Source organism: Pongo abelii, chromosome 19 (genome assembly GCF_028885655.2).
Source record: "Pongo abelii isolate AG06213 chromosome 19, NHGRI_mPonAbe1-v2.0_pri, whole genome shotgun sequence".
NCBI classification, from domain to species: Eukaryota; Metazoa; Chordata; class Mammalia; order Primates; family Hominidae; genus Pongo; species Pongo abelii.
Window position 1 is genome coordinate 23104300 of NC_072004.2, and position 125075 is coordinate 23229374.

At 53.9% G+C, this 125075-nt stretch overlaps 1 protein-coding gene and 1 pseudogene across 2 annotated transcripts; one reads left to right on the plus strand and one right to left on the minus strand.

Annotated features, from left to right (window-relative positions):
• The first annotated feature begins 41567 nt into the window (after positions 1-41567).
• Positions 41568-81929, plus strand: KCNJ12 (potassium inwardly rectifying channel subfamily J member 12). 2 transcript variants are annotated; one of them, XM_024241508.3, is made up of 3 exons: positions 41568-42183; positions 73187-73308; positions 80088-81929. In XM_024241508.3, exon 3 carries the CDS (start codon positions 80144-80146, stop codon positions 81443-81445), a length of 1302 nt encoding a protein of 433 aa, XP_024097276.3. In that variant the 5' UTR covers positions 41568-42183; positions 73187-73308; positions 80088-80143; the 3' UTR covers positions 81446-81929. The 2 variants fall into 2 exon arrangements, with proteins under 2 accessions (XP_024097276.3, XP_054392306.2); XM_054536331.2 differs by lacking the exon at positions 41568-42183 and adding an exon at positions 42980-43361.
• Positions 81930-109893: 27964 nt separating this feature from the next.
• Positions 109894-110405, minus strand: LOC134760608 (PDZ and LIM domain protein 1-like; annotated as a pseudogene).
• Between the last annotated feature and the right edge of the window lie 14670 nt (positions 110406-125075).

Sequence of the window (125075 nt, forward strand, 5' to 3'; positions counted from 1 at the left end):
TGAATCTACCTATGACCCAGAAGTGCACCCACTTCAAGACATCCCATGTTTTTAGGCCAAACCAATGTGTAGCCCCTGTATATTGATTTATGATTGTACTTGTAACTTCTGCTTTCCTGAAATGCACCCCTGTCTTTAAGAGGCCTTGTTTGTAAGCCACTGGGGAGGTTGGGTCTCAAGTATGAGCTGTCCCCATTCTCCTTGCTTGGTGCCCTGCAAATAAATGCCCTCTCTTCTCCTGCTGCAAAACCTCAGTGTGGATGTTTGGCTTTACTGTACTTGGCAAGCAGACCCCAGTCCAGTGTGGTAGCAAGGGCTCAGTCCCCAAGACTGCTCCCCAACTTCCAATGTCAATCAAAAGCCCCAGGTTGTTTCACCTGTGCTTCTGGCCAACCAGCTAGAAATTGGGGTTCCCATGGCCACAGCCTTGGGTTCAACTTGCTAGAGTGGCTCACGGAACTTAGGGAGACACTTACATATATTTACTGGTTTATCACAAGAGATATGACAAAGGAGACAGCTGAAGGGATGCACAGGGTAAGTTATGGGGAAGGGGTGTGGAACGTCCATGCCCTCCCTGGGGAGCACCACCCTCTAGGAACCTTCACGTGTTCAGCTCCCTGAATCTGTCCCTTTATGTTTTTACGGAGGCTTCATTATGGAGATACGATTGATTGTAATATGATATGATTGCAATGTCACTGGTGATCAACTTAACCGTCAGTCTCTCTCCTCTTCCCAGGACTGATCCTGCCTTGGTCTTTCCTCTGACCAGCCCTATCCTGAAGCTACTTAGGGGCTGCCAGCCCTCAGTGAATCATTCACATGCAAGAAGACATCACTTTGGACATCCCAAGGATTTCAGGAGTTGTATGCCCGGAAAAGGGAAGAAGACCAAATGTATATTTAACAATATCACAGTTCCACATAGCATTTAAGCAAATTTTTAATTGTGGTAAGACACACATAATATAAAATCTACCATCTTAACCATTTTTAAGTGCACAGTTCAATGGCATTAAGTGCGTTCCCATTGTTGTGCATGCAGTCATCACCACCATCCATCTCCAGAATTCTTTTCATCTTGCAAAACTGAAACTCCGTCCTCATTAAACAACTTCTCATCTCTCCCCCATCCCCAGGCAACCACCATTCTACTCTCTGTCTCTCTGAATTTGACAAGTTGAGGACCTCACGTAAGTGGAGTCATGTTTGTCCTTTCATGCCTTAACGTAATGTCCTCAAGGTTCACCGTGTGGCAGCACGTATCAGAGTGTTCTTCCTTTTTAAGGCTGAATCTTATTCCACCGTGGGTATCAACCACATCTTATTCATTCATCTGTCAATGGGCTTTGCATAGAACTAAAATTTTCCTCCTTGCATCTCCATTTGACTCCTCAATTGTCCAGGAAGGTACATGGGTGTGTGGTGTGAGGTCTGGGCAGGTGGTCTACTTTGATTTCCCCACTTCTGAGAGCCATGAGAAACTTTCTCCATTTCACAAGCTTTTGTATAAACCCTATTATATAGGTCATGGTGAGGAGGCTGAAATAAAGCATCTATTCTTTTATTCACCAAATATCAGTTGAGCCCCTGTTACTTGGTGTGCATGTTTCTAAGGGCCTGGGGCACTCTACGTGAAGACAGGTGTAGACCCTGCCCTCACTGGTGCTGCGGGTTGGAAGACAGAGACCAATTCTAAGGCAGAGGAGGGAGTGATCGCTTCCAGATTTGTGGGAGATGTTCAAGGAATGCTTCCTGGGGGAGGCAGCCTTTGATCTGGGCCCTAATACACGGATAGACTGAACAGAAATGAGAAGGGGAGCATTTCACTAAGAGGGAAAAGTTCACCTAAAGGCCTAAGAGCCAAATGTGGGTATTGGTTTGTAGTTTTATCAGAGAGTATTCAGCTGCAGGTGACAGAATTCCTCAACTACAGTGGCTTAGTAATAAAGACATTGGATTCATAGAAAGAAAACTGCAGAGGCAGTTAGTTCCATAGCTTGGTGGAGCTCCAGGTTCCTTCCATCCTGTGTGTGTTGGTTTTTGTTCTTAGGCTTTTTGCCTCATAGTTGCAAGATGGCTGCCTCAGCTCCAGTCATTGCATCATCTCACAGCCTTCAAAGGCTGGAGGCAAGGGGGCCAGCCAATGTGTTGAGTCTGCTCCTCTCACATCTGTCTCTTTATACCAGGAGGTCCATCTCTCCCAGCCTTCCCTTATGTTTCATCATTGTTCAGAAGTACATCCGGAGGCAGCCACAGACCCCCCCACTTGCCATGGGGAGTGGGATTCCCTGACTGGTTTGGCCCAGTCAGGATTCATCCTCCAGAGCTGAGCTGTGCAACAGAACTCTCTGTGTTGATGGGAATGTTCCAGATCTGTGCTGTCCAAATGACAGCCACCAGCCACAGGTGGCCATTGAGCACCCAGAATGTGGCTCATTTGATGGAGGAGTGGAATTCTTACTAAAGGTCATTTTCATTTGAATGTGTGAATGTGTGGTGAGAGGCTGCTGCAGAGGACAGCCCAGTTCTGGAGGTTGCGCCATTGGCCCCTGGCTGGATGAGGTCTGGCTTCTGTTAATGGGGAGAAGGGAGATGTCAGTTGAGAAGGTGACAAAGGCATCTGCGCAGGGCAGCACCTGCAAGTAGATAAGGAACCAGTGTGTGTGTGTGTGTGTGGAGGGGGAGAGGCATTAGAGGAGGCCTGGGTGACCGCAGCGCCTCTGCTTTCTTCACCAGGAGGGGGAATGGGAGAGAACTCACCCCATGCACCCACCAGCACGCGGGCTCTTCAGTCCCACCCTGAGGGCTGCAGAAAGCTCGGCGCCCTCTCCAGGGTCTCCTGGGCTCTGATTTTGGCTCCGCATCCGGGCCCCTCTTTAGGTCTTCCCAGCTGGGAGGAGGAACTGACACGACAGCAAATTCCAAAGTCGTTCTTCCTCTCCTGAATCACACTCGGCCTGGCCAGCTCCCCGCTGGCCACAGGGTCAGGGCTGGAGGAGCCTCTTGCAGGCCTGGTGTCTGGGAAATGCCCCCATGAGCCTGCAGGGAGGGGCGGGTCAGCCCCTTTCATAGGCAAGGAAGGTGAGCTGGTCCCTCTGGCTGGGAGGTGGCCCCGGCCAGCCTGGCACGCCCAGCCTCCGGAGTCTGAGCTGGAGGCAGCCACAGGCCCTAGGCCGTAACTCAGGGCCAAGTCAATGGAAACATGGTTTGGGTGTATTTTTAACCTTGCTGGCTGTGAGCTAAGAGGCTGGCTCTGGCATCTGTGCGGTCAGTGAAGATGAATGGCTGGGCTGCTGGGCAGCAGTGTTCAGCATCCTGGTTGAGCAGGCCTCCTGCCCACCATCCCCCTTGTCACTGATGGTTCGTATGGGAGGGGGAGAGGAGCAATGGACAGGAAGCCAGTACCCCTCCTGCCAATGCCCCTCCTGTCTCTCCCTCCAGCACCTGGGCTGTGGAGAGAGGGTTCAGTTTCAACCCTGGCTCTGCCTCTTACCAGCTGTGTGACCTTGGGCCAGTTACTTTACTTCTATGTGCCTCAGTTTCCTCACCTACAAAATGGGCATCCTAGCACTGTCTCCTGGGGCCGGTGTGAGCCCAGCATCTGCTCATGGCAAATACTCAAAAACAATGACCAACATTGGCACAGCCAGCTCCGGTCCACCAACTTTCTATACCAACCCACAATGAGCTCCACAATTACTGCCTAAGCAGCTACCATCACCTTCACCTTGTGGTTGGGAAACCAAGGCACAGAGAGGAAAGTAACCAGTTCGAGGCTCACACGTGGGGCTGGCAGGGAGCACAGATCTGAGCCCAGGAGCCCTCTTCCACAAGGCTGGCCTCTGGCGCCACGGCTGGGTCATTGGCTTCCGTGTTCCTGGGTTGCTGGGTCCCACTGCCTGTGGGGGCCCCAGGCCTCTCATTGCTTATCTACTGATGTCTGCCTCCACTCCTGCTTGTGAGCCTCAGGAGGGTGAGTGAGTGAGTTCGCTTGTTCGGCTGTTTATTCATTTACTCACGCACTCATCCCACCCGTGTCCACAGAGCCCCTTGATGGGCAGACTCTGCTCTGTGGATGCCACCGTGCCCATAGCCCGCCCTCACCGAACTCAGTCTGGTGGAGCCAACAGACATCAAAGAAACAAGCAGCCACAATGACAGTCAAGGGGCACTCGTGGAGAGAAATGCGGGGCTTTCAGTCTTGGGCTAAGTGGTTTGGGAAGCCTTGCAGAGGAGGTGGGTTTTTTTCTGGAACTAGGGAACAGACAGTGGGGACAACAAAGAAATTAACCTGGATGGGCCTTGAGGCTGCATATGAGTTGGACCTGGTCTAGCAAGGAAAGAGGGAATGGTGCACCAGGCAGAAAGAATAGCAGTTGCAGAGGCATGAGTGGAAAATGCCGAGCCTGGTGTGGCTGGGGCTGCAGGGTGCACAGGGGAAGCCAAGCCGGCTCCGACCTCCCCTCTGCTCCCTCCCCTCTGCCACCATCCAGGGCACAGCTGGCTTCCTGGGCAAAGGAGAAGCCTCCCTCCCTGTGGCTCCATCTCGGGGAAGAGGCTGATGCTGGCTGGCCCTTTTACACTTTCTGGTGGGGGCCAGGCTGCCAGCTGGATCAATGAACAGCCAGTGCAAAAATGTCAGGAGCAATTAGAAGGTACCCGTGGCCTGAGCTTTATCTGCAACAATACGTCTTTATTAATGATGCTTTTAATGATGCAACCAAGAGTGCTGGCAAAAACGGTCACAGCTACCCATCCTCTGGGCTTGCGCTTTTTTTTTTTTTTTTGAGACGGAGTCTCCCTCTGTTGCCCAGGCTGGAGTGCAGTGGCACAATCTCGGCTCACTGCAACCCCCGCCGCCCATGTTCAAGTGATTCTCCTGCCTCAGCCTCCTGAGTAGCTGGGATTACAGGCATGCGCCACCATGCCCAGCTAATATTTTTGTATTTTTAGTAGAGACGAGTTTTCACCATGTTGGCCAGGCTGGTCTCAAACTCCTGACTTCAGGTGATCCACCCACCTCGGCCTCCCAAAGTGTTGGGGTTACAGGTGTGAGCCGCTGTGCCCGGCCTGGGCATGTACTTTTTTTTTTTTTTTTTTGGCGGTGGGGGGGCGGGCAATGTCTTGCTCTGTCACCAGGCTGGAGTACAGTGGCATTATCTTGGCTCACTGCAACCTCCACCTCCCGGATTCAAGCCATTCTCCTCCCTCAGCCTCCCGAGTAGCTGGGATTATAGGCACCCACCACCACGCCCAGCTAATTTTTGTCTTTTCAGTAGAGACGAGGTTTCACCGTATTGGCCACGATGGTCTTGATCTCCTGACCTCGTGATCCGCCTGCCTTGGCCTCCCAAAGTGCTGGGATTACAGGCGTGAGCCACCGCACCCGGCTGGGCGTGTAGTTTTAATTCCCTGCTGCAGCCCCTGAGGGAGATGAGGCCTTGAGTTCTGCCTCCTTGAAAGCTCAATCTCCTTGCTGTGAAATGGGGTTATGGTGTGTATCAGTTAGGTATTGTGCCATAACAAACATCTCCTAAACTCAGGGGTGGAAAACAACAACAATTTTAGTTAGCTCATGGTTCTTTGTTGGGCTCAGCTGCTCTCAGCCACTTGGTCACTGTCTGTGGCCTCAGCTGGGACATGTGGGCCTGGTGCTTTAGGGGGCCTGTCACTCCCCAGTGGGCTAGCCCTGGCTGGGTCACTGGTGGCAGAGGAGTCCCCAGCACAAGAGTGGAAGGGGCAAGGCCCCTTGACACCTAGTCTCAGAACTGGCACACCATTGCTCTGCCTTCTACTGGCATGGCAATCACATGACTTGAGGGAGGGGAGACAGAGTCCTTTCTTCGTGGAAGTTGCTGCAAATAACTTGCAGCCGTATTTGCAATTTAGATGTAGTGAAAGAAATCTTGAGTTATATCAATAAACGTTTTCTGAGCACCGCCCCCTCCCCTGGCCCGGATATGCAGGCCTTATGCTGGGTAGTGCTGGGACCACAGGGAGAAATCTGACTTGGTGTCTCCTTCCCAGGAGCTCTGATGGAGGAGGCAGACACAGTCAGACAGGAGCACATACAAGGTGCTGGAAGCCAATGGAAGGTTTGTCTTAACAGACAAAAGAGGTTGGCCAGGCGCAGTGGCTCATGCCTGTAATCCCAGCACTTTGGGAGGCCAAAATGGGCAGATCACCTGAGGTCAGGAGTTCGAGACCAGCCTGGCCAACATGGTGAAACACTGTCTCTACTAAAAATACAAAAATTAGCTGGGTGTGGTGGCAGCTGCCTGTAATCCCAGCTACTTAAGAGGCTGAGGCAGGAGAATCGCTGAACCCGGAAGGCAGAGATTGCAGTGAGCCAAGATCGCGCCACTGCACTTCAGCCTGGGTGACAAGAGTGAGACTCCATCTCCAAAAAAAAAAAAGAGGTCATGGGGGTCACAGTGTGGTATGTATGTGGGGAATAAACTCTAAAGGGGTTGTGAAGTGTCCTGTGGCTGCAGGGGACAGGAGCTACCCTTGATTCTGCACTGATTCTTTCCCAGTGGTGTTCATGACGGTCTTGTCAGCTTTGTGTTGTTTGCTAAGGCTCAGAGTGGGTGAGGTTATGCGGCCTAACAAGGTCTCAGATTGGGATCCAAGTATGCCTGGCCTTTGGCATCTGTCTTGAGCCAACTGGCTTTGACCCTGATGGATTCAGTAAGTGAGACACTCCCAGGTGAGCCGATGAGGCTCAGGCCCCAACACGGAGGTGTGTGTGTGCAGGTGAGCTTGGGGAGGCAGGTGGCTGAGGCTTGGGCACGGAGGCTAGACCAAACACAAGTGCCTAAAGGGTTTCCAGGGGATACATTCTGGGACCCAGAGTCAGGACCTACTTTGTGGGAACCACTTGTTCCCCAGCCCCTGCTCTGCCCTGGCTTTGCCGCCCAGGGCTCACGACCTTTCTTTCCCTTCTGATGTGTTTGTTGCATGTCAGTCTTGCTAGGAAGAAAACAAAGGAGATGCATCCTTCAGCTTTTCCTTGTCACCTGGAGAGGAAGCCTCCAATGTCTTCCAGGGTGGAGTCTGCCCCAGAGGAAGCCACAGACACTGTGGGTGTCTTCTGGATGGCAGGAGTGACAATGGCAGCAGCAGCAGTCACAGGGACAGCAACGTTCGCCTGGCACTGTCCTGACCTTACCTCTTTGAATCCTCATCATGTCCCCAAATAGGTGTTATTAAGCCTGTTTTGCAGATGAGGAAATCAAGGCACAGAAAGGTGAAATGGATTGCCCAAATTCACACAATGAGTAAAGATGTGGCCCTGGGAATGTCCGATGCCAGCAGCCCTGCTGTCTTCAGCAAGTTGGCAGCCTCAGGAGCCAGGACATCAAGCCCAGTGGGTACCAGGCTAACTGCTTTGTCTATGTCATGGCCCTGAATTTCCACAACCACCCCACCTAGGGATGCTATCATCTACTGTCTTGGAGATGGGGAAACTGGAGAACAGAGATTCAAAGCAACCTGTCCAAGGTCACACAGCAGGTAGGCAGCAGAGCCAGGAATGGGTCACAGCAGTTGGGACTCTGAAGAGTTCTGGTTCTTAGCTGCTGGGCTGGGAACCCTCTGGACTCCAGGCCCTGCCGGGAGAGCGGGGCTGCAGGAGGCCAGTGTGGGCATCTTTGGGATGGTCCCTGTGGGAAAATTCACTCTCTGAATCTTTGCTTCCTTGTGGTCCCTTCTGATGTGGCCAGAGGGAAGAGCAGAGATGCTATGGAGGTAGGCCTGGCAGGTGGAAGGCTGTGGGGAAGAACAGAGGGAGGCTGACCGGGATGCAGCTCTCTCCACTCTGGGAGGCCATGAGCTCCTGCAGCTGCCTTGGGCTCTGGGCACAGGCCACCTCCTGGGCCTCTCTGGGAACCTGGATGTTTGGACACCCCCATCCTCTGGTCAGGGGTCTTAGGGAGTACTCATTTTACAGCAGCAACAGCAATAGCAATAATAATAGCATGGCTGCCACTTCCTGAGCACTTGCTAAGTGCCAGGCACTGCCCTAGGAGCTTACTCCGTTCCCATTTCCATTTTACAGGGGAGAAAACAGAAGCACAGAGAGGGTGAAAGACTCACTTTCTAGGCCAGCAAGTAGAAGGGCCAGGGATTAGACTCTATGTACCTGGACCCCTCACTGCTAGGGAAACCAAGGCCAGAGAGAGGAAACGGCCCACCCTGATGCCCCAGCACTGGAATAAAAGAGCCAGGATCAGAAATGCCAGGTGCCACCAAGGACAGAGGAATGAAGGTGGGGTCCCACATCCTGTGCATGTTCCCTTAGCTCCCTAGGCCTCTGTTTCTCTGTCTGTAAAGTAAAGATGCTAACGGCACCTGCCCCAGATAATGGGTTTGAAGATTAATTGAGTTAATGCACACAAAGCACTTAGGAGAGAGCCTGCATGCAGTAGGTGCCTGGTGCAGCCGCTGTCACCACTATGTTGGGGCCCTGGGGCTGTGGTGCCAGCACTGGGTCATTGGCAAGGCAGTAGGCAGCTGGGACATCCCCACAGTTTACACGAGATAGCCTTGAGGCAGGACCCGCTCACCCAAGTCCGGCAGAGAGGACAGCCAGGCTTACATGACTGACTGCCTGGCGTCTACCTACACACCCACCTGGTGTCCCCTCATGGAGCTCCCTGGCCTGGTTGCCCATCGCGTGGGCCTCAGCCAGGGCTGGCCGACCTGGCAGGACGAGGCATATGGCTCGAACCCTTGGGGATGCCCTCTTGGTGGCAGGTAGGGGCTGCCCAGAAGGGACTCTCTGTTTATGGGTGTCACTGGCCAAGAAGCTGGCAGTGCTGACAAATTTCATGTGGCCCTGATGCTGTGCAGGGCTCGTTCTCAATGCTTTATGCCTAACCGACAGGGCAGGGAACAGCAGCAGCCCATTCTGCAGTTGGGAAAACTGAGCTGGGAGGCGAAGTTCCACAGCTGATGAGCAGCAGGGACCCAGAGGCTGCACCTTGACCACCACCTGGTGAGTTGGGTACTTTCATTATTATGAGTTAATTACTGGGGAAACAGGCACAGAGAGGTGAAGTGTCTTGCCCAGGGCTGCTCAGATGGGAAAGGGTGGAGCTGGGGTTGGAAGCCAGGTTCCCCAGCCAGAAGCTGCAGAGGTCCCCTTGCCACCCTCAGCCTAGCCATGCCCCCGGACCCCCCTGCAGCCCTGCCTGTCAGCTCACCTGGCCCTTCAGCATTCACCCCAGGCCCAGGCTGCTGTGTGCAGTCTCTGATGGCACAATGATCTTCCCAGGCCTCAGGGTGCCCATCTAAGAAATGGCCTTGAAGCCCCAGTCTTGGGGAATGGGGATCTGTAGGTGGCCCACATGCTGCCCGGGCTCCCTGATGCCCTCCTGTCCCAGCTGCATCCTTCTGGGCCTGATCTTGGAAGCATAACTGGGCTGCCAGGGCCCTGCGGGAGGCCCCTTATAACCTCACCTGCCGCCTCTGGAAATGCACGCAGCCCTGTGGGAGTGAGAGGCCCTGCCCACCCTCTGCGTCCTCACCTTGCCCTGCTGTCCTCCCGAGCTGAGTTAGGGATTCGGGGTGCATTCTGCCCTCCCTCTCCCTCCTCGGGCCCTTTTCCTCCCTTTGAACTGTCTGTCTCGCTGCCGAGGAAGCTATTCATAGCCAAGGTGATGCAAAATTCATCAAGTGTGGCTGCTGGGGCCGAGGTTGCCCCTGCGCATGGCCAGCGCACCCCGACCACTCAGCACTCTTCCTCTGCAGGTGCGAGTGAGTGTGTGACTCTTTGTGAGAGTGTGAGCGTGTGTGAGTAAGTGTGTAACTGTGATTGTGTAACTATGAGTATGTGTGACTCTGTGTGTGATTCTGTGTTTCTGTGTGTGTGACTCTCAGTGTGTGTGAGTGAGTTTGTGAGTGTGTGAGTGAGCATGGGGGCACCTCCTCAGTCCTCTCCCGAGCTGCCTCTCTCCCGGCCTCTCCTCTGGGTCTCCACTCTGTGGACCGAGCTCAGCACAGCTTCTTAGGAGGGAGCAGAGCTGGTGGCATTAGCCCATGTACTCTTCACATTCTGGCCAGTTCTGGGCAGGGCTTCTTTCTCCCCTTACCTGGATAACAGTTTATTGTTCTAATTCTCAACAGTGAGAATTAGACACAACAATGGTCCACACCTCCGGAGCCCACACCATGAGCCAGGTGTTGTTCTCACAGACTCATTCCATCTTCACAATACCCTACGGGGTAGTGGCGATTACTACCTGAATTTTACAGGTGGGTAAACTGAGGCACGGAAAGACTGGCTAGGGCAGCTGGGGCCTGAGGGTAGAGGGCTGGGAGGTGGAGGAGCTGGGATTTGAACCCCTGTCTGTCAGCTTAATCACCACTGCTTACCCAATGCACCATTCTGCCTCCCTCTCCATTGGTCCTGTGGGTAGATCCATAGATTGATTGATTGATCGTCTTCCCCAGAGACTCCACGTGCAGAAAGGTTCTGGTGCTGGAAGCTTCCTAGAGGACTGGTCTCTATCCCCTTCCCAGAGGTAGGTGAGGACCAGGTAGGAGACATGAGCTAGCCAGGGAGGGAGGGCCGACCCCACCTGACTCCCCACTCTGGCTCTGCTCTTGGCCACTGCTGGGGCTGTGGCCACAGGCGTGGCCTGGGTCGGCCCGGCGCCTCCCCTGACGGGACAGCCAGCCTGAGCCGCATGGGCCGCCCTGCAGAAGCATGGTCTGGCGATGGTAATGTACACAGCAAATGTTTCACTTGTCCTGCTTCTGGGACCCGTGCTCAGCGCTCCTCCCTCACAGCAGCCCCGGGGGCGTGGGTGTCCTCCTCCTCCCAGCAGGTCCGGATCCAGAGCCCTGCCTCTCAGCCATGTCTCTGCGTGGGCTGCTGTTTCTCCTGTGTCCCTGGTTGGGGATTCCCCCCTTTTTATTGAGGTAAAATTCATGTAAGATCAAATTGCCCTCCTTTTTTTTTTTTTTTTTTTTTTTGAGACAGAGTCTTGCTCTGTTGCGCAAGCTGGAGTGCAGTGGCGCAGTCTCAGCTCTCTGCAACCTCTGCCTCCTGGGCTCAAGCGATTCTCCTGCCTGAGCCTCCCGAGTAGCTGGGATCACAGGCATGTGCCACCACGCCCGGTTAATTTTTGTATTTTTAGTAGAGACGGGGTTTCACCATGTTGCCCAGGCTAGTCTTGAACTCCTGACCTCAGGTGATCCACCTGCTTCGGCCTCCCAAAGTACTGGGATTACAGGCTTGAGCCACCATGCCCAGCCAGAAATTGCCCTTCTTAAAGTGTGCAAATTAAGTGGCATTCTGCTCACGATGTTTTGCCATCATCACAACTCTCTGGTTCCAAAACGTTTTTGTCGCTCCAAAAGAAGACCCCGTGAAAATGCGGCACACTCACTCCCCGTGTGCCCTCCCCTGAGCCCCTGGAAACCTCTGAGCTGCTTTCTGTCTGTATGGGTTTGCCAGTTCTGGGCATTTCATATGAATGGAACCCTAAGCATTTGTCCTCCTGTGCCCTCAAAGTCTGTGCATGTTGTACCAGTGCCGGAATGCCACCCTCTTCATGTCACGGATGAACGACATTCCATTGTGTGGACACACTTGGTGTGTTCATTCATCTGTGGGCGGATTCAGGGCTGTTTCCACCTCTTGGCTACTGTGAACAGCGTTGTTATCAGCATTCATGTATAAGCTTTGTCTGAACACCTGTTTTGATGCTTTTGGGTAGAGGCCCAGGAGCGGAATAGCTGAGTTGCTGTCCCTGGTGTTTAATGGTTTGTTTTCTTGCTGTCCAAGGCCTTAACAACAGTCCTCATGGTCTCATCCTGTCTGTGTCTTCCCTCTGGGCTCCCGACCTGCCCATTGGTCCAATCCAAGGCTGCTTTTTGCTCCTCCCTCCCTAAAAACCAGGAGCTCCAGCCAGGGGCCCAGGACCCCAAGGGACAGGCTCCAGGTGAGGAAATCAAGGTTCTTAGGGGAAAAGGGTTTCACCTCACAAGTTGGAGTGGAGCTGGGATTTAACCTCAGGCCCCCTCCCCCCACCCCGGACCCCTAAGTCCTGGTTCTTTGTGCTGTAGCTGCATGTCCCACACGGGGATATCACTCCCAGAGAGAGCTGGCCACATTCCCAGCATCTCATCTGTTGGGCGTTGGCTTTCCTGGAAGATCCAGGGCAGGACGTGAGGCTCTTGTATGAAAACAAGCCTCAAGTGGACTCTGCAGCAGAATGCCAGCCTTGCATACACTTCCAGCTTCAGTGAACGGCATCCAAGAAATGTCATGGCTTGAATGGGCAGGGACCCCCTGGGACTCCCCTGGCCCAGCCCCCGGCCTCAGCTGCTCCATGACTTAGAAGCAGGGAAGCTTTGAGATGGCTTCCTCAGGGTGCGCTGGGGAGGTCTCTTTGCCGTGTTCAGAACTCGCCCTGGCCTGGGCTCCCCTGGAGCTCCCCTGAGCTTCTCTGAACCCCTAGGAGACAGGGAAAGAAACCCTTAGATGGGTGATCACTGCCCTTCCCGCCCCCTGGCCCCAGGCATTGATGGGGCTGTGGCATTTGCTTTTCCTTCCTCCAGGGGCCCTGGCTCCACTCAGCTTCCCACTCCTCCCGCCCCCTCCAGAGCAGCTGCGGCCCTGAGATCAATATGGAGCTGATCAATCTATCTGTCCCACTGCTTGGCTGAGGAAGCCGGCAATGATGGCCACCTTGGGACCCCACAAGTGCCCCTGAGACTGTGGCATGTATCACCCCCTCACTGCAGAGGTGGGGAAATTGAGGCCTCCAGAGGGTCGGGTCTTCCCAAAGTTCCCAGCAAGTCTGTGGGGTGGGAAGGGCTGGAACCCACTCAGCTGGCTCCTCTTTCAGACATCACGTCTGTGACGCATATGGTCCTGGGTGTCTTGTGTCCCCGTGGCCATGCCTCAGGGGTCCTGAAGTGCTAAACCATGAATTCATCATATGTTGACTGAGTGTCTGCTCTGGGTTGGGCAGGCCCTGTGCATCCAGGGATGCCTAAGACAAGGACCCTGCCCTCATGACGGAGCTGATGTTCTCATCGGGAGCGGGACAACACTGAGATGTCAGCTGGAAGTGAGCACTGTAAAGAAAAATAAACCAGCGAAATGGGAAGGAAAAAGTCAGGGAAGACCTCCTGGAGGAGACGACATTTGAGCAGATGCCTGAAGACAGTGCGGGATGAGCCACGAGATGCCAGCAGGAAGAGCTTTCCAGGCAGGGAGCAGCAGTGCAGATGCCCTGTGGTCAGCGTGTCCTTGGCACTTGAGAAAGTTGCTTCAGAGCTGGCAGAGCTCACAGGCCTGGCCCCTACTGTAGACACTCAGCCTGGCCTCCATGGATTCATTCCACATACTTTAAACATTCCAACTAGGGGCCAGCATTTTCAAATCTAAGATTTGTTTCCATGAAAAGTCCTGATTTCCAGCCTTTCTTAAGAAATTGAAACCGAGAGTCAGGAGTGTCCACCCCTTTGACCTGCCGTACCCCACTGCTTGCCTCTCCTTATCCACCCTCTTGCTTGAGTCCTGCAAGGGCTTGTGGCCCTGGCAAGAGGATGTGGATGGGGCATAGATGGCACATGCGTTATCACAGGTTTCTGCTTCTTTATATTCTGTCTGGAGAAAAACACTGGTGATTGAAGCATGGTTGCCACCCAACGAGGCAGAACTGAAAGGTTACTGAACGGTCTTGATCACATTCTCCTGGTTGTCACCAGTTGCTGGCAGTTTGCAGCAATCTCTCCACCTTTGGAAAGTTGGGGGTGGGTGGGCGTCCACCACCCCTTGCTGTAGCTGTGCCACCCCTAACTGAAATCTCGGGCAGGTCACTTTGTCACTTGGTCAAGGTCCTGCATGTCTTTGTGCCTCAGTTTCCTTGTCTGGAGAATGGGGGAAATGAACACTGAGCTGTCTAGCACAGGACAGAAACAGGAGCAGTCAGGAGCTTTGATGCTTTAGGGCTAAACATCTTACTTATTTTCAAGTTATGGTAAGAGAGAGAATGTTTGGGGACATGCCAGCCCTCAGATTTCAGCCAAACCCAAACTGGCATTCAGAGCCTCTGAGGTCTCGGCATGGACACACCCAGTGTCCGTCCCTTCCTTCTCCTTCCCATCTGGGGCCCCAGCCACCTGTCTTTATCTCCCACTCTGCACCCACTCACTGTGAGACTCATGCTTTTGAGTACCTGTTGTAGACCAGGCCCCTGCTAGGATGAGTGGCAGGCCGTGGTTTGAGCAGGCCCCTGGGGACGGGCCCGCTGCAGGCCTAGCTGTGCTCCCATCCTAGCCTGCCAGGTGGGCCCCATCCTACCCCCACGGGCCCCCTGCTCTGACCCTCAGGTCATTTCCCAGCATCCTTTGCCCTCAGGCTTCTGCGCTTGGTGGTGGTGGGGGAAGGGGGCACGTCTGTCCTTATGTCTCTCCTTGGATGGCCTCCTAGCAGCAGCCACCTGCCCCCACCAGCCCCATGGCTCCAGACACCCCTGCCGAGGCTCCAGCTCCCTTCACATGAACGCAGCCCCTGGGACTGGTGACCCTGCTGCTTTCTTCCCTGCCTCCAGCCTGGGATGGCGGCTTCCTGCTGATTTCAATCCCGGATTCCTTCCCATCTTGTTTAGGTCTCAGAGCCTTTATCACAGTGCGACCAGCTCCCTAGACGCAGTTCTCTCTGTTGGAGAGAACTGGAGGGCTTCTTCTTCCTGGCTGGATCCTGCCTGATTCCGTGGCCACGTCCTGACTGCACAGATCAGAGTGGTCTGGCTGTGGGCCTCTTTCCTTGCCTGAATCATGAGCTTCCTGAGGATGAGGACTGATGGGCTTCGAGGAGGCCTCAATGACGTCACACCTCATGATGTCAGCTGATATCACTTCTGCAGCAGGCACAGCCAGGGCCAGTCAGGCAGCTCCAGGGCATGAAGGGTCAGTCCCTACTCCCAGCCCTGAGCATCAACTAGTGGCAGGTGAGGCCAAGAGGAAGACCCCTGGTCTGAAGTCTCCAGGGCAGAGGATCAGCCCAGTCAGCAGGGTCTGCTGTGCTCTCTCTCTCTCTTGCCCTCTCAGTACTGGCTGGGGAGGGGCCTGGACCCCAGACCCAGGACTCCTCTTCATTCTTGTTCCCTCAGGCTTGGGGCCCTCACAGTCGCTCTGGGCTGACTTACTCCCAAGTCCAGCCCATTCCTAGGACCAGGTGTTTGGGGCTCAGAGGGTTTGTTTTATGGCCTTGAGTCTCATCAGGACCTGTGGCAGAGCCCAGCTTCCGCTGCTGAAGCCTCTTACACAGCTGGACACAGACCCAGCTACACAAGGGTGCACAGGGACACAGACACAACTACACACAGATACACAGATATGTACATGTGCGCACAGACACACATGGGTATACACAACACAGACACACAGGGACACATACAGTCGCACATGAGTACACACAGATGCGGACACATGTGCACACATGGACACACATGATCACATACAGACACACGGGGACATACAATCACACATCAGTACACACAGACACACATGGATACACAGGCACACACATACAGACACATCTGCATAGGCACACACACATATACATGGACACACAAATATAGATAATAGAGACATACATATCTATACCTGCATAGATACAGAGACACAGACATGCAAATATAGATACGCCCAGACACACACACGCAGCCTGGGGCTGTGATGGGGTAATGCTGGGTGCCTGGTGTCCTGGCCCAGCCTGGTGGGGTGGCAGGCCTGAGGGTGAGTCCCTTCACCCCATTAGCGATGCATTTTCAGAAATACAGAGGCAGCAAGAAGAGGCCAAAGCCTTGGCCAGCATCCGGGTGGTTTCAGGTGACATCTGTCATGCGGAGAAACACGCCACAGGGTTCTCCTCCACCTCCCCGACGGCTGCCCTCCAGCTCACAGGCCCTCCCAGACGCCTTTTCCTTTTCGCATCATCAGTGTCTCCGCCTTTCCGCACCATCAATCTCTCCGGGTTGAGGCTATTGAGGCTGCAGGTCCCCAGGCACGTGCCAGGTGCGGACGCTGTGGGCATTTCCACTCAGCTACGAGAACAGCGCCACTGAGGCATCCAGAGGCTGCGACCTCCACCAGCAACAGTCACGTCCGTGGTGTTTGTGTTTCACTACAAGTCCCTGGCCAGCAGGCTGGCAGGTTTCATTTTCATTTTCGTGGGCACTGTGCATGGCTCCATGTTCGCAGGAATCCAGGCACGGAGTGGACGTCCCCTCCCTGCCGCGTCCCCAGCCTCTCAGTTCTCTCCAGAGGTCAGTGCTGGATTGTTTGTGTGTCCTGCTGGAGACTCCCGTACACACAGCATTGCTATCACATCTTTTTTGTGGTTCTTTTTTGTTTCGTTGGTTTTTTGGTTTTGGTTTTTTTGAGACAGAATCTCACTTTGATACCCAGGCTGGAGTGCAGTGGTGCCATCACAGCTCACTGCAGCCTCGAACTCCAGGGCTCAAGGGATCCTCCCGACTCAGCCTCCTAAGTTGCTAGGACTACAAGCATGAGCCACCACGCCTAGCTAATTAAATTTCTTTTTTTTTTTTTGTATAGATGGGGTCTTCCTATGTTACCCATGTTGGTCTCGAACTCCTGGGCTCAATGAATCCTCCTGCCTTGGCTTCCTGTACTGCTGGGATTACAGGTGTGAGCCTCTATGACTGGGCCCTTTTTTGTGGTTCTTATTTTGAACAGAAAAGGTAGCCTGTGTGGACATTGCTGTGCACCCAGGGTTTTGCAAATCTGATGCATTGGGGAAGTGTCTCATGTGGTGACAATGGAGCTGCCGCTTCTTTTTTCCTGGCTGTCTCCCCTTCAACAGTGTAGATGTCCCCACACATTATGCACCCTGCCCCATGGTGGCGTCCTGGTTGTGCAGAGAGGCTGCAGTCAGCACCCTTGCTCAGGGACCTGGTTATCTGTGAGCCAAAGTCATCAGTAGGTCTGGGGACACTCCCCATGCCACTCTGGGGTCTTTGACAACCTGATGGGTGAAAAATGGCACCTCCAGGTAGATTGAATTTGGTTTACACTTTTAAGAGTGAGCAGTGTGGTTTTGGGGGGTGGAGAGCAAGGCCCCCAGGCCAGCGGTCAGTTGTTGCAGGGGGTGGGACAGCACTAACCACGCCCAGGGTGGGTGGGGCCCCTTGCCCCCCAGGTTGGTGTTGAGGCCAGGCAAAGCTTCCTGAAAGAGCTTCTTCACTGGGCCATGGGGTGAGTGAAGGATTTCTTTGGGGGAGGAAGAGAGAGAGGGTTCCAGGCAACGGAACAGCACAGGCAAAGGCAGGGAGGTATGAAAGTCAGGGTGGGTTTAGGGAGCAGAGGGTTGCCAACTTGGTGGGAGGGGACATGGACAGGCCATCTTGCCCAGAGCCTCAGTTTGTCCTCTGGGCACTGGGGAGGCAAGACAGGAGAGGGAGGAGGGAGGGCCAAGGGCAGGGTCTTCTTCATCCGGGGGAGGAGGAGACAAGCAGAGGCAACCCTAATAAACGAGGCCTGTCCCCCAAGCAAATAATGAACCCGGATGGAGCAGAGGCCGATGTTTTATTCATGGCCGGCACAGGGCAATCAATTACCCACCCAGCCGGTGCCCGGCACTGCCTCCATCATCCTGCCATCCCGCGCTATTTTGGGCTTGGGCTGGGCCTCGCCTCCCCTGTCATCCAGGCTTCTCCCTGCCTGGGCAGGGGGCACTCATCCTGGCTCAGGATGACAGGCCAGAGGGGCAGAGAAGCCACGGGTCCAATCTTGCTGAGTATTTGGGTAAACTGAGGCTCAGCCAGGTGCAATGATGTGACATGCTCCCACAGTTTCGGGGAACTGGGCTTTCATTTCCCCCAGTGCAGCCCCTAGGCAGGTGGACGGGGGAGGATTCTTGTTCCCATTTCACAGAAGGGGATGTGGAGGACTTCAGGTGTCAGAGGACGGGCCCCAGATCTTTGTGCCCACAGAGCAGCCTCTGGGAAATGGTGGCAGCCCTCCTGGATTTCCGGCAGGGTGAGCTACCTCGAACCCCAGAACCTCAGGGGTCCTCACAGAGGGGGAGGAAATTCGCCTGAGGCTCACAGCATGGCCCTGGCGGGGAGGGGAGAGGCGGTGGGATGAGCAAGAGTTGATTTATTGTGACTGTGCTTGTGACATCCGGGCTGCTGAGTTGCTGGGCCTGGCTCATTCTCGCCAAGGACAAGTCCACCAGCTCTGCCGCCCAGCGTCCCTCTCCCTGTTTGGCCTCTGCAGGGGGTGAGACAAAACTGAGGGCAACAGGAGCCCACACAGCCGTCTGTTTCTGGGGCCTGCAGGCTTCTCAAAGCGGGGTTTCTCTGGCTCCTGGGGTGGCTGAGTGCCCACCATGCTCCAAACTCTGGGGCTCTCCAGCAAGCCGTTCCTGGCATCAGACTCCAGCCCCGTGTCTCCCCTCTGTGAGAGGAGCACGTCCTAGAGCTGGTGTGGGAAGAGCATGCCCGGCCTGTGTGGTCACCTCAGCCCTGCATCCAATTTGATTTCCCTCCATCCCATTTTCCACGTACGCGCTGGCACATTTGTGTCACCACGTGGTCCAGCGATCGCATTCTCAGGTGTGTACACCCAAGAGAAATGAAGACAGGCGTCTAAACAAGCACCACCACAGCAATGTTCACACAGGGCTGCTCACTGTCGCCAAAGGTGGAGATATCCTAACGTCCGTCACCTGATGGACGCAAAGTGAAACACGGTCTGTCCACACAGCAGAGCATCATGCAGTCATCACAAGGAAGGACATGCTGGTCTATGCTGCAACACGGATGAGCCTCACGGCATCATGTTGAGTGAAAGCAGCCAGGCGCAAGAGCGTGCATGCAGGATTTCATTCACAGGAAACTCCAGTGGACAACTATTCTCAAATTCATTCATTCCACCAGGTCAATGAGTGCCTACCGTGTGCCAGGTACTGTGCTGGGCACTGGGGATGAGCAGGTCCCGGAACATCCCTGTCCCAGGGGAGCAACATTCTAGTGGAGAAGACAAAGGGCAAAAGTGCTAGCGTGTTCGTAGAGAAATCCAGAGAGACAGAAATCAGATTGGTGGTTGCCAGGGGCTGAAGGGAGGGGAAATGGGGACGGGGTTTTCTCTTGGGATGATGAAAATGTGTTGGAACTAGATAGAGGTGGTGGTTGCACAACATTGTGAGTATAATAAATTCCACTAAATGATTCATTTTAAAAAATACATTTTAAAAATAGAGACAGAATATTGTAATGTTGCTTAGGCTGGTCCCAAACTCCTGGCTTCAAGCAATCCTCCTGCCTCGGCCTCCTAAAGTACTGAGATTATAGGCATGAGCCACTGCACCTGGCCTGTTCACTTTGAAATGGTTAATTTTACATTATATAAATAGTATCTTAATTAAAAAAAAATAAACCTGCCTGGCACAGTGGCTCATGCCTGTAATCCCAGCACTTTGGGGGGCCGAGGTGGGCAGATCACAAGGTCTGGAGTTCGAGATCAGCCTAGCCAATATGGTGAAACCCTGTCTCTACTGAAAATACAAAAATTAGCTGGTTGTGGTGGCGCACGCCTGTAGTCCCAGCTACTTGGGAGGCTGAGGCAGAAGAATCACTTGAACTTGGTAGGCAGAGGCTGCAGTGAGCCAAGATTGCACCGCTGCACTCCAGCCTGGCAACAGAGCGAGACTCCATCTCAAAAACAAACAAACAAAACAACAACAAAAATAAACCCACTAGACAGACCATCTTGCCCCTGCTTAAAACCTTCCAGCTGTTCCCCATAGAACAAAAATATAAAGTTCAAGTCTCACGCTGTGGCTCTCAGGGCCCCGTAATCCGGCTTAGCCTCTCCCAGACGCGGGGCCAGAGCTCTGTTTCTCTGGGATCTCTGTGTGAGCGGCCATGCTCTGTCCTGCCTCCAAGCCTTGCACCTGCTGACCACCCCCACTCAGAATGGAACACTCTTTTTCCATCTCTGCACCAGTTTTCACGTCTCCTGTCAAACATCCCTCTTTGGAGAGGCCCTCACTGACCTCCCTGGCTAAGTAGCCACTCGCGCGTCATTCACCACCCTGCTACCCCGACCTTCATACCTTGACCTCTGCCTGAAACTGCCTCCTCTGAAGTTTACGCATCTCCATTTTTGTTGTCTGTCTCCTGCACAAGAAGATCAGCTGCACAAGAACAGGGGCTTTTGTCTCTTTTGTCCCCTGTTATGTCTCCAACGCCCAGGTCAGGGACTGGCCCAGAGCAGGTGTTCAGCAAAGGAATGAATGAATGAATGAATGAATGAATGAATGGAAGTTGGCTCCCATCTTTCCTGCCTGCCTCCAACACCTCCAGCGAGACTGTGGTTCCTCTTCTCACAGTGGATCCCCACCCGCAAGCCAAGCCCAGGGCCCCTCGCAGGCATTTGGTGAAGTTATGGCCATGTCCTGTTGCCCTTGCGTTAATGCCGCAGTGTCTGGCCTGGTTTCCCAGTTCTTTCCCTTCCCCAGCCGGCCCAGCTGTCAATTCCCACCACCCTCAACCCCCACCACCAACGCTGGTGCTCGTGCCCACCACAGACAGGTCCCACCTCCAGGCCTTGTGCCTACCTGAGGCCACTGTGAGGCATGTAGTGAGACTGACCTTGCCAGCAGGATTTGAGGGGAGCCAAGAAGCCAGCTTGGGAGGCATGACAACCGCAGTCATGGATGTTCCCACGAGCACCTGCATGTCCTTCACCATTATCCCTCTTGACCCCTGGTTGGGTGATAACTGACCTTATTTTTCAGATGAAAAAATTGAGGCTCAGGAAAGTTAAGGATGTGCTCCAAGGTCACAGAGCAGGGAAGGGACGAGCTGCAATGGCTGCTGAACTTCCCTTATGGTAATAGACTTTTTATTCCTGTTGCTGCTGCTGGGTCCTGGGCTCCATCTCCAGGAGCCTTTCCCCTCGGCCCCTCCCACCCCTCCAGAGCCTCAGGCCACTCTTGCTGAATAAGGGTCTAGCCATTTACTGACCTGGGGCTGGTCCTCATCTGGAAAATGGGATGGTGAGAGGCAATAATGAGGGACCTGACACATGGACGGGATCTGGGAAACGGCGGTAACAGGCCGTCCTTTCCTTTTCTCAGGGCGCCTGCCTGTGTGGAGAGATGATGGCTCCCCACCACCGCCACCTCCCCAACACCCCTGTCCACCCACGTCTCCCGACCCCCGGGCTCACAGTCTGGGTAGAGGCTGTTTCAAACAGAAGACCAAGCATCTGGGGGAATCCAGACCAGACCCTAAGCCAGCTCCAGAGGGCCTCCTGGGGGAGAAGAGTTTTGACAAGAGTATCCAAGGCAGAAGAAACAGCCTGGGCAAAAGCCTGGAGGTGGGGAAATTGAGACCTCCTGGAGGCTGAAGAAGGCTGGAGGGAGGGAAGAGAACAAAGGGCCTTAGCTGGCCATCAGGTGAGGGCAGCTAGGCCTTCCTCAGGGCCACATTATGACTTTCAAGCACCCAGGGCACTTTGGCCTAAATGAGTCCATTTATCCATAAAAAATAAAAACACTAAATACAAAAAATTAGCCGGATGTGGTGGCGGGCAACTGTAGTCCCAACTACTCGGGAGGCTGAGGCAGGAGAATGGCGTGAACCCGGGAGGCGGAGCTTGCAGTGAACTGAGATCGTGCCACTGCACTCCAGCCTGGGCGACAGAGCGAGACTCCATCTCAAACAAAACAAAACAAAACAAAACAAAGCAAAAACATTAAAAAATATATTCTATGACTTCACTGGAATAGAGAGAAATATAATTCGTTAGTCATCCACTCACTCATTCATCCCCTGTCCATCTTTTCATTAGTCATCCACTCACCCATTCATGCCCTGCTCATCTATCTATCCCTTTGACTCCATTCACTCACCTCGCCAACCACCCACCCATCCATCCATCCATCTATTCAGCCACGTTCCATTTATTCATTTACCCACTCACCCACTTATCCATCCATCCATCCCTCCATTCATCCATCCATCCATCCATTCATCCATTCATCCATTCATCCATTCATCCATCCATTCATCCATTCATCCATCCACTTACCCACCCATGCATCCACCCATTCATTCATCCACCCACCCTTTCACCAATTCACCAGTCCACCCATTCACCCACTCATTTATTCATCCATAAATTTATCCATCCACCTACCCACCCATCCATTCACCCATTCATCTATCTGTCCACTCACTCATACATCCATCCATCTTACCCACCCACCCATCCACTTATCCATTCATCTATCTATCCATTCATTCATCCACCCACCATTCATCTACCCATCCACTCATCCATGTACCTTCTCACCAATCCCCCACCCATCCATTCATCCATCAATTCATCCATCTATCTATACACCCACCCATCCACTCATCCATCCATCCATCTGTACATCCCTCTTAGCACTCCCGCTCACCCCATTCAATTGTCTGTTTCCCTGTAAATATACTCACCCATCTGCCCACTCATCCATCTACTCATATTCCCTCTGTTTCCATTCTCCATTATTTACTATGTCAGCCTCTGCAGTCATCTCTTTTCTCTGGAGATTTTTCTAGCATCTGATCCTGACCTTCCCATCATAAGCCCTCTCTTCACTTCCCATTGCTCACAGATACAAATCCAAACTCCAGACTTAGCTGGCTTTCAAGGCCCTGAAACTATCTTGTCTCTCCTCTCACTGCTCCCACCACGGATCCTGGAAGTTGTGTGGGCCCTGGGCACTGTGCCTACTGTGCCCTCCCTGGCTTTCCCCGCCAGCTGGGGCCTGTGCCTACGGGCTTGAGTCCAGAGAGGAGAAGTGAACCATGAACATGGGAACAAGAGGGGAAAAGGTGAACAGGACCAGATTAATGCACCAGCCTCAGCTCCCCGCCTGTAATGAGGGGATGGAGTGCCGATGTCCTCCCCCACATTCTAGGCTGGTTTCTGGGCTCACTGAGCTGCCTTGAGGGCCAAGGTGGTGGGGATAATGGAGGGAGCTGATCACTCTTCCCTCTCTCCTGCCACTTACCCCTTAACAGCCTAGCCGACTTGGAACAGAAGGGAAGGGCCTGCTGTGGGAGGGGCAGCCCCATTAGCACTGTTTCTGGTCCCTGGGGAGCCAGGGGTCACCAGAGCCCAGCTGCAGGGCCATTAGCAGCCCATTAGCCCTGCACCTCCTTCCCAGTCCCCACTCTGGCTCCATTCAGGACCTGCCCTTCACGGCAGAGCTTCTGCCCCTTCACCAACCCCTGCAGGCCTCAGAGGCCCCCTCCGAGGTCAACGTGTCAAGTTCTGGTCAGCCCGGGCATGGCTGCAGCTGACACTTGCAGAGCTGGGGAGGACAAAGGAAAGGGAGCCCCTGCAGGTGTAAGTGGCTGGACCCTCTGAAAGGGCTTCACCCATCTCTGAGGCAGGTGGTGATGGCTAGTGGAGAGGTGTGTGAGCCGTGGGGCCAGCGAGTCAGGTGCCTCTGTCGTCTTTGCCAAGAAGGGGTTGCATTGCTGATTTCTGACTACCCTAGTGTATATGAATTGCTTTTTACGGAGGAGCTGTGCCCCCTCAGTCAGTCAATCAACACACTTTTGCTTGCTGAGCTAACAAAGTATTGGACCTCGAGAGGGAGGGCCAAGACCTTGGGCTCTCCTGGTTACATAATTCATTCATTCACTAGCAGATATTCAGTGAGTGCTCACTGTATGCCAGGCCCTGGAGCACAGCAGCGAGAGACACTCCAGTAGAGGAGAGGACAGGGAACACAGAAAACAATCAGTGGGATGATTTCTGGAAGGAAAGGGCTGTGCAGGAGATGAAGCAGGAATCACGAGACAGGCATGGGGTGGCTGTTGTAGTCTGAGGGTTTGGGGAGGCCTCTTACAGGAGACCTTTGAGCTGAGCCTGGGTGCTGAGAAGGAGCCTGCCAAGTGGAGGGCAAGGACTGAAGGTCACAGGCAGTGGGACAGCAAGTGCAAGGGTCCCCGAGATGGGGACGGAAGCTAGCAAGTCCTGGAGGCTGGGGGAGGGGGAGGGAGGTGCGAGGTGGCAGAGGGGGGTCATAGATTCTCACTGCTATGCCAAGCCTTGAGGGCTCAGGTCTGACTCCAGTCTCCCAGAACTTCCTTGGCTGTGCATGGGGCTCACAGGGGCAGCAGGGAGGCCTGCAGGGGGCGGCCACTGCCTAAGTCCTGGTAAGCAACCATGGGGGCTCCGACCTGGTGGAGGTAGCAAAGGGGGGACTTGCATCTGCTGAGATCTGAGCAGCCAGGAGTCAGAATCTTGTGAACCTCAGAATCAGACTCTCAGCATTAGAATTAGAGTTAGGAGCTCTTAGCCCTGGCATTTGAGGCTGGCGAGAAGCTCAGTGGGGACCGCACAATCTGGGCTGAGCCACACCCTAAAGCGAGCTACCTCATCCGGAAAACATTCCAGGCTGTGAAGAGCCGGATCCAGCCTGACTCGTGCTAAGTGCTTCACACATGTATTATTCGTTGCTCATGAGGACCTGATGAGACAGATGCCATTCTTCTCCCCATTTCCTAGATGAAGTCACTTGTTCCAGGTCACTAAGGGAGGGATAGGGTCCTCCTCCCCCGGGGGCGCCTGACCTCTGGGTGGGGTCAACGTGGGGAGGGGGAAGGCGTGGCAGAAAGAGAGTGTGCCTGGAACAGTATTTTTAGCGCTGCCTGCCCTGCGTGCGAGGGGAGGGGAATTAGAGACTGCTTTCAGGGGAGGAAGAGCATGAAGTGATGTCTTAATCGGGATCCTCAAGGAGAAACAGTGTTACAAGCGCTCAATTATTTTATAATGAGCCTGCGGTGTGCAGGGAGAGCCACAGACATTTTCGAAGCTGAAGTGTGCGCCTGCATGTGTGTGTGTCTGTGTGTGCATATGCGTATGTGTGCATGCATGTGTGTGCGTGTGTGCGCACGTGCATGTGCCCACAGGTGTATGGTGCTGACGCGGGACTGTGGCAGGGTGGGACAGGCTCTCTCCTGGTTTTGAGGAGTGGGCCCCTCACTTGTGCTGCCTTCTGCCCCTCAAGCCTCTTGTAGTGCTCCCGCCCACCAAGTCGCTCCCATAATGAGCCACCAGTGAGAGAATTTCAGGCTTTGCTGGGCAGGAGGATGCTGGAGCCTCAACAGGCCCTCCAGGAAGGGGACACCTTGGGGAATTTCCCCTAAGCTTCAGGACCCTTTCTCCTTGCTGGGTAGAAAGGGGACTGGTTGTGAGCATCATGCTGAGCACAGGGAGAGGGCTGAGCTGGGCAGGAAGGACCCACACTCAGCTCCATCGGGGCCAGGACCCAGCTGACCACCCTGCCACAGTTCCCCACAGCCCTCCTGATGAGGCCCCAGCTCACCGGGGGAACTTCTGTGACCTGCCTGCTGCCCCATGATGACCCTGCCTCACACTCATCCAGCCAGGTTCCTGCCTCCAGGCCTTTGCCTATGCTTTGCCACCACCTTGTCTCTGTTCAGGGCTGAAAAGCCTTCTGTCTCTTCCTTCGTGGCCTGGTTCAACTGCTTCTTCCTCTTTAGCAAAGCCCTTGTGTTTAACCTCACCCCAGCAGGGAGTCCCCAGCACGTCCCGTCCCTGCGTAAATCGGCTCCTGCCAGGCCACTGGGTCAGCGCATCTCGTTAATGGAGGCTGGGCTAAACTTGAGGAATTCTGAAATGAAGGTTTCCACAGCAGTGGGGTAGAGATCAGACCCTTTCACCTAGGCGCTTTGGGGAGAGCTCAGCCCCCCAACCAACATAGTGACCCTGGGCTGAGGCAAAGCAGAACAGGACATTAGTGTTTCTAGTTTACATTGAAAATGTTAAATTTCAAGCTAACTTTTGAAAACATGATTTTTGTCTTCACTGCTACAGATAGGAATGAAACAGTGGCTGGGAAATGGGAAGCGGACAGAGAAGCATTGCTGAAAGGGGCTTGGGAGCTGGCCCCAGGGTCCTCCACTTCCCCGTCTGTGAGATGGAGACTCTAATGATAATTGTCTTCCTGGTCCCCAGGCCAAGATGAGGCCTCCAGGGAGGGAGAAGCTCTCATTACTGAGGCTCGGCAGTTCCTGAGAGTGGCTGTAATGGCATTGCAGGGGTGGCAGGGGCAGCAGCCCAGCGTCTCTAGGCAGGGGTGAGGGCCCCTTGGACTCGTTCCCACTGCCTTCCCCAGCCTTAGGGACCAGGTATCTAGATGCAGCTGCTGGAGTGGATGGAAGGACTTCCTTATCTCAAGCAGGAGCAGAGGTCTCCGGCGCTGTCACCCGAGGCCCATAGAGGCTGGGGGCTGCAGCTTGAGGCTGTCGGGGCCTCAGAGCTCTGGGTGGGGAGCATTATGCAATTTAACAAGCTGGAGAGTGGGGCTCCCAGAGGCCTGGGAAGAGGATAAGGAGGGAGCCCCCGGCCTGTGGCCTAAGTCACTCACTCGCCATTCATTCCTTTGCTCACTGATTCTCTTGTTCTTATCATCTGTTCCTCCCCCACCTTCATCTCAGCAAATGTTTCCCATTGCTTTTCATAGCCAAGCCCCTGCTGAGTGCTGGGGATGCAGACACAGTCTCCGGCCTTAGGCACCTCCAGTCGTTGGGAGAGGCAGACATGTTCCAGGAACCATCCAAAAGTGCAAGTGCAGCACCAGCTACCCTGAGGGCTTGCAGGAGAGCCAAAGGGGCTCCAGAGGCCTCTCCTCTGCCTTTTGACACCCAAATCGGTTCAGGTCACCCTTCTGTCAAACTTTCCCATGGATCCACTCTCTCCAGAAACAAAAGCAATGGCTCCCCAAGGCCTCGAGGCCCCCGGAACCCCGCTCTAGCTCCCACCCCCCTGGCCCCCGATCCCTCTGTTCAGCCACATAGGTTTCCCCTGGAGCTCCCCACACCAGTCCCATCTCAGGGCCTTTGCACATGCTGTTCCCTCTACCTGGTGCTGTTCCCCCATGCTCCTCCCTACCTCCTTCAGGTCTTTCTCAGTGAAACAACTGGTTCAACCTAACAGTGCAACCCCTCCCCCTGTTTTTCTCCATAACACATTATGCTCTAATTCCTCACTCAGCTTGTTTGTTCTCTCTCTCCTGAACTAGAGCTCCACCTGCACAAGGGTGGGGAATCTGTTTTGTTCACTGTCTTGTCCCCAGTAGTGGGCACAATGCCTGGCATCCAGTGAGTGCCTAACAAATATCACTTCAATGATTGTCTTATTGATTAATTACCTGCAGGGCAGGCTGCCTGCTCCAAGGTTGCTAGCCTGGAGTGGAGAGTAAGGGCTGAGGGGTGGGCGGCTGCCCTACTCCCTCCTCTTTCTTATTCTATCATGTGAACCTTGAGGCCTCTTCTGGGTCCAGTGTAGAAAGTGAACACCCAGTTAAGTTTGACGTTTGGTTTGACTGTGTCAGCAATGGGGGGCAGAGAGGGGAGCTGTACTAGAAAGGTTGGGATTAGATGCTAGAAAAATCTCTGGAAGTGAGAGATGAGTGAGAAAGCCCATGCTGTAAATGATGAAGAAAGGAAACTTATAGGCAGACGGATGAGCAGACAGATGGATGAGTGGAGAGGTACATGAGTAGATAGATGAATAAAGAGATGGATGGATGGATGAGTGGATAAATGGATAAGTGGGTGATGGAGAAATGGGTGGATGGATCAATAGGTGGATGAATGGATGAATGGATGGATGGATGATAGATGAATGAATAAATGAGTGGATGGATGAATGGGTGAACAGATGAATGAGTGGATGGATAGATTAGTGGACAGATAAAGGAGAAGATGGATGGATGAGTGGACAAATGCATGAAAAGATGCATGGATGGATGGATGAGTGGATGGATAAATGGATGGATGTATGTATGAGTGGATGTATGTATGAGTGAATGGATGGATGAAAGGTGAGAGGACAGATGAATCAGTGGATGGACGAATGGATGGATAGATGGATGAGTGAACAGATGGTTAGATGAATGGATGAATAGATAGATGGGTAGATGGATGAGTGGATGGATGGATGGACTGATGGATGATGAATAGATAGATGGGTGGATGGATGAATAGATGAACGGATAGATGGAAGAATCGTTAGATGGCTGGATGAATGAATGAATGAGTGGATGGATGGATGTGCAGATGGATGGATGAGTGGATGAACAGTGGATGAATGGATGGATGAGTGGATGAATGGATAGATGGGTGGATGGATGAATAGATCAGTGGGTGGATGGATGAGTGAATGAATGGTTAGTTAGATGGATGGATGGGTGATAGATGAATGGCTAAAAGAGTAGGTGGATAAATGGGTGAACAGATGAATGAGTGGATGGATAGATAGATAAATGGATGGGTGGGTGGATGGATGAGTGAATGAATGGATGAGTGGACAGGTGGATGTATAAATGAATGAATGGATAAAAGTGGATGGATGAATGGATGAGTGGATGGATGGATGAGTGGACAGATGGATGGATGAGTGAATGGGTGGATAGATGAGTGAACAGATGGAGGAGTGGTTCAATGGATGGATAGATGAAAGGATGAGTGGACAGATGAATGAGTGGATGGATAGATGGATGGGTGGACAGATGGTTGGATGAATGGATGAATAAATAGATGGGTGGATGGATGGATGATTGGATGAATGAATGGATAAGTAGATAGATGGATGTGTGGATGGCTGAATGAGTGGATGAATGAATGGATGAGTGAATGGATGGATGAGTGGATGGGTGGACAAATGTGTTGCTAGATGAGCGGATGTGTGTATGGGTGAAAGAATGGGTGGAAGGATCAATCAGTAATTGGATGGGTGTACAGATGGTTAGGATTATTATGATAATAATACTAATAAATCATTTATTGAGTACTTTTTGTTGTCCTTGTCTGTGCTTTATGTAATCTATCTCATTTAAAATTCTCATTACAACATTTTGAGGGAGACATTTCTTTTCTCATTTTACAGATGGAAAAACTGAGTCTTAATGTGATGAAATGGCTTAACAAGGTTTCATAGCTTATGAGAGGTTGAGGCTAGATTTGTACTCAGGTGAGCTTAGCCCTTAGCTGTCTTGCTGTTCAGTATGGGGTCTCCCCCCCCACAGATAGGCATATCCTGAGGACAGGCACCCTGTGTGGACATCTCTGAAGCAACCGCTGGCTTGCCTTTTGGGGAGGAGGCCTCTGGGAAGATCTCTTGGCTTCAATATAATGTTTACAGCTACATTTGGCCCCAGAGGAATGAGATAGGGGAGCCATGCACCCACAGTCCTTCATACTACACTGGCAGCTGGTGGCACCATCCACAGGGAAGACAATGTGGGCAGGAGGGCAGCTGGCATGATTCACCGGAGACGAGGGGAGCCCTTTCCAGCTGGCCCCATGGTTCCCAAGGCCTGTGCTCCAGACAAGGGCAGTGGCGCAGAGGCCAGCCCTGCAGACGCAGGCCTTGCTGCCTCAGCCTGGGGCCTGCAGGTAAAACTGGTGACCTAATCTGAACTGGCTCATAGGAAGCTGGGGCCGCATGGTGAGATGGTGGATGGAAAGTGCTAGCCACAGGGTAGGTGCTGGGGAAGGGATGAGAGGGTGGGGAGGGCAAGTTTTAAATAAGATTTCCAGAAAAGGCATCTCCCTGAGAAGAGATATTTGAAAAGAAACCTGAGGGTGGTGGAAGAGTGAGCCATGCAGAGATCTGGGGGCAGAGTATTTGGCAGAGGGAGCAGCAAGTGCAAAGGCCCTGGGGTAGGCAGGACTTGATGTGTTCAGGAATAACCAGGAGGTATGAGAGGAAGACGGTATGAGAGATAAGATCTCAAGGTAATGGGGGCCTGGAGACTGCGGCTGAGCTGGGGTCATGGGAGGGTTAGTGCAGAGGGTTTTAACTGGCTCCCCAAGGGTGTCATGTGCAAGGAAGCAGCAGCCCCTCTCCTGGGTGCTTTGGGGACTCAGCCCTGCCTCCCCACTTCCATCCATCCCTGGTTTCCCCCTGTGGAGGCTTCAGGGAGCTGGTGGCTGCCTCAATCAGATCTAGACAAAGGCTGGCGTTAGGTGCCCAGGAGCACATACGGCCCAGGCAGACAAGATAGGGCCCGTCTGGGCCCTGAGTGCCCAGACTTGACCTTCAGGCTCCAAAATGCAAGGAGACTAGGATGGACACAGAGGCATGAGCCAGGAAGGGGCTGCACTCAGAGGCTCTGCCCAGCTTGTGCCACTGTCCAGGCTGCCTTTTGAAACTTTGTCTTTCCATTTGGAAACAGTTTGTTGATCCAAGTTTTTCTCTAGGCAGGAACCCCTAGGGTTTGCATGGCACAGCCAGGTGGAAACTGAAATTGTTTGAAGAGCAAAACGATAAAAATCCTTTCTCAAGCTCCCAATGCCCTCCCCAGACAATGCTGGGGGTGGGGGCTATGACTGGGGAGGCTGCAAGGGCCCTGCCTAGGAATGGGGGCCTGGGGGAGGGGGAGCCTGCCTCTCCCAGTGGGAGCTATGTGCTGACACAAAGCCCCAAATTCCCCATCTTGCTTCCCTCACTGCACCCATTTTCTGTCTAAGCCCTGGCGCGGCCGAAGGCCCAGGAGAGATCCCAGGACAATGGTGCCCAACTCTGGGACTGACCTCGTGGCCGCGCCTAGACGGGCCTGATCTCTGCTGTCCAACCCCCTACCCGAGCCCACACAGGGCAAGCTGACCAGAGCACCCCACCCAGACACCCAAGGCTGCTGCTCAGGGACAGAGGGTCCTGGCTACTTGTACACCTCTTGTGATGGAGTGCTCACTACCTTCCTTGTTTTGTGGGAGCCAGTTTTAACTGGCTCCCCAAGGCTGCCATGTGCAAGGAAATAGCAGCCCCTCTCCTGGGTGCTTTGGGGGCTCAGCCCTGCCTCCCCACTTCCATCCACCCCTGGTTCCCCCCTGTGGAGGCTTCAGGGAGCTGATGGCTGCCTCCACCAGATCTAGACAAGAGTTGGCATTAGAAGCCCAGGAGCACATGTGGGCCAGGCCTCTTCTGCAGTGTGTCTCACTCTGACCTGCTGGGATTGTAGGACGGTTGTTCTTTCTTCTGCACCAGTGCTGAAAAGAGGCTGAGCTTTGGCCTCCAAGAGGCCTTGGTTCCACTGAGCACACCTCCCTGGCTCCTGCCACTATCTCTCTGTTCTGGCTGTTCTCTCCTCCCCAGGACTCTGTGCTCCCATTCTGGCTGTGCTGCTGGGCCCTTTAGACACGAGAGAACTGGGGAACTTGGACCCTGAAGTGCTTTCCTCCAGCAGGGAATGCAGTGAGGCACTCTGGGCATCTTCTCTGTAGCTGACCACTTCACAGTTATGGACTTAATGGCTCCGTGCCTTGGTTTCCCTCATTTGTAAATTGACAAAAAGTGCTCTAATTGGGGGAATGGGGATCTGGGTGGAAAGGCTGCCTGGAGAATGGAGCATGCTGGTCCCAGGGATGAGCTGAAACACCTAAGATTTGGGGGCCTCCCTAAGAGGCAGGGGGTGTTGGAACCTGCATTCAGCTGAGCTGCCAAATTTGGGGATGGGAGGAGGGGTTGCTTTCTCCATGCCCCCCACCTCCGGCATTCAAGACCCCCTTGCCTGTGGACAACCCCTACCCTCTTTACCCTCTTGCCTCCCCCTCTACTCAGGCCTGGGGAGCCTGGCTGGGAGGGGCTGGCCCCACCCCAGCTCTTGTTTCACTTCTTGCCTTCCTCAACTTCTGAACACCAGCTCCAGGGAGCTGGAGATGGTGGGCTTGAAGGAGATTTTGGGTTGGCCAAGGGCTTCCAAGAACCGGCCAGGAGGCTGGGCAGGGAGTGACCCCTGCAACCGGGGGTGGGAGGGCTCTTAAGGCAGACTTAGAAATCAAGGTTCTGGTGGTGAAAACATGAGGCCTCCGAAGGACATGAGGTGGACAGAGGTATCCCCAACCATGACTTGGCTCCCGGCTTAGGGCTCAGACATCCTCTTCTCGGTCTGACTTCCTAGAAGGGTGGTAGAGATGCTGGAGTTTGTGCAGAAGGATGTGCAAGGCCGTGAGAGAGGAAGCCCCACTGCCCATGGTGACAGGGTCAGGACTGGCTGGAGCGAGCAGATGGTCAGTGGCCAGCGCCGCCTGCTGCCATTCTTCTGAGGGGTCTGGCCCTTTCCTGACCCCTTTGCAGAATCTGAGTCTTAATGCATCCAACAACACCCAAGATTCCAAAGGAAGCCAGTTATTAAAATGGTTAAATAGCACGATTGTGATAGGGTGAACTGTGTGCTCCCTTCCCTTACGGATGCGGGGATGATAGGATTGCATGGCAGGTTTAAGCCCACCTGTAACTTTGACCCAGAGACAAATGTGAAAGACCTCTGGAGGCGTCTGCCAGTCCAGAGTGGGATGTGGACATATCTGTGGCCTCTGCTGGTGACAGCCTCAGGTGCGCTGATGCTGCTGGGGTTTGCCGTCTCAGTCCACAGTGGAAGAAAAGGCCACATTTCAGCTGGAGGCTGACCCACACTTCTTCCCCATTCCCATGCACAGACCCCTGATTCCGTCCTGGCGTTCCGTCCTGGCGTTCCCCAGCTCTAGAGCTTTCTGCCGGGAACAGCGGCAGCAGCAGCCTCAGCAGCGCCACACACAGTAAACGACAGCGATGAGCAACAGCCACTGGACACTGGGCTGAGGGCATCCCTCATGCAACCTTCACCCAGCCCTGCAAGGCAGCCACTGTTGTGGTCCTCATTTTGCAGAGGAAGAAGGTGAGGCACAGAGAGGCTAAGTGACTTGCCCAAAGTGACACAGCTCGTGAGCGATGGTGTCAGGGTTTGAACACAAGCTGGTCTGACCCCAGAGGCTGTGCTGTTCCCCCTTAGAATGCCTGGCATACAAGTGGGGTTTAATGGATGTTTGACCCATTTAAAGGGTCATTGCTCAATTTCTGTGTTCACAGAGGGACATTCCCTGGGGCTGAGCTGGGCTCTGCAGATTTACAATGGGTTCTATATTTATCATCCCCATTTCTAGGTAGGTTAATGGATTTTAAATGGAGTAGATACTAATTGCCCCCGTACTGTGGATGGGCCAGCCTGGGAGAGGGCTTCCTCCAGCCTTGGGACTGAATTCCTTAGCATGGACCTACACCAAACCTAGGGTGAGGATTTAAATGGGCCAAGACGGGAGTAGCGTGGGCACTCGGGATCCAGGGGACAGCATGGGCAAGAGTGTGGAGGTGGGTCCTAGGGACCTGCTGAGAAGCCTTGCACGTGTCCCTCATACCAGCAGCAAGTCCTCCTGGTCTAGGGACACGGGGCTAGGCTGTCCCAGGAGAGGCACCCGGCTCCCTGGAGCTTCTGCAAGATTCAGGCCATCATGGCGTGTTTATTAATCACCACAGACAGGATGGGGTCAGGCCTGCTCAGCAGCTCCAAGGGGAGTTGGGAGTGGGAAGGAACCCTGTGAGAAAGGAGTTCAGGACAGGTGTGAAGGGTGGGATGTCTGGTCCAGCCTCCCACAGGAGGGGGAGCCTCCCTCTTCTCTCAGCTTTTTAATTAATTTGAGGGGACATGAAATACTTGAACATGGTCTAAGGATACAGTGGCCCAACAAAGAACAGCTCGGCCCCTCCTCCTCCCTCTAACCTCCCAGTTGCCCTCCTGGTGGCCAGTTTCTGGCATCTCTTTCCAGAATATTCTACCAACACACGTGTGTATGTGTGTGTGTGCGCGTGCACGTGTGTATACATATGCCACCTTTTAAGCATTCAGTGAACTATACTCTCTCTTCTGCACTGCACCTTTTACTTTGTCTTAGAGCACTTTTCCTATTAGAATCACTCAACAAATATTTCTTGAGCACCTACCAAGGGCTGAGTGCTGCTTTCTCGAGGCCAGAGGCAGCTGCCCTGGCCCATGGAGCCTAGGCACAGCTCCTTCACAGCTGGGGGCTACTCCCATGCACCCATGTGCCCTGTCATGGTTGCCTCCTTGGGGATGCTGGGCAGGTGGCTGCTGTTTCAAAGGTGAGTCCCCAGGTGTTGTGGGATAAATTCTTAGATGTGGAACTCCTAGGATAAAAAAAAAAAAGGCGATGAGTCTTCTTAGCTTGACCAGCTTCTTAGCTTTCCCAGATTGCGGTTGAAAGGTCAGGGTTTAGGTTGCGGGCAGGGAGGTTCTCCCAGGCTGGTACGGAGGCTGAAGATGGTGCTGGCATGGGTGGAAAAGAAGGTGCAGGGGCCAGAGGTGGGATGTGGCTGGAAAGAGCCTCCCTCTGCCCTTGAGGAGCCCCCATTGTGAGGAAGGAGCAGAAGTGGAGAGGAAGAGTGTCCCCAGGGAGCTGTGGTGGGGAAGCCCAGGAGGCTGTGGGTGCCCAGAGGAGGCGAGTGGCTGGCTTGGGAGGGTGGGACATCCAGGGAGGCTGGGAGGAGGCCTCTCCACGGAGCACCCAGTGTGCACCAGCCCTGCGCTGGGTCGCCTCCCATGTGTCATTTCCTGGGAGGGTTGCATCACTGATTCACTCCTCCAGTGGATAATCTGAGTGCCTACCTGGCGCTGGGCACTGTAAATAGCACTGGGTGTGAAGCAGTAGCCTCTCAGCGGGACATCACACCCATCCTACAGCTGAGGAAACTGAGGCTTTGAGGGAGAAGGCAAAGGCTTGAGTCCTATGGATCATCTCCTTCCTTCCTGGTCCCTGTCCCTGAGAGCTGCTTAGGCTGTGGGTACTCCTATAAAGACGAGTTCTGGCCCCAGCTGGTTCCTGAGAATGAACCCCAGGTGGCCAGGCCAAGCCAGCCCTCTAGCCCTGCCCCAGAGGGCCAGAGCCCAGCTGCCAGACACCCACGGAAGCTGCCCTGGCCTGACAAGTCTTCCAACCCTGCTCCTGTGGCTCCGGCCTCCTAGGACCAAGTTGACTTGGGTGGTTGCTCCAGTTTGGCCCTGGCTCATCCCCAGCCCACACTGGGCCTCCAGCGCCACCCGCTTGGAAAACCAGACCCTGGCACACTGAGGTCCAGGGCACAGGGCTGGTTTGAACCCTCAGAAGTGCAAGCCTGTTTCACAGACAGAGGCCTCGAGAGGGTCACTCCCAGGGTCTGCTCAGCTCCAGGCACAGAACTGCAAACTTCTTGGGAAGCCTAGACCAGACACACCGGGGGTCCAGCTAGAAGGGGCTCAGGCTCTCTGAGTTCAGCCTGACCACAAGGGTAGGGGACAGTGGGGAAACGGAGGCCTCGAGAGACCCCAGAGCCAGGGGCTATGCTGTGGGGCAGGTCCTCCAGGCTGGCTTCTAGCCTTCCCAGCTCTCGGAAGCCTTGCCCAGCCCCAACGCCCGGTCATCAGGCTTTATTCCATTTACAAATAACTTGACTTAAAAAAAATTGCTGAAACAATAAATGCTTTTTTGCTGTACAAAGTGCAAACAAACAGCCCTGAAAGCGTACAATGTGCCCATGCACCCAGAGTGCGACTCTCCTTCCTCAGGGCCCAGCGGGGCTGGGCTGAGTGCTTGCCCACGTCTCCCACCTGCAATGGGAGGCATGGGATCCCACCAGGTGGGTCTGAGCCCAGAGCCCTGGGGAAACAGGTTTAGACACTTTCCTCCATGCCACAGTGAATGAGGAAAAGGTCCCAAGAGGACACAACCACCAACAATGTGCCTCCAAACTTCCAGATTTTTCTCTTTGCTAATGCAAATATATCTGTTGTTTTTCTTAACGTAAACGGAATCGTGCAACAGGCCCCACGCTGCCTCTTGATTCTTTTTTTCCTCTGTGTGTGTTGGGGGGACAGTGTGTTTTGGACAGTTCACGCTGCTGTCAGAACTGGCAGATCGACCTTTCTATTTCAGTCAGGCCCAACTCAGAGGGGCCCCGGGCCAAGGACTGGAGCCCTGCTCCCACGAGGAAGGAGGGTCATGGGGCTGGTGCTGGGGCAGAGGCCCTATCTGTGGAGTGATGGCCCCACGTGGGGACAGGGAGGAGGCAGGCAGTGCCCACCAGGGTGGAGAGGGGCTGATAATTGGCCAGATTATCCCGGCGGGGAGGCCTCCTTGGGGAAGCTATTTTTAACTCTGAGAGATGCTGCAGCCACTTCCCTCCCTCTCTTTATTGCCCTTTATTCCTGGGGCCTGCAGGCTTTGCCCGCCTTCCTGGAAGCTCTGTCCCTTTAGAGGCAGGGAGGGATGAAACGCTCCCCTCACATACCATAGAGTGTGGTCCCCACATGGTTCTTGGCAGGGTTCTCATGCGCCCCGTTTTAGAGAAGAAGAGAGAGCTTCAGAAAGCTTGAGGGGCATTTTGGAGGACTTGCTGGTCTTTTTACGTCTATTGCCTCCCCCAGCAGCCCCTTGAGGCTGTTAGAAATTTCCTAAATTAAAAAAGGGGTGGTTTTGGCTTATAATCAAAAGCCCACGGGTGGATCTAAGGGGCTCAAAAGACCAGCCCAGAACCTTGTTTCTCTCAATATCTCAGCTTTGCTTTCTCTGGGTGGGTCTCATTTCATGCAGGCTCACCCTACCTGGGGGCAAAGGTGTCCCCGGGGCCCCTGGCCAGCCCCAAAGCCCTGGGAAATACAGCTCCTGCTTTCCTGCAGACCCAGCAAAAGTCCTAGGGCTGATTCTCATCGGCTGGCTTCAATCACGTGTCCATCTCTGTACCATTGCTGTGATGCTCACAGCCAGACCTGGGTCACTCACCCACCCCTGGGCCCTGGGGGTGCCCCAGGCCCACAGGAAACATATGGTGGAGGGTATGGTATAGGAGTAGGGAGACCCCAAGAACAAGGCTCTTAGAAGAGCAGCCTGGACATGGGAGGACTTGGACCAGCGTCCAGCATGCCTCTAAGTCTCTCAGCCAGGACAGAAACCCTGACACCTAGGCCTGCCCGGGAGATGCCAGATGGAGCATGGCTAAACGTCCTGGCCTCAACCCTGGCCCTGGTGGCTGCCCTCCTGGCCACAGTTAGCGCATCCTCCTCCCAGCTGCTCCTCCAGCAGAGGGCGGGGCCACGGGAGTGCCGGAGCCTGCACACGGGAAATAAGTCAACCGGTCAGCTCCAGGCCCAGCTGATCAATACCTGCCTCCTGACGGGGCAGGAGGGACTCAGTGTCCTGTTTCCAGGGCCGCCAACCGTTCCTGAAGTTCTGTGTGCCTCAGATCAATGCCGCAGGGTCAGCCAGGGGCCCAAGGGCACCTGGCAGGGGGAGGGGCGTGTGTGCATGCGCGTGTGCATGTGGGTGTGACTGTGTCCTGGGTCTGCACCATGTCCCCACAATGCTCCTGGGGGCAGCCACGTCCTCTTGGGCAAGTGCTTCTACCCAGCCGGGCATCATTTCTCCGTCCATCTGCCTGCGGCCTGTAGTGCAGGTCGGCATTTAGCCTGGAGCCTAGTGCATGGCAAGTGCATGGTGGCCATTGGCCCTTGTCACTTTTGCTGTTGTTAGTATCATCAAAGTGTCTAGTGACAAAAGGTGTTTAGGGAAGAGACTGGGCTGAGGGCAGTGCTGCTGGAACTGGTCTCTGCTCTGTGGCTCACTGCCTGAGGGACAGAGCCTCTTTCCACCTTGTCTAGCCAGGGTGTGGACCCGGCTCAGGTGGAAAGCAACCCCACCAGAAGAGCATATCCTGGAACCGACCAGCACAGGTCCTCCTGCTGGCCTTATGGTGGGTGGGGATGGGAGGCCAGGTGAGACCCAGACCCTGGCCGCCTGCCTGGAGGAGGGGGCAAGGCTTGTGCTGACAGCCTGTGATTGCAGGGGCCAGCGCGGCTCGGTGATGGTGCAGGTGGAGTTGGGAGTGGCCGTGAGAGCCAAGCTGTGCAGAGCAGGGCGGGAGAATCCCTCACGGATGAGACGTTCCTGAGTCGGGTCTGTTAGCACTTGTTTTGCACTCACTGCATGCCCTCAGCATGTGAGGTCCTGGGCTGCAGACACGCCTGAAGGACACGCTTCTGCCCTCATGGAGGTGCCATGCTGGTGGGGGGACCACAGTGAGCCAGACACCTCAGAGAGTGGCCAGCTCGGGAAGAAAGCAAGCTGGGCACAGCAGGTGAGTCCTGGTGGTCGGCAGGCCTGTCGCAGATGTGCCGTCACAGCTGCCCTTGCATGTAGGGCAGTTCAGAGAGACAGCGCTCCTGACTGAGGGGGAGGCAGGCACCAAGGCCCAGCGACAGAATCAGGCTACTGGTGCCCAAGGGCCTGGATGGCCAGTGTGTTCAGAAAAGAGTGGCTGAGAGGGGGAGGGTGTCTGGGGCCTCAGGGACTTTGGCTATCACTCCTAGAAAGGTTAAACTGGGCATGCTGAGAGCTCATTTTACATTTTGATGGTGGGAGGACGTGAGGGCCAAAGCCGGGCCAAGGTCTAGGGTGGGCAGGGGAAGTCTCAGTGGGCTCTTGGGAGGAGGCATTTTGGAGGGGAGGAGATGCTGGGACTCTGGGGAGCACTGGGTGCAGCTGCCTGCAGGGCGAGCAAAGCCGCTGGGGAAGGGCCGTCTGGTTTCACATCTCATTCGGTGACGGACTTATGCCTCCCACAAGCGCATCGGCATTGTGGCATCAAGATGTGATTACCACAAGAGCTGGCAGCTGCTGTCGAGAGGCTGCAGCTCTGGGGCTCCTACACACAGGGCAGCAAAACCAGCCTTTGGGACACCTGCCCTGGACAGCTTAGTGGTCATAGTAGCAACCTTCCCTCTCTGGGCCTTGCTTTCCTCAAAACAAAGGCATGATTCCAAATGAGCCAAGGAGCTCTGCTGTCTCCTGGGCCTGTGGTTCCAGGGACACTCAGATATGCAAAGGCGTCTTGAACAGCCAACACGCCCACCCGAAGCTGGGAGAGACTGGGCTGCAAAAAGCCTCAGTCTCACCCCTGTCTTGGAGAAGCTCCCATCCCGGAGGGGAAGAAAGAATCTGGGATCAAGGGAAGGCCAGGTGCAGGGCACAAAATTCAGGGTGTTGGGAAGGTGTGTGCGTGGTGGGACAGCTGACTGCTGTTCATCTCCCTGGCTTCTCCCGTGGCTGTGCCAGGAAAGTTACTACTCTCACGGCCTTGGCTGTCACTATCACCCCCATTTTACAGAGAGGGAAGTGGGGCCTTAGCAGGGGACGTGTCCCAGATCCCCTGCTGGGCAGTGTTGGTACTGGGCTCAGTCCATTTGGCCTCACCCAGCCACTCTCGACACTGCCCCCTCCACACTATAGGGGGCAGGATGTCCTCTGCTCTGGCTTCACGCAGCACCCCGGGAGGGCCGTGAGCCCCTCTGCCCACGTGGGGATCCCTGGGGCAGATGTGTGAGCTGCTAAGGGAGAGATCTGCCCACATCCCTGCCTCTTTGTGTCCCAGCCCCTCCTGGAGGGAGGCTGGTGCCCAGCGGCCTGGCAGAGGGGCTTTGCTTTGAGGGGTCCTTAATGGCTGCTCATGGGTTGCAATTACAATTAAGAATTGAACTCTGACCCTGCAAGTGGGTTGGGAGGTTGGGACGTGGAGCCCAAGGGAGTGGCCCAGGGAGTCAGGCTTGCGTCTCTGCTGGGTGACCTTGGGCAAGACACTTGCCCTCTTTGTGAAATGGGTCTGATAATGGCTCTGGGAGTGGGGATAGGGAGGGGCTGAGACCTGGCCTGACTCACAGTGGCCATCTTGGGTGGCGAGGCCCTGGGCAGGGGCCCTGTGTGTGTGGGTGTGCGGGGTGGGGTGGGGTGGGGTGGGGAGGTGTCCCAGGCTTGAGGATGCCCTGGGCACAGCCCCTTGTCCCAGGAGCTGTCAGAGTCTTAGACCCAGAGAAGCCCTGAGGTGTTCCCGTCCATTCCCTTGCCCCTTTCTGGGCCACCAGAGTAAGGCCTCGAGGGAGGGATGTCTCAGGCCCCATTCCTCTTGGGACAGCTGAGTGGTCTCTGAGGGTGGGAGCTGGTTTGAGGCTGCTTCCGCAGCTGGGAAATGGAGCAGGGGCAGGTGGGGAGCTGAGTCATTTCCCTCCTTGGTCACTTGGAGGAAGAAGGAAGTTTCCTGAGAGCTTTTGGTCCCCTGGGAGGCTGTTTCTCCCAGGAGGAGGAGGAAACCAGGACACAGTGTGCCAGGCAGGGCAGGGTGGGGGCTGCAGACTCCTGTGATGCCCCTTCTTTCTCCACTGCAGCCCTAAGTTGAGGACACACCTGATTCTGCGTACTGGCTCCACCATCTGGTAGCTCTGTAATTAAGCAAGTGACCACCCCTCTGTGCCTCAGTGCCTTCATCTGTAAAATGGAGCCAATGAGCTTATCCACCCCAGATGGCTGCAGTGGTAATGAAATAATTCTAGCTGGGTCCATAGCACAGAGCTCAGAACATATTGAGTGCTCCGCCTGGCTGTTTTACCAGCCAGGTCAAGTGCTAAGCACTTTAGGTAGACTCATCTCTTTTAATCCTTGCTACAGCCCCATGAGTGTAGTCTGTTCTACTCACAACAGGGAAACGGAGGCACTGAGTGGTGAAGTGACCTGTCCCACAGCTAGTCAGTTGAGGTGGGATTCAAACCCAGGGCAGACTGATGTTGGTGAGTGCTGGGCTGGATTTCACCCACCAGCTGCCTGGGGCCAGGATCCTAGGGCTAGTGGGGCCTGCAGATCACTCTGCTCTGAGCCGCCAGCAATCTGGGCGCGGGCCAGAGAGCCGTCCGCCTTGGTTAGAATCCTGCAGCCAGTCTCCCTGCTGTGCAGACACATAATTATATTTCACATTAAAGGGGAAGCTGGAGGCCAAGGGGGCCAAGGAGCCCTTTGAGGCTCATGCTGTGGGCACAGACTGGCCTCCTCGGCCCAATTCTGAGGCCCTAGGGCCGAGCTGGAGGTCAGACTGGTGACAAAATGGGGTTTCCCTGGGTCAGTGTCCAGGCGAGCAGGTCTGTCTGCCAGGATGAAAGGCTTGGCCCCTGCGGGAAGCTCAGAGATATGAGGCCCAGACAATAGGCCTCAGAAGGCTGGGAGGGCAGGGCATCTGGGGACAGGTTGGGAAGAAAGCCCGAGCCTCCAGAGACAGGGGGTCGAAAGAGAAGGAGGTCACATGGGGATCTGGTCGGCAGAGAGAGGTCCAGGGAGGAGCACAGAGAAGGCAGAGATGGGAGAAGCCAAACAGCTCAAGATGGAGAGGAGAAAAATGCTATTAGGGTGGGATGGTGTGTGTAGAGGGTGCGTGCCTGGTGTGCAGGGGAAAAGGGCTCTGTGGGAATGCACAAGCTTAGACCTGTGTGTGCGTATGCACACGTGCAGATGCCATCCTGCATGTGCACATATGAGCGAGTGTGCACATGTGCACCTGCGAACATCATGCATGTGGGGGCATGTATCCTGTATGTTTATGCCTGTGTGTGTGCTTGCCATGCACCTGTGCGTGCGCGCGTGTCCCCCGGAGGACGTGCCTGCATGTGTGTGTATGTGTGTGTGCGCGCATGTCCCCGGGAAGACGTGCCTCTGTGTGTGTGTGTGTGTGTGTGTGTGTGTATGTGTGTGCGCGCGCGCGTCCCAGTGCGCAAGTGGCTGGCGGTGTGTGTGTAGGGGGCGGCCCGGGACTAGGAGGGGCTCGGGGCCAGGCCGGAGCCGTGGTAGGCGGGTGCAGCGGCGGCGCGGCGCGGCGCGGCGCGGGGCGGGCGTGCTCTCCGCGGAGAGTTAGAGGAGTTACCGAGCTGAGCTCCGGTGGAGCGAGGCGCGGAGCTGGGTGCGCGCCGAGCCTCTGCCTCCCGCCGCCTCCTCGCCCTCCATTCCTCGCTCCCCGTCTTCTCCCGGCCACACCGCCACTGCTGCCGCCTCTGTGGGAACAGTAGCCGGGGGAGGGGGACTGGCGCGGTCAGAGCCTGCGAGGAGGTGCGGGGCGCCGGGGCGTAGGGGAGCGCGCCGGGCCCTGCCCGAGATCAGATAACAGCCGGCGGGGGAGGGGGTGGGCCGGCCGTGCTCACAGCCGGACCGAGGGACCGACGCCAGCCGCCCCGGCCCAAGCGAGCGCCCAGCGGCCGGGGGCGCCGTCCAGGCGCGCGCCCCCGACCCGTGGCTGGACCAGGGCGATCCGCTTTGCGGAGAGACGCGCCCCTCGGCATGGAGCGCCCCCGGGAGCTGCCCTGAGGCGGTGGCGGCAGCGGCGGCGATGCAGCCAGCGCGGCAGCTGCCGGGGCCAGGAACGGCCGCCCGGAGCTGGGAGGACGCCGAGCGCGCCGCGCCCGGGCCACTGACCGAGGTAAGTGCGCGGCCGCGGGCGCATGGTCCCTCCCGGGCCCGGCCCCAGTTCCCCGCAGGCCGCCCCTCGCCACTAGCCCGGCCCGGAGCGAGCACGAGGTTGTGCAGCAACAGGGAAGGTGGAGCGGGAGGGTGTTTTCTTCCTCTCGTTTTATTTTTTTTCCTCCCTTGGTGAGACATCGGAGGAAATGCTGACTGCGAGCTTTTCTTTTCCTGCCATGTCTCCGGCTACCACCACAAGGAACTTTGCTCCTGGCTAACCTTCGTGCTGGGGGGCGCTCCGGGAAACTTTGAGGAGCCCTCGGCCCCCCTCTGGCTGGTTTGCACTAGGGGGCTCGGGAGGGAGCGTGCGGAAGCACTCTGGCGCGCGGCACGGGTCCTACGCGTGACCTTCCCGGAGACCCCGCGATCGAGGTGGGGTTCGGAGGTGGGCGCCCGGGCTATATGAGCCGCCCCGAGAATGCCTCCCGTCAGAGACCTGCGGGTTCTTGGAGTCGTGGCTCTTTCTCACCTCCCGTGCTGTAATGGAGTAAAAATATTCTGGAAATGATTCCATGCCAGCAAGTCAGCCAAGTCCAGAGGCTCCCTTTTGCTTTTAGAAGTCGGCCTTGATCTCCGAGGGGATGGCCGCTGGCTGAGAAGCTCCCAGGGTTTCAGGGCCAGGGTCCACCCTGCGCGCGCACGGCCTCTCCGGGTGCCCTGGGGGAGCGGGGCGGGAATCAGGGGCTCTTGGGCAGAGACAGCTGGGGTGGGGCGCTCCTTGGGGGGTTCAGATGGGAGTTGAGGCCCAAGGGAGTGTCTGTGCCTCGGTTTTGATCCAGCGTGCCCATGTCATGTGAATATTTTAAAACCTGTGATCGGAATGGGGGTCAAAGTGTTTCTTTGGGGACGGTCTTGTTCTGGGAGGTTTTCCTGCCTCCTCACAGCCTGGACTCGCCCGCACCTGGGACCTCCCCCTCCCCATTTCCCAGGGGGCGTTCCCATCTTAGAGTGCCGCGCTGCCTGTGGCCATTTCTGGTTTCTTTTTTGCTTCCCTATACCCAGGTTCGAGCCCTGCAATAAAGCGCTGGGGACCTCCTGGCCCCTACATCTGCGCCCCCAAACCCAGGTTCACAGGCTCCGTCTCCGAGAACGCCGAGGCGCCCACACGCCACTGAAATCGGCAGCCGCCTTTGGAAGGTGCGAACCCGGAAGGCGTTAGCCTTGGGCCTAGCCTTCGCCCCCTCTGAGATGCCAGAGGAGGGCCGGTCCCTGGCCGCGCGGCTGGACCCCAGCCTCCCTCGCGCTGCGCTGCACCTCCGCGGCCCCCCCTAGCGCAGCTCCGCCCTGGACCGCCGCCCTGTGGCGGGCGAGGGTCAGGGAGGGGAGGTCCATCTCAGCCCTGGGCGCCACCAGAGGCGTGCGCTCTTTTTGAGGGGTACTCCCTTCTGTATTCTGAGAAGAGCCCCTCAGTGTCTGCTGGGACCCCCCCCCCCCAACAAAAGACTTCGCAGCGAAGTCTGCCCCTCAGTTCTCTGGTGGCACCTCCAACCAGACAGGGGACCCGAGGTTGGTAGGTCTAGGAGGGGGACCCTGGGGGCCTGCCATTTGGTGGGGCCAAGCCCCCTGAGAGAGAGCAGGGAGTGAGGGCGGAGGGCACTCACTCGAGCACCCTGGAGACGAGGAGGGTGGCTCCAGCGTGCTGGGCCACAGGAACACCCCTCTTCTCCACTGGAGGGCCGCTGTAGGCATACAGTAGGCAGTCTGTAAATGCTGGCTGTTGACCCAGAGCTGGCAGGTAGGGGCTCCAAGTCCTCTATCACCTTTGTCCCCTCCCAGGGGAGGGCATGGCTGACACCCCTCATCCCCAGCACTGAAGGGCTGGAGCCTTCTCTGGGAGGGGCAGGACCTGAGCTGTCAGTCCATCTCTGGACACTCCCCCTGCAGCTACCCCGTCAAACCCCCATAAGGTTTCCAGGCTGCCCCGGAGGGGACCCCTCCAGGAATGTGCCTCAACTGTGCTGGAAGGAAGAGGTGCCTGGGAAGTGGTGGAGGGGTATTGCCTAAAGCCACGCAGTGGGTTGGGTTTGGACAGATGCCTTCACCTAGCTCTTTCCAGGCCAGGCGCTTACCCCTCAAGCCTTCCTACCCCAGGGCCATGGTGTCCCCATCCCTGGGTCTCCTTGAAGCAGGACAAGGTAACACTGAGTGGCCCTGCAACAGCAAAATAATAATGACAGCAGTGATAACAGGAGTAACAGCAGCAGCAGCACCTGCAGCTCTGCAGCACTGGGGCTGGTTCTGCCTATGGGCAGTTTTCTCTGCCTAGCCAGGCCTCCGGTACCCTGGGCCTCAGTTGGCAGTACCAAGCGTGGCACCCGGAAGCCTTGGCATACGACTGGGGCGGAAGTGACTGCATCATTACTGTCATCAACCTCTGTGGCCCTCGCCAGGTCCCCAGGCAGAAGGCTACTGGTAAACACGGTGCCCACCCAGTGGTCACCCTCACCCCCCCTGCTCCCAGGCCCAGCTCTGGGCTGGGCCCTTCCTCCAACAGGTGCAGCTGGTGCCTGTGGCTGGGCCCTGGCCAGGGCTTTACTGTGAGCGACACATGGGTACACCTGCCCCTCCCCTGGGCCTGCCCTTGGAGCCCTGCCACAGGCTAGCATGGAGGAGAGTCAGGGAGGGGGCAGCTCGCGGGCGGCAGGAGGGGTGGAGGCTTGGCTGGCCACATGGAAGGTGTGGTGGGTGGGGGCTCAGCCCCACGGGATGGCTGTGCCGGGAACTGGCAGCGTGATGGGGACACGGCAGCAGGGAAAGGCTGAAGATGAAAGAGAGCTGGCCTGAAACTGGGCCGTGTGCAGGTTGGCCAGAGCTTCAGAGGCACCATGGGGTTGGGGGTGGGGGGGGGCTGGCAGAGGCAGGTGGGTTTTCTGAGGTGCTGGGCTCGGGGCAGGACCAGAGCCCCTGCTGGGCACTGGCCAAGGACCCAGCCCTGGGTCAGCTGACTTAATTTCCTAATGGGCTGCCAGTGCAGAGGGAGGCATTAGCTCTATTGTGCAGACAGGGATTGGAGGCCCAGGGAGGCACTGGAGGCACCAGCCTGTGGGGCTCGGACCCAGAGCCCTGGTGCTTTCCCAGGGACAGAACTGCACCTTCCCCCATTCCACAGACACACCCCTCGGGGGCATTTGACTGCCAGGCTAGCTTTCTCCCTGCCTTACCACCAGGCAGGTCCCACACAGGGCCTGGGGCCTGCATGCCATCCCAGCTCCCGGGAGCTGTATTCCTAGGACCTAGTGAAGCCCTGGCACAGAGTAGGTGCTCAGTAAATGCTCGATGATTCCATGTCTGGACTGCTTCTTCCAGCCACAGAGGCCTTGCTGTGCTGGTGAGAGCTGTGGGGGCTGAGTTCTGACGCTGGAGACCCCAGGCCCTGTTGCCTAGCTGTGGCCCCTGTGCTGGGTAGGCATACAGAAGTGCTTAATCAATGGGCATTGCATATGGGGAGACCCAGCCCCTGCCCTCAGGGATCTCACTATCTCAGAGGAGACTCTTGGACAGACTCGGGGGGGCAAGAGAGGCAGGTGTTGCAACCAAGATGGGGTCACTCTGCCTGGCCTCAGTTCATCATCTGTGAAGTGGGACTGGCTCCGGAGAGTGCTCAGGATGGGGCAGTAGAAATGTGAGACTTGGAGGGTGCCTCTGGGAGTTGGGGGTGGGGAGGGGCTGGTCTCAGTAGAAATGGACGTGTGGAGAGGGGGATCTGGGAAGGAGGGGGGTGTGAGCATTTGTGGAGCCAGAGCCTGGGGAGCTCGTCATTTCCCCATCCAACCTTCCCTTGGACATGTAGGGAAGCAGGCCCAGGGCAGGGCAGCGATTTGCTGCAGCAGTGGGCCCCAGATGGCAGTGGGCCTCAATGCAGGCCTCCTGTTTCCTGGTGCGTCCTCAGTATCCCCTAACCCCAGTCACCACCACTGGTGCTCCACAGCTCACCCCTTCCTGCCTGGCTGCTGAAGTGGCAGCATGAGGCTGTGGAGACCTTGGGGACCCCCGCCCAGCCCTCTAATTAGCCTTCAGCCATGCATCATTGGACATGGTTCCATTTGCTTGGCCAGATAGGAGTGGGAACCCCTTTCTCAGCTGCCCCAGGGAGCAGTTCCGCCTTGGCTGTGCATTACTGCTGTCCTAGGGTCAGTGGGCACAGCCTCCTGGATCCTGCCTGACTCCCCCCACCCACCTGGACTGAGCCCTCCCTCCTGCTTGGGCAGCCAAAGCCTCCCTCTCCTGCCCTCACCTGCAGCCCAGGCCTCTTTGAAGGACTCAGGCTTGGAGAGGGGCCAGGGAACAAACAATAAAGCTTATGGAGTAGAGGTTTCTACCAGAGCCACTCTGGGCCATTGTTCCTTGAGCACTTACTATGTGCCTGGTGCACTCTGGGTGTCAGGGCCCTCTGTCGATTCCCACCACACTCCTCCCTGGGACCCTCAGGGCCCTGCACAGTCTGGCCTCACTTCCAGGACTCTTGCTGTCTCCCCGGGGCCACCCTCCTGCCTGCCTTGCTGTGCTTCTAACAGATCAGGCCCACTCCTACCTCAGGGCCTTTGCACGTGCTGCTGTCTCTGCCTGGAATGTTCTTCCCCAGATCTCTGCACAGCCCCTCCGTCACTGCCTTCGTGTCTTGCCCAGATGCCACCCTCTCTCCAAGACCTGCCCTGATTCCCCTGTGGGACACTGCAGCCTCCCTTTCCCCCATGTTCCTTTTCCTGCTTTATTTTTCTCTGTAGAACTTAATGCTATCTGCCACAATATATTTTATTTGCTGATCTTGTTTACTGTCCGTCTTTCCCTTGGAATAGGATGTCCTCTTTTTGGACCTGTTCTGCCACAGCTGTGTCCCCAGCGCCTAAGCGGTAGGCAGGAGATGGCAGGCGCCCAGTAAACACAGAGAGAATGGGCTGCTTCAGCCATGCCTGGTGCCTGACATGCAGTGAGTGCTTGGTAGCAATGGTAGCCAGCATTGTCAGCCCGTTCTGCAGATGAAAAAACTGAGCCTCAGAGAGGTCACTGTCCAAGAACTGTGGCGCTTGTCGGTGGACAGAGCTGGATTCTGACCTTTTCTCTGAGCCTTTGGCCTGCCATCTGTCTGTCTGGCTGAGTGGGAGGGAGTTGGGGCTTCCTTCAGGCCCCCGCTCTGGGTGGAGTGCTTTATATCTGTACCCTCACTGCTTCAAGCTCCAAGCCCTGCTGTGTCCCCTAGCGCTTGGCCTGCTTCAGCTCAGGATGTCCCCACCCGATTCCTTCCGAGGATCACAAGCCGTTCCCATTGCAGATCCCAGCAAACTGAGGCCTGGGGCGTGGGGCCTGTCATATCTCAGCTGATGGCTGAATCCTTTCTCCTGCCTTCAGCATACATGTTTGGAGGGCGGCTGAGGGGATGGGGCTGGCAGGGAGGGGACAGTGTCTCTGTTTCTTGCCCAGTTAAGCATTCCAGACTCCCAACGGTCATTGAGTTTCATGTCAATGCATTTCACCTCTCCTTTCCAGTCTTTTTTTTGGAACATGACACCCACGTTTTAAAATGTTTAAAAATGTTTATGATTTGCAATGATCAACTCTAGCGGCTTTAGTGGCCAGCAATGATCACCTCTGCAACTATAGAGACTGTAATGCTTTCTGCTTGCCTGAGCACAGCCTGTCCCGCCTCCCCTGGGTGTCCATGTTGCCCCAGAAAAGACAGGGCTGGTGGCCCCTTTTGTGGGGAGCAGATAGGTTCTGGTCCTGGGCCTCAGCCAGGTGTGCCCGGTTGGCCAGGTGTGCGGCCAGGTGTGCCAGGATGGGAGATTGTCTCCTGAGGCTCACCTGGGGAGTGGGGGCAGAAAAGGAAACCAGGTAACATGAGGACTCGCAGCAGGGATACTTCGCAGCCCTCCCTGTCTCCACCCCAAGGGTGTACAGGAGGGTGCGACATGACACCTCCACCGTGGGAGCGGGCAGCCTGAGGCCAGAGAGGGTCCCCACAGCCTGAGGTCACACAGTTCCCAGAGGAAGGCTGGGGTGCAGCCTTGAGGCCACAGACCTTCTGTCCCTGATGCCTCCAGGCAGCTGTTTGGGGACTTGGGAGGGGAGGGGCCGGGGAGAAGGGAGCATGTGGAGACCGAGATGTGTATGATAGAGAGGCTGAAAGGCCGGGGGCAGGAGAGGTCAAAGGGGAAGGAGTGGCCTGGTGGCCGGAGGTGTGCCCTTGCCCCTGCCCGCCCCGCTTGCTCCAGCTGCAGCCGGGCCCGAGCTGGCGGCTCCAGGCCTGCAATTCTCCAGCACTTAAAGCAAAAATAAATCGCTGCCAGCAGCTGGCGTTCTGTGTGGCAGCAGCCGAGCCACCCCCGCCCCGACCCTCTGCCTCGGGGCTCCTGGTTCCAGGCCAAGCCAGGCTTCCATTCAGGCCTGGGGGGCACCGAGGCCAGGGAGGGCCCAGGGGAGCTTGGCGTGGCCAGAGGGGGCGGGTCCTGGCATGATCACAGGGAGGGCAGAGGCAGATGGAGACCTGGGGCTTCCAGGGGTGCTGGGATCTGGGGCAGGTTGGGGATGCTCAAAAGTGGGGCTTCCGACAGGCTTGGGTCTTGTGGAAATAGGGCCTGGGAGGGGCAAACTCAGGGGTCACAGCCACCTGTTTGGCCCTGGGGATCCCCAATCACAAGCCACCCCCAGCCTGTCCCCTGGGTGTCCCTTTCTGTCCATCCCCTCCCTTCCCTTCTCAGAGAATCCTAGAGGTCCTAGAGGTCAGGTATTTGCGTGGTGAGCTTTGAGGATGCAGGATTTTGGCCTCATTCCTGAGCTCAGCAGGTGGCTGGGGATATGGCCTGCACAAGACCCCTGCCCTTGGGGGGCTGACATCTCAGTGGGTGGGGCAGGATGAAATAGACAAGAAACACATGAGCTGTCACAGACATTGTCATATTTTGTTGAATATAACAGTTTTTAATTATAAGAGTGTTATGTGCTCACAGTAAAGTGATAAACAGTTGTAAGGGGAAAAGTGAATTTCTCCTCCTCACCCCCTGCCTCCCCTACCCCCAAAGTTTCATGTCCTTGCGGTGACCATCATTACAGAGGCTTCTGGGTTTCTCAGTGCTTATGCAGACGTGAATATGTAAATGGAGGCATAGAAACGTGCTAATATCTAAGTTGCCTTTTTTTTAATTCATGTGGGACCATTGCATACATGTCATGGCGTCGCCCGCACCATGCGCACTGCTGTGAGGTGCCTGTGCCCACTGGACCCAGGGGTCTCATCCTGTCGTCCTGGGCATGGATTGAGGGCTGAGTCTTGGGACTGTAGGATCTTTGTGGCGTCTGAATGCACAGAGCCACCGAAGTCCATGAGTCATGGGTTCTTTTCGTTGTCATTTTAGCTGTGTTGAGACAGAGATCCTGGATTGCAGGATTTGGTTTAAGTACCAGGAGAGGTACTGAGTCCTCACCTGGGTGCCTCCTTCCTCAGATCCCTCTGGGAGTTGGGATAATCCAGATCCCCTGCCTCCATCCCCAGAGTTCAGAGGGTCTGGGGGGCTTCGAAGTCGCAGCCTGGGGCTTTGGGACCTCTGGGTGACCTGGCTCCCACTCAGGGCAGAGTAGACGTGCTGGAGCTCGGAGGGGAGGCGCTCATTGCTGCTCCCACTGGGGTCCTTCTTCCCTTAGCCTCTCTTCTTCCCTTAGCCCTGACCTTCTAGAAACAGGATCACTTGTTCCTTCACTGTCTTCAGGCTGGGGCAGGCCTCTGTGTGGGGAATGTCACTTTGTTTTTGTTGTTGTTGTTTGTTTTTTTTTTGTTTTTTTGTTTTGAGATGGAGTCTCACTCTGTCGCCCAGGCTGGAGTGCAGTGGCGCAATCTTGGCTCACTGCAAGCCCTGCCTTCCGGGTTCACACCATTCTCCTGCCTCAGTCTCCCGGGTAGCTGGGACTACAGGTTCCCACCACCATGCCCGGCTAATTTTTTTTGTATTTTTAGTAGAGACGGGGGTTTCACCGTGTTAGCCAGGATGGTCTTGATCTCCTGACCTCGTGATCCGCCCGCCTCGGCCTCCCAAAGTGCTGGGATTACAGGTGTGAGCCACCGCGCCCGACCCAGGAATGTCACTTTGACCTGTCTCCAAGCTTCCGCATCTCAGTGCCTGTCCCCTCCTTGTCATTCCTTGGAACCTGGCCTGAGATGCATCAGGGTGGTCCCACCTTACTCCACCAGGGCCCCTTATTAGAAAGGATCTGCTACACTGATTGGGAGAGTGACCAGTCTGTGGTCACTCTCAGTATCTGTCTCAGTGTCTGTGGGGATCAGATATACCTGGTGCCCTTCTTTTATGAGCCTCAGTTTCCGTGTTCGTGAAATGGGGAGGCAGTCCACTCTCGTGTCTGGGCATCTGTTCTCTCCTCCCCTCTGGGCTTGGGCACTGCAGGCAAGACAGGGCAGCTTCCTGGCCTCCTTGATCCCTACTCTGCTGTGTGGCCGGAGGCTCAGCCCTGCCATCACCTCGGCCTGCTGGGCTGCAAGCTGTCAGCAGCACCTGCCCAGCCGGAGCAGCCAGGTCCCTCCCCAGGCCCTGGGAGCCTTGAAGACCACTGGAGGCAGTGCCCCAGGAGGTAGCCGTGGAGTGGCCCGGGCCCTCCCCGGGGGTTGTGTAACAGAGGAGACCCCGCTGCCCTCCTCTTCTCCTGTGCGGGGTAGAGGCTGGCCTGGGCGCTGCCAGCACAGCCTCCAGGTCACCCATGGGTCCTGGCCTCCATCCCACGGCAGAGCCCTGACTCTGCAGCACCAGGGCTCATGGCCAGGCTCTTGGTGGCCTTAGGACCAGCTGCCGCTGGGTGGGGATGCCCCAGATCAAAGGCAGGTAATAGAGAGGAGACTGGGAGGACAGTGGGTGGGGAGCAGGAGCCCTGGGAGCCTCAGTGTCCTCCCCTGTGAAATGGGAACACCAGAGAAAGTGGGTTGGGCACACCCACACGCCTACCATTGCGTCTGGGGTGTGGAAGGAGCACTGGGGCAGGAGTCTGGCAGCACCACCAACCAGGTCCAGTAAAGAAAGCAGAGGCAGGGTTCAGAGGGCGACAAGCCAGTGAGACCCTGTGTCGGTTTCCTGCTGCTGCCACCATAACAGACTGGGTGGCCTAAAACAGTACAAATGCAGCATCCGTTCTGGAGGCCAGACGTCTGAAACCGGTGTCTGCAGGGCTGGTTGCTCGCGGAGGCTCTGAGGGAGAAGCCGTTCTGGGGCTCTCCCACAGCTTCTGGGGGCTCCTGGCAGTCCTGGCATTCCTTGGCTTGTGGGCATCACTCCAGTCTCTTCCTCTTGTCTTCACATGGTCTCCTCTCTCTCACTCTTTCTGTTTTGGGACAGTCTCACTCTGTCAACCATGGCTCACTGCAACCTGGAGCTCGCAGGCTCAGGTGATCTTCCTGCCTTAGTCTCCCAAGTAGCTGGGACTACAGATATGCATCACTATGCCTGGCACATTTTTAATTTTATTTATTTTTTTTAAACTATATATTTTTTTGATATGGAGTCTCGCTCTGTCGCCAGGCTGGAGTGCAGTGGCGTGATCTCGGCTCACTGCAACCTCCGCCTGCCAGGTTCAAGAGATTCTCCTGCCTCGGTCTCCTGAGTAACTAGGACTACAGGCGTGCACCACCACGCCCAGCTAATTTTTATATTTTTAGTAGAGATGGGGTTTCACCATGTTGGCCAGGATAGTCTCGATCTCTTGACCTTGTGATCCGTCTGCCTTGGCCTCCCAAAGTGCTAGGATTACAGGTGTGAGCCACTGCGCCAGGACCTCTACTTCTAAGGATGCTTGTCATTGGATTTAGGGTCCACCCTAATGTAGGATGATCTCATATCCAGACTCTATACTTGCAAAGGCTCTTTTCATCCGAATAAAGTCATATTCACAGGTTCTGTGTGGATATCTCTTTGGGGAGGGCATCATTCAGCCACTACTCATGGCCAACCCAGATATGCCACCCTGCATCCTTTTTCTCTTTTAAGAAATGTGCTCTCCACTTTGGGAGGCCGAGGTGGGCAGATCACGAGGTCAGGAGATCGAGACCATCCTGGCTAACACGGTGAAACCCCGTCTCTACTGAAAATACAAAAAATTAGCCGGGCGTGGTGGCGGGTGCCTGTAGTCCCAGCTACTTGGGAGGCTGAGGCAGGAGAATGGCGTGAACCTGGGAGGCGGAGCTTGCAGTGAGCCGAGATCGCGCCACAGCACTCCAGCCTGGTGACAGAGTGAAACTCTGTCTTAAAAAAAAAAAAAAAGAAATGTGCTCTTTTTTAGAACCGTACTTTGGAGACATCGAGCGCTGGGGTGAGGTGTTTTGGCATCAGCTACCAGCAGTGCATCCTCGGGCGGGTTTCCCAGCTGCCCTGTGTCTCAGTTTCCTCACCTGGGAAGTGGAGCTATGAATGGTCCTTCCCCTGTCGGAGGGTATGGGAGATGACACCTTTTATTATTATATCTGTCAGCAACTGGTGTGAACATCTAACTGGTATTTCCCGCAGGAGGCTGGATTTCTGTTTAGTTAACCGGCCTCACTGATGCGTTCACTTTTAGGTTTCCCTCCAACCCTCAGCTGTCAGTGATGTAATGCTGCTGTAATACCTGGACACGGAGGTCCTCCTGCCCGAGCTGTCCAAGAGAAAGTTCTGGAAATGGCCTGTTCGCTTGAGGGGCTGTGCCTTTGTGGTTTTGAGGTGTCACCGCTGTGCCCCCCGAGGGTCGTGCTGGTTGGTAGCCCCCTTGGCAGAGTCTGTGTGCGCTGAGTCCCTTCCTTCCACTCCTCCCCCACTGCTGAGGCCACCAGTTCTGGCCGTGAAGATGGCACCCCCGCTGCCATCGTTCTGCTTGGCGTCTCCTTTGTTTTAGAGGTGTAGTGGCTTTTCAAGTTAAAACCTCTTGTTGTAGTTCCATTTCTGGCAGCTGCCGGCTCCTGCAGGGAGGGTGTTTTCCTGACCTTATCCTTCCCGGCGGAGAAGCCCTCAGGGAGTGGTGGGATGCCCTGGCCACATGCCAGCCCTCTCTCGTCCTCCTGGGTCTCTATGGCTTACCCAGGGATGGGGAGCAGTGGCCTCGCTTCAGATGCCTGAGCGGGGTGTCGGGAGGACCTGCCATACCCCATCCTGTGCCAGCGTTCTTGCCTGCACATGGAGCCCGAGAGTGGGGCTCCTCACTGCCTGGAGGGAGGGGCTGGGCTCACACCTGTGACCCCCTTGCCACACCCTAGTCCCTCTGGAGGTGGGTGTAGGTGGAATTGCTATAATGCCCCTTGGCCAAGGGAGCCTGGGTGTCCTTGGCCCCCTCCTGTGGCTCCCAACTGCCGCCAGGAAATTTGGGATCCCCAGCAATACGAATGGCCCGGTGGTGAATCCAGCAGCCTGTGGTGTCACCGGGTGCCTTTATTTCTCAGGAAGCAGTGTGACGTCGTGCTGAGGCTTGGCACCCAAAAACAATAATGAAAATGACTGCTTACCCGGCGGCGGCTGGTGCCAGGCGCTGTGCTCAGTGCTTTCCCGAACATTATCTCACTTAATTCTCAAAATGTCCCAGCCAGGCAAGGAGTGGGGCTTAAGAGTTGGGGCCACTGGGGGAGGCGGTGGCCAAGCCAGATTTGAACCCCATTCGGGAAGCCTCAGTTCTCTGAAGAAGGCCCCGCTGGGCTCCCCCATGAGGGAAGGTAGAGACATCCTGGGCCCGGGATCCAGGAGGCGTCTTGCCACTGAGATGTCTCTGGCTTGGAATGGCAGCGCTGGGCATGAACTTGGGGCCTGGATTGACACGGGCTACTCTCCCACCCCCATCTGCTGTGTGACTTGAGGTAAGCTGCATCACCTCTCTGAACCTCATTTCCCTACTGTGAGAAATGGAGCCAAATTTACCCCATTTAAGCTGCAGTTGTGCGGGGAGCTTGCCTGGCCAGGTGTTAGGCTGTTTCAGTATTCCAGATGACGGGGTCTGAGTCCTGCCATTCACAGGTGGAGAAACAGAGGCCGGGAGAAGGGGAGGGACTGCCCAAAGCCTTGCCTCCCACCTGTGACCTCAGCCACAGAGCATGGCTGGTCACGGCACCTCTTTCTTGCCCCTAGACCAAGCTAAGAGGACAAGCCATTGCCTGAGCACTGCCATGTGCTGGGGGCATGGGCAGGGAGAGACCCTGCTCTCAGGGTGAGGCCTGCCCCTTCACCCGTTCCCTAGAGGTGAAATGGCCTCTCTCCATGTGCACCACGTCCCGGAGCCCCGGCCCCCTGGCTGAGCTCAGGCTTCCCACGAATCTGTGGGCCCTGTGTGATGCCACAGGTTGTGGTGGCTGCAGCTTCGCTGCTTGGGGAGTAAGTCGATGACTTACTTACCCACTCACTCATTCACTTAACTTTGGGGATCCCCAGTCCTGAGGAGGAAGCAGCTGTGCCCCCAGAGCCCCATGGCTGAGTGGAGGTCTCTGCAGAGGGTGGGGGTGCGGTGGGGCAGGGACGGTTTCCTGGGGAAGAGGCCCTGGATCCTGGCCCCACGTGGTGGTTGGGGGCTGCCGTGGCACCTGTGTCCCACAGCACCAGTGTTCAGCTCAGGGGAGCCCTTACAGAGCCTTTCAAAACCATCCCTGGGCCCTAGGCAGGGAGGTCCCCAGCCACCTGCTTCCTAGCCCTCCCTGTGACATGCAGGGAGCAAGACTTAAAGGGCATGAACCCCGAGTCCAGCTGTGGCCTTGCTGCTCAGGGCTGCCCATCAGCCTTGCCCTGCCTTTCACTGAACGTCCTGCTTCTCAGCTGGGGTGCTGGTCCCGGACCCTCCTCCTCCTGCCTCATTCCAGAACCCATTCTCTCTTTCTCGGGCCCAGCCCCCAGGCCCCCACTCCTGCCCCATGCCTGGCTTTCTCCCTCAAGGGTCCCTGACTCCCCACCAGCAGGATAACCACCTCTTTCACTGAGAAAATCGAAGAGAATTTCAACTCTTGCCCCTCACAGCTCCCCTCCCCATGATGGACTGTCACCCCTCACCCACAGGGCCCACCCCTCTTGCCCACCCAAGGCTATCGCTGTCTCGAGGCTCCCTCCCTCCGCTGGACCCTGCACTACACCCTGGTTGGGAGTGAATCCTTCCAAAGGTGGCGATGGAGGGCCCACCGGGACGGCCACTGCTCCCCAGGCCCCAGGACGCTCCAAGGCACAAAACAAAGTCCTGTCCCACGGAGCTTCTGTGCCAGTGGACCACTGACCATAGACTCCATGGGAGAGGGACTCGCTTCCGGAGAAGGGGCCCAGACCTGCGTGGAGTCAGGGCGGGAGCTGGGAGGGCGTCCAAGGGAAGCGGGGCCGGTGGCCAGAGGTGGACGGAGCCTGACCAAGGGGCAGGGGCACAGGGACGGGGAGGGGGAGCAATTACAGGGTCTGGAGGCTGCAGCAGCATTTCTGGTTTTCTTTCTTTGCTTCCCTCCTTTCTTGTAACAATAAGCATTTCTTCCTGCTCCCTGGTCCAGAGTTTGGTTGTGGCTCTGAGCTGCTGGGAGGAGTTGGGCTTGGATCTGTCAGGCCGAGATTGGTTTCAAATCTCCTTTGTGTGTCTCCTCCCAATGTTTTTTTCTTGGAGGTGAAATTCAGTTTTTTTTTCTTGAAGGTGAAATTCACATAAGATGAAATTAACCATTTAAAAATGAACAATTCAGTGGTATTTAGTGCATTCACAATGTCGTGCAGCCGTCACCTCTGTCTAGTTCCAAAGCCTTCCACCATGCAGAAAGGAAGCCCTGTCCCATTGGTAGTCACTGCCACTCCCCGCCCCATCCCCTGGCAGCCACTAAACCACTTGCTGTAGCTGTGGATCTTCCTAATCTGGATGTTGTGTGTGCATGGGGCCCTGCACGGGTAGCCTTTTGTGGCTGGCTTCCCCATCTCCATCATGTCCTCCAGGCTCGGCCCTGGTGTGCTGTGCATCAGCACCGCCTTCCTTGCCATGGCTGAGGGATGCCTGGGTATGGATGGACACACTGCTTGCCCATTTGTCAGTGGTGGTTGCTGGGCTGCTCGGCCTTTGGCACCTGTGAACGGTGCTGCCATGGACATGGAACACAGGTTCCCCTGGATGCCGGTTTCCAGGTCTCTCCATGTACCTAGAGGTGAAATGGCTGGGCCTGCGGCAGCCCCGCCAAACTCTGGAGGGGCTGTTACCTTTGGAAGAGGCTCTGACTCCAGGGCACCCTCCCTGTACCCCTCCAGCCTGCATTATTGCTGTACCCCTGGACCACAGACCTCCTCACAAGACTGTCCTGCTGCTCCCCAGCTTCTCATGGCCATCCCCTGCGATGCTTTGGAAACGTTTAAGACAGGGTTACCAGTCACCTGGTTTGTCTGAACCTGTGGTCTCTGGGAACACCTGCCTTGCGGTGCTCCACCCAGCCCTCTTCCTCCTCCTCCTCCTCCGCTTCTTCTTCGGAGGCCAGGCATCTTCCCATGCACACTCGCTCCCCTGCACATCTGGCCTTCTCCAGCCCCAGGTTCATGTCTAGCCCAGGCCTTTCTTCCCCCGTCTGCCCAGGTGACATCTCCCCTGGGGTCCGTGGGCACCTGGATCCTACATGGCCAGAACTGGGCTCCCATCTTCCTCGAGCCTGTGGTCCCCCCACCCCAGTCTCCTCATCACTGGAAGGGGGACAGGCTGAGGACCTCCCCTGCCACCAGGCCTACCTTGGCCAGTGGGTGGGAGGGCCAAGTGTGGGGTCATGTCTGGCAAGGTGGTCTCCCAGCTATGGGGCGTTGCATGGCTCCAGGCTACAGGCCGGGGCTCCTCATCTGAAAGTGGCTACAGGAGTCGGTCTTGCCTCCTAGGGCTGTGACTGAGGTAGAACCGGCTGACTTATGCTGAGTGTGGTGGTGGGAACTGTGGGCTCCTGGACAACTTCCTTCCCTCTCTCCTGAGCTGCAGTGACTTTGAGGGAGGTGGTCACGTAGGCAGAGCCTTCCTGAGCCTTCGTGTCCCCAGGTGTGAGTGGGAATAAGAAGCTGCCCTACCCTCTGCACACAGCACCACTGGACCACTGGACCACTGGACCTACCGGAGGTGCCGTGTGAAGGGCTTCCCAGAGGTCCGGGCACATAGTAGGCGCTCAGTGTGTGCTCACTTGTGGGTCATGGAAGCTGGCTGTGTTTGCTCAGGGAACCCAGTTCAGTGGGCTGGGCCCCCGGAGAAGGATGAGTCTGGACACTGCAGCAAGGAGCAAAGGCAGATGGGGGCACACACCCCCCAACAGGGGCCCTCTGCCTCTGGCCCCATCAGGCTGCAGCTGCTCAAGGCAGGGGGCAGGGGCCCAGCTAGTCCCCACTCCTTAATCATCATGTTGGCACTTAGGACCAGCAGGAGCCCCACCAGGGCTGCACCCGGCACTGGCCTTGGAGGGGCTCCAAGCCACCTGGCTCCCTTGGCCTGGGAGTGTTGGTTCTATAGTGGGGGGATTTCATGGACCCCCATCCTCCTCAAGTGGGTTCAGAGAATGAGGCCTGAGACTGGCTGTGTAGATGGGTTGTCTAAATGGCAGACATTTGTGGTCTATGATGGTGGCCACAGCATTTGGGTAGTACAGACAGGGAGGTGGATGGTGGAGACAGGTGGAAGGCCTGAAGGTGGGTGTGGGCAGCACGGTCGGGGCAACCTTGATGGTGTGCCTGCAGGCATAGGCCATATAGCTGTGTCTGCATTTCATAGGCAGGGCAGGTGGGCTGTGTGTGGAGATGCACAGATGCTGGGGGTCAGGGAGGCTAGGGCAGGAAGATGTGGATAGTGTCTCTGGGTCTGGGAACAGGATGGGCCCCTAAGTTCTGCCCCTTCTTTCCCAGTCCCCCAATCTCTGGGGAGGGGCCAAGGCTGTTCCCAGGCCTGTGCTGGAATATTCAGTCCTTGTGCCTCCCTGCACGGCCGTACCAACTCTCCCTTGCCCTTCCCTGCCCTCCCCTGCTGGAAAGGACGTTTGTCAGAAGCTTGTGCTGCTTAGGAGTTTTGGGTGCTGACTCATCGCTTTCTGTGCTTGTCCCCATTTTACAGATGGGGACGCTGAGGCTCAGAGAGGTGGAGGGAATTTTCTGGGACCCATGGTGCTTTTTTGAGCCACAGTAGAGGGGTCTGGCTCTGGCTGATGGGGCAGCCCTCAGAGGCCCTGCTTCAGGCCCTCAAACAGTCTGAGTTTGCCCCTGAGGCTGGCTGCACCCTGGGGCTGACCTGTACACCCTGCCCCACTGCTAGAGCCTCTACAGCCCCTGGCTTCTGCGTGCGCCCTCCCCTCTGCCTCTGGTATGTTTCCACTCTTGCTTACGAAGCCAGCACTGCCTGGTGGCCATTTATCCAGCTAACCCTGTAATGCCCCTCTGGGAACCTCAGACCCCCCCCGTGCGGGTTGAGCTGCCAGCAGATGGTGGAGGCCTGAGGGCAGCACACCTGGCAGGCCCTGGGTCCTGGGGCTCCACCTCATGGTTCCACAGTTGCTGAGCACCTGTTCCGTGCCAGGCGCTGGAATTGTCTCACTTAGTCCCCTCATGGCCCGCTTTACAGATGGAGCCACAGGGGCCTGGAAGGCACCATTCAATCCCATGTGTTTGACACCAGCCCCATGCCCCTAGGCCTTCACCACCCGCCTTCACCCTGAGCAGTAGGGCAAACACCTGGCCAGTGGCCTGAGGCTGAGTGCATCCTCCCAGGGCCACTCATTTGAGCCCATGGAGCGTGTGGCCTGTCTAAGTTGGGGCCAAGGATGCCACTCAGGGCACTGCTGGTCTCTAGTGCTGGCCTCTTACGCCCCACCCACAGGACCCCGGCAAAGGAGGACAGGTTGGAGTAACAAGGGGTTTGGTCTAGGCTGTGGTCTACCTGAAGTCTCCAGCGAAGGCTACCTCCCTGGGCCTCAGTGTACTCGTCTGTAAAATTATAATATCTATCTCGTGGGGATCTCGTCACGTGTCAACTAATGACATTTCAGTCAGTGACGGAGGGTGCATATGACAGTGGTCCCATAAGATCATCAAGGGGCTGCCCTATACAGGTGTACCACTTTTTATCTTTTATACTGTATTTTTGCTGTACTTTTTCAATGTTTAACTAGGTATAGATACACAAATGCTTACCATTGTGTTTCAACTGCCTACAGTGTTCAGTACGGTACTTGCTATACAGGTTTGCTGCCTAGGAGCAACAGGCTCCATCACACAGCCTGGGCATGCAGTAGGCTGTACCATCTAGCTTTGTGTAAGTCTCTCTATGATGTTTGCTCAGTGATGAAACTGCCTGATGACACATTCCTCAGCAGGTATTCCATCGTTAATCGAGGCATGACTGTATGGTACTCAGGGGCTAAGTCTGACACATAGTAAGTGCTCAATAAACCTAAGCTCTCATTATAGATTACTGTTGCTGTTCTGGAAACAGACACAGGGCCCCTGCTCTGTGCCTGCCCTGTGCTGGGTGATGCACTGATTCTGGAGAGGAATCAGGACTGGAGGCTCAACTCGAGGCTGAGGGTGGGGAAGGTGAAGACAGAGACTGCCTGGTGTGATCAGGGCTGTGCCAGACAGAGACCCTGGCATAGGCACCCTGGGAGGGGACCGGCCTGGCCTAAGGCGTTGGAGGTGGGAACTGCTGGGAGTTCAGTGTTGCCAGGGGTAAACCATTAGAAATTGTTCATCTTGGTTCCAGAAATTCTTTCCAGGCCCTGCTGGGGCCACAGCAAATGGGTCCCTGGAAGTGCCGAGGGACCCCTGAGGGTGGCAGGCCTGGACACAGATCATGAGCACATGGGATCCATGGGCTGCTTCCTTTTTTAACCCAGTGCCTGGCACAGAAGTGTTGATGATGCCTGGGCAAGGTGGCTCACACCTGTAATCCCAGCACTTTGGGAGGCTGAGGCAGGAGGATTACTTGAGGCCAGAAGTTCAAGACCAGCCGGGGCAATATAGTGAGACCCATCTCTACAAAAATGAAACATTAGCTGGGTTTGCTGGAGCACGCCTGTAGTCCTAGCTACCCGGGAGGCTGAGGAGGGAGGATCACCTGAGCCCAGGAGTTCAAGGCTACAGTGACCTCTGATCAAGCCACTGTAGTCCAGCCTAGGCGACAGAGCAAGATCCTAAAAAAAAAAAAAAAAAGACGGCGCACAGTGACTCATGCCTGTAATCCCAGCATTTTGGGAGGCCGAAGCAGGTGGATCACTTGAGGCCAGGAGTTCGAGAGCAACCTGGCCGACATGGCAAAACCTCGTCTCTACTAAAAATACAAAAATTAGCCGGGCATGGTGGCACCCGCCTCTGGGAGGCTGAGGCATGGGAGTTGCTTGAACCCAGGATGCGGAGGTTGCAGTGAGCCAAGATTGCGCCACTACACTCCAGCCTGGGCGACAGAGCAAGACTTCGTCTCAAAAAAAAAAAAAAAAAAAAGAAAAAAGAAAAAAGAAAAAAAGGAAATAATGGATGTGATGATAACAGGGATAGTGATATAATATTTCTCTATGCCAAGCATGGCTCTAAGCTCTTTATGAAGTCATTAATCCTCATGACAATCACATCATATTGCCCCCATGTTACAGATAGGGAAACTGATGCCAGAGAGGTGAAATGACCTGCCCAAGGTCTTACCACGACTGAGTGGCAGAGGTCAGGTAGAGGTTGTGCACTGGCCTGGGGAGAGGGGAAGAGTATTTGGGGTTCAGCTGAGGCAGAGGAGTGGCTGGAGCCCCTCTACTTGGTGGGCAGGGCCATTTCCAGAGCATATCCTGCTCTGCCCTGCCTGCCCTGCTGTGTGGCTCAGGCATTGCCTGCCCTCTCTGGGCTCTGAGCCTCTGCAGCCAGCCCAGGATGTCCTCGGGTTTCTCGGCTGGGCCACAGCCCTGCTGTACCTGGGTCCCTGCCAGGCTTGTTATGGTGGCTGCCCTGGGCCCCCGGGAGCAGGCAGGGGTCAGGGGTCATTCCAAGGTGCCAGCTGCCCTGACCTTGGGGTTGGCATAGGGGTGAGGGGCTGGCTGGGCTCTCGAGAACTTGCTGAGGCTAGAGCTGAGTGCTACACGCACCTGGACTCCTTGCTCTTCCTACAACCTTGAGAAATCCTCAGCTAACAGTCAGGGAAACTGAGGCTCAGAGAAGGGCAGCCAGGAATCTGAGATGACACAGCCAGGGAGTCACAGAGCCAGCTCGCTGCAAAGCCCTGCTTCCCACTTTGCAGATGATGTTGATGATGACCACAGCTTCTACTTGCCTGGTGCTTTGCTGTGCACAGGTCCTGCCGGGCAGCAAGCCCTGGCATGCCCATCCCAGTCCTCCAAGGGGCTGTCAGTGCCCATCTGACAAATGAGGACACCGGGGCTCAGAGAGATATCCCTGTGCCTGGCTGGGGTTCTAGCTAGCTTGGTTCACACCAGTCTCAGGAGCCAGCGGTTATGGGATGCCCGGGGTGGGTATCAGCCCCGTGTTGATGGGGAAGGCCGTCTTGGTTGGGGTGAGGGGCCCCTCCTCTGTGAGGATGACGACAAGAGGATGTGATTCAAGGGCTCTTCACAGTGGTCACTGTCCTAACCACTGGACCCCTGGAGTCACCAGAGCCGGCCAAGCTGGGCCTCCACCCAGCATCCAGGGGTGGGGCTAAGGCATCAGGTTTGGGGCCCACCGTGGCTATGCCCTCAGGCAGCCGTGGGGACGGACTGTGCAGAGCCTCCCAGGGAGGCATCCTGGATGCACGCGGGTGTTTGGGAGGCTCTGGTCAGGGGTCATAGTTCAAGGGGGTCTCCCAGGGCACAGATTGGAGCACACTGTCCATCAAGGTCATCTGCCTGGCCTCCACTCCTAGCTGTGTGAGCCTGGGCAAGTGTGTTTAGCTCTCTGGGCCTCAGTTTCCTCATATGTGAAACAGAGATCCTCATAGGGATGCTCGGGGACTGAATTTGGGAGGCCAGATGCTTGGCAGTAAAGGCATGGGCTTGTTCCCCAGCTCTGCCTCTTACAGGCTGTTTGGCCTTGGGTAAGAAACTTCGCTTCTCTGAAGCTTAGTTTCCTCATCTGCCCAATGGGGATAATAGCAGACTCTTCCCTGCAGAGCTTTCTCAGGATGCAGTGAGGCAGTCAAGGTAACATCCCTGTAGCTGCGATCACAGCTCCTGCTGCAGGCTCTTGAGCAAGGGCCACCCCAAAGAATGCAGGAGGCCTCAGCTTCTCCTGCCTGAGATCGCTGCCGTGTGGGGCTTCAGCGCCCGGCTGCCTGCGGGGAGCGGATCACCGGCAGTTTCATCCCCGTGCACTCTTGTCTGATGAAATATAAATAGCACGCGATGTTTTCGAGCAAGGCTAGGGAAGCGTCTGTGGGTCGTCCTCCCCGCCCGGCAGAGGCTGATGAGCTGGCCTGGGGACGGGAAGGAGATGGGAGCTCCTGAATAAATCATCGTGGGAGCTGGGCTAATGCACTGGCCACGGGCAGTGTGTGCAATTAGTGTTAATTGTCCAGAGAGGATGACTTTGTGAGGGTGTGGCCCAGAGTCCACTGGTTTGCAGAGTGCCTGATGTCTGGGATGCCTGCCCCCACGACTCTGGGAAAGGACCCCAAGCCCGAGAATCAGCCAGTGCGGCCTGACTCAGGGCCTCATACTCTGCCCCGCCCCCTCCAGCTCCCCTGGCAGCCCTCAGCTGGGGCTGACAGGGCACAGCAGGGATTAGCAGGTGGACCAGGAGCAGAGCCTGGGGGCCGAGACTTGCCCTCTCTCACCCCTCCCTTCTCCTTTTCTTCTTTCAGCCTCTTTGTGCTCAGTGGTTTGGTTTTGTTTTTTGCCTTTGAACCAAGGCTGTCCCAGACTTAGCTGCTCCTGCCCCGTTGCCAAGGTGACCAGACCATCCCTGCCACCCTGCAGCCACTGCCAGGGCTGGGCGAGGGACATAGCCCAGGACGTGTGTGTGTGTGTGTGTGTGTGTGTCCATACCTGTGTACATATGTGTACAAGAGCAGACACGCAGAGACCCCCGGGTCTATAGCCCCACACAAATGTGGGCATGGATTCATCGTTTGAGAAAGGACGCAGGCCAGAGTCTGTGTGCACGCTGGAGGCACACGCAGGTGGACTGCACACACCCATGTGTGCCCATGCAGGAGCTCCCTGGTCATACCCCACACTTCTGTGGTACCCGAGGCCCTGCCCAGTGCCTCCTCTGGCCACTGGAGCCTTCCGCATGTGCAGCCGAGGGAATGAACGCGTCCTCCCCTGCCTGGCAGCCCCTGTGGCCAGCAGCATCCCGAGGCCAGGCCAGACCTCTGCAGTCCCCACTGCCCACAGCATGCTGGGCCATCCCTCCAAGGGGCTTCCTTGCTGGGGATAACTCTGAGGCGTGTTCTGTGCCCAGGAGGCTGGAGCCCAGGTATCCTCAGCGGTGACCTGCTCATCTATGCAATCATTTTTGGCTGCTGTCCTGTCCCCATCTCATGTCCCCACTCCCTTCCTGGTGCTTCCTGGTATCACCTCCGAAGTAAACTCCCTACTCTCAAATCCTTGACTCAAGATCTGTTTCTGGGGAAAGGACTAGAATAGAACACACCCTTATCCCAGGTCGTGAATCCGTGTACACATGTGACATGTTGCCAGCAAAGATGCGTTTACAGAGCCGTGGTGGCAAGAGCAGGCATGTGCTAGCATGTATCATGTGTGTAGTGTGCATAGCACATAGCACTGTGTGCTGGACCTGTTCTGGGTACTGTGCATAGACTAACATCTGCTGGACCAGGGAGGCAGAATGATTAGGCCCATTCCACAGATGTGGAAACTGAGGCAAGGATGAATCCATAAAGGTGTGCCTTAGCGGTGGAGCCCTGGCAGGAGCTGGGACCCACCCTAGGAAGTGAGAATTGTGCACCCCCTCAGCATTGCTGCACTACCCACCCCAAGCCCTGCAGATGCTGGCAGGAGGCTGGAAGTGGCAGTGGCCGCATTCATCTTCAGACCCCATGGAGCGAAGCTGCCGTCCCCCATGCCTGCGTCTGGCCCTGCACCCCAGCGGCTGGGTGCATGTGCCCTTGCCAGGACGCCTGGCCCCCAGATGCTGGCCGATCATGTGGCCTTTGGGCTCTGGATTCCCTCTCTGAGCTTATGTCTTCGTCTTGGGGCAAGGATGGTCCCCGGTGTGTCTCTTGGGGTTGTCAGAGATGCACAAAATAGGTCCTTTCTTCCTGCTCCAGGCATGAGAAAGCGTTTCCTGGCCGTCTTAGTGGCCACCCACCTGCTTTCTGAGCGGACATTGCTGGTCACACCTCTGCTCCGGGACAAATGTCCTGCTAGATCCCAGCTCAGAGAAAGACCATAGCTCCAGGTCAACGCAGCACAGCAGGGGCCAAACGGGCCAGACACCAGGGCCCTACCCCACCACTCCTGGGTCCCACAGCCCCTGCCTCCTCACAGCACCAATTAACTGCCACCAAAGGAATGGGAGAGAGGCAGGCAAGAGCCACATAGTCAGGGAAGGCTTCCTGGAGGAGGTGGTCCAAGCCAGACCTGGAGTGACTGTGTTGTCTCCTAGAGACACCAGGGCCAACGTGAGTGGTCAAATCCTAGGTCTCTATTTCCACAGCCCTGGAAGTCCTGAATTTCTATCCCAGCTTTGCCATGGACTGGCTGCGTGTCCCTAGGCACGGCACTCATCCTATCCGAGCCCCAGTTTCTTGCCTCTATCAAAAGAAACTGGTGTGAATGGAAGTGGCATGTGTCACAGTGACGAGTGTTCCTGACGCACAGCAGTTGCGCAGTCCCAGTTTACCGGGGTTGGAAAGCGTGTGTGGCAGTAAGAGGTCCGTGCAAGGCGGTATGGGGTCAGAACAGCCTCTGTGGGGCCCCGCTCGCTACCGTCTAGCTGTGGGGTGCCTGAGTCTCCTCACTGTGAAATCAGGCCATGCAGAGCCACCTGCTACCTAGTACTAGAGGGAGTGCAGGAAAAAGTGCAGCCAGTGCTTCCAGACCCTTCCCTGTGGCCTGAAGGGCTCCCCACCCCGCCTGGGTGGGCTGCACGTGCAAAGGCCACCTGGGGGTGGGGAGCAAGCTCCTGGCCTCTGAGCGGCCTGCCCCCGCCCTGTCCCCTCTCAGAGCTCATTTCCCTGCCCCTCCCTCCTGTCTCCTCACACCCTGCCTTGTGTCCTGGGCCGGGGACCCAGCTCCTGTTTCCAGCCCTGTTGCCCCCCAGCTGGCCTCGAGTCCCTCCTCCCGGGTAGTCACACAGTCCCTCCTGTAGCCGGAATCTCCTGTGTTTCTCCGGTTTCTCCTGGAATGTCTGTCTCCCCCCATCTGTGAGGAGCCGGGCACAGGGCTGACCACCCTTTTCATGCTACACCCTGCGCAGAGCCTCAAACGGGTTTGGTGCTCAGGGAAGACTTGTTTATGAAATGAACGGGGAATGGACAAGTGGCTGGATGGGTGGGCGAGGGGCCAGGCTGCCCTGTCCTTTCCCGACAAGGCCCTGGCCCTGAGCCGGCGGATGCTCAGCCCTTCTCCCTCTGATCCAGCGTGCTGAGCTGTTCGTGTGCTAGGGATGCCTTTGACATCCTCCTTCTCAGAATAACACTTTTGAATGTAAGAGAGAACCCATATAGGGCTACAGAGGAAACCAGAAGTAAGTGTTGCAGTACTTATCAAAACATTATTTTAAAATGTGTGATCTAGTAATTAGCATGCTGTTGCCTATGAGCGCCTTGACTAGCAAGACCTGGTGGCAGCCGTCCTACCGATTCCATGGGAGCAGGGAGGAGAGCTGTGCAGCTCCAGCGGTCTGCATTGCTATAGGGCCTGGGATGAGCCCAGGCTCGGTGTGTCCAGCATACATTTCACAGAGAGGTTGAAGGCGGGGAAGTTGATGATTTTTCCTCCATCAAGTTCACAAAGCCCTGGCTTCTGTCCTTGGGCTCTGCGGCAGGACCTCCAGGAACCTGCTCCACTGTCTCGGGGACTGCAAAGCCTGCCCCTGCTTTGCCCGGCCCCCTTGCCTTGCCCCCAGGGTCCTTGGGCAGCCCTCCTGGGGGTCTGGGGACCAAGGCAGGCATCCCGACTGTGACCTGAGCTTTAGTTTCCCAGCCATGGTGGGGGAGAAGTGGTCGGGGTCAGCTGCATCCCCAGGCCCCCACACCTGGCTGTTGTGGGTGAAATGCCCAGGCCAGGCATTGTGAGTCCCCCAGCAAGGCCATAGAGCAGAGAGGATCTCCCATCACCCCCAGGCTCGGCTGGAACCCTCCTTGCCGGCCTGGCAGAAAGCTGACATTTCCTGCCCTGTGGGCCGAGCTCAGAGCTCAGCAGGGGTCAGAGAGTGACAGCCATGCTTTCTCCCTGCAGGGGCCACCCTGCTGTGAGCAGTTCATAAGGGAGGAAGGTGGAGACGCCCTGTTCCCAAGCTATGGGGCCTCTCATGTGACAAATGGGGAAACTGAGGCCCAGAGGGGACAGGGATGGGGCGGTCCCATGGTGGGCTAAAGCTGGAGTAGCCTTGGGTGGGCTGCAGTGCTGCCTGCCGTCTTGTGATTCAGACTTTAAGGACTCTAGAGCACTCTTGGGGCACAGGGACAGAATCCTAGTTCCCAATCCTTTAACTTCCCCCAGGGACCTGGTTCTGTGCTGAGGCCCCTCAACGCAGTCAGACCCATGTTCTACCCTCAGGAGACCCTTGGCCTGGTGGACTCAGAAAGACCGGCTGCACCCAGCGTGGTCTGATCCAGGACAGAGGGAAGCACAAGGGGTGGGGCTTGGAAAGGGGTGTTGAAGGATGCATAGGAGTTTGAGGGAGAATGGGGAAGAGAGGGCCTTGGGTAGTGTCTGGCATGCGGCAAGGCAAGGGATGGGAAGCCTTTCCTCTGAGCGCCATCGATGAAGAGGTGCTCCCATATGCCCAGCGTGCTGCGCGTCCTCGGCCAAGTCCCCTCCCTTTCTGAGCTGTGTGCCTCTGTCTCGCCATCCATCTGCTGTCCCTGCCTCCCTTTCCCCCACCTCCCTGACACACTCACTTCAGCCCCACTGCCCTCCCCCGGCCTCAGCCTCAAGGCCTTTGTGGCTACAGTTCCCACTTCAAGGAGTACCCACTTCTCTCATTCTCTTCTCACTAGCTCTCCAGATGTCACCTACTCAGGCAGTCTTCCCTGACCTCTGGAATAGTCTCCACCCGTCTCTGGATTTACTCAAGTTCTTTTTTTTCCCCAGCCTGTTTTTTTTGGTCTGTCTTGCCCCAGCAGCATGTGGGCCCCCAAGCATGATGTCAGCGCATAGTAGAGGCTGGGCAGACGCCGCTGAGCGTGTGAGTCAATGCTGAGTGTGATTCTGGCAGCAGTGCCAGGCCATGGCGCGCTCACAGATCTGAACTGTAAATGGGGCCTGGGGCAGAGCGATAGGCTTTCTGGAAGGCCTACCCTATTTTCCTGGACTCCACATCTCTGAGGTCGGCCTCCTGCCCATGGTAGGGTGAACCCCAGAGCCCTTAGAGTCTGTCAGGCCCTCTCAGGGAATCTTCTGTACCTGAAATAAGGCCAGATTTACAAAATAAAAGAAGGAAGCTAAGAAAGCAACTGTAATGTGCTCCCCTACAGAGAGCAGACAGGTTATGGGGGGCTGAGGCCCTAATCCTGGCTGGCCCTTTGTGGAGAAATAAATGCACCCCTCAAGCTGGGGACTTCCTTGCTGGGAGCAAGGCAGGCCTGGAGGGCTCACTGAGGGGTTGGTGGCTGGATTACAGAGGGACTGAGGCAGGACACCTGGGTGCTAGGCCCAGCTCTGGCTCAGACTGGTGACCTTGGGCATGGCTCCTCTCTGTACCTCATTTCCTCCTCTCAAAGAAGCTTGGGCCACCCCACCTGGGACTTCTGTGATGCAGTGAGCAGAAGCCAAGTACTGGGTCCTAGGGGCTCAAGAAACACGCTAGGAGTACTTACGAAGGAGCAAGGGACTTGGGGAAATCTTGGAAGGCTTCATGGAGGAGGCATCCTTTGAGCTTGGAGGATGCATTGCGTTCTGAGAGGCAGAGAAAGGCATTTCATGGTGAGGGTCCAGCTCCGGCTGAGGCTCTGAGGTGTGGGACATTCCAGAGACATTAGAAGCCCAACCCTAGCTCTCTGCTCATTCCTACTGTGTCCTTTTTTCTTATTGATTCATAAGAACTCTTTATATATTAAGCACACGGGTCCTTTTTAAACAAACACATTATTTTTCTTTTATTTTACTTATGATTGGTTTTGACAACATCATACATATTTTTATGTTGGCAAGTTTCCCAGCCTTTCCTTTGGTGGTCTTTCTGGTCCTAGGATGCTTCCTGTGTCCTTACCTTGGGTCCTTGCTCTCCTGTACACACACTGGCTGCTCAGGACATGTCTGAGACTCAAATTAAGTTGAAGCTGGAAAATTTACAGCTGTATGAAAATCAGAAGCCAGGGTGCCTTTGCTGACCTGTGCCTCCCGCTGGGGTTCCTGCCCATCATTCCTTCTTGCCTGGAGTGGGGTCCAGCTGAGGCCCTAAAGGGGCCTGTGACTCTCTGCAGGGTGAGGCAGAGGCTCATAGCTGTGATGAGGGGAGAGGGTGGGAGGACAGGGAGTTCCCAGCTGGCCAGTCTCCATGTATTCACTCATGGAAACCCCACTGCAACCTCATGAGATAGGTGCTATGATTAGTTCCATTTTATAGGTGAGAAAACTGCGGTTCAGAGAGGTTATGTGGCTTGCCTAAGGCCACACAGGAAGGGATGGAGACAGGATTTGAATTCATGCCTTGTTGCCCCAGAACTCTTACAGTTTCAAGCTCTCTTACGGCCCTTGGGCTCCCCATTGCCTTTGGGATCAAGTCTAGGCTCATTAATATGACATCCGAGGCCTCCTGGGGTGATGCCTTGGCCTCTGTGCCTGCACACGCTGAGCTTCCCTGATATGATGGTGTCGAGGCTGTGCCCATCTCTTCACACCTTCCCCACAAACCCCGAATAGTTTAAATCCTGGAATGGAGGGCTGGCAGGGCTTCTGTGGAGTAGCTGGGCCAGCCGCCTGGTTTGCACAGAGTCAGGGTGGGTCTTGCCCAAGGCCCAGTGCCTGCAGAGTGGAGCTGGAATCTGCACCAAGACTGCAGGACTCTGGTGCTCTTAGCTGTGTCACTGTGCTATGGTTGTTCTCAGGCGGGGTTCTCTCCCCTGCTGCTCGCTGCTGCCTCCCCACTGGCAGATACTCCTCTAGGAAGCACCCCTCCTGCCACTGGGTTAGACACCTCCCCTGGGCTCCTGAGGGCCCAGCGAGTTATGACTGCTGACTTCTCACCGTCTGCCCTGTGAGGCAGGGTGCCCCAGGAAGGCAGGCGCCCAGTGCTTCCTCTTCAAGTCCTCGGTGCCCAGTGAGGACTTGAAGAGGGAGACCCAGAGAGGGACAGAGCCCTGCCCCAGGTCACACAGCAAGTTGGGGCAGAACCAGGAGTCCTAGAAGGGCCCCAAGACCCTCCAGGTCTCCCCTGTTCCTGGGACTTAACGGAGCCCAGGGATGGGGCAGTGTCTGCGATGGCCACCCCAGCAGAGGGCACTGTTGCAGGGCCTCTCTTCTGTGCTTCTACCAGGGGCCTGGGGCCAAGGGCACCCTCTCTCCCTCCTGCCCCCACCCTCTGTGAAGAAGGATGTTCTCAAGATAAAAATACCGTCAGAAACATTCCCTGGTGTTTGGTGTGACTGTCGTCCACCCTGTGGGGCCAGAATCTTCTGACCTGGCCTCACCTCAGGGCTCAAGGGTGGACATCCGCCTTTTCTGGTCACTTGGTGCAGCCTCTTCTTGGGGTCCATATGTCCAGCCCCCATCTTTACGCCACAGAACATGAGGGGTCAGTGTCACTCAAGGTTCCTACAGCTTCCACTTTCTGAGCATCCTCTGTGGGCCGGGCACATCCCGAGCATGGAACAGCGAAGAGGCAGATCCTGCCCTTGTGCGTTTTGTGGCTCCTTGCGGGCCAGGGGGGCTTCTGAGGACATCCAGCAGGCCACAGGGAGGCTTGGGCACAGCCAGCTTTCCCTCCTATTGGGAAGCCTGTTTCTGCTTTCAGTGCCCACGTGGTGTCAGGAACGCCTGTCACAGTGAACGCCTGCAGGACCCACACTGCTGCACGGTCTCTGTGGGACAGATACTGAAGCCAGGGCTTGGCTTACCCTTGTGACAGTCTCCCGAGGTGTGTGGGGTCTCCTCATTTTGCAGATGGGGAGTTTCAGGCCCCAGTGACCTGGGGGGCTGCCAGGCCTCTCCAGGGAGGGTGACAGCTGCCACCTCCCAGAGACCCACTGGGGCCAGGCCCAGTGCCCGGAATGCACCTTCGTCACCACCTTCAATTTCATGGCACATCCTCCGAGAGGCCTGGCAGGCGTCACCAGCCTCGTTTTTCAGGGGAAGCTGAGCCTCAGGAAGGGGAAGTGCCTTGCCCTGTTCCGTGGGGGATTTCAGCCCCAGCCTCTGCCCAGGCCCTGCCCTCCCCTGCGGGAGGCTGTGGGCCAGCCCGGCCTGTTGGCCCTCAGTCGTGGTCATGGGGAAGCACTGCCCCCGCAGCCCACCTCCCCATCCAGGATTGTGACCATAACCCCGGGAAGCATTTGTGGGACTTGGCGGGGTGAGCTCACATGGCGACTGCTGTGGCCCCTGCAGGTGGCGGGAGCTCTGGCCAGGGCATCCGGAAGGCTGGCTCCTGTTTGCAGGGTCCTGCCCTGCCCTGTGACTTCAGGCAAGTTGCTTCTCTGCTCCACGTCTCAGTACCCCTGGGTAGAGTAGAGCTAATTTTGCCTTCCTCCTAGATAAGAACAAATCCAGCTGGATTTGTGGTCTGGGGAATGCCCCTTCCAGGTAGTAGGGAGGAGAGAGGCAAAGTGTAGGCCTGTGGCTTCTGCTCCCAGAATGATGAGGGATGGGGAAGCAGGGGCTGGGGATTGGGAGACTTGGAGGGTGAAGAGGGACTGAAGGGCCACTAGAGACCAGGCAGGCCATCCTGTTTCAGAACAAGCTGAGAGAGGGGAAGTGACTCACTCAAGGTCACACAGCTTATGAGGGACAGAGCTGGGATTTGAATCTAGGTCTGTGTACCTCTAAACCACTGTCACCTGTCCCAGGAGGCTGATGAGGTGGGGGTGACTCACCAACAGTTGCCTTAATTCCAGCCAGAAAAACCAGTGTGACAAACCAGCCTTGGCTGTAACCTTGGAAAGGGCAGGCCCCATGAACTCCCTGGCTGGGAGGTGCGGAGGTGAGAAGCATGTCAGGTGGCTCACCGTGGAGATCCTCGGAGCCCCTTCCCACCAACCTCTTCTCTGATTCTCACAGCACACTGGATAGGAAGGCAGGGGGACCCCTTTGACAGGTGGGGAAATTGCATCTTGGGGATTGCAGGGACCATGTAGGATGTATGTGTACCCAAGGCAGATCTCTGGCAAATTACTGATGTGTGCCCATCCACGTAGTTAGCCATGTGCCCACCCGCTCATCCATCTAGTCATCTATCCTACTTGCCCAAACACCCTATCCATCCATCTACCCACTCATCACCCATCCTCATACCCATCCACCCATCCATCTATCCATCTACCCACCCATCCATCCACCCATCCACCCATCCATCTATCCATCTACCCACCTATCCACCCACCCATCCATTCACCCATCTATCCATCCATCCACCCTTCCATCCCTGTATCCATTCATTTCTCTACCCACCCATACACTCATCCACCTGTCCATCTATCCACCCATCCACTCATCCACTCATTCACTCCACCCATCCATCACCCAACAATCCATCCATCCATCCATCCATGCACCCATCACCCATTCATCCATTAATCTGTTCATCCACCCACTCACCCATATACCCACCCATCCACCCAGCCATCCCTCTATCCATTCACTTCTCCACTCACCCATCCACTCATTCACTCACCCATCCTTCCACCCAATCATCTGTCCATCCATCCATCCCATTCACCTATCCATCCATCCACCCACCCATTACCCATCCATCCACCCATCCATCCATCCATCCATCCATCCATCCATCCATCCACCCATTCACCCATCTATCCCTCCATTCATTCATCTACCCATCCACTCAGTCACCCACCCATCTACCCTTCTGTTCATCCATCCATCCAATCATCTACTTTCACACTTATCCATCCATCAATCCAACCATCCATCCATCCATCCATCCATCCATCCATCCATCCATCCATATTATCCATTCATCCACTCATCCATTCACCCATTCATCCACTCATCCATTCACCCATTCATCCACTCATCCATCCTCTCCTCCATACAGCCATCCACCCTCACACCCAACCACTCATTCACCCATCCATCCATCCATCCACCCACCCATGTATTCATTCATCCATCTACCCACTCATCCATTTATCCATCCACCTACCCATTCATCCCTGCATTCATTTATCCACCCACCCATCCATCATCCATCCATCCATCCATCCATCCATCCATCCATCCATCCATCCATCCACCCATTCATTCATCCACCCACCCAGCTATTCACAACTGGCTCCAAGGTTGGCGTTGGGAAGGCTCTGCAGGTGGTGGCTGGGAGTACAGGCTGAGGGCCTGAATTTCTTTGTGACAGTGGGATAATTACCACATTACCTACTTCTCTGGAATAGTAACAACAATAGTTGCAACCTTGTGGAATTGTGAGGATTATGTGAGATGATGTATGTAAAATGCCTACTATAGTGTCTGGCATGCAATAGGTACTCAGTAATTGTCAGCTGTCATTTTTCTCTGACACCCCATCTTGTTCTGCTCTTCTCTGGTTCTGGATGGTTGCCATGCTGTGAAGGTGTGGGGCATCAAAGGTGCAGGCCAGAGGCCCTTCCACCTCCTGTGGGGCCCTGGGGAAGTGAGCAGAAATGTGGGTTCATGTGGTTGTGTCTTACTTGTGAGCCCCTCTGAGAAGAGCAGTACTGCCTGCAGTAACTTGGCTTTACTCTTTTAACTTTAGGATGTTCTAGTGACTGGATCCTTTCCAGCTGGTGCCTGGGAAATGGCAGCCACTACTAATTCAGCCTTGAAGACAGTACTGTGCCCACTCAGAACCATTACGTAGAAGATAGAACTCAAGAGGTAAGAGTGAAGTCATTGACGTGCTCCTGTGCATCTAGGCATTCCTTCCACCAGACTCTCATCTGTACATCCTTCACCCCTCCACCCACCATTGCCATCCTTTCATCACCCATTCCCCCACCCATTTATCTGCTCAGCCTTCCATCCACCCACCCATGCCTCCACCCCTCCACCCATCCCCTCGCCCATGCCATCCATTCCTCACCCATTCCCCCACCTATTCATCTGCTCAACCATCCATCCACCCATCCTTCCACCCACCTAGCCAGTCCATGTATCTGGTCACCCCTATCATCCACCCACCCACCCGTCAACCCGATTTACCCACCTATTTGCCCGACCACCCACCTGTTGATTCAATCACTGTTCCACCTATCTCCTCATCCATCCCATTCAGCTGCTTAGTCCTTCACCCTTCATCTGGCTGGGGAGCATTTCCTGGGTGCCCCTCTTTGCTAGCGCCTGCATCAGCCTCTCTAGGCCTCTGAGCTTGGTCAGAGATGGGGCCTGGGCAAGATCAACTCTCACACAAGGTGGGAAGTAGCTTCTGGCCTGAACCGGAAAAGCCCAGTGCTAGAGGATCCTAAAGGGGTCCAGGGGAGGAGGAGGAGGAGGAGGAGGAAGGGGAGGAGGAAGAAGGGGAGGAGGGGGAGGAGGAGCAGGAGGACAAGGAGGAGGAGCAGGAGGACGAGGAGGAGGAGCAGGAGGAGGGGGAGGAGGAGGAGGAGGCGGCTCGGTATTGTGGGGCAGGAGGAGGAGGAGGAAGAGGAGGACGAGACTTGGTGTTGTGGGGCATCCAGAAGGGGAGGCCAGGGTTCAAGAGCCTTTGCTGTGGAGAGGCTACGGGAGACCCTATGAAGAAGGCCCAGGAAACAAAGGTTCCAGTGCAAGTAGTTTCCTGGGAGGTGATCCCAGGAAATAAGGAAATGAGGTGAGAAAGAGAAGGAAGTGATAAAGGGCATGTCATTGATACAGTCACTGCTGGGGCACTGGAGCCGACTCCCGCTGGGGAGGCCAGGGAAGCAGTGCCCCTCCCAGGGGCAGCTTGCTGGGGACCAGCCACCTGCTCCCATCAGTCACTGATTGAAAGCTGTCCTGGCAGCATCAACTCCTCAGCCTGCCCTCTGAATGGCAGAGCGTGCCCATGGCTAGAGAGAGCTTTTGGGCAGAGAGACACTGTGGTTGGTATAGGAATTGAGACAGGTGGGCCTGAGGTGGTAAGGGCCTAGGATATCAGTGGGGCACCCACCACCCCATGCCCTGCACACAGTGATGTGTTGCTGCTGCCTCTCTCCTCAGGCCTAGTCTGCGTTTGGCATAGGAAGCCGGCATGGCATTGGACCCAAATGTTTGGGGGCCATGGGTTAGCTTGGTGGACTGAGGCCAGCTGAGTCTTTGGTGGGGAAGTTTGGCCTGGAAAGGGGATTGGGCGTAAGAGGTCATCATCTTCTTCCCAGATTATGAGACACAGGAATGCCACCCCCCACTCTCCCTCTCCCCTCCACACCAGCCTGGGTTCTCCCCCATCCAGCCAAGCTTCCTCACTGCCCCCAGGGTGCCCAGCACATCTTTGCCTCCCACTCTTGGCTCTGGCAGTGTCCCCCAGGAGTGCCCCTCCTGGCTTCCTGTGCCCAGCCTAGCCTTGATGTGGTCCTACACCCTGGGTAGGGCCTGGCATGAGGTAGAGCCCCTAACCCTGCAGCTAGCCCTGCCTCTCACACCCTATGTGACGGAGCAAGGGCACCGGCTCAGAGCCTCAGTCTCCCCATCTGCAAAGGAAGGGCTGGACTTTCCAGGCCCCAGTGCTGCATCTGATGAATGGTGCCTGGATTAGGAAAGATTCTGAGCTGCTCTGGATGCAGTGGGTGAAGCTCCGTGGCTGAGGACTGGTGCTTGCCTGGGCGAGGCTGGAGCAGGCACCTTGGGCGGGGAGGTGTGCGCCAGCCTTCCCTGCATTGAGTGATCTCCGAGGAGTCTTCCAACGGTGAGGCTTGATCATGAGGTAGAGTGCCCCATCTCTGAATGAGGGTGAGTGGCCGTGGGTCGGAGTGCTGGTGAGGGCCCTTGAACCTGTGCTTTTGAGTGCCGATTTGCGGTAGTCTACGTCTCATCACCACCTGGGATTGCAGGGGCTTGGGACCAAAAGGATTGCAGTGCCACGCACACAGTCAGGCTTCAGGTCTTGGTGTTGTGGGGCACTGGTTTCACCCTCACAGCCCAGCCTGGAAGCTTCACTCCTGAAAGGCTGTGTAACCCTCACAGTGACTCAATCTTCCTAGGCTTCCGTCTGCTCATCTGGAAAATGGGGATAATAATCACAGTGTGATGGGAGGGATTAAATGAATTAGTTTATTAAAGCTCTTAGAAGAACACGTGGCAGGTAGTAAGCACTTGATAGATACTGAGTGCTGTATTCGTGCCTCGGGAGGCGCCCCAGCTAGCTGAACAGTCTCTGCATGGGAGATGGGGGCTGTTGGCACCTCCCGCTCCGAGTCCCTATGTCTTACCCTGGGTGATGCAGGCCCCTGCACTCTCCCTTCCGGTCAGTGCTTTCTTGGTGGCTGGGAATGTGGGTCCAGGCCTTGCCCTGGGCTCCTCCCGGATGTCACCGAAACCTGAGAAGCCCAGGGCCTCAGGGCAGTGGGCATGGGGCATCCAGTTCCATCCGGAAGCACCTCCCGGTGACTCCTGGACCCCACCCTTAGGTCACGTGGCAGCTGCCGTCTGGCATCCTCTCTAAAAGCTCCCAGCCCAGGCTCTGGTCCGTTCTTCAAGTGGACTGGTCGATGGGAGGCTGTGTCTGTAGGCACTGTGGCCAGCAGGAAAGCAGGAAAGCAGGGATCTCTGGGGGTCTGCCGGGCCCGCGCTGTCTCCCCACTGCCTGCTCTCTCCCTGCTGGGTTTGCTTCACTGCCCCTCGATGTTGAAACCGCCTTGTCTAGCTCAGGTAGTGTACCCCAGCGCCCCTCTCTCATTCCCCTCCCGGCAACCCTGGGACCCTGGCAGGCCAACCTGGGTGTCTGTGGAAAATGGTCCCAACTTTAGTAGTGAGCACCTTGTCCTGGCCCTTGAATTGCTTTGTGACCTGGGACAAGTCTCTTTTTCTCTTTTGGACTTGGTTCTCCCATCTGTGAAATGGGGAGCCAGCCTCCTTGCTTGCTAAGGCCTCTTCCAGCAAAACAGTTTCTCTTTCATGTCTTGTCTGATTTCACCGTATGCACCCCATTGAGCAAGAGCCAAAAAGGCCTGTATGTCCCTGGTGGAGGATATTGTCCTATATTTCTTAAATTGCGTCCTTAAAGGCTGCATGGTTGTGTAACTTCTTGCCACGCCTGTGTTTACGCAGGAGTGTTCTTGGGACATTGTCTAGCTTGTGGTGCTAGGGTTTCTATGCCAGGGTCCCCTTCTGGGTCTGTCTTTGTGGTTCTGTATTCACCAAGTGCCCAGTGAGGGGGCTCCCAGCACCCCTGGGGAGGGTCTCTCTCTCTCTCTCTCTCTCTCTCTCTCTCTCGCTCACACACACGCACACACGGCAGAGCAGGGCTGTGTGAGGCTGAGGACTGACATTCTGGGCTCCAACTCTGTCTTCTGCTCAGTTTCCAGGGGTCCTGGGACAGGTGTCTTTGTCAGTTTTTGGCTCGAGAAATGAGAGAGTGGGGCGTGAACTTGACCTTGTTGATGCTCTCTGTGTGGTAAAACCACGCAGAGAGGAACGTCAACAGAAGTGGGGGTTTCCAAGCCTGTATGACACCATCTGGGCAGGTCTGGGGTGCCCAGCCCTGGCAGAGATGCCAGGAGCTGTGGCAGCACCCTCACCAGTCTGGTAGCTGTCCAGTTTCGAGGCCGCCAGCTGCTGGGAGCACATGCAGACCGGGCTCTCTGGCCTTTGATTCTTGTGATTCTGTTCCTTGCAGGCTTCGAGCTGCTCGGAGCAGGGGCTGGAGCAGCCATGACCCGCTGGAAGTCCCTCAAGGCCCCTGGGCCACACAAATCCAGCCCCTGTCAGCTGGTGGCCTCACGCCGGCGTCTCAGTGCCCCAGCCCTGGCTGCCTCCTTCTGGAGGGTCCAGGAATCTGGGGCTGAGCCCTCTTCCCAGCACAGCCGCAGGGATCCCCCCTGCCGCCGGCTCCCTACCTCCTGGCCCAGGCAGAAGCAGTGTCCACCATTCCGGCCCTGCGTCCCAGCTCCTCAGCGTCATGGTGAGGTGGTCAGCCGCAGCGGTGTTGGGGGAGGACGGCAGAGTAAGGAAAGGTGTCCCCTGCAGAGCTCGGCGGCCCATGGTGGGAGATTGCGCTAGAGGTGGTTTAAATCTCAACTCTCCTGCTTCATGGCTGTGTGGCCTGGGGGGAGTCACTTAACTTCTCTGAACCTGGATGGTGACTGCACCCCCGGGTTGTTGAGAGGATGATCTGAGGGCAGCAGTTGATGCATCTGCCCCCCGAGGCGCCCAGGACCCCGCCTGCTCTCCCTGTGTCTCTCTCAGGCAGCAGTTGCTGTGTGCTGCTCGGACTGGCCGGCTCGGGGCCGAGCAACCGGTGCACCCCCTGGGAGTGTTCCACAGCCTGGCTGGGCAGGCGGCTCCACCATCACCTGTTGCTCAGGTGTTTGGAGCAGAGGTCAGAGGCCGCACCCGCTCCGAGGCCCAGACTAGTGTGGTCGTGGCCAGAAGCTGGGTCACACAGACCGGGGCTGAATCCTGGCATTGCTGCCTCCTGCCTATGGGACTGGGACAAGTCCATTCTGGCTTCTGGGCCTCCAGGTCCTTGTTTGTAAAGCAGGATGGCCCACCCCTCCCTGGAGGGCTTGAGAGGCCTGCAGAAGGCTGTGTGCAGCGCCCGGTCCACAGTGGTGCCAGCCCCCCAGGATGTTCTCTTGGGGCCTCAATGTCTTCGTAGCTGAGTAACGTGGCTGCAGGCGTGCTAAGGGACAAGGCTTTGTCTAGCTCTGAGGTCGTGGTGTGACTGGACTGGGACTGGGGGTGCTGGGACCCTGTGGGCGGGGAGGGGTGGGCCTGTCCAGCTCCTCTGTGCGGGGCTAATGCTGGAAGGCCCAGTTCTCCCTGCTTCCAGCCTAGCCCAGCCGAGGCACGCTGCCATCCAGATGCGGCTGTGGGCCAGGCGGTGCCATAGCCCCTAGCTTGCAGACGACTTAGGCTGTCACTGACAGGCCAGCGTGGGGCCTTTAGTGCAGGCAGCGCAGCCTGTGTGTCCCGGGGGTGGGCACGTCGGTGGCTGAGAGCAGGCTTTGTTCTGGCTGGCATGGATGCCCTGCTGTGGGGCCTGTCTTGGGGTGCCTGAATGTGCAGTAGGCTGGCCTGGAGCCAGGTGCTGCCTGCAGTGAGCTGAGGGTGGTGCTGGGAACAGGTGACACCCCTGAGCACTGCCCAGGTGCCAGGGTAGCAGCCTTGCAATCTTCCTTAGAGATGCGGGAAGCAGGGGCTGGGGAGGGCTCTTGGCTGAGGTCAGCCAGGGAGCAGCCCATGTCTGGGTGCCAGATCTTACCCTCTTTGGCACTGCTGGTGACCAAGAAGCTGCAAGCATGGCATGTGGGTGGACACTGTAGAGTGGGGCGTGTGGGTGTCAGGAGGGTGGTGGGACCCAGCTTGGGGTGTTCAAAGTGGGTGGCGACAGGGGTGGCAGGCCGCATTCTAGGCCCTGGGAGGGACAACAAGAAGCAAAAGAGAAAACGTCTCACGCCTGTAATCCCAGCATTTCAGGAGGCCGAGGCAGGTGGATCACCTGAGGTCAAGAGTTTGAGACCAGCCTGGCCAACTTGGTGAAACCCCGTCTCTACTTAAAATACAAAAGTTAGCTGGATGTGGTGGTGGGCACCTATAATCCCAGCTGCTCAGGAAGCTGAGGCAGGAGAATCGCTTGAACCCAGGAGGCGGAGGTTGCAGTGAGCTGAAATCGCGCCATTGCATTCCAGCCTAGGTGACAAGAGGAAGATTCTGTCCAAAAAAAAAACAAAAAAAAAAAAAAGAAAGAAAAGAAAAAAAGAACATGTGCTGCCCTTAGGGAGTGGTGGTCTCAGGGTGGGGTTGATGGTTGTGTGCCCCCAGCTACGTTATTGTTATTGCTGCCGCCATTGTGCCCTTAGAAAGGGCAGTGCTGTGGATATAGCAGGGATGGGACGTGGGTCTTCCTGGGGCACAAGGAGGCCTCTGGTGCCAAGGTGGCGAGGCAGTGGCAGGATGTCTTGTGGGAGGGTGTCCGGGGTGGGTTTGAGGGACAGCCTGGGGCCAGGGGCTGTGGCCGGAAGGAGAGTCTGCTGGAGGAGGCTGGGAGGTGAGGTCCGAGGGGTCAGGGGCTTCCCTGTGCAGGTCCTGCATGTCCTGGGGGGCCTCTGACATTGAGCAGGGGAGGGACAGGCACCGACTCAGCTTCCACAGGCCCTCTGTGGCTGCCATGGAGACTGGGGGGCCATGGGCAGAGGCAGAGAGGCTGGCAAGGTGTGCCCCGAACTGGCTGGGCAGGCACTGGTGAGATTCAGGCCTTGAGGGTGGGAGAAGGGGTAGGATCCTAAATAGACTGTTCAGAGCCCTCAGTGTGGGGGTGAGGTGTGGAGCTGAGGTTTTTGGCTAGAGCTGCTGGGGGCGCGAAGGGGGTGGCCACTTGCACTGGGAAGGCGGAGTGGGGAGCTGGCTTAGGCAAGACCAGAGCACGATTGTGGGTCAATCAGGGTGGAAGCGTCCTCCAGTCACATCTGGGGGCCCTGGGATGGGGGTGGAGGAGCCCAGAGCCACCAGCCCAGCCAGACATGCCGTCCTCTCTGTTGCAGGAGCCGCCCTGCCTGGAGCTAGCCTGGGGGTGAGCCAGGGTCCCCCAACCCCCGGGATGACCGCAGCCAGCCGGGCCAACCCCTACAGCATCGTGTCATCGGAGGAGGACGGGCTGCACCTGGTCACCATGTCGGGCGCCAACGGCTTCGGCAACGGCAAGGTGCACACGCGGCGCAGGTGCCGCAACCGCTTCGTCAAGAAGAATGGCCAGTGCAACATTGAGTTCGCCAACATGGACGAGAAGTCCCAGCGCTACCTGGCTGACATGTTCACCACCTGTGTGGACATCCGCTGGCGCTACATGCTGCTCATCTTCTCGCTGGCCTTCCTTGCCTCCTGGCTGCTGTTCGGCGTCATCTTCTGGGTCATCGCTGTGGCACACGGTGACCTGGAGCCGGCTGAGGGCCGCGGCCGCACACCCTGTGTGATGCAGGTGCACGGCTTCATGGCGGCCTTCCTCTTCTCCATCGAGACGCAGACCACCATCGGCTACGGGCTGCGCTGTGTGACGGAGGAGTGCCCGGTGGCCGTCTTCATGGTGGTGGCCCAGTCCATCGTGGGCTGCATCATCGACTCCTTCATGATTGGTGCCATCATGGCCAAGATGGCAAGGCCCAAGAAGCGGGCACAGACGCTGCTGTTCAGCCACAACGCCGTGGTGGCTCTGCGTGACGGCAAGCTCTGCCTCATGTGGCGTGTGGGCAACCTGCGCAAGAGCCACATTGTGGAGGCCCATGTGCGCGCGCAGCTCATCAAGCCGCGGGTCACCGAGGAGGGCGAGTACATCCCGCTGGACCAGATCGACATCGATGTGGGCTTCGACAAGGGCCTGGACCGCATCTTTCTGGTGTCGCCCATCACCATCCTGCACGAGATTGACGAGGCCAGCCCGCTGTTCGGCATCAGCCGGCAGGACCTGGAGACGGACGACTTTGAGATCGTGGTCATCCTGGAAGGCATGGTGGAGGCCACAGCCATGACCACCCAGGCCCGCAGCTCCTACCTGGCCAATGAGATCCTGTGGGGTCACCGCTTTGAGCCTGTGCTCTTCGAGGAGAAGAACCAGTACAAGATCGACTACTCGCACTTCCACAAGACCTATGAGGTGCCCTCTACGCCCCGCTGCAGTGCGAAGGATCTGGTGGAGAACAAGTTCCTGCTGCCCAGCGCCAACTCCTTCTGCTACGAGAACGAGCTGGCCTTCCTGAGCCGTGACGAGGAGGATGAGGCGGACGGAGACCAGGACGGCCGAAGCCGGGACGGCCTCAGCCCCCAGGCCAGGCATGACTTTGACAGACTCCAGGCTGGCGGTGGGGCCCTGGAGCAGCGGCCCTACAGACGGGAGTCAGAGATCTGAGCCAACCTTGGCCGACATGCAGCATCCACCCCCGGCCGGGGAGAGGCCCCGCCGCCGCTCAGGGGCCCCGGGTTTGAGCAGAACGGGCCCAGTGCCCTGGGTTGCAGACTCAGTAGCGTTTTAGTCGTTTTATGTTTCTTTGCAACGGCCTCAGAAGGTTGGCCGGAGAGGGGGCAGCCAGAGCGGCAGCCCCCGGCCTCAGAGGCTATCACAGGCTCAGGGCAAAGAAGTGGCCTCCTGGGGGGCCAGGCCACGGGGGCCAGGGCTTCTGCCTGAAGATGGAGCTGCAGCCTGCGGGGAAGCAGCTCAGCTCGATGGTGGGCCCAGCCTCTGCTGTCCAAGGCTGGCTAGCTGCGGTGCTCCTTGCTGGTTTTTAACTTGGGGAGAAACACCGGGTTTCAGCTTTCTCGACCTTAGCTTGGGTGAGACTGTTTACAAAAAAAAAAAAAAAAATTACCATGCAATTGAAAAAAATTTTTTTTAATTCATAGGGGGCAAAAAGAACAATTAGAATTCCATGGGTCTGCCAGGATGCAGCAGCTGGCTGGAGGCTCCAGAGGGTTCCCCGAGGTGGGACCGGCCTCTCCCCGTGTGTGTGGGCACCGCAGTCCCTGGGCAAGCAGAGTGCTCTGGGACCGCACTTCGTCAAGCTCACGAGCCAGCTGGGCTCTGTTTGTGATAGAAAAATCAAGACCATGTTAATGATCGTAATAAAAGCTTTCTACTGTCATTGGGGTGGTGGGTGGGGCTGGGAAGAAACTGGTTTGAGCTTTTAGAGTTTGCCTTTGTACCTTAGAGATGTGTCTCAGGGCCAGGCATGGGACCTGCCATCGAGGGTTCCTCCCCCCACCCTCGATTTTCCTGTTTTGCTTCTCTCTCCATTTCTGTCCAGGCCTCCGCCCCTTCCACAGTGAGGGGTGGTTAGGAGCCATAGGCCGAGATGGCTCCTTGGGAAGGCAAGTCGGGATCCCAGGCTAGGAGGAAGCTGGCAGCCCCGTCTCCACTGGGCCCACAGTGTGAGTCGTGCCTTAGAGACTCCGGGTTGTCCTGTTCTTTCTGGGCTCGCTCATCTCCCCCCAACCCTGTCACACCCCACCCCGCCCATACCTCCACTGCTGAAGTTCCTCCAGCCCCTCTGTCTGCCTTGTGAAGGTGGCAGGGGCCAGGTCTGCCTGACATAGGACCACATCCTGTCCCTGCCTCACCTGGAGCGGCACAGCAGAGCTCAGGCAGGGCACAGCCAGGCCCTGGTCAGCACTGAATGGCAGAGGAAAGATCTTAGGAAAGGAGAGGAATCGTCACCCCCTCCTGCCAACTGGGATGACTGGGGAGTGCCATGCTCATTCAAAGCTGAATCAGAAACCAGCCGTGGAACAGAATTCCTGCCGAGGCTTCCAGGGCCGCTCCTCCACCACCCTCCCCCAGGTTGAGGCACTGTGGCGCCCTCATCAGGAAGAGGTTTGGGGTCCCCTTGTTGTCACTGCTGGCTCTGCCACCCCATCTTGTTCGTGGCAGCTGGTTGGGTCAGCTGCCTGTCCGTGGTGGAGCCAGGCCCTTCCCAGGGCTGTGGAGAAAACCTGCTCTCCTCTAGCCGGGCCTCTCCAGAAGCCGGTAATCAGAAAGGATGTGTCTCCTGCTCCAACTCTACCCCCGAGACAGCTCAGAGCCAGAAGGCACCGAGGACTCTGGCCCAAGTGGGGAAGCTGAGGCAGAGAGCAGAGGGGGTCATGCAGTGAGTGGGTGGGGTGTGGGAGACAGAGAGGGGCTGGGGGCCTGGGGTGGGGGTGTCTGCCTCTTCCCTCCACCTCCTCCCCTCCTTAGCAGCTGAAGACTCAGCCCTGAGGTCTGGGGCAATGGAAGTCAAGACACCGGACCCCTACATCCTGGGGTAGGCCCGACTCAGCATCCTGCCCCAGCTTCAGCCCCACACTCATTTCTGGCATAGAAGATTCCGCCGAGGTAGCTCTTTCCTCTTGGGGTCTGCCAGGAGTGCCTCAGCTGGTTCCTGCTCCCAGGCCTGGCCCCGAAGCCTGAGGGGCTTTCTCAGCCTTAGCCCTGGGTGCTGGGGTGAAGTTGGCAGGGGAGAGCTTGACACTTCGCCTCCCTGATGGCCATGCTGAGGGACAGTGGTGACCCTGGTCACTTGGTGCTGGTGTAGGGGCCTGTGCCCTTCCAGGGCCAGTGAGACAGCCTTCTACTCCCCCGACCCAGAGCTGAGTCCGGGGGCCCCAGGCCCACCCCCTGGAGGTCTGTGCTCTTGCCTCCCAGCCCCCACCCTGCGGGAGAGCAGCCCCAGCGCCTCATCTCCCCAAAGGCGGCAGATGCTTGATTCTCCTGCCCTCTTTCTTCCTTCCCCTGTATTTATTTATTTATTTATTGCTTGTGCTAACGACCAAAATAGTCTCCCTCTTTAGTGCACTTGAAGCGGGAGGGCGGATGGGACGAGCCAGGAGCGAGGAAGACTTGGCCCCTGGGGAGTGTGTGTGTGGAGGCGTGTGCCTGTGTGAGCCTGCATGCATACATGTGTGGTGCACACATGCACACTCGGCTCTTCACGTGTATGACTGGGTTAGTAATACAGATATGTGATCTATACGTGTGTGTGTGTGTGTGTGTGTGTGTATGCAGGTGGTTATGTGTCTGTCTACCCACAGGCGTTTCCGTGTGCAAGTTTCCTATGAGGGGGGCTGTGAGGGTGGGCACCCACCCGTCAGGTTGGGCACTGGCACAGTTGAACCCCACGGTCCCCGACCCTCTGCCCTGATTACGCACGTCTGCGCCTGAGCGGAGCTTGTGTTCCAGGATGAGGCACCTGGAGGTGAGCGTGTGCGTCCGGCTCGTGTGTAGGAGGCTGTGTGTGTGCCCATGTGAATCCATGTACTTGAGTGTGTGTCTGTGTGCAGCCTATGCCTGCTGCTCAGAGCACGGTGGCCGCCCCCTGAGCCTCTGCTGGTGCTGTGCTGCCCGGTCCCCACCCAGAGGGTCCTGGGGGGCAGGGAGGAGCCACTGTTGGGAGGCCCCTGTACAGGGTGTCTGCCCTGCGTGAGGTCATAGAATGTCAAATTATTTTAAATGGTGAAACTGGAGAATTTTCATGTTATTTTCAATACATAGCAGTATCTAAAGACGTAGGCGATGAGACTAGACCACATTAAATGCATTTTGATCTCTTTGAGGTCCCCTGTGTCGAGATGTGTTTTCTGAAGGTCCCCTGCATGGCTCCACGGCGTGCTGGGTATCCGCCCGGCTTCCTCAGCCTCTGCCTTGGGTGGGGGTTTCCTGGGGCTTCCTCATGGGTGAGGGTGGGGCATGGTGGCAGCTGTTGGGAGACGGAACAGAACTCAGCCTCCTCGCAGCTCCCAGTGGTCTCCGGCAAGCACACAGGGCTTGTCCCATGATGTCACCCCTCCCAGGTGGCAGGGCCGAGCCTCCTGCCTTCCCTTCCTTCTGCAAGGATGTGCTGGGTGCCTGCTGTTGCAGCAGCGCCCTCCCCAGCTGGGGGAGGCTGACCTGAGACAGGCAACTCCTTTCCCAGGAGGGGAAGCCCTGCTCCAGCTTGTAGCAGGCAGGGGCTGAGGAGTTTCAGAGCGTGCCGGTGTCTCCACTGAGGTGACGAGACAAGCCTGGGGTGGGGTGAGGGAACACACATGGCCCAATTTTGGGAAACTAGACTTTCATCTGTACCTTGAGGCTCAGCCCCAGATCTCCAAGGTCTTCAGCAGGGACTTGTGGGGAGAGAATTCCTTCCCTTCCCAAACTATGTGAGTGGAGAGTTCTCCACTCCTCTGCATCAGCAAAGGGCTCAGGGGACCCTCTTTCTGCAGGATTTCGATGATGATTCCAGACAACCCCGGATAAGAATCCCCTGCCCGAGTCATTCCCGGGTGATGGTGCAGTGCATGGCAGAACATGGAGCAGGGGCTTGGGTGCCAGGGCCTAGAGGGTCACGAAGGCTTCCCAGTGGGAGCTCCCTTGGGTTGGACTTCGGGTGACTGGGGGACCCTGGAGGTGGCTTGGTTTCGTGGGGACCTCCTTTCTGACTCTGGGGCCCTCCTGGGACCCCAGTAGCAGGATCTAAGCCAACTGGGGCCAAAACACGGTGGCATCTGTCTCCACTCCACTCAAGCCCTCTGGGCCATTCCCATGGCACTGACTGATAGGCATGAGGCCCTGGCCCCAGTTGGTGCTCAACAAATGCTTATCGTAGAGTCTCCAGGTGCGCTGTCCTGGCTGTACTAATGCCGCAAAGGGCCCTGGGTCAGCATCCAGGCCACTCATTTGCTGGGGGACCTCCTGTGAATTCCTTTCCCCCTGCAGCCTCGGTCTCCTGATCTGCAAAAAGGGGGTGTTCATAAGAATGGCCAGCTCACAGGTTTGTTAGAAAGGAGGAGAAAGAACCCTGACATAGTGAGTGCTCCTCGGTGCCTGTCTTCTGCTAAGTCAGACTGCACTGGCACTGCCTGCCCTCCTGAGGGGCACGCGGAGGTGCTGCTCTGGCTCAAGGTCACAGCAAGGAACACATAGCCCAAGCCTAACCCCAGGTCTGCGTGACTTCCGTGCACTTCCCTGCTTCTCCAGGGATGATGTGAGCCCAACCCAGAATCTGCTTTAAAACAGGTAGAGCTGGGGTGGGGGTGGAGAGCTTGTGAGTGTTCACTGAGCGCCTGCGAACTTGAAGTTTGAGGTCTGTCAGGCCCCGCCCTTGATCTTGGCCTGGCCCGTGTCAGCAGGCCTCAGAGGCACTGCTAACCTATTTTAGAGGAGTTTGGTGGAGGGAAGCTAAGGGACTTGCTCGAGGCCCCCACAGGGTAGTTCCTCAAGCTGGGATCTAAGCCAGGCCCTGGGCCCTTCGGTCAGTTGACCCAGATGCTGCCACCCTGCTGGGCACTGGACACCTCAGGGCCTCCGCCTGCTGGTTACCAGGGCTGGGCTGCGGACTCAGCCAGTGGAGGGATGCCCCAGCTGGGGCCTGCCCTGGACTCATCTCCACTTTGCCCTTCCTAAAACCAGTCTGCAGGGAGGACCCCCACAACTCGGGAGGAATCACAGCCCAGATCAGAGCTGCCTGTGGGCTCCCCAACAGCAGTGGGGGCCCCCAAGGACACATCTGACCCCCTTCAGCCCACTCTCCACCCAGCACCAGAGTTGTCTTCTTACAACCAGAATCAGGCCTTGCAGCCCCCTGCCTGAAACCCCCCTAGCTTCTCCCTAACACTGGCAATAAAATCCCAGCTGCTCCCTGCCCGCTTCACCTCTGCAAGCCCGCCCCGTGCAGCGCAACCTTCCCTGCTGTCCCTCTCGCTCCTGCCCCTCTGCTGCAGGCACCTTGCCCCTTGAGTTCCTTGACATTCCACATGTCCCCCCACCCCAGGACCTTTGCGTGTGCCTTCCCTCTACCTGACACTTTCCCCTCAGGTCTCAGCAGACCCAGCTCCTCAATTTTCGAGTCTACGCCTTCCCGGACCCAGTGTGAGGGATGGCAGATGCTCCCTCTGGAGGCAGCCGTCACCCCCAGGCTTGCTGTCTGCTGTCCTCACCAGGCTGCGAGCTCTGCAGGGCAGGGACTGCCGTCTCCGTCCCCGCTGGTGCCCAGTGCCAGGAGCAGGGCATGGAGGAGCTCCATGTGTGCTTGGATGGCGGGTGCGGGCCCTGCAGGCGTCTCTCCCACACAGAGGGCTCTACAGGTCTTGCCACCAGAGGCCCCCTTTTTGCTGACCCAGCCAGGATGGGGCCCAGCCACTGGCCACACCCAGGGGAGAGCAGCCCAGCCTGGGGCAACTGGAACTGGGAACCAGGAACAGAGCGGGCGAGGGCTTTTGTGCTGAAGGCGATTTGAGCCCAAGGAAGGCTCTGGGTACTCCACCCGCTTTCCTCCTTGGTGCTACCAAGAAAATGTAGAAGGTGGCTCCCCTTCACCCACAGCTGGACTGGGACCTGGATGGCCTGGCTTCTGGACTCTGCCCTTGAGTGTTTATGACTGGCCAACTCTGGGCCTCAGTTTCCTTCTATGGAACAAGAGCTCCATTCATTCCTTCAGCAAGTATTTATGAGCCGCCACAGTGAGCGTCAGGGGCCAGATGGGAAGGAAGCCAGGCCCAGCAGATGGTGAACAAGAGTCTGGGCCTGAGTCCTCGAAGTGGGGATTCTGGTGCAGGGGAAGGATAGGGGAGAGGGGAGCAGCCCGGGCAGGAAGGAGCTGAGGAGGGATGTGGGTGCCACTGGAGCCCATCACAGTCTGGCACTCCTAGGGGTGTGAAGAGGGGCAAGGGGCTGTCCTCCTTAGGTGAGGGGGGCGGGGCGGCTGTGGCGGCTGTTGCGCTCATCAGTCAGTCCTTGCCTGCAGCCACCCTGGGAGAGGAGGTGGATCCTATGGATCCAGGACTATTCTCCAGAGAAGGGTAGCGGGGAGATGGGCACTCCTCCCAGGAACCGGATCTGAGTGGTCCCAACCATGTCCACTGCAGCAAGGAGCTACAGAGCAGCGTGGTCCTGGGCTCCAGTGGGACACATGCAGGGGCTGCGTCCGGAGGCAGGGAGGCCTGGCTGGAGGGACCGGGGATCTCCCAAAGGAAGTGACACTTCCTCTGGGATCTGCGGGATGAGTGGGTGTTTGCCAGGCACACAGGGTAGTGCTTCCCAGGGAGAGGGACAGGCACAACCAAAGGCCTTGCAGTGGGAGACAGCAGAAGGAAGATGCTTGGCTGGGGTGGGCGGGTCACCAAGAGCCCGAGGACCCTGTGCAGGGCCCAGCCTCAGTCCTGTTCCCAGCCCCAACCCGGCCTCCACCATAGCCACAGTGTGGCTGCATTGCCCACCCCGGAATGTCAGCCCTTGGGAGCAGGACTTTTTGTTCTGCTTCGTTCATGGCTGGGTCCCAGCCCCCAGAACTGCAAGTGCCAGCACCCAGTAGGCACTCAGTAAATCCTTAGCTGCTTCAGGATGTAAAAGGACCTTCAAGTCAGAGTTGGTGCAGTGTGGGCTTGTCCCTGGGGTGCCTGGGACCCTGCTGTGGGGCAGGGTAGGGTGGTAACCACCAGTGATCGGAGCAGGAAGGGATAGGGTTCACAACGGGTCCCAGGGGCTCCTCTGCACAGCTAATGCCAGAGGTGCTGGGAGGGGGGGGGGGTGGGCCACACGAGCAACCCCAGCCTCAGATTAGGGACCCACCGACCAGGATCCACTGTGCTGTCAGAATAACATTTCGAAAGGCAAAAAATAAAATGCATAGAGTTCCAAAGGAAATCTGTTTTATTGAAATGCAGTTATCGAAATATGAACAGATACATTGGTGGTATACCAATGGCCCTATTTCCTCACGGACCTGCTAATGGCCTCTGCCTCCCTGGCTGGTGAGCACAGCCCCTCCCAAGGGGGCCAGCAACGTCACAGGGCATGGGAATGCCTCCTGATCTGTGGGCGACAGGATAGCAGGCACTGGGCACTGCTCACCCTTGTCTGTCAGGGGCTGGGCTGGGCCAGAGTAATTTCTTGAACCCAGTGCTGAATCTCAGAGTCAGAGCACTCCTGCCCGCCCCAACCCCCAGCCCCCAAGTCTGCTCGACCTGAGGGAGGATGGGGTGCTCCCTACGGAACACCAGGACAGTTCAAGGGTCTTCGCCCTGCACTTGTTTGGAGGCTGCAATGGTGGGTCGTGGCTTTCACTTCATGGCTGTTACAGGGCACTCCCTTTGTGCTTAGCCCAGAAGCCGTAAACACTATGAATGCCATGGACAAGAGAATAGCAGGGAATGAAAGCTAGGGGTCCTCTTGGTCATGACCCTATGCCAGTCCTGGTGCCACCCAGAGAGGACGTCTGAGGACTCTGAAGACCTTGGCTGCACTAACTTCTCTGCGCCTATTCTCTCTTCTGTAAAATGGGGCTGATGATCATAAAGCCACGGGTAAGAAGTAGGCAACTGCCTGTGGCAGCACCTGGCACATGGGCACTGCCTGAGCACCAGCTTTCCTCTCTTGCTGCCATGATCTGGGGTACAAGCATCCCAGGCGGGGCAACCCTGGACTGGTGCTCTGTGGCTGGAGGAGAAAGGGAAGGCCAGTGGGGCTGGGCCAGTTAGAGCTAGGGAAGAGGAATAAGCTGGGGCTGGGGCTGGGATCTGCTGACTCCAAGTGTGATGGGAGCAAGAAAGACCCCTGACATGTTTGACTTTTCAGGATCATTCCTGTTGCCATGTAGGAAGCAGGCCAGGGAGGAGGGCCCTGGGACTAGGGTAGGAGGCTGAGTGTGAAGCCCAAGAAGGGGCCCGAGGAAACATCGCGGCATCCAGGCTGGTCTGTGGACTTGGGTGGGAGCAGCCAGGCAGATGGGGAGGACTAGGGAGAAGAAGCTTGCGGAGAGTGATGGCCTCTCTGGATGCTTTAAAATGCAAACAAAGGCACAGCCACTTTGGAGGTTGGTTTGCAGTTTCTTGATAAAGTTAAACTACACTTGTCAGATGGTCCCGCCGTTTGTCAACTAGGTACTACTCAAGAGAAATGAGACTCATGTTCACACAAAAACTTGTAAGTGGATGTTTATAGCAGTTTTAGTAGTAATCACCCAAACAAGGAAGTGGCCCACATGTGCCTCACCTGGTGAGGGGACAAGCAAGCCGTGGCCCACCCCAAGATGGAAGCGTCCCGAGCAGGGAGAATGGAGGATATTGATACCTGGCACCACAAACGTGTCCCAAAGGAAGCAGCTGAGTGGAAGGAGCCAGGCCCCGCCACTTCCTGCTGTGGGTCCCACGCGTGTCTGTGGAAGCTGTGAACGGGGTAGGGGATGGAGAACACATCCGTAGCTGCCAGGGGCTGAGGGTGGAGGAGTGGTTACCACGAGGGACAGGAGGCAGTTTTGGGGCTTGGTGTCTTGATCATGGCTACACGGATATGTGCACTTTGTCAAAACTCACAGGACGGTGCACAGCAAAGGATGAGTATAGGTACATTACACCTTAAATTTTTTTTAAAGTGGGGAAAGAAAAAGAAGTTGCCACAAAAACCTTGTATGTTGAGCCACCAGCCTGTCTGGATTTCAGACACATTGGAGGAGAGGTCGGGTCTGTAGGTTGAGACTGGGGAGTCACCAGCTGTGGATGGAGTCAAGTGACTGAGAGATTAAAGACACCAGACACCTAGACACCGAGGATGTGGCAAGGCGAGGTTGGGAGAGGGCACGGGGGCGGAAGGCATTGGGAATGACAGAGGCAAATTGGCAGGAAGATTGACACACAGATAAAAAGAGATGGTTGGATGAGCAGAATGACAGGCAGAGAGACAGACGTGGACTAACAGACAGGCAGAAAGTGGAGACAGAGACAAATATCCACTAACTGAGCAACAGGTAGACAGAAAGATGCTGTAAAGATAGAAAGTTGTGTAAGTGGGTGGATGGAGTTAAGGGTAGCTCTCAGGTGGACACAGACAGAAATGCAGACAGATGTCTCGGCTTATGAGTGCATGCACAGCCTGCCCTGATTTTTTGGGGCATTCTTCTAGATCTTGGATCTGTGGTGTTGGCATTGACTTACGTCCTCTTTGGAGTCAGACGTCTCCTCTCGCTCAGTGCCCTGCTCCACACTTCCCTTCTGCTGGGCCGGCCACTGCTGCACAAGTGGCTGCAGAAATCCTTCGTGGCAGGGACTAAGGAAGGCAGGCTGGGCTGCTGTGCACCCCGGGCCATTTTCTGAGTTGGGAAAAGGGTGCTGTCCAGGTGGTGTGGGCCGTGTAAAGGCAGTAAGGGTTTCATGAGGCCTGTCAGTGCATATCATCTGGAGTAGGGTGTGTGCTGGGGAGCGGGGAGGAGGAGGACAGAGAAAACAGGAAACTTTGAGCTTGCCTGAGGAAGACCATCCACATGGATTATGAAGGATGGCTCATATTGACTGTATTGTCATTCAAATGTGCAAAATTAATTATTGAATTTTTTTTTTTACTGACCAGAAGTAACTCCTGACTTACAGAATATTTTCATTTCCAAGTCACACTTTACCCTGAGTTACATAGCAGGCGCATCTGTAGTGATTCTGCACCCCAGGCCCTCGCCAGCCCCTGGAAGACACTGGCTGGCCCTTGGCTGAAATGACCCAAATCAAAAACCCCTGTCTTTCTGCTAATGGGTGTTAGGGAGATTGACCAGCAAAGAGCTATGGACAAGAAGCAGGACTGTACATTTAAAAAGGACAAAAGTCAGAGCCCAGTCCCAGGCCTGGGCAGCTCCCGTCAGAGTCCCATCCCTCTTGCTCTGAACCGGCTGTGGCTCGCACTTTTTCCCATGGTCATGCCTGGGAAAGGAAGGTGCGGGGACATGCAGGAGAGCTGGGGCGCGGAGTCACATCTGTTTCCAGAATATTCATGCTAAGGGAGGAACAGGGTCCGCATTGGAGAACTTGGGGCGGGTGACTGGAAAAAGGGAAGCTAGAGCCACTTGTATTATTTCCTGGGGTAACAGAAAACTTGGAGCCACAAGTGAGTCCTGGGAGAGTTTGGGTTAACTGGCCGCGAAGTCATCCTGTGTCGTGTGTGTGTGTGTGTGTGTGTGTGTGTGTGTGTGTATGTGTGTTCCAGTGTGTGTTTTTCCCTGTGTGGCCTCTGTGTGTGTGTGTGTTTGCCTGAACTGGTTTCAGCAGTGAAAATCCTGGTGCTGACATGGACAGAATTCATGAAAGCATTTCGAGTCCTAAGTCAGCTGACCTATGTTGGGATGTGGCACGTGTTGCATCGTCTGCCTTTGAAAAGGGTTTTTCTGTGAGGGCTTGCAATGAAGGCACTCTGCTCAGAAAATGGCGGAAGGAAGTCATGCCCCCAAAAGGAGCCATGAGTGAATTCTACTATTAATTGTAAGTCTTAGATTCTGGGCTCAATATTGCCATTTTCATGATGTTCAAGTGATATAAAGGGCCAAACAATGTGAATCTCAAAACTAATGTGGGAATAGAGTACTTCCTGCTCTTTGACTGTTTGACTAAGCACATACATCAACTTTTCATATTTTTATTTATTTTATTCTTGCTTGTTTTGGGTTTAAGGGGAAACTTTCATGACAATTGTACCCTGAAGCCATTTTCCTGGAATGTGTCTAGGCAAGGGATTCCAACTGGAACCCGTGGAGGCCAGGAAAACACTAGTCATCATGATGTATTGCTTCATCTGGGGAACACTGTAAGGGACTCAACTCCAGGCACTGGTGTCTGGCTCTTGTGCATTTGCTAAATTGACATGACTCCAGGATCTGTAGCAGGCCCACACATCCTTGATGAATACAGTGAAGTCTTGTTTTTACCAGCACTCAGTTGGCCAAGTATCTTTTCCAGCAACGAGATATCAGAGGACACAGTGAAGTTATTCAAATTAGGATGGAAAAAAATCACAAAAATTTACTTAAAATCATGTTTATCGAAGTTTCAGTGGGGTCAGGTTAGGTAGTAAATAACAATACAGAATGAATATTTTAACGAGATTCCAATTTTAAGCTTGTCTTTTTTCCTTTATGTTTCATTATTTACTCATTGTACATTCACAGAAATACATTTGCTGAGCAAAGAGAATGACATTTGGAAGATAAGTGATTAAATAGTGTCTAAACTAGTTGCGACAACTGACACCACCACCAGTAACATGGGCTGTTCAATGAACTCTGGCAACAATTAAACATCTATTCATCAGTACCTAAGATACAAAAATAAAACTTTCATCTCTAAAATAGTAAGGTATATGTTCAAACAATGCATCCTTAATTTTTTTTAGAGACAGGGTCTCGCTGTGTTGCCCAGGCAGGTCTTGAACTCCTGGCCTCAAGCAATCCTCCCACCTAGGCCTCCCAAAGTGCTGGGATTATAGGCGTGAGCCACCACGCCTGGCCATCCTTGATTTTTAAGACTCCAAATTAAGTTGAAATAGAATGATATATCTAAATCAGATGAAGCATGTTTCTCTTTAAATGAGGGAACTTACAAAACAGAAGTATTTTTGTTACGTGAGCTAAGAGGCAATAAAGCCTTGTGTGCTAGGTACCCACGATGGCAGCATGAAGACAAAAACAGGAGGAATCAAAGCAATTGTAATGTGCAGATAACATGGTTCTTTAGGGTCAAAGGAAGGCTTCCTTTGTGCTCTATTAATGAAGCATAGTATTCATGATGCGTGAACGTGGAATGAAATCCCAATGTCCTTTGGCACAGAACCACACTCATTTCATGAATTGTTCATGAATTGTTGATGGCTGCTTTTACAAAACCATGGCAGAATTGAGTAGTTGTGACAGAGACCATATGGCCTACAAAGCCTAAAATATTTAATATCTCACCATTTATAGAAAAAGTTTGGAGATCTCTGATGTAAGCTCCAAGAAGCAGCCAACTTTGTCTGTTTTGTGCACAGACATTCTAGCTCATAAGGAAGGCACTTTTCGAATTTGTCTGTAATGGGTGAATGGACAGACAGATGGGTGGATGGACGCATGGATGGATGGACAGTTCCCACACAGTGTTGGAGTTGACTAATGGCCAGACCATACATTTATGGCAGCAGAATCTACAACCTCATGGGAGCTTATCCCACAGGTTTCAGCCACTTACTATGAAGCAGGCTTAGAAAAGACCAAGAGTGGGGCTCTCCCAGGAAGAAGTGATAGATGGGGAGCAGGTGGTGCTGATGGAAGGGGCTGAGTGGGGTCTGTGGAGGCCACCATGGGTGAGGAGGACGTGGAGGCTACAGGCGCTGATGGACAGGGGAAAGTTGGCATTAGATGCCAGCCTGCATGACTTGAGAATGCAGAGCGGCTCCCGTGATGAGGCTGTACCCAAACTCCACTTTCTAAATTGCATTTTCTGTCCCTGTCATCTGAATCATCCCCCACCTATCAAAGGACTTTTCTACCCCTGGATCCTCCTATGCTCGCCCACCAAATGCAAGGGAGCTGTTTGCCTCATGCTATGGGCTATGTCCCCGCAATTCATATGTTGAAGCCCTAACCCCGGTGCCTCAGAATGTGACTGCATTTGAAGATGGGATCTTTAAAGAGGTAATTAAAGTGGAGTGAGGTGATGAGGGTGGCCCTAATTCAATCGGAGTGATGTCCTTATAAGAAGAGATTAGGATGAAGGTGTGCACAGAGGGTCAACCATGTGAGGACACAGGGAGAAGACGGCCGTCTACAAGCCAAGGAAAAGCCTGAGGTGACACCGTTTCCCAGGATCCCCGTGGCAGACTGATTGCATTTGATCACTTCCAGGATGAAGAGGGCAGCAAGATGTTCTCCCTGGAAGAGGCACTTACTCTGAATATGGGCTTATCTTCTCTGCCCGTAATCCTTCCATGGAAGTACAATCTGTTAACCACAGACATTTTCACCATCATGGTGTCCCACTCAGAATTGCTCTGACTCAGGAAGCTACTTTATATCAAAGGAATGTGGCAATGGGTCAGTGCTGGTGGAATTCACTGATGCTGCCTTGTTCCCTGCCTTCCAAAAGCAGCTGATCTGGGAGAACAGTGGAATGGAGATTTTTCTCTCTGAGGCAAAGGAAAAAAAAAAAGAACTGTACTTGATTATGACTTTCTCTCAATAGAAACACCATATTGCCAAATGCTGCAGACACTAATACGAATGGATGACAAGGCAGCAGTCCTTGCCAGCACACTCAAGCAGGGTCAGAGAAGACACATTGCAGTGGGTTGGAATCACGGCCCCTGAATTATCCAGGCCCTCACCCCTGGATCCTAGGAAAGTTCCCTGACACAGAGAAAGGATCTTTGCAGATGTGATTTAAATTAAGGTCTTGAGAAGTGGGGGATTATGGTAGATGACCCAGGTGGTGCTAAATGCAATCACATGTGTCTTTATCAGAGGGAGGCAGAGGGAGATTTTACTACAGACAGAAGAGGAGGTGGCCATGTGACCACGGAGGCAGAGGGTGGAGGTGGCCAGCAGCCACTAGAAACTGGAGGAGACGAGGATTGGGGTCTCCCGGAGCCTGTGGAGGGAGCGCGGCCCTGCTGACACCTTGATTCCAGCCCAGTGAGGCAGGTTTAGGACTCCTGGCCTCTGAACTGTGACAGAATAAATATTTGTTGTCTTCAGCCACCAAGTTTGTGGTAATTTGTTACAGCAACCACAGGAAATGAATATATCCATGCCAAAATTAATACATGCATTCCATTTTATATTCTTTTCCAGCCTTAAAATAAAACCAACAAGTGCTTCCAGATTTTCTTTTATACTTCTCTTTGTGCATTCAGTTCAGTAAATGTTCAAAAGGGTAATACATTTATAAAATGTGATGCCAAATTGCATAAAATTGACCAGACTAAAGGGGAAAATTTACCCTTTTATGAAATAAAATATAATTTACAGATCACCAGCATTAATTTATATCATGTCCTGCTTTGGGCTTCCAAATTCTGTTGGCAATTTTACCCTGGAAAAATATCATGAACCAAATAGGAAAACTGGTATTCTAAATACACTTCCTTCATGTGACACATTTCTTGTGTGTGGATGTAATGAGAATTCAAAAAAAGAAAAAAAATGATGTGTTTTTATTCCTCCCTTTATTGCCAAAATTTAGGCAGTAAAAACAGGCACCAAAGGAATGAGTTAAGATGGATTTAGAAGAGGACAAGTGGAAGCCAGGCAGGACAGAATTCTAAGATGAGGGTCAAGGTCCTCACCCTCCTCCTTAGCGGTGGCCCTGGGATGCGATGCGATGTCACTCCCGTGGTTATGGCACATTACATGGCAAAGACGATTTCCGCAGATGCGGAGACACAGGCTCTTCTCCTGATGGTCTTGAAGGGGAAAAAGCCATGTTGTGGAGACAGCCACCTGGCGGGGAATGGATAGGCTTGAATCTTTCTTTAAATGTTTGGTAGCATTCAATAGGGGAGAATCCGCCTATTCTAGGTGCTGTAGTTTGCATGTTTGACCCCTTAAAAATCTTATGTTGAAATTTATCCCCAGTGGTGGCGATGGGGCCTAATGGGAGGTATTTGGGTTATGGGGGTGGATTCCTCATGAATAGATTAATGCTTTCCCTCAGGGTGAGTGAGCTCTTGTTCTACTAGTTCCTGGGAGAGCTGGTTGTTCAAAAGAGCCTGGCACCTCCTCCCTCTCTCTCTTGCCTCCTGTCTCGCCCTGTGACCTCTGTGCACACTGGCTCCCCTTCCCCTTCTGCCACGAGTGGAAGCTCCTTGAGGCCTCACCAGAAGCAGATGTTGGTGCCATGCTTCCTATACAGGCTGCAGAACTGTGAGCCAAAAAAATCTCTTTTCTTTATAAATTACCTAGCCTCAGGGATTCCTTTATAGCAACACGTAACAGACTAAGGCATTTGCTGTTTTGTATAAACGGAATCACACAATATGTGGCCTTTTGTGACCGGCTTGTTTCACTTAGCATCATTTTTTCAGCATTCATCCATGTGGTCGTGTGTATCAGGACTTCATTCTCTTTATGGCTGAATAACAATCCATTGTATGTATGCACCACATTTGATGCACTCCGCACTCCTTCATCTGTTGCTGGACACTTGGGATTGTTTACTCCTTTTGGCTGTTATGAATAATACTGCTATTAACACTGGCATGCAAGTATCTGTTTGAGTCCCTATTTTCAATGCTTTCGGGATTATACCTAGGCGTGGAAATGCAGGGCCATATGGTAATTCTATGTTTAACTTTTTGAGGAAACTCCATGCCGCTTGCCACAGCGGCTGCACCATTTTCCATTCCCACCAGCAATATACAAGAGTTCCAATTTCTCCACATCCTTGCCAACACTTGTTATTTTCCATTAAAAACATTACAGGCATCCTAGTAGGTGTGAAGTGCTATCTCATTACGGTTTTGAGTTTCATTTCCCCAGTGACAAATGATGTGAGAATCTGGTGGCCCAGTGGGCTGGGTGATCTGCTGGGTTGCATGGTGGGGCGGGTTCACTTGCCTCCTTCGTCCCCTCCCAGAGCTCAGGATGCTTTGTGATGTGGGCCTAAACTCTAGTCAGGAGAGCACATTCTCTGCTCAGGTACCTGAGGTGGCTGTGAGCTTCAGATGATGAAGAATTTTGTTTGGTTTCTTCTGCATTTTAGTGAGCCCTGGAGCTTTGGTTCCATTTTTTCATTTGTATGGAGTTGGGATCATCTTTCTGCCATCTGACTGCATTCGGTGGTGTCCACATTTGCCAGTTTGGAAAAAACATGTACCCAAATCAGGTAATGAAACCCAAGGGCTGCCCACTGAAGCAGTAGGCTTTCATCTTCCCTTCCCAACTCCCATTTTTCTAAATCTATTATTGGGATGGAAAGACCTAGGGATGGGGACTCTTGGGAGATTTTTTCTTGAGACGGAGTCTCGCTCTGTAGCCTAGGCTGGAGTGCAGTGGCACGATCTTGGCTCACTGCAAGTTCCGCCTCCCGGGTTCATGCCATTCTCCTGCCTCAGTCTCCGGAGTAGCTGGGACTACAGGTGCCCGCCACCACGCCCGGCTAATTTTTTTTGTATTTTTAGTAGAGACGGGGTTTCACTGTGTTAGCCAGGATGGTCTCGATCTCCTGACCTCATGATCCGCCCGCCTTGGCCTCCCAAAGTGCTGGGATGACAGGTGTGAGCCACCACGCCTGGCCAACTCTTGGGAGATTTAAACATCAGTAGTCTAGAATAGGTTGAGCAGGGCAGAGCCTGAGCAGGGCAGTAGTCTAGAATAGGTTGAGCAGGGACCCCCTGCTAGGCCTGGGGCAGGCTTCCAGGGCTAAGCCCCACACTGCAGTGCAGGCTGTGGACCAGCTTCCCTGCCCCCTGCCACCTGCCCAATGCAGGAGCCTCTGGGCCATGCCATTCCCTTTTGGTGGGCTGGGCTGGATAGTGCCGCTGGCCTCTGGCAGGCTGGTGGGACCCACAGGAGCTGTCTCAGGGGCTGGACCCTGCAGAATGCAGCCTGTATGTGCCGAATAGCTGAGATTCCATGCCCCACAATTTAGAAATCCATGTAGAAAAGAATTCTTTATTTGAGATTGGTGGAGAAGGATCAGAAGACCATATTTTTAAAATCAATGTTTATATATGTATGTATGTATTTATTTTTTATTTAGTTTTGCACCTACACTATACACTGGATCAATCAATTTTAAAAATGAATAACATGGAAACGAGACAGATCTCAATGAAACCCATGTAAGATTATTGATCACATTATGATTCTTAATCACGCTCTCTCAGGATCTCAAACTCACCAAAATGGACCTGCCTCCTGGATTCCGTGGCAAATAGGCTGTGAGAGTGTCCCTTCTGGTTCTGCTCACAGGCTACAGAGGGCAGCAAACAGGACGAGAATCTGTCATCGACTCAAGAGCAGCCAAAGAGACCCTTAGCAGTGGAGGGAGAAATAGGTGTATGGAACTCAAGACCCCTCGCCCAGGAAGATGAGCAGGTCCTGCACCCCAGTTCCTGCCATGGGGTCCAATAAGAGGAACTTAGTAATTTCTTCTGCTGAAGAGAGGGAAGGGTAAACCTACCCATGGCATGAAGCCTTGGGCAGAGCCCAGGCCCACTAAGCAGCAGAACCATCTCTTGGGTAAAGGGAATATGGACACCCAGAGATAAGTGAGCCATTGCCTGGAGCCTCCAGAGGACGGCAGGCTCGTGCCTGGAGCCAACACAAGGAAAAGAAGTCCACCCAAGGGGGTGCTCAAGGCCCAGGCAGAGCCACCCTGTGATTACAGGGCACCCACCTCCCTGAGCACAGCAGAGAGCGGAGGGCTGCAGCTCTGTGGGCCTCAGTGTCAGAGAGCTCCACACAATAAGAAGGTCACAGGCAGCGTCCGAGAAACCAAGCAACCTTGCAGTCACCCACTCCCAGGCTTCTAGGGAATGTTTTCCCAGCCAGACCCTGACAGCCCGGACGAGAGCAGCAGGGCCATGGGCCATGCTCACACCTGGCAGTTTCCTTGAGTCACCCAGAAAGTCCTCCTCCATCCCCAATCCCAGCAAAATGATGGCCTTACTTCTCACTACCAGCCATGCTGAATCTTCCTGAATGGATACATTTATTTACCAAGGAAGGACAGTGTTTTTTCCTCTCTGTGCTGAGTTTGGGGGAAGTTTAGAATATCCTAGGAACTGGAGCTGAGGGAAAAGGTTGGCTTCAGCTCTTTCAGAGAGCCGGCTTGGACTTCTGGAAACTGACCAGCACCTGGCAGGGGGTTTGAAGCCACGTGGGACACCCATGGTCATCCCAGGTTTCCTCACTTGTCTCTGTGAATACTGCCTTTAGAAAACCAATACAAAAAACAAAAAACAAACAAACAAACAAAAAACAAAAAACAAACCCAAGCACTCAGGGACTTAGAAAATGAGAAGACTCATCAAAGAACAAGCGTCAGGACCTGGTCTTGTCAGTCCTTCCGTGCCCTCGTTCTACTGAACTGCACAGCCACCAAGCTGCTGGGGCTGCACGGGAACCAGACAGTCACAGTTCTATTGCTCAGTCTCCAGGGCAAAAAGAGACCAGAACCTTTACATATCCTGAACATGGAACTAAGATATGGGAGTCTTGAGGCTCTAAGTTCAGAAGGGTGAGGAACAATGGCCATGACTGAATATTTGGGAGGAGAATTGCTTTCACGTGTCCCCTGAGATCCCATCCACCCCAGTTGGAAGCTGGGGACACCAGCACTGCTCCCCAACTCTTAGCTTAGCCTCAGCTGACCCCGAGCTTCCCCTGCCCCTACCTGTATGGGAACCCAGCACTCCTGGCCCAGCCTGTGTCTTGACAGTGGGGAGGGAGGCTGAGGGGCAGGCAGGAAGGGTATAACCCCGGCACACCTGGCAGTGGAAGGAGAAGCTGTTACCAGGCAGGGCAAAGAGCACAGGGAGCCCCACAGGTCTTCAAGTAGCACTCGCTTGCTCTCCAGCCACTGGAAGGAGCTGATGCCATGCTAGAGACATGGAAATTAACCCACAGCCCACCACCTTCCCCCCACCACAAGACAGCCCCGCCTGAAAGTAGGCATACTTACCTTAAAAAAACGCTCATATGGACAGGCAAAGGAACTGGCAAAGCTAATGCAATTTTGAAAAACAAGGCCAGGGGAGGTGGCTCATGCCTGTAATCCCAGCACTTTGGAAGGGTGAGGTGGACAGATCACTTGAGGCCAGGAATTGGAGACTGGCCTGGCCAACATGGCGAAGCCCTGTCTCTACTAAAAACACAAAAATTAGCTGGGTCTGGTGGCACGCACCTATAATCCCAGCTACCCGGGAGGCTGAATTGCTTGACCCCAGGAGGTGGAGATTGCAGCGAGCCAAGATTATGTGCTCCAGCCTGGGCAACAGAGCATGACTCTGACTCAAAAAAAAAAAAAAAAGAAAACAAGAATAAAGTTGCCCCTATTTCAACACTTATTACACAGTGAATAAAGACTGTGCGCATAGGCAGAGGGACAGACACTTCGATCAACAGGACAGAATGGAGACCCAAATTAAAGTGCCCAACTGATTTTTGACAAATGTGCTCAAGCAATTCATGGGAGGAAAGGTAGCCTCTCTGTCACGTGGAAGTAGGGAAATTGCACATCACAGGCACAGCAAGCAGGCAGGCAGAGAGAGAGCTCTTGACCTAGACTCTGAAGCCTCACCTTGTACAAGCATTCACTCGAGGTGGATCACACACTTCAATGTGAAACGCAAAACTGGAAAACTTTAGGGAAAAGGATTCTAAGAGAAAAGTTAGGTTTCTAGGGCTAGGTAAAGATCTTTGAAGGCTTGACTGCAAAAGCACGATCTGTAAAGAGAAGTGGATAAATTGGAAGTCATCAAAATAACTCATGCTCTATGAAAGACCCTCTTAAGAGGATGAAATGACTAAACATAGACTGGGAGTCTGGTCCAGGACTCACATCCAGAACATATAAAGAACCCTCAAAACTCTTCAATAACTTGATTGGGCCATGGTCAGCCTCCTGGCCTCCCCTGCCTGCCTAGAACTTCCCAGGCTCCTGGGTGCCCCCTTGGAATTAGAGAATCTTTCGGGGTCCCCAGAGTGACTTTCCTTCCTGCATGTATGACACGAAGGGGAACCCAGGTAGGAATTTACAGACACTGTGCTCGTCCTAGTGGAGTGGGCATCTATTGCATGAGACACACCACAAGCCACTGTCCAACAGCAGAGAGACTATGGCAAGGACAAGAGGGACATGCTGCATGGGGTAGGTTGCAGACCAGAGTGCAACCATGCTCCAGGGCCTCCTGGGGAGATGGTGTGCACGTCCAGGTGGGAGAAGTGGGCTTTCAGGACAGAAGGAGGGACGGCTTTCCAGGGCTGGGGCCAAAGCCTTCCTCATCTTCCATCTCTCAATTCCACATTCTTCCTCCTCACTCACCACAGTCGTGGGGGCTGAATTCCTGAATTCCTAAGACTCCCCTCTCCTGGGGAACTGGTCGCTGTCCTGCCCACCTCTCTGATGGCTGCTCCCATCCCTGGCCACATCCACCTCTGGATGCTTCTTGCCATCACACAGTCCCACAGCCAGCCCTGCAACTGTGCGCCCACAGTGTTTAGAATCCTGCAGCCACTGGCCCCAGGCTTTGAATCCATGGGCTGAGGCCTTTAAGGACATCAGCAGGACCCAGCCAAAGGAGCGCCACCCACCCAGCCAGAGAACATTGATGCAGGGAGATGGAAATAGGATTTAGTTACTGAGACCTTGTTTACACAAAAATATTCTGAGAGAACTCATAGATGGGAGGGAGTAAACCAGTCTCTGTGGCCCATGGAGAGAGGCTCGGGACAAGTGGGGTCGTGGAGAGGAGCCGGGAGCAGAGGATGAAAAGCAGGAAGTTTCAATGTATGTGGTTTAAATGGCCTGGCTCAGCAGGACCCCAGGGGTTCAAGTCCACTCCTGGTGAGGCCCTGAACAACTCGTCTCTGCAGGCAGCAGGGAGCCACTGCAGGTGTGGGACGGAGGGAGGGTCACAATGAATAGCGGGTTTGAGAGATTCCTAGGGCGTTTTCTTCCTAATCTCATGATGGGGTTAGGTAAGCAGCCTCGGCCTCAACCCCGCTCCTGCTGCCACCTCTGCCCTCAGATTCTGCCTCTGGGTCTCCAGGCAGAGATGCTGCTGCCCCGGAGAGGGTGCTTGACCTTCCAAGGGTTCCCGCTGCTCAGAGGCACACAATTTAGCATATAATTAGAGCATCGAACAGGGAATACTGTGCTAGTTCCTAGGAAACATTTCCTCTGGGCACAGTCCGCACATATGCTGCAATTGCACCCGATGGCCCACCCACAGGCTTTGATATCACAGATCCATTTTAGACCCTTTCTCACAAAGGAATGGAAAGAAAAGAAAGTTGAATGCAAATTAAGTACACTCTGTCACAGCCTCGCTATCAGGGTTTCCTGGATCTACAGCACATAAACCTTTCAAACATCACACTGACTACAAAGCAGTCATCGGAATGATCCTTTTGCCAAATATTCAAAGAAAAGAAGCGCAAAGCATTTACAAAGGTTCCAGAGGGTGCAAAGAAAGCCTTTCTATTGCTAGGCATAAAGCTATCACAAAGCAACAGGGCTGTGAGGGTCCCCAGAACAAATTAATACATACAAAAAGACTAAGTTGCTCCCTTCCACTGGAGCTAGGAACACCTTGAAAAAAATGAACTGGGGTTGAAGGCAGCTAACTCAATTACATATATCTATATCTACACACACACACACACACACACACACACACACACATATTTTGCCAGATCTAAAATATACTACAAAGTGTCTCTACTAAAGCCATAATATACAGCACAATATTATGCTGTAGACCAGCTGACCCATGAAGACTACAAAGCCTGGAAATATCCCAGCTATGTGTGGGAATTTGGTATATGATAAAGGCATCATGTCAAATCGCTGAGGAAAAGATGGACTTTTAAATAAATGGTGCTGGGAAAACTGGATGGCCATCCTGAAAACAACGAGATTGGGTACACATCTCACGTGTCACACAAGATCAAACTCCAATCGACTGGAGATTTAAATGTGGAAACTGAAACCATGTAAGAACCAGAAGCGAACATGAGTAATTCTGTGAAAACCTGGGTGTAGAGAAGGCTTTTATCATTATGCTTCAAAGAATCTGATGCACTCACAGAAAGAACTAGCAAATTAATACATAAATATTAAATGAAACCTTTTTACATGGCCAAAAGCACCATAAATGACAGCAAAATACAAGTAAAAAATTGGGAGACAATGTTTGCAGCAGATAGAAGATTAATCTAGCTAATATTTAAAAAGTCTTGAAATTGACAGAATAAAAAGAAAAATGTGAATACAAATGGTCCTTAAAGCATCTTTGAATATTTGCAGCTCAGTTGCAGAGACCCTAGGGAATCCTCCTGTTGGCCACCTGCAGGAGGAAACGAAAATGAGACTGCTCAGGACTGCAGGGTGACCCCTACAGTTCTCCCTGGACATGGCCTGTTCAGACTCAAACCCAACCCACACCCCAGGTGTATAGAAGAAGCCTGGTGAGGGCAGGAGGGGGCAGTGAGGGTCCACAGAACATTCAAGTCCACCAGATGTGGCCCACCCTGAGGGCCGGGATCCCAACCTAGGCACTTGGTGGCTGAGGAAACCATGGGGGGTGTTTGGATGACTCTGCCTGGGCCTGTGTCCAAGGATGCAAATGACTGCCCTCAGTGATTCAACCAAGGCCAGGGAGGCCTCGCCTCGGTTGGGGAGCAGCAGGTGGCAAATTGGAGCCCTGGCTGGGCAAACAGGAGCCTTGGCTGAGTTAGTGTGACCCAGGATGAGTCAAGGCTGAATGAGTTGGGTGTCCAATCCTCTTGCTGGTGGGTGGGGGTCACATCCCCTCAACTGGAAACAGGGCGGGCTCTGAGACAGCTGTGCCCACTGAAGGGCGGGGAAAGATTCACCTGCTGGTTTCTGGCCCAGGACTGAGGACACTGGCACCTTTCCCTGCCTGTCTCTTGGGGCTTTCTTTTCATGATCCCTGAGCCTCCATGGAAGAAGTCCGACCACCTGAGACCAGCAGGCTGGAGGCTAGGTGCAGGTTCTCTGGAAGCAACCCTTCCAAGGCACGAGTGCAGCCATCCAGGTCTGAAACCAGCCCAGACACCACTGAAAACCATCATGCGTCCCAGGTGGAGACCACGTGGAGCAGAAGAATCTTACAGGAAGGACTTGAGATTCCTAGAAGTATTCTTGGTTTTACGGTCATATAACTCCATAGAAAGACACACAGGTATTATAATGGTTGAGTTTGTTCCATGGAAACAGTGGGACTAATTGTAAATCTCATTAAAGGATATGAGCGAAGACTGAGGACCTGTATAGGTTAAGTGTGTGTATATAGATCTTCTATTTACTTAGAACTCTTCAGGAAATTTGCATGAGAAATGGCCAATGACTATCTCTTGGAACGAAAGCCAGAGGTGATGAATGGCATTTTATTTTGATTTTACACACTCTTCACTGTATGATCATTTTATACTAAATATGCGTAATAAAAATAAAATCTCCTGATAATTATTCACATAAATATGAGATTCACAATATGAGAGATAAATACATCTAAAAACAAAAGAGACCCAGGCAATTGCATCATATGTGATCCAATCCTATCACTTTAAAATTATCCAAAGGAATTATGCACATTTGCTAATATTTTAAATAATGTGATTCTTCTCCGTTCTCTATAAGTGTGACAAATTGGAAGTATAACATTGATCTCACACTGAATCTTGTATAAAAACAATGAACTCTAATGCAATGATTTTTATATTAAATTTACTTACATAATGAAACATATCAAGGAATTAAAGGGAGGGGTATTGTCATCTGGAATCAGAAGAGCTCACAGCCATCTGCACTGTTGATTGAAGATTTGAGCGAGGGGTCCTAGAGACTGAGTCAGTGGGCTGGGGTCTAGTCTTCACTCCTTTTTTGATCAGGTAACTTTAACTTTGTGTCTGTTTCATTGTTTATTTAGCACTGCTGGTACAAACACAGAAGAGCAATTGATCCTCACTGGTGTTCTTCAGGGACAGCCGGTGGTAGGTGAGGGTGGGCTGGGAGGAAGGTGGCATTTTGGGAGGGAAAGAGTGTCCACTCCCCAAGCAGTTTGATTTGCTGGGGCTGTCCCTTTGACACCAAAGATGAGCCCTTACTGTTCTTTTCTATTTCTCTAAGCTCCCTCTGAGAATCACAGGTTAAGATTTTTTTTTGTACTGGTACTAATTATAATAAACTTTTGATTGTACTGCCAATTTAAAAATTATATTTCATTTTTCTCCATTCACAGTAGCAAATCTCTGAACAGATGCTTTGCCTGTATTGAATATGCTCTTGTTCTACGTATTCTGCTTTCATGAATCTAGTTATGCAGTATTTAATTTTTGCCCTTTATTGATTACAAATGCCATTTCAAGGACAGCACAGTTTTTTGAGTCTTGAAGGAGAAAAGGGCTTTCCACAGGTAAGGCAAGTGGGAGTGAGATCAAGCTAGGGTGTTGACCAAGAATGGTTTACACAGCAAAGCGGTGCTTACGACTACAAAGGTGCTTGCAGGCATCTGTCTGGAGGTCTCCTCAATAGCAAAGCTCCTATCCTGCCCTTTATATTAATGCGTTTAGAGCCTCACTCCATTTCCCTGGCAGCTTGGACTTTCTCAATTTTTTCACTTCTGGCCACCTTGTGCAGATGTTTCCAGAATGAGGAATCTTTATTCCTGTTTCTGCCCAAGTTCATTCCTGGGTAGTTCTATTATACTTTGAATATTTGTTCCCTCCAAATCGTATGTTGAAATTTATCCTCAGTGTTGGAGGTGGGGCCTAACGGGGGCAGATCCTTCGTGAATGGATTTAATGCCCTCCCTCAGAGGTGAGTGAGCTCTTGAGCTCTATTAATCTCAGGGAGAGCTGGTTGTTAAAAAGAACCTGAACATCCCCTGTCTCTCTTGCCTCCTGTCTCAGCATGTAATCACTGCACAGGCCAGCTTCCCTTCCCCTTCCACCACAAGCAGAAGCCACTTGAAGCCTCACCAGAAGCAGAGCAGATGCCAGCATCATGCTTTCAGTGCAGCCTGCAGACCGTGGGCCAAAGAGACCTCTTTTCTTTATAAATTACCCACTCTCAGGTGTTCCTTTATAGCTACACGAAACAGACCAAGACAAGCTCCCTTCCTCCATTTGTCACAACCGTTGAGACACTTGTTTTCTTGGTTTTGTTTGTCTTAGTTGTTTTTGACTTTGCCTGGTCTTCTTCCTCAGTTGTTATCTATATTTAGGAGCATGTATTTCACAGGAATAAAATATTCACTAACGAATACTTCTATTTTATTTTCACCCACATTTTAAAAAGATGCAATTCTCCCTTTTGTGGTAGCAAATGTGGGAGATTTTCATTACTAAATGGCATTTTATACGTTTTTCTTATAGGAATTGATTGATGTACGTATTTCTAACTTCCTATATGGATCGCTTCCTCACATCTTCTTCCCTTAAAGAATGACTTTTGTAGTTCTTGACAGATGAAAGGGCTTTTCTCAGAGACTGTAGCAGGAAGACAGAGCAGGTGTGGGGGTTCCTTAGAAGGGGAGGGCTGGGGTGGGAAGATGCATGATACACCTCCTCAGCTGGCTCCTGAGAATGAAGAAAAGGGGCTGTTTAACTACAGACACATTCAGCACCATGAGAAAGCTAAAACAAACAAACAAAAAGCTACAGGCATATCTTGGAGATATTGCAGGTTTGGTTCCAGGCCACCACAATTAAGAGAGTCACACAAATTTTTTGGTCTCCCAGTGCATATAAAATTATGTTTATATTATATGGTAGTCTATGAAGTGTGCAATAGCATATGTCCAAAACAGTGTACACACCTTAATTAAAAATACTTTTCTGCTAAAAAATGCCAACAACCCTCTGAGCCATTAGCAAGCTGTGATTTTTTGGCTGCAGAGCCTTGCCTCAGTGTTGATGGCTACTTACTCATCAGGGTGGTGGTTCTGAAGGTTGGGGTGGGTATGGCAATTTCTTTTTTCTTTTCTTTTTTTTTTTTTTTTAGAGACAGGGTCTGGCTCTGTCACCCAAGCTGGAGTGCAGTGGTGCAATGACAGCTCACTGCAGCCTCAAACTCCCAGGCTCAAGCGATCCTCCTGCCTTAGCCTCCTGAGTAGGTGGAACCACAGTTACATGCCACCATGCCTGGCTAATTTTAAATTTTTTTTTTTGTAGAGATGTGGTCCTTCTGTGTTGCCCAAGCTGGTCTTGAACTCCTGGCCTCAAATGACCCTCCCATTACCTGAAGTGCTGGGATTACAGGTGTAGCCACTGTGCCCAGCCTGTGGCAATTGCTTAAAATAAGACAATGATGAAATTTGCCACATTGATTGACCCTTCGTTTCACTAAAGATTTCTCTGTAGCATGCGATGCTGTTTGATAGCATTTGACCCACAGAAGAATTTCTTTCAAAATTTGAGTCAATCCTCTTAAATCCTGCTGCTGCTTAATCAACTAAGCTTATGTAATATTCCAAATCCTTTGTTGTCATTTCAAAATGTTCACAGCATCTTCAGCAGAAGTAGATTCTATCACAAGAAACCACTGCCTTTGCTCATCCATCAGAAGCAACTCTTCATCAGTTAATCATGAGATTGCAGCAATTCAGTCTTTTCTTCAGGCTCCGCTTTTAATTCTAAGTTCTCTTGCAATTTCCACTACATCAGAAGTAACCTCCACTGAAGTCTTGAACCCTTCAAAGTCATCCATGAGGGTTGGAATCCACTTCTTCCAAACTCCTGTTAATGTTGACATTTTGACCTTCTTCCATGAATCATGAATGTTCTTAACAGCATCTAGAACAGAGACTCCTTTCCAGTAGGTTTTCAATTTACTTTGCCCGAATCCATTAGAGGAATCACTATCTATAGCAGCTATAGCCTTATGAAATATATTTCTTAAATAATAAGGCTTGAAAGTCTAAAACTACCCCTTGATCCAGGGGCTGCAGAATGGATGTGTGTTAGCAGGCATGAAAACAACATTAATCTTGTATATCTCCATCAGAGCTTCTGAGTGACTACGTGCATTGTCAATAAGCAGCAATATTTTGAAAAGAATCTTTTTTTTTCTGAGCAATAGGTCTCAATCACAGGCTTAAAGTGTTCAGTAAACCATACTGTAAACAGATGAGCTGTCATCCAGGCCCTGTCACATTCATAGAGCACAGGCAGAGTTAATTTAGCTTAATTCTTAAGGGCTCCAGGATTTTCAGAATGGTAAATGAGCACTGGCTTCAACATAAAGTCACCAGCTGCATTAGCCCCTAACAAGAGAGTCAGCTCGTCCTTTGAAACTTGGAAGCCAGGCATTGACTTGTCCTTTCTAGCTATGAAAGTCCTAGGTAGCATCTTATTTCAACAGAAGGCTGTTTCATCTAAATTGAAAATGTGTTGTTTAGTGTAGCCACCCTTATCAATGATGTTATCTAGATCTTCTGGAGAACTTGCTGCAGCTTCTACATCAGCACTTGCTGCTTTACCTGGCACTTTTATGTTATGGAGACAGCTTCTTTCTTTCAGTCTCATGAACAACCTCTGTTAAGACTTCAACTTCTCTTCTGCAGCTTCCTCATCTCTCAGGGTTCATGGAATTGAAGAGAGTTAGGGCCTTGCTCTGGATGAGGCTTTGACCTACAGCTGGTTCCACACCCCTAAAACTTTCTCCAGCTCAGCAATAAGGTTGTTTTGCTTTCTTAACATTCTTGTGTTCACTGAGTAGCACTTTTCATTTCTTTCAAAAACTTTTTCTTTGCATTCACAACTTGGCTAAATGTTTAGCGTAAGAGGTCAAACTTTTGGCCTATCTTGGCTTCCAACATGCCTTCCTCACTAAGCTTAATCACTCCTAGCTTTTGATTTAAAGTGAGAGCTGTGTGACTCTTCCTTTTCCGTGATTGCTTAGAGGCCATTGTAGGGTTATTAACTGTCCTAATTTCAATGTTGCTGCATCTCAGGGAATAGGGAGGCCCGAGGAGAGGGAAAGAGATGTGGAATGGTGATTGATGGAGCAGTCAACACACACAACATTTATTGATTAAATTTTCCATCTTATATGGACGTGGTTCATGCCTCAACACAATTACAATAGGAACATGAAAGATCACTGATCACAGATCACCGTAACAGAAATAACAATAATGGAAATGTTTTAAGTATTGTGAAAATTACCAGAGTGTGACACAGAGGCAGGAAGTGAGCACATGTTGTTGGAAAAACAACGACAGATTTGCTTGATGCATGATTACCACAAACCTTCAATTTGTAGAAAGCACAATATCTGCGTTAACTCCTGTTTCTCTGGAATTGTCCCGTAAACTTCAGGTTCTTTGTCAATGAGAGACTGCTTGGAGGCTAAGCCTGCTCTGAAGGGCTGCAGCTACCCTGCCCCTGGCAGTGTCTTTGACTGCAAGGCACGGATAAAGCTGGAGATTTTTCGATGGAGCAGAGGCCAGCCGGGTGGTCGCACTGATTCGTGATAACCCTGGTGGCAGTGCTGGAGGCTGGTGAGGTGGTGAAGGGCATGGCGCTTTGGACATGGGCCCTTCCTACATGCAGGACCTCCTGGGGTGCAGAGGATAAGTTCATTTTGTATGGATGATGTTCCTCTTCCTCTGTCACCAGAGACCAGATTTTATGTTCAGATCTGGCTCCCATGAGAGTCATGTCATCTGCGCTGTTTTTGATTTTGTTCTGAGCTTCCCACTGTGCCCTATGGCTGGTGTTTCCCCAGCCCATGGCTGTGATTACATCTCCGATACACAAATTAGCTACAGCAGCCTTGCTTCCGGGGGTGACCTGGAAATGGAGAGGATGCTTGAAGTCCTTGCTGCCCATGACGCAGAAGCCCCATGGTCCTGGACCCTGAGGGACTGTCTACTGGGTGGTCATGGCATGGGGACAGGCTTGCAGGACAAGAGCACTGGTCATACCAAGAGAACCTGCTCTGAAAATTGAATTTTCCACAAGCCTAGCTGCTGAAAAGGCCCGCTGTAACCCGAGGACCAGTTTAAGCTCATATTTCCTCAAACACACTGCCCTGACTCGAAGACCAACCTTACCTCTGGCTGTCACTCACCAGTCAGAGCTCACCAGCTCCCAGAAGCTTCTCCAGAGCCAATGTGCTTTCTTTCCAAACAATACCTAACATTTCTCTAATAAAACTCTTACCTTTCCTTTTAAAAAAAAACTTTTATTTTAGGTTTGAAGGTGCATGCATGTTCAGGTTTGTTATCAGTTTACATAGGTGAACTCGTGTCTTGGGCGTTTGTTGTACAGATTTTTTTCATCACTCAGGTATTAAACCCAGTACCCACTAGTTATCTTTTCTGCTCCTCGCCCTCCTCCCACTCTCCACCCTCAAGTAAGCCCCATTGTGTGTTGTTCCCCTCTATGTGTCCATGTGTTGTGATCATTTAGCTCCCACTTATAAGTGAGAACATGTGGTATCTGGTTTTCTGTTTCTGCCTTAGTTTGCTAAGGATAATGGCCTCCCACTCCATCCATGTTCCTGAAAAAGACGATCTCATTTTTTATGGCTGCATAGTGTTCCATGGTGTGTATATGCCACATGTTCTTTATCTAATCTGTCATTGATGGTCATTTAAGTTGATTCCATGTCTTTGCTATTGTGAACAGTGCTGCAATGAATATTTGTGTGCATGTGTTTTTACAGTACAATGATTTATATTCCTCTGGGTATATAAATTCCAAATGGGATTGCTGAGTCAAATGGTAGTTCTGTTTTTAGCTCTTTGAGGAATTGCCACACTGCTTTCCACAATGGTTGAACTAATTTGCACTCCCACCAACAGTGTATAAGTGTTCCCTTTTCTCCAGCATCTGTTATTTTGTGACTTTTTAATAATAACCATTCTGACTTGTGTGAGAAGATTTCTCATTGTGGTTTTGATTTGCGTTTCTCTAATGATCAGTGATATTGAGCTTTTTTTTCATATGTTTGTTGGCCATATGTATGTCTTCTTTTGAAAAGTGTCTCTTCATGTCCTTTGCCCAGTTTTTAATGGGGTTGTTTTTCTCCTGTAAATTTCTTTAAGTTCCATAGAGATGCTGAATATTATGTCTTTGTCAGATGCATAGTTTGCAAATATTTTCTCCCATTCTGTAGGCTTTCTGTTTACTTTGTTGACGGCTTCTTTTGCTCTGCAGAGGCTCTTAAGTTCAATTAGATTCCATCTGTCAAATTTTGCTTTTGTTGCAATTGCTTTTGGTGTCTTCATCATGAAATTTTTGTCCGTTTCTATGTCCAGGATGGTATTGCCTAGGTTGTCTTCCAGGGTTTTTACAGTTTTGGGTTTTACATTTTAGTCTTTAATCCAGCAGTCCACAACCTTTTTGGCACCAGGGTCTGACTCTGTGGAAGACAATGTTCCCACAGAGAGCAGTATGCAGGGGAATGGTTTTGGGATGAAACTGTGCCACTTCAGATCATCAGGTGTTAGTTAGATTCTCAAAAGGAGTACACAACCTAGATCCCTCACATGTGCGGTTCACAATAGGGTTTGTGCTCTAATGAGAATTTAATGCTGCCGCTGATCTGACAGGAGGTGGAGCTCAGATGGTAATGCTTGCTTACCAGCCACTCATCTCCTGCTGTGCAGCCTGGTTCCTAACAAGCCACAGACTGGTAACAGTCCATTGCCCAGGGGTTGGGGACCTCTGCTTTAATCCATCTTGAGTTAATTTTTGTATATGGTGAGAGGAAGGGGTCCAGTTTCAATCTTCTGCATATGGCTAGCCAGCTGTCCTAGCACCATTTATTGAATAGAGAATCCTTTCCCCAGTGCTTGTTTTTGTCAGGTTTGTCAAAGATCAGATACTTGTAGGTATGCGGCCTTACTTCTGGGTTCTCTGTTCTGTTCCATTGGTCTATGTGCCTGTTTTTGTCCCAGTACCATGCTGTTTTGATTACTGTAGCCCTGTAATAGTTTAAAGTCAGGCAGCATGATGCCTCCAGCTTTGTTCTTTCTGCTTAGGATTGCCCCTGGGCTATTCGGGCTCTTTTTGGTTCCATATGAATTTTAAAATAAAAACTCTCAACTTTCTCTTTGTTCTTGGAACATACTGAAGACCACCCGATCTGTGAGTATGCCCCACTTTGCCATTCTTGCCTCCTAAATAATCAGTGTTAAGTTTAGAGATTCATCTCTATATTTTATTTGACTTCAGCAATGTAAACAGTGAGTCAGAGCTGCAGTGGTGGAGGCTGCGACCTTGGCGGCGGGAAGGTCAGTTCACAGGGTTTCTCGGCATGCTCCTCCTGTGTCCCCACTGTCTATAGGTGCCCTCCATCATATGTGTGCCCTTGGCTTGTAGACTGGCCTTATCTTTCCAGAACTATTTTTGGTCCTGCTTCATGCATGAGCTTGTGCCTGAGCACAATGATGTGAAAATTAATTTAGTCATATCTTGTCCAAACTAAAAACATTGAACCATTTTAAAGGAAAGCAGCTTCCCAATGTTGCCATATATTGTTTTAAAATAATTGTAAAAAGTAGTTGCTCATGTAACAGCACTGGGCCTGCTGTTGACCTTGCATGAGATGCCTCACACACATCTGAGAGCCTGTTACTGTGGACAAGCCTGTTACTGTGGATGAAGTCCTCAGTGCTGCTGCTGCATGGGACCCTGCTTCAGAGGAGCTCTGCAACAGCAAAAGTGCCAAGCAGATCAAAGAGGACACAGCAGGACCATGTGGGGCCCTCCTCCCTGTGGTCAGTTACATCTTCTTTTGGTATCATGGTGGAGGTTGGGGGTGCCCCTGAAGACACCAGCTGAGCTTCCTGTGCTCCCTTCCCATGCCCACTGTACCCACCATGACAAGCTGAGCATGTTTCTGTAGCCATCTTCTACCCTGAGTAGATACTCCGCATTCTTACTGTGCAATGCTTTCAGGACTGTGCCTCTGTGGTCACCCCTGTCGTCCAGCTCTGTTATGGCCATGGGAACCAGAACCTGGCATGTTCCAGCACCTCATTCTGCAGTTAGAAATCAACGAAACCTCCCAAATGGGAAAGGAGGGCCTAAAACCCTTGGAAAATTTCCTCTGTGAGATTTGCATGAGACTTGGAATGTCCTGAAGTTTAATATATGAAGGTATTTGAATGACACATAGAACTCCGTGTAAGACAGCTGTAGCCAACAGAGAAAACCATTCATGTCAACAGTCTCCCTCGTGCTCTTTCAGAGACCCTCTGAATTATAGCACCCAGAGGCCCTGGATGACTTGGGAGCGGATGAGCCCCACGCACAGGCAGGAGAGTGGTGCATTCTCTGGGTAACGAAGTATCCTATAGCTAGAAGATTAGAAACAATTCTACATGAAACATTTGAAAGTATCTCTTGATCGGTTTATTTGTTTCTGAAGACACAGCTTTCCTTTGGGAAACAGTAGCCCAGAGAAAGGTCTCCACAACCAAAAAGCACCGTGAATTGTTAGTTGCATTTTTGGTCACATGAGTGAATTTCCTCCTGGATTGCATTGAATTTGCACTGTTTTGGAGACTAGCAGATGCATCGTTAATAAAGCCACATGTGCAGGGTCATCATCAGTTGATGTACTTCCATCCTAGCTGATGCTGTTGATTTTTCCCTGCCAGGAAGCTTCCTGACACAGCCTGCACCCCAGTGGACTTCCCAAAGCAAGTTGAGTCTGACTTTGCACCCCTGACATGAGAGTCATCTGACTTCTGGGCATGCCACTGAATACTGATGTACCTGAAGGAACCCTGGGTACCAAACATGCTCAAGTGAATGAATGGTGTCCAGGACAAAGCCCAGCAGGTGTCCAGGCAATGGCCTCCCGCCAGAGATCTTGTCAGCATGCTGCTCTGAGCACTGTGTGCCTTAGTGTCTTTCTGTCCTTGTTGCAATGAAGTCTTTCTCCATAATGTCAGTTTTTATACTTTTTGACCTAGTAGGACATCATGTGATGAATTTTCCTGTGATATGAATTCAGCCTAGGTGTGTCTTAGGATTGGTTTAGAGGGAAGACTGAAGCAGGTGAAATGGCAACCCCTTGGACACACATCCATAATAAATTGAAAAATATTCAGCATGATTTAATGGTATCTTTTAAAATAGGAAACAGAATATTTCCTGTTCATTAGAATCATTACATCAACTAAAGTCATCATAACTAAAGTCATCATTACGTCAACTAAAATACAAAATATGGAATCTAATCTGATCTTCAGCAGATGTTGGCATTTCTTTAAGTACACGTCTTCACTCCTGCAGTGCACTAACAGAGACTCAAGAATGACAAAGGGAAAAAAAGGCAAAATTAGGAAAAAAGGAGACATTTTGTAGTTGATGCTGGATACACTGGATGGACTATCCATTTGATATACCTTCTCATTGATAGAATAGGAAACTTCAGGTTTCACAAAGGCAAGTTGTGTTTCATGAGAAAAAGCAACAGAAAAATATCGATAATCAAAATATTTTAGTGTTTTATGAAGAACTGTATTGTAGCTTGAATCTTTAATTAAATAAATGTTTTCTTTTGCATGTAAAATAGAATTCAGCCTTTTCTAACTCAGGACAGCAATGGGCTGAAGACACTGCTGGGCCCATCCTGCCACCTGCTGGGAGGCCTTGTTCCCTCAAAAGCCTTGGTTTGGAAGGATGATTGGAAAATAGCTTTACACACCCACCCTTTATTGTGTTTTTATTCACAAAGCCTTAATATACCGCCATACTTCATGTAGTTGATTTTTCGTATCTCTGATAAGTTTTTAAATGTCAGTATTCCTACTAAAGTCTCTCTCTCTGTCCTGTGTTCTATGTTCTAGGGTGTATGAAGAAAGGGCTTCAGCAGAAACAGAGGCTGAAGCCTGTGTGCTGGGGGCCGAGAGGCCAGAGGAGAATGTGATGAGACATAGAATTGGTAGTGCAGGAAGGTGGAAGATCAAGTACCGTGATGTTGGTGCTGGCTGCTTGTGTTAAACTGCCTAGGTTTTAATCTACGGTAATTTTCGCCCACCTGTGGGGCTCCCCTGGTGCCCCAGCCGTGATGGGGTAACTGAACTGCCACTGGGGCCAAGCTGCCAGTGGCCCAGGATCTGGCACTTGGAAGAGTTCTCAGAAGCACCCCTGGATCAAATGAGGAGAAACAGACTTCATCCATACCTATTCCCATTGTATTTAAAGAAGTGAATATTCTCAGGGATTTCCATATTTTTAAAAATGTCTTTTAATTAAAAAAATTAAAATAAAATACAGTTGAGGTAACAACCAAGTTACAGTTCTTCCAGCAGCACCCAGCCAGCGAGAGCCCTCAGATTTTAGAATTTTAGAAGAGAAGATTGTGGCCATGTCTGGAATTCAAAGAAGAACCAGTGAAAAGAGCTTGATAGAACTGATGGATGCTAAAACATCTAATATTAAAATAGAAGGGCAACCCTAAATGATAACATAAAATTACAATATTAATGATAGAGTAATTAAGGAAGCCATTAATGTTGAATTATGTATGTGTATGTTAAACCTATAAATTAAAATATCATGAACATTATACCATCTGTGCTGGTTTCATTAATGCTAAGTTATAAAATAATTATTAAACTGTATGAATGACATTTTATTAATACAAAATATAAATTGCTATCGTTGAATAGAACTTTAAATTTGAATAAAAAGAATATATTATACTAATACGTTAGGCTTTGATAAAATATGAAATTTAAACAACATTTTAATAAAATGCTAAGTTTCCCAGTAGTATTTATATGAAGTTATTTGAGATAGTGTTTGTTCAACAAATAATGTGACAGTGTCTAGTGTTGGCTCTGTTTGATTACGTGGTGGAAAAATAAAACATTTGCAAGGAAATGGGTTATTTCAAGTTATATTTTAATGTCCTTTTATTTCCACATAGTAAAATCTTTATGCTGGGCATGGTGACTCATGCCTGTAATCCTAGCATTTTGGGAGGCTGAGGTGAGAGGATCGCTTGAGCCCAGAAGTTCAAGACTAGCTTGGGCAACATAATGAGACTCTGTCTCTACCAAAAAATAAAAAATAAAAAATTACCCGGGCCTGGTGGTGCGTGTCTGTGGTCCCAGTTACACAGGAGGCTGAAGGAGGACTGCTTAAGCCCAGGAGGCAGAGGCTGTAGTGAGCTATGATCCTGCCGCTGTACTCCAGCCTGGGCAACAGAACAAGATCTTATGTCAAAAACAAAATGAAACCAAAAAGTAAAATCATTATTATTCACTTGATATTCCTGAAGAAATTGTCAGTATTGATTAATATCCTCATCTGAATTTTAAATGATTCATATAATGGCAGACAGTAAATATATTATTTAGAGATAAAGAGGACTTTATTTAAATATTCAAGTTATTGTCAACTAGACTATTTTAATGTAAATCTTGTGGCTCATGTCATATGTTGTTAATATTAACTTTAATTTTCATAATAATTGTGTGCATTTCAATGTATGCATTTCATTTTAGGTAATTTTGCATTTTTTTATTTTTATTTTTATCTTTTTAGAGATGATGGTTCACTATATTGCCCAGGCTGGTCTTGAACTCCCGGGCTCAAGCGATACTCCCACCTCGGCCTCCCAAAGTGCTGCTGGGAATACAGGCGTGAGCCACTGCGCCTGGCTCCGATTTTGCAATTTTAATTGTTCTGCAAAAGTTTCCTCCGAATATTCATCATTCTGTAGTGTGTGAATGGGCACAGCCTGAAATGTTGAGACTTGAGATAGAGTTTAAAATATGGTGATTTTATTCCTCGTGTGTCTTCCGGGTGAGAATCCACACGTTATCACATGAACCAGTGATGTGTGTCATAAGGAAATTAAGAAACAAACCTATACTATTTTTGCTACCCTTGTTCTCTGGAAAATGAACTGTAATAGATTTCTAGAATTAATTTTTGATGCTAAAAATATTATCATTCCAATTCAACAGTGAGAACAGCGCCGCGTTCTGTGCTACGCTAGGGGGAGCACCCACTTTGGTAATGAACATTGTTCCCTGTTAGTCTTTAGAGAATTAAGGGCCGGACGAGGAAGTGGGAAATAGGAGGAAGCTGTGCCTCCCCGGAGGAGCACGTGCCCTCAGAGCCGTAAGGCAGGAGCAGAGGCTGCCTGAGTTTGCAGCGCGAGGCCAGGGGGCTTCCCTGGTACTCGGCGACCGCCCTGTGCGCTCGGACGCGCAGGCAAATCCCCGCTGGGCTGCGCCTGGTGTGCACTGAGCCCTCCTACTTGCGTCCTACGCCACTTATCCGTTTATCTGCGTCGTAAAAGCCAGCGTTACTTTGTTTTTGTTTCAACTACTTTTCCAGTGCCACGGGATTTCATGCAAAGTGCCTTAGACGGTAGAAATGCCTGCTCCTCTCGTTTCCTTATTTCTGGAATGTGCTCACATGCGGCCACGTAGGGACCCGGGACGCTCAGCCCTTTCTGCGCCCTCGCCCTCTCCAGGGCGGCATCTGGCAAGGAGGGCGGCCCAACACTGCAAGCCTGATCCCAGGAGCTGACCTCTGGACGGTCTCAGGGACTGACTAGGGATGCAGCCGCAGGAGGGGGCAGCCGAGCGGGGAGAGGACTGGGGGAGGGGAGTGGGGTGTGCGCTTGGGGCAGGGCGGGGCAAGGGTGGCTTCGGGAGGGACTGGGAGGGGGCGGCCCTAAGAGATCGGTTGGGCTCCCTGGCTGCCTGTACACTGGTGCTTTTTTCTTTGCTAATGCCCTGGATGTCACCGGCCCAGTTTGCTCATCTCGCCTGAAGCCCCATTGTGGTTCCGTTATTTTCTGAGAGATTTTCCCTTCCTTTCTCTTTTTGCCCTATACCAGAACTGCGAGCAGACACCCCTAGCACCCCGGAAGATGGGCAATGGTTCTCCGGCCACCTCCTGCCCCTTTCTCATTAAAGCTTGAGAAGGAGGGTGGCTGTGTCCCAGGAGCTGGGCTGGCACCCTCAGTGAGGTTGTGGGGCTCTCCTGGAGAACACAAACCATCCCTTAGGACACCAGCAGCAGGCAAGACCCCAGATGGTCCGATCAAGACAAAGACAAGCCACTCCAGAATCCTGTCTGAATACAGACAGATGGGAGCATCTCTCAGGCCAGGAGTGCCATCCGTGTCCTCTCCCAGCCCACATGGTGACTGCTGCTTTGGCCTTGGTGATAGCCTGTCCTGCCCTTGTCAGGCCTCCCGGGGGATGAGGTTTATGAAGATTCCAGTGTATACCTACCTCCTCCTGCTTCCTGACAGTGCTCAGCTCAGAGCCAGCCCCCTCTCCCGTTAGTCCACCCCTGGCCAGCTGGCACACACACACGGCCTGTGGCAAGGCTCTTCCAAGCCTCTCACTGCACCCTCCACAGCGCCACGGCATATTCTTGCAGAATGAAACAGTAAATCCAGCTGTAGTTTAACAACAGGTGTGTCTCTGGTAGGCACACTAGGCAGCAGCTCATTGGCCTGTATTTAAAATATGAACATGTGCGTGACTGCAAAGGCCTAGATCCTCACTTTTTCCTACAAACCGGAATTGCTCTTCTCAAAGTTTAAACCACATTTGCAATACATGAGATCCACAGCCTGAGTGGAAGGAGCCACATGCCGGGGATGGGCTGGGCCTGGGGGCCAGGCCACCCTTGGGCAGAGAATGTGGGTGCATGGAGAGGGTTTGTGGGGCAGGAAGGATCCCTGAGTGTTTCGAGCAAAGAGGAGTGTGTGATCCTGCCTGCCCTTGGTGCCATCCACTGGGGCTGGTCAGCGAGGCCAAGTCCATCGTGGTGGTGGGGACACATGGCAAAACTAGAAGCCCTGGGGGAGCTGGGGGAAGGGAGCAGGCACCCATTATACTGCCGTTGCAGTTTTCTATAAGTTCTATAATTATTTCAAAATAAAATATTTTAAAATGACCATGTCCCTAAAGGAGGGATAATAGTAAGCCTCACAATAGAGATTAGCCTGTACTCAGACCCACTTCAGCTCCAGCTGTGAAGCTTCTTCTGCTCTCCGATTCCAGAGCCTGATGGTGTTAAGGAGTCCCCTGTGGATGTTACAGCGATGTGGATGTTATGCTACAGACATCACAGTAATGACCCTTTGGAGCCTTGGATGATTCCCCTGTGCTGTGCAGGCGGCAGGATTTTTGATTTCCCTTTTCCCACACGAGCCCTTCCCCTACTGGGTATCTTGAGACTGACCACCCTTTGCCCCAGGCTAGAAGCCACAGAGAAGGTCATCTACTTGGGTTTCTTCTCCCTTCCATGGAGCCTCCCTGCTTCTGGTCATCACCTGGGTCCCACTCAAAGACCACAGAGGCTGCTCTCAGGTCTAATTTTCTGTCTTGATTGTGCTGCCAATAGTGAGTTTCACACATGTATGTTTCAGGCAGAGAGACGCTTGCACAGAGTGTGGGGATACCCTTGGTGGCTCTTTCCCCTCTGGGATTCTTCCTTCTTCCTTCTTTCTTCTTCTTCCTCCTCTTCTCCCTCCCCTCCTCTCCTTCTCTCTCCCTCCCCTCTCCTCTTCTCCTTCTCTCTCTCCCTCCCCTCCCCTCTCCCTCTCTTCCCCTCCCCCTCCCCTTCCTGTCTGTCACCCAGGCTGAAGTAGCGAAATGACAGCTCACTGCAGCCTTGAACTCCTGGCTTCAAGTAATCCACCCTCCTCAGCCTCCTGAGTAGCTGGGACTACAGGTGTTCACCACCACTCCTGGCTATGTTTTTATTTTTTGTAGCGATGGAACCTTGCTCTGTTGCCCAGGGTGGCCTCAGTCCCTCTGGGATTCTACTGGGGAGTTACAGTGTCTCTGGGGCACAAGGGATTGACTTGATCATGACTGCCATTTCCCAGATGGTGACCCAGGTGCTTGAGAAGCTCATACCTTTCCGGGCCCATCTCAGAGGCAGTGGGGATGATCATCAAGGGTCTTCCTTGTGACTGATGGGGAGCAGCCATTCAGGGGCCCTGGTGGAGGCCCTGGCAGGGCACAGCCTGCCACACCATTCCAAGGGTTCAGACTGTGACCTGTGCACTGCAGGTGTCCCTTGTCCATCCCTACAGGGGAGAGTATGGCCAACTCCGTTAGGCAGTGCCTTGGGTGTCCTGATGGCTTCCGGGAGTGACACTGCAGGTCTGAGAGAACTTGGATTGGAGAAAGGAACTGGAGGGATGGAGCAAGATTGGGCTCACAGGCTCAGCATCCCCAGGGAGCTGTGGTGACATGAGCCCAAGTGGGAATAGGTGTCTCTGCCCCTGTGGAGGTCCCAAGTTGGTGCCTGGGGAGGGCAGGGCTGAGGGGTTGCTGGGAGGTGAGTGTTGAGAGGCCTAGGAGGCCACGTCCATGAATGGGTCTGGAGACCCGGGGGGCTGGGTCTGAGGGGATGGGAGCAGGTATAACTGAGGGAGCTGGTGGGAGGACTCCAGCACAGCTGCTCAGGGGAGCCCTGAGTCACTTCGGGGGTGTGAGGAGAGTGGAGGAAGTGGATGGCCCTGGTGCCCCAGGTGAGGGGTGGGCTGCAGGGGGCCAGCCTTGTGAGGGGCAGATCAACTTGGAGGTGAGCTCGGGAGCATGCAGGTGAGGACCCAAGAGACCAGGGGCCTCCTGGGGCAGGTGGGGCAGAGAGACCGAAGACTGAGGCCCAGCAGGACCTGGGGTAGAGAAGAGAGGGTATAGGGAGGAAAAAGGGGGCAGCTTCACCAACTCATCAACTAAGGGATGGTTGGGGCGGGCCAGGAGCTAAGCAGAAGGTGGGGTGATGGGGGAGATGGAGCCCTCACGGGGCAGCGGGGCCCTGGACACTGGTTTATGTATGAACAGGTGGGCAAGTCCTCTAGAGTCGTGGAAAGTAAACATGAAACCCGCAACTGCACACACGTCATTCCTCGTTTTTGTCATGGTGTTAATCTCCAAGTGGCTTTGGTTCTTCCCCAGGCACAGAATGAAGCGATCCAGGTCATCACTGTCCTGGAGCTGCCCCCGCCTACTTTGACTTTTCTTCTTGGCCTGTATCTACATCTGACACACACCAGTTAGTTTACGTGTAGGTCTGTGTGTTTATTGCGGCACTATTCACAACAGCAAAGACTTGGAACCAACCCAAATGTCCATCAATAATAGACTGGATTAAGAAAATGTGGCATATATACACCACGGAATACTATGCAGCCATAAAAAAGATGAATTCATGTCCATTGCAGGGACATGGATTAAGCTGGAAACCATCTTTCTCAGCAAACTATCACAAGGACAGAAAACCAAACACGGCATGTTCTCACTCATAAGTGAGAATTGAACAATGAGAACACTTGGACACAGGGCGGGGAACATCACACACCAGGGCCTGTAGGGGGGTGGGGAGCTGGGGGAGGGAAAGCATTAGGAGAAATACCTAATGTAAATGACGAATTGATGGGTGCAGCAAGCCAACATGGCACATGTATACCTATGTAACAAACCTGCACGTTATGCACATGTACCCTAGAACTTGAAGTACAAAAAAAAAAAAATTTACCTGTAGATCCAGCCAAGGATGTGAACTCTGGCCCTGTCCTGCACTGAGCGACTCCTTGATCCTGGACCAGTTCTCCTCCCGCAGGCTCCTGGCCCCGCCCCTCCCCTCAGGCTCCTGGCCCCGCCCCTCCCCGCAGGCGCCTGGCCCTGCCCGGCCCGGTCCCGCCCACATCAGCAAGCTCAGAGCAGGCGGCGGGCAGTTCCCGGGTTAGTCAGCAGGGGGCGCGTGGGGCGGCCTGGCCTGGCGGCTCCCGCTGAGATCAGCACAGCAGGAGGGAGGGTGACAGTGCCCTCCTATGCGGGTCAAACTACTAACAAATGATGTGGCTGGAGAATACTTGACAGCACGATGACGAAACATGTCAGTATAAAATGAGATCATGAAGCATGCTGTGCCCAGCTCTGCGGTTAGTTCACAATATTTTACAGAGCGTTGTTTCCAAATGCTCAGGAAACACCAGCTACCTGTAATAACGCGTGACACGCACCTTCTTCAACACTCAGCACAGCTCTGCAATAATGGCCCAGCCTGATCTTCACGTTGGAGGTGAGGACACAGGCCCTGGAGGGTTCAAGTGGCAAGGTCACAGAAGTGGTCACAGGGGACCACAGCCTCCCTTGCCTGGACTGCCCTAGGCTCTGGATCTGTAACCCCTGGCTTGCTCCCCATTCGCCTGCCTGACCACAGCTCCGAGGCCTCTGAAAAGCCTGGCAAGGTGGGCAGAAGGTCCCTGTGGTGTCGCCCCCAGGGCAGGAATGGGCCATGGAGCTCAGCTGGGAGGGAGGAGCTGGGACCTGCTGGAGGAAGCGCAGCCCTGGAGAGGGTGCCTCTCTGCCCTCACCCCGGTGGTGTGGAGTTGGAGAGCCTTGACTGCGGGGCTGGGGAAGGTGGGCAGACCCAGGGCAGTGGGGGAGCCACCTGCTCAGCAGGAGGGCTAGAGGGAGGAGTGAGCTGTGTGCAGGGAGGGTGGGCAGCAGGCAGGGGCAGGCACAGGAAGTAGGGCGCTGAGCTGAGGTGGCCCAACTCAGGAGCTGGGGAGGAAGGGAGCATGGAGGGGAGATGGGGGAAACTGGGCAGATGCAGAGAGGGAGGGCAGGGAACTGAGGAGAAGACAGAGCAGGGGAAGTGAGGGAAGGGGAAGAAAGCATAGGAGCAGAGGGAGACTGGAAAGGAAACCTGGATGGCTCTGGGGTAGGGAAGAGGAAGGGGAGGAGAGCTGAGGGACATGGAGCCAACCGAGGTGAGTTGAGGAGGGTGGGGACAGCTGGGAGGGATGGCCTTGGCAGGAGAGTGCAGGGGACTGCGGGAGGGTGGAGAAGTCAACAGAGGCTGAGGGAAGGGGGAGGGGAGCATGTTGGAGGAGATGGAACTGGAGAGAGAAGGGAAGGGCATGAATGAAGGGGAGGGAGGTGGGAGAGGTCAGGTGCATCCAAGGAAGGTGAGAAGAGGGGAAGGGAGGTAAACTGAGGCAGGGACATGGACAGAGGGGATGGGAAATGAGTTTATCGGGGGAGTCAGAGTGAGGAGAGGAAGGGAAGGACTGGAATGGAGGGTGCAGATGGAGTGTGAGTGGAGGTGAAGTGGGGAAGGGGGAACCAGTAGGGGCTTTGCATGGGAGGGGAGGTGAGTGAGGGAGAGGAGGAAGGTACAAAGAACTGGGGAGAGGGAGTAAGACAGAGGCCACAGGGGCTCAGGAGGAAGGGGAGGTCCTAGAATGGAGGGAAGAATCTTGGAAGAGCTGCAGTGGGTCGGTGGGAGGGGAGTGCGGGGCAGGAGGGAGCATGTGCCTGAGACTGTGCTGCTTCTTGAAGAGGTGACAGAGACAACACCCTTAACAGAGCATTTCTCCTCCCAATCAGCTTGGTCACCTGGTCACCCTATGACCCCACACCCCGCAGCTGCACTGAGCTTCACTGACCTTGGGTGGGGATGCCTCCTGAGGGCTCTTTCTGTTGTTCTCGCATCTCTCCAGCCACATGTTAAAGTGACTCAGACCATTTTGAGGACCCTCCGTTCCATGTTGTAGGTGACACTGGTTATCCATGTGCAAATCACTTCTTCCCCAGCCATTTGGTATTTGGTGGATTAGAACAGCCCATGTCTGAAACCCTAGTCAGGGAGTTCACTACTTTTGATATCACGAAGAAAAATGTTGCCAAAGACTGAAAAAAAAAACCACACCCTGTTGCTGGATCTCTCTTGCCTCATCCCTTTACCTCATAAGCAGGAGTTGGTTACATCCTTAGTTCATAACCAAAGACACTTAGAAAGAAACACCGACTGTATTTGCACAAACTTTGAGAATTGATCCACAGAAAAATGCAGAGATCAAGATTTCTAACTCGTAGGGAAAAAACTTTTATTTTTCTAGCAATGATAAGACATTTAAATTTTAAATTTTCTCCTGTGTACATATAATTAAAATTAATGTCGTGCAGAAAGCACACAGCACTGAATTTCTGGGACCGCTAAATCACATTTGGTGTCACTTGCCTTATATTTTCATGACAACATACATAGACACCTCCATTATCTGTAAACCCAACCGTTCACACATCTGAACAGGGAAGAAGCCTCCTTTACCCTAAGAAGCTTGCCCCTAGCTCTCTGTGCCTGGATGGCAGATGCCCGTGGGGCTGTTGTGTTTGGCTTCAAGGTCCATGGACTCCAAGGATGTTACAGAGTTTTAGTCTCTGGTCTCCACTGTTGGTTATGCTATGAGATTTTACTGCGGACCCAATGGACTACTTCTCTAGGGGCACACTCCTTGGTGCTTTTGGAATCGCCCATGTCCCTAGAGAATCCATGTCTTGGGTATTTCCTATCCATGGTTCAGTCCTCCTGGAAGACTGCAGAGCCTCCTCACCATGGCCCCATACGGGGATGCCAGGAGAGGGCACTTGCTTCCATGCTCCAAATCCTGAAATCTACTTTTGCACTGATGCTTTTTCCCTTTCCAGCACTGTATCCCGTGTCTTTGACATCTCTACGGCAGCTGGATGAGATGTGTCATCAGTCACAGGTGCACTGGGAATGATGCTGACTTGCCAGCTCTAGAGG

Bases quoted from the DNA above. Each gene is read 5' to 3' on its own strand.
- KCNJ12 (XM_024241508.3), top strand. From the start codon at position 80,144: ATGACCGCAGCCAGCCGGGCCAACCCCTACAGCATCGTGTCATCGGAG.